The 140,223-nt window shown below is 44.4% G+C and overlaps 7 protein-coding genes and 1 pseudogene across 13 annotated transcripts in view; 4 read left to right on the top strand and 4 right to left on the bottom strand.

The window, feature by feature from the left end:
• LOC139393253 (uncharacterized) overlaps window positions 1-11,910 on the bottom strand; it is a 65,919-nt gene extending 54,009 nt beyond the window's left edge. The window contains exons 1-2 of one of the 3 annotated variants that reach the window (XM_071141728.1): window positions 11,542-11,853; window positions 4,252-4,317 (exon numbers count right to left, since the gene is read on the bottom strand). In XM_071141728.1, the coding sequence (XP_070997829.1) occupies window positions 4,252-4,317; window positions 11,542-11,712 (237 nt within the window). In that variant the 5' untranslated portion in view covers window positions 11,713-11,853. Of the gene's footprint in view, window positions 1-4,251; window positions 4,318-11,541 lie in introns of all 3 variants that reach the window. The other 2 variants (XM_071141729.1, XM_071141730.1) reach the window with 2 other exon arrangements.
• Window positions 11,911-21,333: 9,423 nt separating this feature from the next.
• LOC139393252 (phenylalanine-4-hydroxylase-like) lies at window positions 21,334-35,165 on the top strand. Of its 2 annotated transcripts, none has more exons than XM_071141726.1 (13): window positions 21,334-21,743; window positions 23,061-23,177; window positions 29,537-29,720; window positions 30,960-31,048; window positions 31,474-31,541; window positions 31,938-32,134; window positions 32,233-32,368; window positions 32,645-32,714; window positions 33,011-33,067; window positions 33,177-33,272; window positions 34,132-34,265; window positions 34,412-34,527; window positions 34,960-35,165. In XM_071141726.1, exons 1-13 carry the CDS (start codon window positions 21,684-21,686, stop codon window positions 35,001-35,003), a joined length of 1,368 nt encoding a protein of 455 aa, XP_070997827.1. In that variant the 5' UTR covers window positions 21,334-21,683; the 3' UTR covers window positions 35,004-35,165. The 2 variants fall into 2 exon arrangements, with proteins under 2 accessions (XP_070997827.1, XP_070997828.1); XM_071141727.1 differs by having other exon boundaries at window positions 21,618-21,743; window positions 23,061-23,209.
• Window positions 35,166-36,341: 1,176 nt separating this feature from the next.
• Window positions 36,342-43,502, top strand: LOC139392934 (tyrosine 3-monooxygenase-like; annotated as a pseudogene).
• Window positions 43,503-48,695: 5,193 nt separating this feature from the next.
• Window positions 48,696-76,762, top strand: LOC139393032 (PCNA-interacting partner-like). Of its 2 annotated transcripts, none has more exons than XM_071141354.1 (11): window positions 48,696-49,609; window positions 60,384-60,538; window positions 61,566-61,802; window positions 61,922-62,032; window positions 62,595-62,765; window positions 62,898-63,052; window positions 64,223-64,403; window positions 64,533-64,714; window positions 64,839-64,920; window positions 75,253-75,433; window positions 75,976-76,762. In XM_071141354.1, the coding sequence occupies exons 2-11, from the start codon at window positions 60,389-60,391 to the stop codon at window positions 76,305-76,307; spliced, it is 1,782 nt and encodes a 593-aa protein (XP_070997455.1). In that variant the 5' UTR covers window positions 48,696-49,609; window positions 60,384-60,388; the 3' UTR covers window positions 76,308-76,762. The 2 variants fall into 2 exon arrangements, with proteins under 2 accessions (XP_070997455.1, XP_070997454.1); XM_071141353.1 differs by lacking the exon at window positions 48,696-49,609 and adding an exon at window positions 59,534-60,166.
• A 67-nt stretch (window positions 76,763-76,829) lies between these two features.
• Window positions 76,830-79,710, bottom strand: LOC139393033 (pro-MCH 2-like). Its single transcript, XM_071141355.1, has 3 exons — window positions 78,148-79,710; window positions 77,283-77,424; window positions 76,830-76,969 (listed from the first exon to the last, which is right to left on the bottom strand). Exons 1-3 carry the CDS (start codon window positions 78,397-78,399, stop codon window positions 76,920-76,922), a joined length of 444 nt encoding a protein of 147 aa, XP_070997456.1. The 5' UTR covers window positions 78,400-79,710; the 3' UTR covers window positions 76,830-76,919.
• A 13,143-nt stretch (window positions 79,711-92,853) lies between these two features.
• Window positions 92,854-115,007, bottom strand: LOC139393311 (insulin-like growth factor 1). 3 transcript variants are annotated; one of them, XM_071141845.1, is made up of 5 exons: window positions 114,707-115,007; window positions 113,086-113,245; window positions 100,549-100,811; window positions 98,393-98,428; window positions 92,854-96,293 (listed from the first exon to the last, which is right to left on the bottom strand). In XM_071141845.1, the coding sequence occupies exons 1-5, from the start codon at window positions 114,752-114,754 to the stop codon at window positions 96,234-96,236; spliced, it is 567 nt and encodes a 188-aa protein (XP_070997946.1). In that variant the 5' UTR covers window positions 114,755-115,007; the 3' UTR covers window positions 92,854-96,233. The 3 variants fall into 3 exon arrangements, with proteins under 3 accessions (XP_070997946.1, XP_070997948.1, XP_070997947.1); XM_071141847.1 differs by having other exon boundaries at window positions 100,630-100,811; window positions 114,707-114,979; XM_071141846.1 differs by lacking the exon at window positions 98,393-98,428 and having other exon boundaries at window positions 114,707-114,990.
• Window positions 115,008-122,163: 7,156 nt separating this feature from the next.
• On the top strand, window positions 122,164-127,808 carry LOC139392630 (WASH complex subunit 3-like). Its single transcript, XM_071140741.1, has 6 exons — window positions 122,164-122,369; window positions 122,596-122,760; window positions 122,900-123,046; window positions 124,780-124,878; window positions 124,968-125,032; window positions 125,188-127,808. The coding sequence occupies exons 1-6, from the start codon at window positions 122,319-122,321 to the stop codon at window positions 125,282-125,284; spliced, it is 624 nt and encodes a 207-aa protein (XP_070996842.1). The 5' UTR covers window positions 122,164-122,318; the 3' UTR covers window positions 125,285-127,808.
• Window positions 127,809-127,896: 88 nt separating this feature from the next.
• Window positions 127,897-135,576, bottom strand: LOC139392629 (DNA damage-regulated autophagy modulator protein 1-like). The gene is made up of 7 exons (XM_071140740.1): window positions 135,358-135,576; window positions 133,783-133,850; window positions 130,644-130,786; window positions 130,387-130,564; window positions 130,248-130,285; window positions 128,478-128,570; window positions 127,897-128,389 (listed from the first exon to the last, which is right to left on the bottom strand). The coding sequence occupies exons 1-7, from the start codon at window positions 135,492-135,494 to the stop codon at window positions 128,351-128,353; spliced, it is 696 nt and encodes a 231-aa protein (XP_070996841.1). The 5' UTR covers window positions 135,495-135,576; the 3' UTR covers window positions 127,897-128,350.
• Between the last annotated feature and the right edge of the window lie 4,647 nt (window positions 135,577-140,223).

The following is a 140,223-nucleotide window of genomic DNA, read 5'->3' as shown; positions in this document are numbered from 1 at the left end:
TAACTAGAATGATTTTACTCAACCATGATGAGGTTCACTCAGTGTTGGTATTTCAAGCAGCCTCCCACTCTGACACACCCACTCTGACACACCCACTCTGACACACCCTGACGGCTCACTCCATCCTGATTGATCTTCTTAGAGCAACAGAGTAGAGCCTATGACTACACCTAGGAGTACTCTGGGCTCCTGCAGGGCCCCAGGAAACAGCCTGACCTCCTGGCGTCAGGCAGCCCACACGCCGGCCTCACACAGAACAACCCAAAGCCAGCCCTGGCTAATGTCATTACGGCCTGTTTGTGGTCAACAGCTCCCTGATGGGGATGTACAAGCACTGGAATATGAATGTAGGAAGTCTATTAGTCAGAGTCCCAGATGGCCTGCAGAGGAGAGGCCGGCGTGCGCTCTCGACCCCTCCAAACACACACACGCTAACACACACGCTTACACACAGGCTCACACTCACTTAATTGCACTTTTTCTGAGTGAACTCACTGACAAGGAGACGACTCGAGGTGAAACAGAAGTGTGTTTCTGTGCTGTGTGTTTCTGTCTAGAGGAGGAACAGAGAATTCCTCACAGAGAGCCTGGCGTATAAGAAAGCCAGGCTTAGGCTCTAACAAGGTTAAACCCATGAAAAAGAGTGACTTTTTAAATGATGGAGATTTGTGTTTCTGCGGGGTGTAATTAGCTTTGCTCTGGTAGAGGAGAAGTTTGGGGTGGGGGAGGTTTGTGGGGGGCAGAGGGGGGATGACAGTGGAGCGCATTGTGGAGTCCAGCGGATTCAGCGGAGTAAATCTGATTATCAGCTCGTGTCAGAAGCCAGGCTCAGATGCAGCTTAGCATTCAGAGCAACTGTCTACTTTCACTGAGAGACAATGACCCTGCTTTGCTTCTCAGGCCCCTGCAGTAGTCCCAGTGGCCCCGCCAACTCGTCCTCCTAACCCCACATCCACCATCCACGCCCGGCACAACAGGCCCACTACCCCAACACAACAACACGACACGCCCACTGCCCCAACACAACACCACGACAGGCCCACTACCCCAACACAACAACACGACACGCCCACTGCCCCAACACAACACCACGACAGGCCCACTACCCCAACACAACACCACGACAGGCCCACTACCCCAACACAACAACACGACACGCCCACTGCCCCAACACAACACCACGACAGGCCCACTGCCCCAACACAACAACACGACAGGCCCACTGCCCCAACACAACACCACGACAGGCCCATTCCCCCAACACAACAACACGACAGGCCCACTCCCCCAACACGACAAGACCATAACCCCAACAAAACAGGCCCACTACCCCAACACGACAGGCCCACTACCCCAACACGACAGGCCCACTACCCCAACACCACGACAGGCCCACTACCCCAACACAACAACTCAACAGGCCCATTACCACAACACAACAACACGACAGGCCCTCTATCCCAACACAACAACACAACAGGCCCTCTATCCCAACACAACAACTTAACAGGCCCACTACCCCAACACAACAACACGACAGGCCCACTACCCCAATACAACAACTCAACAGGCCCTCTATCCCAACACAACAACACGACAGGCCCACTACCCCAACACAACAACACAACAGGCCCACTACCCCAACACAACAACACAACAGGCCCACTACCCCAACGCAACAACACGACAGGCCCACTACCCCAACACAACAGTACAAAGCTCTAGCCATTGTTATTGGCTGGGCCCCACTGAGTGGTAGAGATCGTCTTCCTTTGAAAACAGTGTTGTTTGGTACAATAGAACAATAAGAACAATGGCCATGCCAGCTTTGGCATAATGTCTTGGCAAATGATCAGTGTTAGTCCACCGGTGTGGTCACTGGTTACACTGATTCAGCAGCACCAGGCCCTGGTATGCAGAGAGGGCAATACTACTGTAACCACTGGCAGAGCCTGAGACAACAGAACACTATACAAGACAGATCCTGGAACTGTTAAACTGATAGCTAACTCCTTCTGTAAACACCCATGTGTATAAATAACCTATCCTGGAACCAGTGCCCTTGTTTGAGCACCTGTGGTTGGTTTGTGTCCGTGTGCATTCTGCAGCCTACTGTCTCGGTACTCCCCGTGTCCTGGGTGACAGTAGTGGAAGATCGGAAGCATCGTGTCCTGGGTGACAGTAGTGGGAGATCGGAAGCATCTTGTCCTGGGTGACAGTAGTGGGAGATTGGAAGCATTGTGTCCTGGGTGACAGTAGTGGGAGATCGGAAGCATCGTGTCCTCTGTGACAGTAGTGGGAGATCGGACGCATCGTGTCCTCGGTGACAGTAGTGGGAGATCGGAGGCATCGTGTCCTGGGTGACAGTAGTGGGAGATCGGAGGCATCGTGTCCTGGGTGACAGTAGTGGGAGATCGGAGGTATCGTGTCCTCTGTGACAGTAGTGGGAGATCGGACGCATCGTGTCCTCGGTGACAGTAGTGGGAGATCGGAGGCATCGTGTCCTGGGTGACAGTAGTGGGAGATCGGAGGCATCGTGTCCTGGGTGACAGTAGTGGGAGATCGGAGGCATCGTGTCCTGGGTGACAGTAGTGGGAGATCGGAGGCATCGTGTCCTGGGTGACAGTAGTGGGAGATCGGAGGTATCGTGTCCTGGGTGACAGTAGTGGGAGATCGGAGGCATCGTGTCCTGGGTGACAGTAGTGGGAGATCGGAGGCATCGTGTCCTGGGTGACAGTAGTGGGAGATCGGAAGCATCGTGTCCTGGGTGACAGTAGTGGGAGATCGGTGGCATCGTGTCCTGGGTGACAGTAGTGGGAGATCGGAGGCATCGTGTCCTGGGTGACAGTAGTGGGAGATCGGAGGTATCGTGTCCTGGGTGACAGTAGTGGGAGATCGGAGGTATCGTGTCCTGGGTGACAGTAGTGGGAGATCGGAGGCATCGTGTCCTGGGTGACAGTAGTGGGAGATCGGAAGCATCGTGTCCTGGGTGACAGTAGTGGGAGATCGGTGGCATCGTGTCCTGGGTGACAGTAGTGGGAGATCGGAGGCATCGTGTCCTGGGTGAAAGTAGTGGGAGATCGGAGGTATCGTGTCCTGGGTGACAGTAGTGGGAGATCGGAGGTATCGTGTCCTGGGTGACAGTAGTGGGAGATCGGAGGCACCGTGTCCTGGGTGACAGTAGTGGGAGATCGGAGGCATCGTGTCCTGGATGACAGTAGTGGGAGATCGGAAGCATTGTGTCCTGGGTGACAGTAGTGGGAGATCGGAAGCATCGGGGGAGTGGTGACAGTAGTGGGAGATCGGAGGCATTGTGTCCTGGGTGACAGTAGTGGGAGATCGGAGGTATCGTGTCCTGGGTGACAGTAGTGGGAGATCGGAGGTATCGTGTCCTGGGTGACAGTAGTGGGAGATCGGAGGCACCGTGTCCTGGGTGACAGTAGTGGGAGATCGGAGGCATCGTGTCCTGGGTGACAGTAGTGGGAGATCGGAAGCATCGGGGGAGTGGTGGACCACTGGTTCAACAGCCTGTCTGCTTGGCCTGTCCAATGGGCCTGTTTGGACTGGGACGACCCATAAAGTTCAGTGTGGAGTTGAATTGTCACTGTCAGACAGGAGCTGTTGACCGTTACTCGTTACACCCCGATGATTTATCAGGTATTTCCAGTGCATAGAGAGGAGAGATAATGAGAGCAGGGTGATGCCGGGCTGATAAACTTGGTCAATACAGAAGTGCTGAAGGCAGTTGAAGATGTAAATGAGGCTGTAAGGACCAGCGAACGTCTTTGTCCCTGCTTTTCACTTGTTTGTTTAACCAGAGGCCAAGACAGGAAGCCAGCCCACACAACTCTGCTGTCCCCATGGCAACCCCACTGTTAATTGCGGCACAACTACTCACAGAGCTCTTTAGAGAGTAGGGGAGAGGTGGGGACAAGCATGTGTGTGTGTGTGTGTGTGTGTGTGTGTGTGTGTGTGTGTGTGTGTGTGTGTGTGTGTGTGTGTGTGTGTGTGTGTGTGTGTGTGTGTGTGTGTGTGTGTGTGTGTGTGTGTGTGTGTGTGTGTGTGTGTGTGTGTGTGTGTGTGTGTGTGTGTGTGTGTGTGTGTGTGTGTGCGTTTGCGGGTGTGTTTTATTTTGCAGTTTTTGCATTTTTGTGTGTAATGTAACAGTGCACCTTATACAGATTGTGGTTGTATTACTCTACATAGCTGTACATGTGCTGTGAATAGTTAGAGTTGTATTTTGGCACTCACTGTGTAGTTGTAGAGTCCTCGATCCCACAAGATGGCCTTACTGACAAAGGACAGATAACAAGGTGCCTGGGAAACAGACAGGACAACAGACATCAGTGAGCACAACACACAACAAGGCATACAAAATCATCTCAGGCCATTCTTAAACCTGAAAGAAAAAGGAACATTCGACATCAAATCCTTTCAGGTCATTTCTCAATTGTAAAGAGTTCAGAAAAAGTACAGAAACACTATTGTAGACCAAGACAAATGTATCAACTTTAGATGAACTAATGCTGATGGAGAGAGTGTTGAGATGAACTGCTTTCAAAGGAAGACTATCTCTACCACTCTGTGGGGCCAGGCCAATAACAATGGCCGGCTGGCTGGAGAAAGAAAGAATGAAAGACCGAAAGACAGAAAGACAGACAGACAGACAGACAGACAGGCAGCACCATAGACATCCCTGTGAAACTCCTCCTGATGCATCAATTTCCCCTCGGTCTCTATAATGAGCTGGTCTGTACCACTATTCCACTACTCCAGTCTCCAGCAGTCAGGCTATACTGTAGCACAGACTGGACACTTCATCATAGGGATAGCCAATTGTAATGTCTCCATTCAAACACATCTTTGTTCTATCTGTTCAGTTATCAGACTGCTTTTGGTTTGACCATTTTTGGTCCATGTGTGACTTAACAGCCCTTCTTTTACCAGCTCGGCTCCATGGGATGGACAGCACAGTGTCTGGGTGTGTCCATCAGTCTGACCCATGGGGCATGGGGCACTATGTTAAGCTCATCAATCACCAAGAGACGTGCACACATCCCCATCGGAAACCCAGCCGCAGTCACCAGTGGAGCTCATCCATCTCTCTTTGCAGCGGGTGGCAGCTCCCAGAGCCCCTGAGTCAGCTCCAAGCCTGAGCCACTCCAGGGTGTGAGAGGAGAGATCCTCCCAGGGTTCACCCCTCATTCATGGGCCATAACCCCACCCCGGAGTGGGTGACGGGGCACAAGGGCCTCAGAAGGACGAGTACAATGGAACTTGCCTTGTGAGAGGACTGCTCTGACCCCCAGCCCCCCTTTGAGAGCTGTGTGGTGGACCTTCCTGACCTGTGCCAGCTTGTGCCAGTCTGCTCTCAAAATGGAAAATGATCCATGCTTTGATGCTGCAAGTGGCTACAGGGAAGTATCGGGACTGACCATCTCCAAGACCTGGAGTGACAAGGCAGTACTGGGTCTGTCCATCTCCAGGACATGGAGTGACAGGGTAGTATTGGGTCTGTCCATCTCCAGGACATGGAGTGACAGGGTAGTATTGGGTCTGCCCATCTCCAAGACCTGGAGTGACAGGGCAGTATTGGGTCTGCCCATCTCCAAGACCTGGAGTGACAGGGCAGTATTGGGTCTGCCCATCTCCAAGACCTGGAGTGACAGGGCAGTATTGGGTCTGCCCATCTCCGAGACCTGGAGTGACAGGGCAGTATTGGGTCTGCCCATCTCCAAGACCTGGAGTGACAGGACAGTATTGGGTCTGCCCATCTCCGAGACCTGGAGTGACAGGGCAGTATTGGGTCTGCCCATCTCCGAGACCTGGAGTGACAGGGCAGTATTGGGTCTGCCCATCTCCAAGACCTGGAGTGACAGGGCAGTATTGGGTCTGCCCATCTCCGAGACCTGGAGTGTGTTACGCTCGTCGTTGGAAGGAGTAGACCAAGGTGCAGCGTGGTGGGCATACATCTTTCTTTTATTGATGACACCGAAGAAACAAAAATACAAAACTAAACGCACAGTTCTGTAGGGCTGGAAAGCAACAATACAAAAACAAGATCCCACAAACTAAGGTGGAAAAAGGCTGCCTAAGTATGATCCCCAATCAGAGACAACGATAGACAGCTGCCTTTGATTGGGAACCATACCCGGCCAACAAAGAAATAAACAACATAGATTGGCCACCCTAGTCACACCCTGACCTAACCAAATAGAGAATTTAAAGATCTCTAAGGTCAGGGCGTGACAGACCCCCCCCCCCCCCCCCCCAAGGTGCGGACTTCGGCCGCAAACCTGAACCTATAGGGGAGGGTACGGGTGGGCATCTACCCTCGGTGGCGGCTCCGGTGAGGGACGCAGACTCCGCTCTGCTCGTGGCTCAGCCAACTCCGGTGGCACCTCTGGTGCGGGGATCATTGCCGGAAGCTCCGGGCCGTGAATCATCGCCGGTGGAATCTAACCATGGATCGTCGCCGGGGACTCCGGACTAGGAACCGTCGCTGGTGGCTCGGGACCGGGAACCATCGCTGGAGGCTCCGAACCGCAGACCGTTGCTGGAGGCTCTGGACCGTCGCTGGAGGCTCTTGACCGCCGACCGTCGCTGGAGGCTCTGGACCGCCGACCGTCGTTGGAGGCTCTGGACCGCCGACCGTCGCTGGAGGCTCTGGACCGCCGACCGTCGCTGGAGGTTCTGGACTGCCGACCGTTGCTGGAGACACCGGAATTTGGATCGTCTCTGGAGGCTCCGGGCCTTGGATCTTCACTGGAGGCTCCGGGCCATGGATCATCACTGGAGGCTCCGGGACATGGATCATCACTGGAGGCTCCGGGCCATGGATCATCACTGAAGGCTCCGGGCCATGGTTCATCACTGGAGGTCTGGAGCGTAGAGCTGGCACAACGCGTCTTGGACAAAGGACCACCTTCACATGGCAAGTGCGGGGAGCTGGCACAGGATGCACTGGGCTGTGAAGGCTCACTGGAGACACGGTCCGTATGGCTGGCCCAGGATATCCTGGACCGAGGAGGCGCACTGGAGACCAGGCGTGCCGAGCCGACACCACCCGTTCTGGACAGATGCCCACTTTTGCATGGCAAGTGCTGGGAGCTGTGGATGCGTACTGGAGACACAGTGCGTATCACCGCAAAACATGGTGCCTGCCCGGTCACACGCTCCCCGTGACAGGGCAGTATTGGGTCTGCCCATCACCAAGACCTGGAGTGACAGGGCAGCATCGGGTCTACCCATCTCCAAGTCCTGGAGTGACAAGTAGCCTTTGTATGTATGGGCCTCTCCTGCTCTGTGCAACAATGAACATCACCTCTACAGATGATGACAGACATTATATCGGACAATATTTTTTAAATAAGTCCACTTATTAGAAAAACACACCACAATATGCTCAGCCATTAATGGCAGCCCATCTGAATAATTACCAGGAGATGGACAACAACCAATTTCCCCATAAAATGTGAATGCATTGGTTAGGACACAATGACCTTGTCACTAATTCCACATTGAATGTGAAACCCAGTACATTTACACACCAGAGGATGGCATGGCTGTGGATGAGGGAATTGTGAGTTGGGGATAATTGCAAATTGCGAATAGAGAAAAGAGAGGACAAGAGGAGGAAAGGGGGATGTATAGTGCATAGTGTTTTACCCAGACTCCTTTTGCTCAGCTACCAAATATGTCCTATTTCACCAGACTGCCAGAACAGTGCTGTGATGAATAAGGACCAGAGCTCATTCCCAGTCATGAACTGTGCTGCTGGGAGAGGCCCTGAGCCCTGAGCCTGTTACTAAACATGAGAGTTGAGCCAGACGGCAAGAAGGCACACAGACAGTAATTACATGTCATATTAATGGTGTAAAACTACACCCCAGTGAACATGGCAGAGAAGTGGGGTCTTTCCAATCTGATCAATCTATCCTTTTCATAATTTACGTTTATATTATTAATTTATTACTCTTTTCTTTTAGCTTCCGGCACATGGTATTCCCAGGCGGTCTCCCGTCCCAGCACTAACCACTAACAAGCATGTTCAGGGTAGTACGGCCACAAGCATATTTGTTTTACCCTGTTTTCTCCCTGAATTAGGTCCCTTGGCTCATCTCTGCAACTCCTCAATGGGCTCAAGAGAGGCGATTGCGAAGGTGGAGTCCTCTGAAACATGACCCGCCTGGCCGACTACTTCTTATCACACTGCTCGCTTAACCCGGATGTCAGCCGCAACAACGTGTCGGAGGAAACACTGTTCGACTGATGACCGGAGTCAGCTCGCAGACGCCCGATCCTGTCACAAGGAGTCGCCAGAGTACGATGAGCCAAGGAAAGCCCCAACGGTCAAACCCCCCTCTACCCTGGAGGGCCCTGGGCCTATGGGCCTCCCGGTCACAGCCGGTTGTGACACAGCCTGGGATCAAACCCTAATTCAGATGATGAGATTAGATAGATTGCTGGCAGATGGAGTTTCCACTAGCTTGTGTCTCAAGGACGCCCCCCCACCCCTCCTCTCCACCGACCTCAGGCACTTCCTGCCAGAGGGGGGGGGGGCGCTGTTTACCGTTGCACAGCCACAGCGTGGGCTGCCAGGCTCCTGGCCTCAGAGGGCAGGAAATGCTGACTTGCTAGTCCAGTGGCAGTCAAAAGGGGAAATATGTTGGGAGCTTATCAATAACGAGTAGGTGGAAAAGGGGAGATCAAATGACCAATTAAGGGATAATCACCAAAGTGGTGGCTGGTCTCGCTCCCTCTACCCTCTCTGTCTCCTCTCTACCCTCTCTGTCTCCTCTCTACCCTCTTTCTCCTATCCCACTTTCCCTTGTCCTCTCAGATTTGTGGCCATCTGCCTGTGTTTCTCAGGGGATCCCTTTCTCCTCTCCTGAGTACGAGACGGGATGTTTTATTAATTCACTTTCACCTGATTACACCCTCTCTGTGAGCCAGCGTACATTAATAGGCATTTCATCAACGTTTAATCAAGGCTGCAGCACAGCGAACCGGGAACCAGGGATCAGAGCATCCTGATCAGAGCATCCTGTTGAGGTCAGCAATAAAGGGCCAATACAGGGACATATGATTGCATTAGGGAGCACACACACACACACACACACCCGCACACACGTACACACGCACACACACACACAACAAGCCTCATGAGAACTGATACTACAGACAGAACTACAGACAGAACTACAGACAGAACTACAGACAGAACTACAGACAGAAACGCAAAATAATATTGTAAATACACGCCCACTCAATTCAGCAATGTCGCCCACTCAATTCAGCAATGTCGCCCACTCAATTCAGCAATGTCGCACACTCAATTCAGCAATGTCGCCCACTCAATTCAGCAATGTCGCACACTCAATTCAGCAATGTCGCACACTCAATTCAGCAATGTCACCCACTCAATTCAGCAATGTCGCACACTCAATTCAGCAATGTCGCACACTCAATTCAGCAATGTCGCACACTCAATTCAGCAATGTCACCCACTCAATTCAGCAATGTCGCACACTCAATTCAGCAATGTCGCACACTCAATTCAGCAATGTCGCACACTCAATTCAGCAATGTCGCACACTCAATTCAGCAATGTCGCACACTCAATTCAGCAATGTCGCACACTCAATTCAGCAATGTCGCACACTCAATTCAGCAATGTCGCACACTCAATTCAGCAATGTCGCACACTCAATTCAGCAATGTCGCACACTCAATTCAGCAATGTCGCACACTCAATTCAGCAATGTCGCACACTCAATTCAGCAAGGTCGCACACTCAATTCAGCAATGTCGCACACTCAATTCAGCAATGTCGCCCACTCAATTCAGCAAAGTCGCACACTCAATTCAGCAATGTCGCACACTCAATTCAGCAATGTCGCACACTCAATTCAGCAATGTCGCACACTCAATTCAGCAATGTCGCACACTCAATTCAGCAATGTCGCACACTCAATTCAGCAATGTCGCACACTCAATTCAGCAATGTCGCACACTCAATTCAGCAATGTCGCACACTCAATTCAGCAAGGTCGCACACTCAATTCAGCAAGGTCGCACACTCAATTCAGCAATGTCGCACACTCAATTCAGCAATGTCGCACACTCAATTCAGCAAGGTCGCACACTCAATTCAGCAATGTCGCACACTCAATTCAGCAAGGTCGCACACTCAATTCAGCAATGTCGCACACTCAATTCAGCAATGTCGCACACTCAATTCAGCAATGTCGCACACTCAATTCAGCAAGGTTGCACACTCAATTCAGCAATGTCGCACACTCAATTCAGCAAGGTCGCACACTCAATTCAGCAATGTCGCACACTCAATTCAGCAATGTCGCACACTCAATTCAGCAATGTCGCACACTCAATTCAGCAAGGTCGCACACTCAATTCAGCAATGTCGCACACTCAATTCAGCAATGTCGCACACTCAATTCAGCAATGTCGCACACTCAATTCAGCAATGTCGCACACTCAATTCAGCAATGTCGCACACTCAATTCAGCAATGTCGCACACTCAATTCAGCAATGTCGCACACTCAATTCAGCAAGGTCGCACACTCAATTCAGCAATGTCGCACACTCAATTCAGCAATGTCGCACACTCAATTCAGCAATGTCGCACACTCAATTCCGCAATGTCGCACACTCAATTCAGCAATGTCGCACACAAAGGACTACCATAGCAACACAAAGGACTACCATAGCAACACAAAGGACAAGGACAACACACTAAGCGCGCACTGGAGGAACCACAGGTGTCGGAAGACAATGAGACCATTATACGACGCAAGATGGCACAGCGGACGAGGAGATCGGGTTCAGAAGACAATCATGCACAAGGCAAACCTATTACGGCCACACAAAAGAGCAGGGTTAGATCCCCAGCATGGACCGGACTAGGTTCAAATTAGAGACTAAACCAGAGTGCAGCCAGATCCAAAAGAGGAAGCCCAGGGTCAGCTATAATGAGAGCTGAATGTGAGCATCCAACCGGTCCTGTTTAATGGGGTTCATCCCTGCAAGGTCTGTGTCCTGCCTCTGGTGTGTGTACACGTTTGGTTGTGGGTCAGGGGGCTGCAAGGGCTCCATGACCCCGAAGTGACCTCTGGGAGTCAGAGGGGACCCCCACTGGCAGGACAGAGCTCTCTTTATACTTTAATCTGGTAGCACAGAGGATCAATATGGCTACCATCGGCGCTGGTGATTGTGTGAGCAGGAGTTAGCGTTCCAGACATTTTCGGCCCCTCACCAGGTGGCTGGACACAAAGCCAGCATCCCTCTGCCACCCCGGTCACAATGACCTCTGGGACGGTGGCACACCACCGGCTAACCTACTTAACATTCATTAGTGTCAAAGAGGTGAACAGATGCTCAGGTCTTACAGCTCTTCTCTCTCATGTTCTCACCGTGGGACTCATTGAACATAGTTTGACGTGTTTTTCATTTGGGATAGGTCTGGCTTCAGTCCATTCTGCTGTTGATTAAGAGGAGGGCTCGGTGGCCAGACTCACCCTGTCCTGGTGGAGTGCTGAGCAGGAGCCATGTTGCCAGGTGATGGTGTTGACTGGATGTCTGGGCCGGGCCAGGAGCCTGGTGGGATGGTTATTCTGGTCCTGCTGTTCTCTGTCCAGTCTGTTCCCCCAGCAAGGCTCTGGCCCTCGCCCGTTCTCAATGACCCACATGTCCCTTGAACTAATCTCTCTGACCTCTCTATTAAACTGTAGCTTACATCCCCTCTCTGTCGCCCGACTGAGTGAGAGGACAATGTGACATCTACAGGTCAATTCATATTCATACTACAAAATATGCTCTTTCTCCATGATGTTGATATAGCTACCTCACTCTTGCAGCGACTGAATGGACATGGAGAGGAAGAGAATGAAATACCTTCCTGTGGGGGACTGAAACTGTTTTCATGTGTGGATTATTGCTGTTAATAATTACCACCTTGTTAAACCAGTCTAAGTCACTGGTGCATGCTATTCCCAGAGTAAAAATAGATGAATGTAATATAATACTTACGAACGCAGAGTTGACTTTTCACCAAAACTTTGAGGCACATTTACACACATTTCATGTTTTCTTATATGTCCTTCACATATGGGTCAGGCGGGCCCTGTGAGCCTCCAAAGCCATTCATGAAAATCGTCCACCCACACCCACACCCACACCCACACACACACACACACACACACACACACGCACACACCAGAAAATACAAACAGCTGGACAGAGAGCTTTTCAGCCCAAATACAGAGAATAGACATGGATCACATTCTGGGCTGCTATAAGCATACATCTCCTAGCCATAATTACATTACAGGGGATATAGAGACCAAGCTATGTGGAAACAATGGACTCTATCAATTCCCCAAATCAGACCTCATACATGTGAATGTGTAAATGTGTATGTGCCTGTGTTTGTTCTAAACAGAGACCTATCAATCAAAACTTATTATCTAGAGTGTGTCTGTCTTCAGTTTTTTTAACTTAGAATTTGTTATGAGAGGACATTTTGTAAAAAACAGTAGTGACATATTAACAAACCCCAAACCAGAGAGTAACGGTAACCGTTGCCCCTAGTGACAAGAGACATGTAAACACACACTGACACACACAAGCTACCTTTTAGGTTGTTTGATATCTTTGACAGCCTTTCTGAATTGTATGTCTAGTAGAAGCTCTTTTCAAACTGATGAAAAGCTGAGAAATGTGACACAAGTTCTTGTAAAGCTGTTTTCCTTTCATGAGCACAGTCCATTAACTTTGTAAAAGTTTACATTTTAGACAAAAGTATTTTCCCATATGAACTCAATAAGGAAATGAGTTGTTTCGGACAGACTAAAGCTTCATGGGTGTATCTGAGCTCCTGACCCTGCCTATACATGTACCTTCCTAAAGCACACTCTCCCCTTGGCTCCCTCCGTTCTGCCCAACAGGGGTCTCTGCAATGCACCTTGGGTAATCCAGATGTCACAATGCCAGTTGCTAAGACACTGCTTGGAAATGCATTGTAAAGGGAAGCACAGCCTGGGATAAGTCACTGGCAGTCTGTTTTGTGCTGTGATGTCTCAACACTTTTTTACGATAATGAGTCATTTTCTTTGATATAGCTTATGTCATTATTATAGTTATATCACCCTTATATTATGCTTGTCTGAATGCCTTGAATTGAACTGGTGTTTTTTCTTCTAAATGACACACCACAACTGATCTAACGTCAGATCCATAACAAGATTGATACTCAATTGCAATCCACAGGTTAAGTGTTGAACTAATGGGGTAACACTTCATTTTGAGGGTCTGCCTGTTACAGCATTATTACCACTTTGTCATCTACTGTTCTGTTCCTAAACCCTTTATTATAAGAACCTGAAAGCACATAGAAATGCTAAACAACACGTCTTATGAATTGACTTAATGTAATGGTTTTTAAAAAAACAAGGTAATTAAGCAATAAGGCCCAAGGGGTGCGGAATATGGCCAAAAAACCACGGCTAAGGGCAACGTGGAGTGCCTGGATACAGACCTTAGCCGTGGCATATATCACAAACCCCTGAGGTGCCTTATTGCTATTATAAACTGGTTACCAATGTAATTAGAGCAGCAGAAATAACTTTTGTCATACCTGTGGTATACGGTCTGATATACCACGGCTGTCAGCCAATCAACCTTCAGGGCTCGAACCACCCAGTTTATAATAATGTTTATAACCTGTTTAAAATCAAATGTCAATTAAAGAGTTGCTAAGGCAATAGCATCCCCAGCACATTCACTCACAAAACATTACACGCGCAAACACACAAAGCTGACAAAGCCCCATAAAAATACCAATACAAGCACATTCACGCTGTTCTAAGAGAGAGAGGCCTGCCCACTCTGTGCTGCCCATTGTTGGCAGCAGGGCTGTGAATCAAAGGGGGACTATGACCTCTGCCCAGCAGGACTGAGGGGAACCCTGCTCCCCGGGCTCACTCCAGCTCCTGGTCCCCGCTCAGCCTGGGGCACCACACTGGGCCGCCCCCCTCGGTATCAACGTTTTTTCTTCATCTCATCAATCTGTCAGCTTAGCCCTGTGACACACTGCACAATATGGTCCCCGTATTCCTCCATTAGTGCCCTCTCTCTCAATATGGACCCAGCATTTCAATATTAATGACCTCTCTCCCACTGGGCAAGGCCCCTTGTTCTGCCTAGTAACAACCATCAATACTATCCACAGCCATGCACATCCTCCTCATAGACAGGGTCACTATTCACTAGTCTATATTCATCAATACACAAAGCTGCATGCATTAACACCCATATTGGGTCAAAATTACATATTCAAAAACTATTCTGTGAGTGTCCCCACCAAGGAAACAGCTGGTGCATGCACGTGCAAAACTGGCACAAAGTAGGCCTATAAGAAAGAGTGGTATTCAAGAAACCCAAAATGCTGGTCAACAGGCCCTCACCTATTCAGCACAAGTTGGACACATGTGTATGAGGGTAACAATCAGGGAGAAAGGGAGATAAAAAAAAAGAGAGAAAGAAAGAGAAAAGAGAGAGTGTGTCTCTCTTTGGAGAACAATGCCACTCGATTGGACTCACTTTAGAAACAGACTATTCAATTCATTTCCAAGTAAGAAAAGGAGACTCCAAATTATACATGGGATCTCTTCAATGGTGATTCTCTTAAATAGCAAAAATGGGGTAGGCTGGGGACTGTATACATTTGACATATACAAGGTAGCACGGCATAGTGATTGTTGCTTCCCCCAAAAACGTTTTTTTCTTTCAGAAAACCCTTTCCTTGCTGAAAAGGCACCTATTAGTGACTCCATTTTAGGCACAGGGCTCTTCAATGGCTCTTCAATGGCTCCTCACTGTGAGTCTTTATCATAGTCAGGCCCTGAATGCAGGCAGCCCCCCTCCTCCACACCCAGCCCAGCTCCTCAGACTGTATAGATAGGTGCTGGACGTGTGGTGGTGGCTGAGGTGGGGTGAGGTGGAGAGGTGGGGGTGAAGTGGGCTGTGCTGGGGTGGGGTGAGGTGGAGAGGTGGGGGTGAAGTGGGGTGTGCTGGGGTGGGGTGAGGTGGAGAGGTGGGGGTGAGTGGGGTGTGCTGGGGTGGGGAGAGGTGGGGGTGAAGTGGGGTGTGCTGGGGTGGGGTGAGGTGGAGAGGTGGGGGTGAAGTGGGGTGTGCTGGGGTGGGGTGAGGTGGAGAGGTGGGGGTGAAGTGGGGTGTGCTGGGGTGGGGTGAGGTGGAGAGGTGGGGGTGAAGTGGGGTGTGCTGGGGTGGGGTGAGGTGGAGAGGTGGGGGTGAAGTGGGGTGTGCTGGGGTGGGGTGAGGTGGAGAGTTGGGGGTGAGGTGGGGTGTGCTGGGGTGGGGTGGGGTGAGGTGGAGAGGTGGGGGTGAAGTGGGGTGTGCTGGGGTGGGGTGAGGTGGAGAGGTGGGGGTGAAGTGGGGTGTGCTGGGGTGGGGTGAGGTGGAGAGGTGTGGGTGAAGTGGGGTGTGCTGGGGTGGGGAGAGGTGGGGGTGAAGTGGGGTGTGCTGGGGTGGGGTGAGGTGGAGAGGTGGGGGTGAAGTGGGGTGTGCTGGGGTGGGATGAGGTGGAGAGGTGGGGGTGAAGTGGGGTGTGCTGGGGTGGGGTGAGGTGGAGAGGTGGGGGTGAAGTGGGGTGTGCTGGGGTGGGGTGAGGTGGAGAGGTGGGGGTGAAGTGGGGTGTGCTGGGGTGGGGTGAGGTGGAGAGGTGGGGGTGAAGTGGGGTGTGCTGGGGTGGGGAGAGGTGGGGGTGAAGTGGGGTGTGCTGGGGTGGGGAGAGGTGGGGGTGAAGTGGGGTGTGCTGGGGTGGGGTGAGGTGGAGAGGTGGGGGTGAAGTGGGGTGTGCTGGGGTGGGGTGAGGTGGAGAGGTGGGGGTGAAGTGGGGTGTGCTGGGGTGGGGTGAGGTGGAGAGGTGGGGGTGAAGTGGGGTGTGCTGGGGTGGGGAGAGGTGGGCGTGAAGTGGGGTGTGCTGGGGTGGGGAGAGGTGGGGGTGAAGTGGGGTGTGCTGGGGTGGGGTGAGGTGGAGAGGTGGGGGTGAAGTGGGGTGTGCTGGGGTGGGGTGAGGTGGAGAGGTGGGGGTGAAGTGGGGTGTGCTGGGGTGGGGAGAGGTGGGGGTGAAGTGGGGTGTGCTGGGGTGGGGAGAGGTGGGGGTGAAGTGGGGTGTGCTGGGGTGGGGTGAGGTGGAGAGGTGGGGGTGAAGTGGGGTGTGCTGGGGTGGGGTGAGGTGGAGAGGTGGGGGTGAAGTGGGGTGTGCTGGGGTGGGGTGAGGTGGAGAGGTGGGGGTGAAGTGGGGTGTGCTGGGGTGGGGTGAGGTGGAGAGGTGGGGGTGAAGTGGGGTGTGTTGGGGTGGGGTGAGGTGGAGAGGTGGGGGTGAAGTGGGGTGTGTTGGGGTGGGGAGAGCTGGGGGTGAAGTGGGGTGTGTTGGGGTGGGGAGAGGTGGGGGTGAAGTGGGGTGTGTTGGGGTGGGGAGAGGTGGGGGTGAAGTGGGGTGTGTTGGGGTGGGGAGAGGTGGGGGTGAAGTGGGGTGTGCTGGGGTGGGATGAGGTGGAGAGGTGGGGGTGAAGTGGGGTGTGTTGGGGTGGGGTGAGGTGGGGGTGAAGTGGGGTGTGTTGGGGTGGGGAGAGGTGGGGGTGAAGTGGGGTGTGTTGGGGTGGGGAGAGGTGGGGGTGAAGTGGGGTGTGTTGGGGTGGGGAGAGATGGGGGTGAAGAGGGGTGTGCTGGGGTGGGGTGAGGTGGAGAGGTGGGGGTGAAGTGGGGTGTGTTGGGGTGGGGTGAGGTGGAGAGGTGGGGAGGTGGGGGTGAAGTGGGGTGTGTTGGGGTGGGATGAGGTGGAGAGGTGGGGGTGAAGTGGGGTGTGTTGGGGTGGGGAGAGGTGGGGGTGAAGTGGGGTGTGTTGGGGTGGGGAGAGGTGGGGGTGAAGAGGGGTGTGCTGGGGTGGGGTGAGGTGGAGAGGTGGGGGTGAAGTGGGGTGTGTTGGGGTGGGGTGAGGTGGAGAGGTGGGGAGGTGGGGGTGAAGTGGGGTGTGTTGGGGTGGGATGAGGTGGAGAGGTGGGGGTGAAGTGGGGTGTGTTGGGGTGGGGAGAGGTGGGGGTGAAGTGGGGTGTGTTGGGGTGGTGTGAGGTGGAGAGGTAGGGGTGAAGTGGGGTGTGTTGGGGTACTCTCGCACCCTGTTTTGAGCTCCAGGTGTGGTGGGTTAAGCACAGCGCTCTGAAGCCACTAAAGAGGACTCCATTGTACAGGCGCACACTTTCTTTGCCAGTATTCTACATGCAGTAGCTGATCTCCATAATGCTACCCCCCCCCCCCCCCCCCCCCGCCTCAAAACAAGTCAGGCCTCCGGCGAATCGCTGCACACCGCCTTCAAGCCCCTGTATTGTTGCTGGATTATTCTGGAGTTGGACGAAAGAAAGAGAGGAAGGGAGAGGGATGTCTGTACTTTATCTCCAGGGGAGACGGAGAGTAACGAATGAGCTTTGTTAGAAAAGTTTGTTACAGCGTCGAAGGCCCCACAAAAACACCTGCAAGAAGACAGGCACACTCAGAGGCCAGGGCAAGGAGGTCCCGTTGTTTATCTAACTGTGCTACTGGTCCTCTTACAAAATTTCAGTGTATCCCAACCTCATGTCAATCCCTCAATGTATTGTAGCCCCCACCCCAACAACAATACTGTATTATTCTACTGTACATAACATCCTCTAAAAATACAGTCCAGGACTAGTCCATCAGAATGTCCCCTGGGCCAAGAAACCAACATTCTTTGAAAGGTTTAATAATTGTTACTGTGTGTGCCTGTGTGTACATGCATCTGTGTAAAAAACAGCTTTTCAAGAGGAGGGGAGTCACAGAGTTTATGCTGATGTGTGTGTATGTGTGTGTGTGGTTGAGAATGCAGAGAGTGAAGTTGAGAGAGAGGGGCTATATGATGAATATGGGGGCATTGTTCAGCCATGCTTACCTCCACGGGCAACCATCTGCTCCCTGTCAATGCGTCACCTGCTTGTCTGAGCCGTCTCCATGGAAACCGGGGGAGGGGGATTAGGAGAGGTTATGCCTTTGAAGGGAGGGGCCACAGCGACAGGCGAAGAGGAGGAGGTTGCCTGGGGAGACCAGAGGAAGGGTTACTCAGAGAATGGCGTCCTCTGGTGGCGGAAACTGTACGTCAGTGCATCACAATGTCGAATATAGGGCGAAAAGTTTTCCTGGTCATGTGGTCAGGAAAAACTCTTGGCCCTATATACTTTAATGTCTCTGGTGATATCATGGAGCTCAGTTTGCAGGGATATTTCTGTGAATAATACTATGTATATAAAAGGCAGAGATTGGATGGGTGGTGATACTGAGAGGGGTACAGAACAGAATGGCTGGGGGGAGGGGAGTGAGAGAGGGGGGTCTGGCTTCACAGTGCACACTCTCACTGCTGAGGAGGAGCAGCCTGCCACACATGGACGCTCACCTGGAGCCGTTCTCCTCAGACCCACAGAGAGAGAGAGGAACACAGCCCTGGGGGACAGGAGAAAGTCTGAGTGACAGGTGAAAGTGACCAAGTCATGGGGAGGAAACACCTATTGTGTTTGGTCAAGAGGGCAGAGAGCCGGAGCAGAGAGATAGGGCCTGCTCAGCCGCCCGCGTCCCTCCTAAAGACGAGATCGTCAGCCAGCCTACACACCCAGGGGCCTTTATTGGGTCGATATAATTTACTCTCTTTACCTCATCGTTACCCCCCCCCCCACCCACACACACACACACACACACACACACAAACACACACCCCCACCCGCACACACACCCTTGGGTCACCAACTGCCAGGTTAGAGGCATAACCAAACCCCTCTCCCCCAGTACCCTTTTATGTTGTGGAAACAGACCCTAAGGCTAAAACATATCTCATCAGTTAGGTCAGTTCTATTTGAGGTCAGTTCTACTGGTGACAGACAGACTTCCTCTTTCAGTCTAAATAAAATCTACACTATTGAGATTTGTATCTGCCTCTCTTCCTCTCTTCCTACCAACTTTCGATGGTATCATGGTTGTTTCCTAATACAAACACTGCACCACCCCTAAACTGACATTTCAGAATCAGATGTTGTATGAAGTCAGAGACAACTGAATGGTGTCCAGAAAAAAACTGCTTAAGTCCACCAGACACTTCAACCCAGATTCTACAGTAAAGTAGACCACGGTCTCCCATCACATGGAGTAGTTATTACTCTCTATCCACCGGTCTCCCAATGGGCCTACCTACATTGGGCCTGCATCCTCTCTGTGCTGGCCTGGGTGAGATGTGCTGTGATCCTGGGAGAGTTGCTGCCAGGGCCACATTTAGCAGGGAGATGGCTGGAGGTGACTTTCCTGGGTGTAAAATTAAATTACGCAGCGGGTGAGCGTGTCTGAGCGTGTCTGTTGAGAAGCGGTGGGCGCACGGCTGCCCGTTCCCAGTGTGCGGCGAGGGGGTTAAGTGCCACAGAAAGACCTCCATTATCTGAGTGAGAACAGCCCATGTGGCTGGCCACACAGCCCCCATTCCCCCTTCACTCTCTTTACAACAGCTCTGCTGAAAGCCTCAAAGTTAAATTCTCTCTCAGTTCAAGAAGAGTTTTGCACAATGACAGTGGAAACCCAGAGTAGATTCTTCAGCACCCCTGTGGACACATGTGGACCCGATTCACAGGACTGCCATCAATCAGGCCATAAATCAACAACAATTCTCATTCTCTCATGAAGACACAATTAAGCCTCACAACTCTATAATTCCTCCCTGTCATCTGTCTTCTCCCAACCCAGCTTCCTAGTCTAGTCTCTACAATCACACAGACTCTGCAGTCTGCAGTTATTCAGACGAACACCACAACAACATCATTAAATCCTAGGTCTGTGGCAAATAATGACTCAAAAGATCTAAGAAACTCACAACAGCTAGAATACATGTGGGAAACATTCCTGGAATGGGTCCTGAGACAGGCTAAATGTTCATTCCTCACTATTTTTCACATCAAGCACCCAAATGACAAAATGCCCCAGAACACATTTGGCCCAAGGAGTGCTTAGTGAGAACAGATGCTCTGTGTGAGACAGAGAGAAGAGGACTGAGGCTCTTTGGAACAGGCCGTTGTCCGCACACACTCGGCCACTTCACATGAAGAACGAGCAATTGTCTCCATCACCGTTAATGATGCAGTGAGTCTCCGATCTGATGTACAGTGCGAAGAACACATCGAGGAAGTGGACAGGCACATTAATGAGGTTTAATGACACCATTATTACAGCATTGACTATCTGTGCAGCTATGCAATGGAATCCAACAGCCAGTCATTGGCATGTAACGAGACAAGTGTGTAGTCACTGATATACAGTGAGATGACATATGTGCAGTCTGAAGAAATGAATGCTCTTACACAGAGTTCAAGTAGAGGTCAGACCCTCTACTTGCATACATTTATCATCATGCCACTATCCATAATGACCATGAGTGGGTTGGGTGTGTTCTCATTGTTAATACCACATTGTTGAATAGTGCAGAGTAGGCCTATGCTATTAAATGCTTGTTTGTGGTCTATTTTAACAAGGAGAGGTAGATAGGCCTACCTTTGTTGTAGAGAATTCTGGGTATATTATTGATGGGCCTACATGTCTAGGCCTATTGCCTTTACTGTGTTCGTTGAACACCAGCAGAAAGGATGGAGCTGTATGACAATTCATTTAAAGAGCTGCTTAACGTTTTAAATTAGAGTCATGTGAAATGTAAAATACTTACGGCTCATTCACCAGTTGACAGGTATGTTGCACGCGACACACACAAAATGCAGTATTCCTACACGGCTATAAGACACTCAGGATCAAACAGTTTTTATTTTGAAAAGTAATTTACAACTCTCCGTTTGTTTTTATAGAGAGGGACGTCACGTAGGCAGGCCGCTGAAGTGGCGCTGTGTTGAACATCAGCTACAACCTGTTTTGACCTGTTGTTTGGCGCCACCTTGTGGCTTTTAGGAGCACCATCACACCACTGGATGCTGGTAAGAGGGGCCAAGCAAGCAGAACCGACCCCGAAACATTCATAACACAAGATACCTACAAAAAAATAAATGCAATGAACTTTTGATCGATACAAGTTGCGTCGCTTACTGTCATAACATAGCCTTATATGAGTAGCAGCTATTCGACTTTATTGATTTTCGGGTCATTATGGTGGTCTAATGGCTCATTATGAGCATGCATCACAGTATAGGCGTGCATTGACCATCCTCTTCATCATTATAACTAAGTCAGATGTATCTGTTATATCACAGGGAAGTCCTACTGAGTGGGTGGAGGCTTGGCAGGTAGTGGTGGTTATGAAACGTTGATTCGGAACATTTACCCAGCCACATCTACCCCAGCGCTAGACAATAAGAACCAGATGTGCCAATATAGAAAAGAACCAGATGTTACGAAACTGCTTTATTGGCACTTCATGGCTCCATAGGCCTCTGTTCCTCACGTGACAGGGACACAAACCACAACGGGGGGTGGTGTCACGTGGGCCAACATGAACGGCTGAAGTTCAACTTGAGTTGCTCAAACAAATTCGACCAAAGCACACACATTCAGCATCGGTAGTTACATACCTGCGCAACGAGAAGACTGGAGGATGGACAAGGCATACAAAAACATTAACGGGGACTATCCCACACCTGACAATGGCAAAGAGGTAAGCAATATTAAACATCAAATCTAGTGTGAACAATCATATTAAATGTTGAATGAATAATATACATTTATGAAGTTGTTTTTCACTAATAATGTAATGGTGATGACAATTTATGTTACAATGTTGAATGAGTAATATACATTTATATTATATATATTTATTGATGGTTTTATGATTCTATTTATTGAATATAGCCATATCATTATTATTGTGCATTAAAGTCCATGTCACGAGATAGTGAAGGGAACAGGTATACTTGGCATGAGACAGACCCCCTGTAAAACGTGCTGTGAAACGGCGAATAGAGCGTTGTTCATTGTCCAGCTACTGTATGTTGTTCACTGTGGCTGGAATGTTCTAGTCTGCAGAATGGCAACACAGACTAGACTGTTGTCTAGTAATTGTGAATGATGTTAAAGGTCCGTGACTATGAATCCATGCAGGTTGCGGTAATAAATATGTTTGTTTTTTTTAACTTTTGAAATCTGATCTAGAAAAGGGGTGCACAGTTAAACACCGGCTTTTGCTTGAGAAGTAATGATAAAACCTTTAGTGTTTGTTAATTCATCACAATAACGGACTGTGGAGATTCTAAATGGATAGAATCCCAATAAACAGTGAAGTTCGGGGAATTGTGGACGTCAAGGTATTTGTGCTGAGTAGAGATAAATAGTCGATTTGGATGAGATGGTGTCAGGGGTCATTACTACAAAAGGTCAGAGGGGAAAGGTTAAAGGTGTGAAAGCTTTGTGCTTTAAGGCGTAAGTCCTTTGGAATATGCTAAATAACCTGGGTTCTATAACCACAGCCCACACACAAACACATGCACGAAACTGGATTTTTCATTGTGAGTGATACATTGGAGTAAATGCAATGGAATAAATTAACACAATCCTAATGATATAATGCATATCTGTTCAACTGTTTGATCTACCTGGGTTGTTATCAGGTTTGTGGGTCAGATTGTGGAGGCTCAGTCATTAGGGAGTGGGCGACAGGCGTTTGCAGTTTGGTGAGAGGGCATAAAGAGAGAGAGAGTGAAAGAGTGAGAGGGCATAAAGAGAGAGAAATAGCTGTGTAGTTTAGGTAATGCCAAGGGTCACCACGCTACAGAAGGTTCACTTTTGGAGAGCATAGCCATGACAATCACTCCACTCAGCTTCAATCACTCCACCCCCCCAGGCCAGTGATATATCCACAGTACATACCTATGTAGATGAGAATGTAATCCACAGCCCACCACATTCAATGCCCCCTGGAATGTGTGCAGTGGTAAGGTCCATAGGCCAAATTGCTGTGAATCTTGTCTTGTTGCAGAGGAGAGGCTCCATGTACCTGGAGGAAGAGACCAGCGCCAAGGCGGGGGTGCTATCCTGCTTCTTCTCCCTGAAGGAGGAGGTTGGGGCGCTGGCCAAAGCCCTCAGACTGTTTGAAGTAAACCACTCAACATAACCGTGAACATGAATGTACACAGTGCAAACAAACAATCTTACATGTGCAGTAATGTACTGTAGTCACACACATGCAAAGTAGTGTTCAATCTTTATTCTGAAATGCTCTGATGTGTTTGTCCAATGAGTCATTGGTCAAGGACAAATAAGAAGCCTGTTAGGAGTGCCAAAAACCTGAAAAGCTGCAAAAGCTGTAGAAGCTGAAAGCAGTATTAGCTGAAATAGCTGTGAAAGCTGAAAGCAGTATTAGCTGAAATAGCTGTGAAAGCTGAAAGCGTTAATAGCTGAAACAGCTGTGAAAGCTGAAAGCGGTATTAGCTGAAATAGCTGTGAAAGCTGAAAGCAGTATTAGCTGAAATAGCTGTGAAAGCTGAAAGCGTTAATAGCTGAAATAGCTGTGAAAGCTGAAAGCAGTATTAGCTGAAATAGCTGTGAAAGCTGAAAGCAGTATTAGCTGAAATAGCTGTGAAAGCTGTAGGTGAGAAAGAGAGAGGTGGGTATGAGGCTATTGAACAGTACGAGCACAACAACAGGCTATAAGCAAACAAAGTAAACGATCAGGTGTTTTTATCCATTTCATACCATGCGTGCCAAATATGAATAAAACAGATGGAAAAAGACTAAACCAAATGATGTACAGCATCTTCAGAGAGTCAACTCCACAGCTGTGTTCTAGACCAGGAAAACTGCTTAGTTACTCCTTCAGGAGGACAGTTATTTTTACATTATAGTCATTTAGCAGACACTCTTATCCAGAGCATCTTACAGTAGCGAGGGAATACATTTTTTAAAACATTGGTCCCCTGTGGGAATCGAACCCACAACCCTGATGTTGCAAGCGTCATCTCTACCAATGAGCTACACGGGACCATTTATCGCTAGCAACCTTAGGGAGGTAACGATCACGCCCATAAAAAGCAGAGCGACTCTAGAAGATCAGACTGAAGTTTACGAGCTGCCATTTGTCAGTCCGAGGGACCACTTTAAAGAGATGGCCAGGGCTTCACACTGAGTTAGCCAGACCTTCCCTCTCTTCCCTTCTCTCCCTCCATGTAATAACTTACAAGGTACGCAACCAAACCAAATGTCTTTCATAAGACAGCATGTTTCCAGTTAGCTCCAGATGTTTGAGGTTACTGACCATCCTCCTGCATGCGGGTACCTGCCCCAGTAAAGGACCCGTGTCTGGCTGAATACAGGACATAATTCCCCCCAGTAGGAGTATATCCTACCGTAGGGCCTGCTGTGTTTTAATGTGTACAGCTCTGTGGCTCAGGCTCTCTCATACATATAGACCAGCTTGTTCAATCTCCACGCAGGCTCCTGCAACAGAGGCCAAGGTAATGGAAAATAATGCTCCACCATTGGATGCTACCAGTAAATGCACTGTACGGTAACTACTGCACCCCCATGAAGTATGAATACTGGACATTTCCCTGGGGCAGAATTTACATGAACATTTAACTAACCAAATGTTAGTGGAGAGTTTCCAGCAGGGTGTGAAGGGGTTGGAGGACTACCCCAAGGTTTTTTACATAATGTATCATTCAGGTCCCAGGCTTTAGGTTGGTGCAGTAGGTTCCCTCTACCTCTGGGCAAAAAAGTAGTGTCACTCAACATTGTTTCTACGTTATTTCAGAATCAAAATAATACCATTGCATCACTATGAATAGCTGTAATAACACGTACATGTTGAACATTTTTGTGTCATTTTAACCCAAGAGTTCAAGGTTTGGTTTATTTGAAATATTTTGAGTTTGTTGACAACTCAATCAAATATTAACCCAAATGTGGGTGTTGATCTGACGTCTTTGTCCAATGTGTTGGTTGCCCAATGTATCAGTAGCCAACGTTGTTAATGTAGGTTACTGAATTTAGAGTTGAGGGGATGTAAGGAGACTTGATTACACACAGGTGGATTGTATTTATCATCATTAGTCATTTACAGTGCCTTGTGAAAGTATTCGGCCCCCTTGAACTTTGCGACCTTTTGCCACATTTCAGGCTTCAAACATAAAGATATAAAACTGTATTTTTTTTGTGAAGAATCAACAACAAGTGGGACACAATCATGAAGTGGAACAACATTTATTGGATATTTCAAACTTTTTTAACAAATCAAAAACTGAAAAATTGGGCGTGCAAATTTATTCAGCCCCTTTACTTTCAGTGCAGACTCTCTCCAGAAGTTCAGTGAGGATCTCTGAATGATCCAATGTAGACCTAAATGACTAATGATGATAAATACAATCCACCTGTGTGTAATCAAGTCTCCGTATAAATACACCTGCACTGTGATAGTCTCAGAGGTCCGTTAAAAGCGCAGAGAGCATCATGAAGAACAAGGAACACACCAGGCAGGTCCGAGATACTGTTGTGAAGAAGTTTAAAGCCGGATTTGGATACAAAAAGATTTCCCAAGCTTTAAACATCCCAAGGAGCACTGTGCAAGCGATAATATTGAAATGGAAGGAGTATCAGACCACTGCAAATCTACCAAGACCTGGCCGTCCCTCTAAACTTTCAGCTCATACAAGGAGAAGACTGATCAGAGATGCAGCCAAGAGGCCCATGATCACTCTGGATGAACTGCAGAGATCTACAGCTGAGGTGGGAGACTCTGTCCATAGGACAACAATCAGTCGTATATTGCACAAATCTGGCCTTTATGGAAGAGTGGCAAGAAGAAAGCCATTTCTTAAAGATATCCATAAAAAGTGTTGTTTAAAGTTTGCCACAAGCCACCTGGGAGACACACCAAACATGTGGAAGAAGGTGCTCTGGTCAGATGAAACCAAAATTGAACTTTTTGGCAACAATGCAAAACGTTATGTTTGGCGTAAAAGCAGCACAGCTCATCACTCTGAACACACCATCCCCACTGTCAAACATGGTGGTGGCAGCATCATGGTTTGGGCCTGCTTTTCTTCAGCAGGGACAGGGAAGATGGTTAAAATTGATGGGAAGATGGATGGAGCCAAATACAGGACCATTCTGGAAGAATGGAGTCTGCAAAAGACCTGAGACTGGGACGGAGATTTGTCTTCCAACAAGACAATGATCCAAAACATAAAGCAAAATCTACAATGGAATGGTTCAAAAATGAACATATCCAGGTGTCAGAATGGCCAAGTCAAAGTCCAGACCTGAATCCAATCGAGAATCTGTGGAAAGAACTGAAAACTGCTGTTCACAAATGCTCTCCATCCAACCTCACTGAGCTCGAGCTGTTTTGCAAGGAGGAATGGGAAAAAATGTCAGTCTCTCGATGTGCAAAACTGATAGAGACATACCCCAAGCGACTTACAGCTGTAATCGCAGCAAAAGATGGCGCTACAAAGTATTAACTTAAGGGGGCTGAATAATTTTGCACGCCCAATTTTTCAGTTTTTGATTTGTTAAAAAAGTTTGAAATATCCAATAAATGTCGTTCCACTTCATGATTGTGTCCCACTTGTTGTTGATTATTCACAAAAAAATACAGTTTTATATCTTTACGTTTGAAGCCTGAAATGTGGCAAAAGGTCGCAAAGTTCAAGGGGGCCGAATACTTTCGCAAGGCACTGTAGGTCAACATTGGATCATTCAGAGATCCTCACTGAACTTCTGGAGAGAGTTTGCTGCACTGAAAGTAAAGGGGCTGAATAATTTTGCACGCCCAATTTTTCGGTTTTTGATTTGTTAAAAAAGTTTGAAATATCCAATAAATGTCGTTCCACTTCATGATTGTGTCCCACTTGTTGTTGATTCTTCACAAAAAAATACAGTTTTATATCTTTATGTTTGAAGCCTGAAATGTGGCAAAAGGTCGCAAAGTTCAAGGGGGCCGAATACTTTTGCAAGGCACTGTAAATAATGGCTCAACTTACCCCACTCTCCACTACAGATTTTTTTTTTAAATGGAGCAAAACACAAAGTAAAACAAAAAGTCAATGCGTGTTTATGGAGATGTGTGAGATCAATAAGTATCTTCCACGTGCTGTACTCCAAATGCAGTTGTAAACATGAGAAGCTCCTCTGGACCTATGAGCTCTCATTCCCCAGATCCACCCCCTACTCCACCCCCTACTCCACCCCCATCTCCCTGTAAAACCCCAAACCTCCCCACCATCAGACCCAGTTTTAGTCCAATCACATCCCAGCATACACACCCTCCTTTTCTATAAAAACAGGCCACGTTACCCTTAAAACCATCAACACAGCCCTCCCTCTCCCCAGGACTGACCAGACTCCACTGTACTCAGCAACATCAGTTGGCACCCCCCCTGTAGGGCACCTCTCAGTCATCAGTGGGAAGACATGGCTTTATTCATGTATGCGGAGTGAAACATTGAAGGCATCCAAGTAGAAACCATCATAATTTGAATGTGAGAAACTGAAAATGACAGCTCAAGTAGGAAGGACCGAATACAAAGGAATCTTTTACATTGGCTCCATATATCCATATTACCAGCTGTATAACCAGCATCATTCATACCCATGTACATTTACAGTATTCATTTGGAGTCAAGAAGTCCTCCTATGCAGTTCCAGTCCCCAGCTACAGTAACTCCCTGTTTATCCCTCTGAAACTCCAGCCCATGTGATGTGGGTTGGATGTCATGTCAGGAGTCAATTCCTAGCATCAGTGAGCTTGTTATGACCGGACCAAGGCCTTAGCCCAGCCAAGGCACGGGTAGGGTTAATGCCATTCACGCAAGGCCTTGTGGTAGACATTCATTCCACTTCAAAAGTCACCAGGAGCATAGGGACATCCCTAGGAAGTACACAAATCTATCCAAATGGCCCATATAGGCCCTGGGTCCATATAAACTGGGGGGGCATATTCTGCCCTAGATAAGCCTGGTCATGCTCCCTGTAAGATTAATATTAGGGGGTTCTTGGGGGTGGGAAATAGATTTTTGTTATTTATTTATCTCGGATGGTTGAGGGGCAGGTCTTGGGGAACTGTGGGGGGGGGGATCTTGGAGGGCTGGCAGTCGGGAGTTTGGGCCGGTAGCTGTTGGGTCGCTGGTTCAGGTCCCCGTTTTTTGACCTTGTGGGAGATGTCAACGTGCTCTTGAGCAGGGCGTTGACCCTGGTTGCTTCTGTGTGTCGCTCTGGATGGGAGTCTGTTAGATAACTAATGTGATGTAGTTGTTGAGCGGTTTCACTGCAAGTATATTGTATGTTTTAAACATTTATTACAAAAATAAAAATAAAGATGAATATTAGAATAACACTGCAGTACTGATCTCCTGTCAACAACAAAGGAAACACTAAACTACAGTATCTGCCTAACCTAAAACACACACACAGAGACCTAACAAACAGGGCAAACAAACTCACTGACTCCCACAAGGAGTCAATAACGGCACATCAGATGTAAAGTATGCAGGGCGATGCTAGGCCAGCCATGCGGGGGGGGGGGGGGGGGGGGGGTTGTTTTGTAACTAAGTGCTGTTGTATGTTGAAACAACAGCAGATCCATATGGTTTCCATAGAGCCCAAGTCTGGAGAATGGGATCCAGATGGAGATGGAGAGAGGGGGAGGGAGGGACGAGGGACGAGAGTGAGGGGTGAAGAGAGAGGAGAGTGAGGGGGAATGGGACTGTGTGCCACCTGACCCCGCCTCTCTACTGGGCCTATGGCAGTAAGAGATGGTTCTACTCCCTCTCTGCTCCCCACAGTTACAAAACCAAACCAAATGTTTTAAATAATTAACCATTATAGATTTGCATGTTTCTCCGAATGGGCCAAAAACTACAATTGATATTGAGATGTACAGTTGATATTGAAATGCATAGATATGTATATGCACACATCGATTCCCATCCAAAATGAACATAATCTGGAAAATATTCTCTGGTGTTAAGTGGCAATTTTATAGAAATGCAAAAGGTAGACCGAATGAGTTCAAAGATGTGATGGCATTGATAAAAATGCTGCATGTTGTTGTGCAAGCCCTTTCAATGATACTACAGCCCACGTCCTGGCTGTAGTCGGTTCTATAACATCCAGCCCACAGTGCATTAGCTGGATGATTGTTTAGTGCTGTGCTGTCCTGTCCTAAGGGCATGGTCGACTCCACAAAGCCTGTCAAATTACCACCGTTTGGATGTGCACTTGGCGCCCTCTAGCGGTATGCTAAGTCCACATACAGTATTTCCAGTGCTGGATCGTCATGAGTTGAACTTTTATTGCCAATAATATTTCAGTAACCCAATAATGCTTTTAAGGTTAAAGATACAAAAACAAAATAAATAAAGTGATGTACTAGAACTAATAGCAGGATTGAACCACCCAGCTGTCACACAGGATTTACAGAGCTACATGGCTTCTCCTCTGTCTCTGACTCAACAGGAGAAGGGCATCAACCTGATGCACATCGAGTCTCGCCCGTCACGACTGAACAACCAGGAGTTTGAGTTCTTCATCAGCGTGGACACCAGCTCCTCCAAGTCCCTGGACGAGGTCATCGATGGCCTGCGCACCGAGATCAGTGGCCACGTGCATGAGCTCTCACGCAACAAACAGAAGGACACAGGTGTGTGTATCAGGGTTGGGGTTAATTCCAATCCTCGTCAACACGTTTTGATTAGGAAAATTTGGAATTGGAATACAGAATTACTCTTTGAATTGACTAGAGTTGAAATGGAATTCACCCTAATCCTGGTGTGTATGAGTGTGTGTAAATATAAATATATTATCAATTAATAATCAATCTAGATATGCATATAACATATTACAAACCATGACTGAAAGTATTAAAAACCATGACTGATTAAAATCATGACTATTAAATCATTATTTTAAGTGTACTTAACAATAATTATGTGATGATATATTTGTGTCTAGGAGGGAGAAGGGGGAAGTAGACAAAGCCTGTGTGTGTGTGTCAAATGATCTGAACTTTGGGTGGCGCTTTAGCAGGCCACCAGCCAGACTGTCTAATGAGGCCATGAGCGTCGCCGCGGAGACGGATGGCCTGTCCCTCACATCCAGCCTCCTTTATTAGTTGTTTCCACAATGACATTAGTTTAGTTACTGGGTACCAACCGGCCTGGCTGCAAACAGAGGAGCCCAGTGTCACCGACTGTCACAGAACAGACTGTCTCTATCACAGACCCAGAGGAGGGAAACCCTAACAGAGCCATCGCTCATCCCGGACAGACAGGCGGAGATAGACAGGGCCACCACCAAGCCAGCAGCCCTTGTACTCAGCCCCCTCTGTCTAGCCCTATGGTCTACTGGACAGGGCGACAGGTTAATGTGTCATTGGGGGATATTAGAGATATTTATGGTCTGAGATGGAGACAGGCTGTTTTGAGAGGAGTCTGGTGGGATCCCATTGTTCCCCTAGCCTCAGGCTGGACCACACGGCCTCGATTTAGATTAATGGTTGATGTCCAGTACTTCTAACTGTCATAAATGAGCCAATGGGTGACCTCCTCTGCTGCTCTGTTCACTGTCAACATGGTTACTGGATAGTGTTCTATCCCAATGCAAACGCACCCTGCAGGCAAACCCCCCACAAAGCCATCCACATCAATATTCATTTGGGCTTCACTTGTTTCAATCAATTTACATTTTGGAATTGGACATTAACCACAAGGCATATATACTACAGACAATTGTAAATATGACTAAATTGTAGTTGTCTACATCTCAATAAGTTATGTACCACTGTTTCGACTGGTTTTACTCTGGTCTGTTTTGGCCATGTATATATCTATTTGTCACATTCACCTGAACTGGGTAATGAGGAGATGCCCCCGTCCCACAGTTCCATGGTTCCCCAATGACATCCAGGACTTGGATCGCTTTGCCAACCAGATTCTGAGCTACGGATCTGAGTTGGATTCTGATCACCCTGTAAGGATCAACCATTTATTACTGTCTGTTTACATCCTACAAACTGTGTACTGGGTGTCTGCTTTGTATTGTATGTGTGTCTGCATTGTTGGGAAGGGCCCGTAAGTTAACATTTCACTGTTAGTCCACACCTGTTGTTATACGAAGCATGTGACGATTACAATTTAATTTGATTTATGTGGGTGTGTGTAGATGCGTAGGTACGTGTGTGTATACATGTGCACCCACATGTGTGTTTTATGAAAGATTCAAATCGTGATGACAGTCCCCACTCTGTTATCTATTCTAATGGAAACTCTCTAGGGCCCCAAATTGATGTCATTGCTTAGGATGAGGATGAGGCTGAGGATGTGCACACTATATACAGGGCCAGGCAGTGACCATAAATAAGATCTAACATTGATTACTTCGGTCTTTCACTCCAGGGCTTCACAGACCCAGTGTACAGAACCAGGAGGAAGGAGTTTGCCGACATTGCCTACAACTACAGACAGTAACTATCAATCCAGACTAGAACAATTTTTCTCTTGGGTCCCTCTCTTTTACACAACAGCAGAGGTGGAGAGCTTCTAGAACCTACTAGAAGTGATCTATGGCTCTTTCCTCCAGCCTCATTTCATTCCCCGCTTTGCCTTTTACTGAAAATTACCACTAACAAAAGGGGACAAATTACAGAGGGGACAGTGGTGGATTTGAAACCTCTAGCTTTGTTCGCATAATTGAGACTTCATTATTCCCAGGAACTACAGAGAGCGCCAGCCCCAATGAAAACGCCCTCACAGGATGCTCACATTTACATGGCAGTGGGACCTTGGCAGAATAATGAAGTGAATCCACTAACATATTGTACACCGGTGTGTGTTAACAACCGTGTGTCTCTCTGTTTCAGTGGTCAGGTCATTCCCAGGGTGGAGTACACAGCAGAGGAGAAGGCCACATGGAGCACAGTGTTCAATGAGCTGAAGACTCTGTACCCCACGCACGCCTGCCGCGAGCACAACCGTGTGTTCCCCCTGCTGGAGCAGTACTGCGGCTATAGGCAGGACAACATCCCCCAGCTGGAGGACATCTCACGCTACCTGCAGTGTAAAGACAACCGATCGTGCCTAAGTGCCCCACTTCCTCTGCTTCTATCAGCGTCCCACATACACTGACATGGTACCCTCCCCTCCTCTCTGTTTTAGCGTGCACAGGTTTTCGGCTGCGCCCCGTGGCTGGCCTGCTCTCCTCTCGGGATTTCCTGGCTGGTCTGGCCTTCCGAGTCTTCCACTCTACACAGTACATTCGTCACCAATCCAAGCCCATGTACACACCTGAGCCGTGAGTGTCACCCTCATCATTTTAAGGAGAAAAAACATAAATTACTCGCTCGTTCGCCATGGTATGTTTTAGGGACCGTCCGATTTCCGTCATTTCCTACACGTAGAATCGGTTTGTACTCGGTTTGCAAATTACAGCCGGCACCCTGTTAAGTACTTTCGGCCGGCAAATGCCACCGGTGTGTCCATGTCTTTATAGATGTGTCACATCCCACCTTGGGACCAGTTGTACATAGTTGAATATGTTCTACAGTCATTGACTTACATCTCTCCACAGGGATATCTGCCATGAACTCCTGGGCCATGTTCCTCTGTTTGCTGACCCCACCTTTGCCCAATTCTCACAGGTAAAGAACACAAGAGGAGATGAACGTTCTTTATCCACTGCTGGTATCATAACTTCAGAGAACTATCCATTGTTGGCGTGAAAAAGGGCACCACTTTAAAGATCAGCTTCAAACACAGTCATGCTAGTCATAATGTTGAGGAGGATTGAGGAGAATGCCGTGCAACTGTACTGAATGTGCCAGTCTTTCTCTAATATTGGTTTTGCTCCTGTAGAACGCTTTCATCTGTGTTACAGCACAATATCCTGATGCAAATATAGACAATAGCATGATTTATTTGACGCTGTTCTGAACAGGAAATCGGTCTGGCTTCCCTGGGTGCCCCCGACGAGTACATTGAGAGGCTTGCTACTGTAAGTATCTCAGACGTCTCACAACATCAACTACAGCCGACTCCTGATACCAGGCGAATACAAAACAATGTTGAATATGTGACGAGGCCTTGTGTGTGTCTGTCCACAGGTCTATTGGTTCACAGTGGAGTTTGGCCTCTGCAAGCAGGGCTCTGAGATCAAGGCCTATGGAGCCGGGCTTCTCTCATCATTTGGAGAGCTGCAGGTATTTACATTAAATTTACAGCTTCCAAAGCGACTTACAATGATAAATGGATGCTAGAAGCAGCCACAGTGGAACAATTCATTTAGCCATGTGGCTATTTTTACGAGGGTGTCTTTCATGACCTGTTTAATGCCCACGTGCGCAGGCCTCCTTCCTGCAGTTCTAATATAGACATATCCATATGATGTAGCCCAGTGGGCTGCCAGAGAGCAGCATCGCATTAGTGGAAACAAAGACTGTTCTCAGGGCAGACCTGGTTGTAGCTAGGTATGTTCGAGTCACGTCGGGGACAGTTTTAGCATTTTAACTAACTCTAATCTTAACCTAATTTTCCAAACCTGCCAGGTAAATTCTCCTAACCTGCTACGAAAAGTAACTTCTACTAGTCAAAACCGTCAGACCTGCCCTGATACCAATCTTGGTTTCCACTAATGCGACACAGCTGTCAATCAGTTTGTTAGGGGTCCACCCAGGGCTCAGGCTAAATGTGTCACTGGGGGAAACTGGTGAGGAGTGGGTTAGTGGTTCACTGGAGAAGTAGGGGGCAAAGACAGAATTAATATCTTAAGTCACCAGTTACATCAGACGTTGTCATCAGAGGATGAGCAGTTAGCTGAGTGAGACATATCACAGCAGGACTCCATTCACACTGCACTTCCTGTTTACTGCTACCCAGGCTCACGGGGCACAGAATATCATTGAGAAATTGCACACTGCCTGTGGTCCGTGACCTCAAAACACCAAGAGAGGACTTGGATTCTGCTCATTGTAGATTGATTCATGACAGTGGTACATCTCCCATAAGTGGGGATTGTCAAACTCTGGAATAACATTTGACTGTTTTGAATTGGTTTTACAGTACTGTTTGACAGACAAACCCAAGATTCAACCATTTGACCCTGCAAAGACCAGCCTCCAGAAGTACCCAATCACTGAGTTCCAGCCCGTTTACTTTGTTGCAGAGAGCTTTGACGACGCCAAAGAGAGAGTCAGGTAATATTTAACATCTATACAATATTAAACGTTTATTATGTCACATTCATTCACTGTAATTGCTTCGGAACTCTCTGGATCTTTATATCGTAATATATACGTTTACATTTTCAATTGAAAGTCCTATGTTATGACTCTTTATACAGGAAATTTGCCGACACCATCCCCAGGCCTTTCTCAGTGCGCTACAATGCGTACACCCAAAGCATTGAAGTCTTGGATAACACCCAGCAGCTGAGAAACCTGGCTGACAACATCAGTGGTGTGTGACATTTCTATGGAGTCCTCATAAAACTAACTTCTCAATAACCCCTTATGCAAATACCAACATCAAGTACTATTAGAAATGGATTCAAATGAGATTTTCTACCGATTGTAATTTATATATACACTGTAATACTGTAATATATGCTATTTAGCATAGACTTTTATCCAAAGCGGCTTACAGTCATATATTTTACATACGGGTGGTCCTGGGAATTAAACCGAGTACTCTGGCATTGCAAGCACCATGCTCTACCAACTGAGCTACAGAAGACCACACTAGGATTTATTTTTGTCTTGCCTTTTACAAATTGAAAACATAGTTTAATTGAATTAAAGACAATATCTGTATGAATGTCCAACTCCTACTGGAATTGAATGTTTCTTAATCTTCTTCCACCTAATTTGATCATGTTGCTTTTGTTTTTAGGGGAAATTGGGATCTTGTGCAATGCCCTGCGGAAGATGGAGTAAGGAGACCAACTTCAATACTGATGTGCGCAATGATAGAATCTCAATGTATTGCATTAATCTTGTAGATTTCCCATTATACACTTTCTACTTATAATCTGTGTGCTTGTCCATTTTAACATCTACTGCATTCTGCTTCATCTTTAAATAAATTATTCATAAATACCTACTGCAACCCAGACGCTAGTCATAAGTAGAACATTTTAATTGTAGTAGTCATTATTAGAGTAGCACTCGCTCAATGAATCACACAGAGAGGCAGACTTCTAGCCAATGAAAATGGCACATCGGAAAATTAGTCAGTCATTGAAAATACGAAGTTACATAAAACAAGTATTAACTTTAAAATAAGTATTATTTTATCATACCTTTTTCAGTATGTTCTAGAAATCCAACACCGTAATTTTCTGTAATCAGCTGAGACGGATTACATTGGAATAGTGCTGTTCCAGAACTATTAGCTCAGGCTTTGACGATGATCTAATTCGTACATAAGTATTCTATCTATAGTGGTTAAATGGCAAATGGCAAACATAAATCTTTGCATTATGCTATAAATAGCTAGGCCTATATAACACAATAACGAAATACAATGTGTATGTCCAGCATGTTATTAGAGAATGTGTTTGATTATATCCTGAATTCTGATGAATCCAAATGATTGACTGTTTTTCCATTCTTTACTATCACATTTGTTTGTATAATATGCATGAACATGTGTTATTATTAACTTGCCAAATAAATGTGTGCTAAAAAGGTTCTTTCAGATCAATTCTCAAAATAATTATTGTTATTATTATATATGTATTATTATTATTAGGCTGTAATTGGCTGTGAGAACATATGTGTTAGTCTGCCAACCTGCGTTTCAGCACCTTGGAGAGCATCCCAAGTCAGGGGAAAATAAAGTTTTCCACAATGACCTGTTGCATCTGTTACAAATCAATGGAAATACAAATATATAGCCTAGGATAAATGTAGGTAAAACTCAATATTCATAATCTTATTTTGTAGGCTACAAAACGTTTTATTTCGCAATATATTAGGCCTATACGTGCTTTCATCTGCTATTTTTATTCCATTAAAAGGTGATTGGCTGTTATGACGCATAACACCTCAAACTCAGACGTGTGCATTTGCATAACTCATTTCCATAAAGAATTATGTGAGCACTGGGATATAAACCTGTCTCTCTGCTGATGGCACAGATTCAAAAACCGCTGTGCCTCGGCGAGTCTCAGTATCCGGGAATAGGCCTATATAGACTATTCGATCAAACAAATCAGAGCACCTCTGCAATATTATTTTTAAGACAGTCTACGACAAATCGCCAGAAGTTCAATGAAGACGGAGAGTGTGGTGCAAAACATTCCGTTCGTCGGCAGAAAGCCAAGTCTGATCGAAGATGCCCGGATAGCTGTTCATCGTCCCCTGACCCATCGCGGGGCGGTGAAAACGTTGTGTTTGAGGAAAAGGAAGGAACCGTGACACTGAACATTCTTTTCGCACTCAGTCATGAGAAGAATGCAGGGTTCTTTAAAACTGACAAAGTCTTTGAGGTAAGGAAAGCATGTTCATCATTAGATAGGAGTTGCAGATGGAGCTTCAATAAATCAGGTCTACCGCATCGAATCAAGTTGATAAAATATAAATGTGTTTGCTTAAATATGATTTGTATGTCTTTACAATGCATTCAGACGTTTGAAGCCAAGCTTCTGCATATTGAGAGCCGACCAGGGAGGAAGTCTAAGAACAGTGGCTGTGATGATCTGGAGTTCTTTATGAGGTGTGAAGTGCACATCTCGGTCACAGACATCTTCATCAACTCACTCAAGAGAGTGAGTTGCACCACCCCAGAGGAAAAGGGTTATAATAACATTTGAATTAAACAATAATCATACGTTTCTAATAAGTTTGAGTTTGAGTTGAGTTTATTTTTTATTTTTACAGGGACAGTGCACATTAATCAACGTTTCAGTAAAAGTGCGGTTTTAGCCAGCCGGCTAATTTTCAACCGCAGTCCCTGGGCAGGTTATTAAAAACAATTACAATATAGACAATAGCAGCATAGAACAAGCAAGACATAGCAACATAGGACAAGCAAGACGTAGCATACAGACAGAGCAACATAAAACATAAAACAAAAAGCAGCAAGACAAAATTCATAAAAGCAACAAAGTGTTTCCACACCTCACAAGCTACAGACAACAGACAACATGGAAAGCGGCAACACACAGCTAGGGACCATGTTCACAAATCTGATTGACCTTTAGCCATGTCTTCAAGCATTTTGTGAAAGTGTGATATGTGGTGCAGTTATGTGTGTCTGATGGCAGTGTATTCCAGACATGGGAAGCTCTCACAGAGAATGCAGATTTACTAAAGGTGCTTTTCCTTAGGGGAACTATACAGTCACCTCTCATGGCAGACCTTGTGGATCTGCTGCCATATGTCTGGGTTTTCTGTTTAACAAAAATATTGAGTGGAGGGGGAGCCAGGCCATTAAGGATCTTGAATACAAGACATGCGTTGGTGTATTGCACAAGATTTTCCCAACTCAAGAGCTCATGCTTTCTAAGGATGTGACAATGATGATGGCTATTGGGCTTCCTATCAAGCACTTTGAGAGCCTGTTTGTAGACAGACTGAATAGGTGGTCTTAATGTTGTACAGCAAGCTTGAGCCCAACTAGTCAAGCAGTATGTTAAGTGGGGGAGTATCATAGATTTGAAGTACAGTTTTGCTACCTCTGTAGTCAAACAATTTCGTATAAATCGGAAATTAGCTAGGTTGAATTTGGTTATTTGAATTACCTTTTTCACATGCTTTTTAAAAGAGAGGTTGGAATCAAGTATGATGCCAAGGTACTTAAAATCGGATACCACCTGGAGCTTCTCCCCTGACACATAGACATCTGGCTCAGTAGCATCTGTTGCCCTCTTTGTGAAGAACATGCAAACTGTTTTTTTCACATTGAGATGCAAACACGAGTCACTGAGCCACTTTGTAACCTGGACCATTACAGTAGTGAGTTCTTGTGCAGCTTGTTGTTTGCTCTTTGCATGCACATATATCACTGTATCATCTGCATACATTTGAACTTCAGACCCAGTACAGACAGAAGGCAGATCATTAATGTACAGGCTGAACAGGAGCGGCCCCAGTATTGACCCTTGGGGCACGCCCACATCATAGCTACGAGTGGGCGACAGCTCATTGCTCACTCTGACACACTGAGTTCTGCCTTCAAGGTATGATTTCATCCATCTCAAGGCATCAGGGGAAAAGTTGAACTTGGACAATTTTGTGATGAGAATCTCATGGTTAACAGTATCAAAAGCCTTCCTTAGGTCCAGAAACACAGCCCCAACAGCACCCCCTTTGTCCATCTTGGACTTCACATTTTCCAGAAGAAAGCAGTTGGCCGTTTCTGTGGAGTGTTTCGCTCTGAAGCCAAACTGCATGGAGTGTAATGTGAAGGGGCTGTTGTTGAGGTGGGCAATCAGTTGTTCTGATACACACTTTTCAACAACCTTTGACACCACAGGTAGTATACTAATGGGCCTGTAGTTACTCACATCAGCAGGGTCGCCTGATTTAAAGATGGCCGTTATTTTGGCCATAATAGTAACGTTTTTCTTATTTTAATTTGATTTATTAGCGTTTAGAATAAAATAACAACTAATCATTTAAATTGTGTGAAATAATTATGCTCTGACATATTTTCCTGTTTCCTTGTTTTAGTTCCCTGGTTCCCAAGAAAGATCAGAGATCTGGATAAATGCAACCTGTTGATAACGAAATATGACCCAGATATGGACCAGGATCATCCAGTTAGTGTATATGTTTACCTTAGCAATATAGCTAGGCTGCTATTTATATGGCATTGATTCAATACTTGTATAATTCATTGAATTGTTAGCAATAATACTCAACTATCAAAAAGGATAACAAACTAAACATGTCATGGCTAACTAAATGTTATGATTCCTTTTACAGTGATTCAGTGATCCAGAATACAGAAAAAGAAGGTGCTTCATCGCTGAACTTGCAGCGAATTACAAACAGTAAATTGATACCATCATTTTCACATTTCAAAAAAGGATATTCCCATGTAGTCAGTCGCTCTTAGGTGCCAGCACTGCATCATTGGACCAAAGGCATGCCATTGTAGAAATGCATTCGTAAAGGAATGACTGATGTATTGATTCCACAGGGGGGAACCATTACCCAGAGTGGAGTACACACCAGAGGAGGTGGCCACATGGTGAGAACAACAGCTGATGTATAGTATACTGGAGATGGACATCATACCGTAATACTAGACATCTTTCTTAATGATAATAGCCTACAGTCAATATACCTGTGGAGTTGGAATGACAGTGTTCTAATGACTCTGCTGCTGCTGTCATTTAACAGGAAAGAGGTGTACCGGACCCTGAGGACCATCTACCCTGACCTGGCATGCAGACAGTTCCTGGGTGGCTGCAGCAGCTGGAGAGGGAGTGTGGCTACGGAGAGGACAGTATCCCCCAGCTCCGGGAGGTCTCTGCCTTCCTCAGAGGTGAGGCCCAGCAGCCTATCTCTGCCTGAGGGACAGAGCAATAGCAGCACTATGCCCAGCTTCAAGGAATAGAATAAACATGGACAGAGGCAAATCCAGCATGCCCACGACTTTCCATTGAATGACTAATCCTGGTCAATGACGGTGCGCCTTATAGATTGATTGTGCCTCTTTATTTTCATGTAGATTGCTTGCAACAGTAATAACAACATTAGGGATTGTTCTCGTATTGCAGAAACACCATGTATGAACATCAGCATCCATGCTGTGAATATGTCTCTGACAGTGGTACCTTGCACTGTGTTCTTGTCTGTCCAAAGAAGACAGGCTTCCAGCTGCGTCCGGTGGCAGGGCTACTCTCCGCCAGAGACTTCCTAGCTAGCCTGGCCTTCAGAGTGTTCCAGTGTGTACCCAGTCCGCACCCATGTAGCAAATGGTGTCATTGACGCCTCGAAATAATGTGTGTCTATGATGATCATAAATAATAACATAAAATTACAGGCCTGGACATATTCTAGCCTGAATGCTTGCATTTAGACTGGTCACAATTGTTTGAGTACTGCTTTAAGGTTGGGTGTTGGTGACAAATAAACCCCAGTGTAGCTACGAACCTGAGTACAAGCCATTCAGTACATCCATTGCCACGCCTCTATAACTATGATGAAAATTACAGGCCTGACCCACTACAGTGAATTATAAGTGAAAAAATGTGTCTGTAAAAAAATGACTTTGTCATGCACAAAGGATGGGAGAAACTCTAAATACTTTTTTGCCCCACTGTATATCAGTACACTCATAACTTAAGCGTTCAGACTATGGTTTGCAACTGCACATGGGGACCAAGATCGTTTTTTTGGAGAAATTATTTGATCAAATAAACCCCAGTAGCAAATAAGCTACTCTTTTTTTGTTGACCAAATTCGACACTCATTGACTTCCATACAAAAACTCCTTGCTTGGGTGGGTGAAACAATGGCAAAAAATGTCACCTGCTGAAGGGAGACAGATTTGGGCCTCTGTCTTCCTGTAGGTTTAAAATATCCCTCTTTTGGCCAGGGTTGACCTCTTTTAAGAAATGCCATTGGTTGGTGGATATAAAGTTTAAGATCTTTGATACACTGATGAAGAATTTGTGCCAGGTTATAATAAGTGCCATTTGTTGAGGTTAGCATAGGGCTAATGTGTTCCATGTTATCTGATGAGACCAGCTACAATTGTGATGGCATCGTTTTATTTGCTCTTAACCAACCATGCTATTGTTTGTTTTTCCCATTGTTTGTAACTTATTTTGTACATAATGTTGCTGCTACCGTCTCTTATGACTGAAAAGAGCTCTGGACCTCAGAACAGTGATTACGCACCTCAAATTGGACAAAGAATCTTTCTTTAATGAGTCGGACGAGAAGGATATACTCCAAACACTCAAACAGGCCCTCATCCCCATCATTTGCTGGAGAAAGAAACTGAGATTTTGCGTAAAGAGATCGGGGTGCCTTGCGAGGATCAGGCGACGAGAGGCTAATCTGCCTTTGCCATCAGTACTGTTAGCTAACATTCAATTGTTGGAAAATAAATGTGTCGTACTGAAAGCACTAACGGGACATTAAAAACTGCAATATCTTATGTTTTACCTCAGTCGTGGCTGAATGACAACATTAATAACATACAGCTGGCAGGTTATACACTATCGGCAGGACAGAACAGAGGCGTCTGGTAAGACACGGGGCGGGGGCCTATGCATATTTGTAAACAACAGCTGGTGCACGATATCTAAAGAAGTCTCAAGGTTTTGCTCGCCCGAGGTAGAGTATCTCACGATAAGCTGTAGACCACACTATCTACCTAGAGTTTATCTGTATTTTTCGTAGCGGTCTACATACCACCACAGACCAATGCTTGCACTCAATGAGCTGTATACCTCCATAAGCAAACAGGAAAACGCTCATCCAGAAGTGGCGCTCCTAGTGGCCGGGGACTTTGATGCAGGGAAACTTAAGTCAGTTTTACCTGATTTCTATCTGCATGCTCAATGTGCAACTAGAGGGGGAAAAAAAACTCGAAACCCCCTTTACTCCACACACAGAGACACGTACAAAGCTCTCCCTCGCCCTCCATTTGACAAATCTGACCATAATTCTATCCTGATTCCTGCTTACAAGCAAAAATTAAAGCAGGAAGCACCAGTGACTCGGTCTATAAAAAAGCTTATAAGAAATCCCACTATGCCCTCCGACGAACCATCAAACAAGCAAAGCATAAATACAGGACTAAGATCGAATCGTACTACACCGGCTCCGATGTGGCAGGGCTTGCAGACTATTACAGACTACAAAGGGAAGCACAGCCGAGAGCTGTCCAGTGACACAAGCCTACCAGATGAGCTAAATAACTTCTATGCTCGCTTCGAGGCAAGTAACACAAACATGCATGAGAGCATCAGCTGTTCCGCATGACTGTGTGATCACGCTCTGCGCAGTCGATGTGAGGAAGTCCTTTAAATAGGTCAACATTCACAAGGCCGCAGGGCCAGAAGGATTACCAGGACATGTACTCTGAGCATGCGCTGACCAACTGGAAAGTCTCTTCACTGACATTTTCAATCTCTCCCTGACCGATTCTGTCATACCTACTTGTTTCAAGCAGACCACCATAGTCCCTGTGCCCTAGAACACTAAGGTAACCTGCCTAAATGACTACCAACCTGTAGCACTCACATCTGTAGCCATGAAATGCTTTGAAAGGCTAGTCATGGCTCACATCAACACCACTCCAACACCATCATTAAGTTTGCCAATGACACAACAGCGGTAGGCCTGATCATGGACAACGACGAGACGGCCTATAGGGAGGGGGTCAGAGACCTGACCATGTGGTGCAAGGACGACAGCCTATCCCTCAATGCGATCAAGACAAAGGAGATGATTGTGGACTACAGGAAAAGGAGGACAGAGCATGCCTCCATTCTCATCGACGGGGCTGTAGTGGAGCAGGTTGAGAGCTTCAAGTACCTTGGCGTCCACATCACCAACAAACTAACATGATCCAAGCTCACCAAGACAGTCGTGAAGAGGCCACGACAAAACCTATTCCCCCTCAGGAGACTGAAAGGATTTGGCATGGATCCTTAGATCCTCAAAAGGTTCTACAGCTGCACCATCCTGACTGGTTGCATCACTGCCGGGACCTCTACCAGGCGGTGTCAGAGGGAGGCCCTAAAAATGGTCAAAGACTGCAACCACCCTAGTCATAGACTGTTCTCTCTGCTACTGCACGGCAAGCGGTACCGGAGCACCAAGTCTAGGTCCAAGAGGCTTCAAATAGCTTCTACACCCAAGGCATAAGACTCCTGAACATCAAGTCAAATGGCTACCCAGACTATTTGCATTGCCCCCCCCCCCACCGACTTGCCGGTGCCCGGCACATTGACTCTGTACCGGCACCCCCTGTATATATCCCCGCTATTGTTATTTACTGCTGCTCTTTAATTATTTGTTATTCTTAGCTCTTACTTTTTTGGGGGTATTTTCTTAAAACGGCACTGTTGGTTAAGGGTTTGTAAGTAAGCATTTCAATGTAAGGTTTACACCTGTTGTATTCCGTACATGTGACAAATAAAATGTTATTTTATTTTGAATTTAGCTTTCTGTCACATGCAAGTAAATCGCAGATTTGAATTGGCTGATACGCATTTGGTGCCAGAGAAACTGTTTAAAATGAATTGGTTGCTTATTCGCAAATATGGACCCAATGTTTTAAAACCTCATTGTTCTACCTGCAGGCGATACTCGTCGTCCATCAAACGGCCCTTCTCTGTCCGGTACGACCCATTCACCTGCAGCCTGGAAGTTCTGGACCAGCCCAGTAAGATCCAGCATGCCCTAGGCCAGATGAGAGACGACCTGAAGATACTCCACAGTGCCCTAGAGAAACTGGGCTGAGGGCCTCAACACTGAGCCAGAGACTCAGGGAGTGAAACTGATACATGCCTCTGGAGGGGTGGGAAGGGAAAGCCATTTTGGGTCTTTAAAGGTGCAAACTGTAATTTCTCTGTGTGGCCATGGGGCCAAATGCACAAACAATCAATGCTCAAAATACAGTAGTTCCATTTAAGACAATCAGTTGAATATCCAGCTCTTCAATCCTGCTGGGCTAATACTTCCATTATTATTATTATTATTATGGTATTTTTTTTAGAGACTAAACTAGATTTTGCCTTTAAATGGATGGATGTGAAATGCTGTGTATATATTTATTCAACTGAAAAACACAATTTCTATTTCTTTGCAAGATTAATTAATATTTCCTTGTTGGGTGAATGTATTGATACAGTGCCTTGCGAAAGTATTCGGCCCCCTTGAACTTTGCGACCTTTTGCCACATTTCAGGCTTCAAACATAAATATATAAAACTGTATTTTTTTGTGAAGAATCAACAACAAGTGGGACACAGTTTTATATCTTTATGTTTGAAGCCTGAAATGTGGCAAAAGGTCGCAAAGTTCAAGGGGGCCGAATACTTTCGCAAGGCACTGTATGTACAGTCATGTTATACATGTATTGTGAGGAGACAAAGTAATAAATATTTACATTTTTTCAGTCCAATCACAAAGGGCATGAAAAAGAGAGACACACATGGGGGTAGGAAATGTATAGGGTCAATTTTTCAGAGAATGTTTACCTAAGTAGAGAGTTTATAGAGAAAAACTTTAGAATGCATGTGTAATATAGTGACAATGGAGAGAGATCAAGGAAAGAGACAAGAAAGTATCCGAAGTCTGTGTATTTGTGTTTGAGAGAGCTAGCGAGAAAGAGAGAGGGAACATGAACGTCAAAGAGGGTGGGAGTACTACAATATAAGCCTATGTGCCACTGCCTCCCATTCCATACCAACTGTTTCCATTTAGAAAATTCTTGGAACCCATTTGTCTTCACATGTTATTTAGTAAAGGGAAGGAGCTAATTATGAATGATTGAAATATTCTGTTTCCTCAGCTGGCTACTGTCAGAGCCAGTACTGAGGCCCAGTGGATCTAAAGCTGGACACACAGACATCACAGTGTAACACTACACGGTCAGTAGGGCTTCACAATGGGCATGATAAACTCTCTCCATCTCCTCTCTCTGCCTGTGGGTTCAACAGGTGATAGAGGCCTTGTTTCTGTATCAGTGACAATGTGTCTGCAGCAGAGTTCACCCATAACGCAAATCGGTTCATAGATCTACTCAGACTCTAAAACACCATGAAGTACACAGTGGCTGTGAAAGCCTCCGACCACCTAGAGTGGGAGGCCTTCCTGTTCAATTATTCCAGTGTAAATCAAACATGGTTCACCTTACTCACATAGAAACTCAATCTCTCTGGTGGAGAGAAAATGGTACACAGAGCCGAAGATTGATCTACTATACCGCTCGACTTGAGTGCAGCGGTGCACACATCCATATCCTTACCCCAAATTCGGACACTTAATCATTTTGCGTATCTCAGCTTACATCCAGCACAGCTCGAATCCAAAAACCCCCCAGATAAAAAAACGACCGCTGAGATCCAAATCTGCTGAGGCCCCCAAACACAAAAGGGGTTGCCATGACGATAAGATAACCACTATTAAGTTCCAAGCAAAATTATTGTGCCTCACATACTAACCACAAATCCCCCAATGATGTACAGTATCGTCCTGCCTTCAGAACTTAAGTGTTTCCTAATGTCATGGACCATCGTTACCTTGGCACGCTAGCCTCCTCAGACTCAAAATGATGGGTCATTGGATTCACAGAGTCCTCCCTGAAGACATAGATGAAGCACAGATCATGGACTGTCTTTCGCATTCATAAACAAAAAAATGCTGCTAAATCCAATGATTACACTTGAAATTAAACGATGACCAAAATTGTCCAATTTACATTTTGTGTAACCCACTGTACCTAGTGCTCTAATTATTTATCGTAGTCACATTTAGTCTGTATTGTAATGCTTTGCAGCCTTTTCTCTCAACTGCCCTCATCCAGATCAACACATTTCCACTTCAGGCTGGTTTTACATCGTGTAGGCCTAAGAAAATCCCCAGGAGATTAAAGGAAAGTATTTTTTTTACCTCAAAGAAAACCTCTAATCTCTTCCTTTGTTTTCTCTCCTCTAATACTGCTCATTATAAGCATTTGTTCTCTTTTTCTTGAGCCCCTGGCTTCACATGTGTGGGTTGGGGCGGAATTAGCTGAAGGCCTCATCTTGTCTGAAGTGGTGGAGGGGATTACAGAGAGAGAGGTGGAGAGTTCACACCTGTCTGATCTCTCTTTGATTCCTCTCTGCGTTCGTTATTACATTACAACTGAGATTAAGCTGGAAGCCAAGTCGGCCTACTAACCAGGAAAGCCTTCCTGGCCTATGAGAAATAGCTCCGTCATGGTTATTCTACTGTTCAACTTCAAACCAAGGATCTCCTTGTTCAAACAAAAAAATAATAAGAGGTTAGGGGTCATGAGAATGACCTAATATGGGATACTTTAATATTACAAGCTTCAAACTCAGTTTACACTTGATTTAACTTGCCAAAAATGACATGGTATGTCAAAGAAGGTAACAAAGCAGTCACCGAAATCCAAGATCTAGGGCAGCAACAGTACTAGGTCTGGGATTAATGGCAATTCTCTTGGTTGTTCCGGGAGGGTCCTCTTCAGACAGACAACTCTCCCAACAAATCACAAGGCAGACACATCAAAAACAACATTTGCAGGCAACACTTTTGCTGTGGTTTTAGTGAAGGTAGTTGATGCAAACTAGCCACTAGCAAAAATGCCCTCATTAAAAATAAGCTCTGTGATCTCCGTCTTACCAACTACTATGTGTCCAGGGGATGTTAAGATAGGGCAAGAAGCGTATAAGGCAGTGACTTAAAAAAGCTGGATGTACCAACGCCGCCCTTTCCTCTATGCCAAACTTACGTTGTATACATACCGTACCTCTCTGATTTAGAGGGGTTGGGTTAAATGAGGAAGACACATTTCAGTTGAATGCATTCAGTTGTACAACTGACTAGGTATCCCACATTCCCTTTCCTTTCCAGACGTGTTAAGATGGATCATTGGGACATTGTGGGAGGCAAGCCGTCTGTCCAGAACAGGGATGGGTAACGCCAGTCATCGGGGACCTGATTGGTGTCACTTTTGCCCCAGCCCTAGCTAACACACCTGGCTCCAATAATCAACTAATTGTGATTTTCAGTTTAGAACGCAATTAGTTTAATCCCCTGTGTTTTCTAGGGGTGGGGGAAAAGTGGGACCTCTCTCTGGCCTCCGATGACTGGAGTTGCCCATCCCTGGTCTAGAGAGACAAGTAACAGAGGTTGGAGCTCAGACCACCAGGTGGTGGTCTTGAGTCACTTTGATTCTGGGAGACACTATTGATTGAGAGATTCATGACTCACATTTCTCACAAAAGTCTCCTTGCACTTTGCAATTCTAATTCACCCTATGAGGATATAGCCTTTGGAAAATGTTCAGCGGTGTGTGCATAGAGAGGTTGCGGCGTCTTGCTCGCCGACATTGATTTCTCTGTGTTTCACGTAGCCATTCCAGCACCACTTGTGTCCAACACTGCAAACGTACGGCACCGACCACATCGGACTTGTTCAAACAAAGAGTCGACCAGGAGAGTGGTAGCATGTTATGATTGTGGATGGTGGTTAGTGCGTACGCTCCAAGAAACATACAGGCCTGTCTAGCGGGATTGAAAGAGTGGAGGTCTCACCTCCCCTATACCTGCCTTACTCTGTCGTGCAGAAACACCGGTGCACAATAAAACCTACTGTTTCACCCCTTACACATACATTAATGGAGTAAAATAAACTGTTCTGTGTTACTCCCTGTAGACACACACAACTCCATCCAAAGGGCTGGGCCCTCGGACTAAAAAACATCCATCTGTGGAAACAAGTGATTAGCTGTCACTACAAATGATTCATGATCAAATTGAATGCTTGCCCTCTTGAAGTTCTAATGCAGTAAGTAAGTGCTATTCTCGTACATGGGCCATCCAATAAGATACAATGAGCCCTTGTTTCTAATGGAGTACTCTGCGTCTGTTGGCGTATGGTGCGATGTCTCCCATGCTCCATCTCAGCATCACTAATCGTCCCCACCCACTAGGACGATGAGATTTGTGGCTCTCGTGTTCTTTCTCTTTCGCTTCGTTCTCCCTCTTCTCTGGAGACGAATCACTCATCCCCTCTGCCAGCCAGTAGTATCTGACCTGAAAAGACCTATACTTCCAGTTTCCTGCACTTCTCTTACAAAACCTTTTTCCTCTCTCTTTAGTTTCCTGCACTTAATCTGTCTAAATCTCAGGGATAACCCAATAGAAGGAGCAGGCTGCCTGCATTAGGCCTTCCCCTTCCCAGGCCTCACTCTGCAGGTGAAATAGGACCTACAGGGGTGGGGACAGCTGTGTGTGTGTGTGTGTGTGTGTGTGTGTGTGTGTGTGTGAGACAGCGATTATGTGTGTGGGTGAGTGTGTGTCTGTTTTACAGAGAGTGAGCACCTGTAGAGGGATTGTGATGTTGACCAGTAGAGTGCTGGCAGTAGAGTGCTGGCAGCATTGAGCGCACACATTCCTGTGACCTGCAGCTCACCCTGAGGCGCTTGGCAGAACATCATAACAAACCAGCACTGATACAAAACTTCTGAGAAAGACAGAACCAGCCCCGCTTTTCACAGAAGCCAAGTTCCACCTTTCTGTTTGTCTGGGTATGACAGTGTGTCTGTTTGTCTGGGTGGTCAGTTGTCGAACTCTAAAATAAACATCAAAAGTCCAGGATGTGTCTAAACTTTAAATTCAGAACTCAAAGCAAACAAAAACATGGAAAATTAAATACTTTATTGAAAAATGATGAAAATAGAAATATCCGACCACACCTCGGGTCAAACAGTTTCAATGTACATTTGCATGACCTCTAATACGTCCATAGGAAGTGACTGCATTACATTTCTGTCATCCAAAAAGAGAACTTTCGGTCACCGCCAATGACACAGAGTGGGAGGGATCTCTGCCAGTTTAGATCTGCCCCCACCGTGGCTGATCCAATCATCACGGGCTGCAACAACACCACCATATAAACATAAGAAACCAGGAAGCACGTTATGTTATCCTTGCTTCCAACACTCTTACTGAACATTATTCCCACACTTTTATTACTCAGAAACTGACACACTGTGTAAATGCAAACAGCCAAACACACAACTCACTGACTGACTGCTGATCTTGCCTGGACATCCTGTTGTGGATAAGAGATTCTCATTGACCCGAGAACACCTGGAAAACCATGACACCCGTGGTTACAGTAATTGCCATCACCATTATCACCATCACCGCAGCCATTAACATGGACGTCGTCGGCAGCAGCGGTATCAGCCGGACAACCACAACATGCATCACAATACTCTGAAGGTCAGAGTAATTGGAAGCATTCAGGATCCTTGGGACATTCCTACCCTAAACCCTAACCATAACCTTTACCTTAACCATTTAACATTTCAATTTCAATGTGGGAGGGACATCCCAATGATACCAGATAGAAATGACCTTGGAAGCATGGACAAAGCAGTTATCTGAAGTTTCCTGCTCGTTCTACATGGGCAGGCCTCTTCTCTTGTGGGTAACTACAAACAGACAAATAACTATTAACAAAACCCATGCCTTCATACAGTAGTGTTACACAGTATGTAACTGAGGTGATGGGTAACCTTGTCTGAGACATTAAGACTTGTGTTAGCTCTTGGGGCTAACAAAGTATTTTGGCGTGCTAGAGACCCGGTTTCAAACCCAGTCGGTCACAAGCATCTGTCCTGCCACTCACCTGGAGCGGGTAATATCCCAGATGACCCAGTCGCTGCCCGTCACCGCGGCCACCTTGATGGTGTTGGCGAGGCACCAGTCGGCCGACATAAGTGGCGACTGGCCGCAATCCAGAGAAAGAATGGCTTGCTGGGTAACCAGGTCATAGAAGTGGATCGTCCCTTCTTCTCGGCCACCATCAGCTGTACAGAGGATCAAGGTTTAGTATGGCGAGATCTTTTCACTCCCACACTAGATCTTTTCACTCCCACACTAGATCTTTTCACTCTCACACTAGATCTTTTCACTCCCACACTAGATCTTTTCACTCCCACACTAGATCTTTTCACTCCCACACTAGATCTTTTCACTCCCACACTAGATCTTTTCACTCTCACACTAGATCTTTTCACTCCCACACTAGATCTTTTCACTCTCACACTAGATCTTTTCACTCCCACACTAGATCTTTTCACTCCCACACTAGATATTTTCACTCCCACACTAGATCTTTTCACTCCCACACTAGATCTTTTCACTCCCACACTAGATCTTTTCACTCTCACACTAGACCTTTTCACTCTCACACCAGATCTTTTCACTCTCACACTAAATCTTTTCACTCCCACACTAAATCTTTTCACTCCCACACTAGATCTTTTCACTCCCACACTAGAACTTTTCACTCCCACACTAAATCTTTTCACTCCCACACTAGATCTTTTCACTCCCACACTAGATCTTTTCACTCCCACACTAGAACTTTTCACTCCCACACTAGAACTTTTCACTCTCACTAATTATTTAAACTCTCATTATGAAACTGGAATGCACTGTTACTGAGAGGCCATCTGGCATGAAAGGGAGAGGGGGTGTGCTCAGGGGAAATTAACCGTTTAAGGACTGTAAGAAAATTATTCTCCTGTCCTCAACTACCCGTTTAGAAAACAACCTCAGACAGGAAGTCTGCGATTCACACAAACAACCCGGTCCGAAGCTTCAGATAAAACAGGTCTTGTCAAAAATGCGAAATTATCAAGTCCAAAAAACAAAATTAATAAGCACTCAATTAGCTGTGCTGGAGTGGGACGCGCGGCAATGCTAAAAATAGCTTCCGGAGTCCAGCCACCCCCTGTGTGGGGAGAGGAGATGACGCGCAGCACAGCGCAGGCAGACGCCTTGGTGCTGACAGCACACAAAACAAAGGATTACACACGCTAATGGCAGCTAAAAATATGAAAAACAACAAAGACATCATGGCTGGCTGGCTGGCTGTTTTTGTCTCACAGGATCCATGTCAAAAAAGTTACAAGCTTCCATCCAAACCCATCTTTCCCCAGGCGTCTGTGAGACTCTCTTCGGGAATGTACTCTAATGAGTGAGCAGCACACACCAGGCCTGTAGTGATGCCAGTGTTTTTATGAAAGCACGTAATGCCTGTGTGTAATTTATCTAACTTCTGTCAGTTGTCCAAGAGATGCGCACACAGAGCCTCACTAGTACTGCCCTTCTTTCAGGGAAAAAGGGATCTTGGTTGTAATCTCCCCCTTGAGCTGTGAAGACAGGCGGGCGGGGCCCTGCACTGACGAGCGAGAAGGTCGAGGACAAGGCAAACGTGCGCCCGGATGTAATAAATCACTTGGAGAGGACAGGCTGCTCCCGAGACCAGGATCTACTCTTCAACCACATTTGAGAGCCCTCCTCAGCGAACACAAGGCCTCGTATCTAACAGAACATTCCCCTGAACCAGGGAGGAATAAACTTGGAAGTGGTTAAAACATGTTTTTTAAAGGACTGTATGGTTGGGACCGATGTGAATGCGTTGACTGATGAGGTCATGCAGAAGACATCTAATAAAGACCCAAAGCCTGTCTAAATGTCAAACATGTTGGAGAGATGTCTGCAGTGGCGCGGAGGAGAGGATATGATTATGCCCCATCCCAGATGATAACCTCATTAAACAAACACAACTTTTCCTGTGTCTTCCCTGCAGGGGGTAAAACATTTCTCCATGAGAGCTTTTGCTTCTTGACACAACACAGAAGTCAGAATGGCCCTGTGTAGAGTGCGGTGCAGACCCTCCTCCATAGAGCATGAGCGAGGTTGGAAACCTCAGACCACAGCAGACAAACAAGCATAAACCCTCTCTTCTCAGACCACTCGCCAAGCAGAGTTCAATCGCACGCTACGCCGCATCCGGCCAAGTTGTGGTCCACCACTTTGCCCTTCAAATGGGGAAAGATTCTTATTTAAAAAATGTTTCAATGTAATCCTTGCTGAACAAGGTGAAAGGGGGCAAGAAACAAGACTGAGACCACCACTGACAAAGAGATGTGTAATTGCATAACACTACAGCTGACGTGACATCAAGCAATAACACTGGGCTTCATGTACAATAGAGTTGAAAGGCGAGACTGCATTTGAAGTCTGTGTGTAGATGTGAGTGTGACAACAGCAGCCGCACCTTTTCATTTTGGTCAATGGTTTCCAAATGAGGGGAGGAAATAGGAAACGTAGTGTGCACCGTGTGAACTAAATTATGAGAGTGTGCAGGGTAAATAACCTTGGCGACTCTCGGCAGAACGAGGGTTGAGAAATACAAACAGTAATCACACCTCAGAGCCTCACAGGGGAGTCCAGGCAGAGGAGCACAGCACGCCGTCCTCCTCTCCTCAAAACCACACCAACATCCATCTTGATCAGACCTGCTCAAGTGTCTTGAACAATAACATGTTCTTTAGCAGACATTTGGACTGTTGAAATAATTATCTCGGCCATTAGTCATTTTTATAGGATCGGTTTGCTCCTCTCGCTAGAGTTGATGATGGGATCCTGTAGCACGGAGCAAAAAAAGCTTGAGAACATGAGAAGAAAAGGAGAAACGAGGAGATGAAAGACTGGGATGTTGTAGAGTGGACATGGACATACTGACTGACAGATAGCTTGACTGACGGGCTAGAGTGGGGAGAAAGGCTCAAACTGTTGTGATAACGCCTCAGAAATACTTCCCAAAAGGATGACACACAGAGTAGATCACACACACAGAGTAGATCTCGCACATCAAATAGTTGCAGCAGGTGTCTCTGTTCAAGCCCCTTGAGTAAGCTGTATTCTGCTGATCCATGTCAACACGAAACCAGAGCTGGCTGAAGTGAGGAATCCATCTCACACAACAGAAACATACCTACTGCAAATCCAACTGGAAGCTATGAGACACAATGGGAGCCGAGCCCAGAGAGGTTGGGACCTCTGGCAGACACTCTGACCTCAGTGGGAGGCTGTGACCTCCTTCTAGCTGCTACAGGTGGCCTCTCCGGCTGGAGTAGATTTCCCACGCAGGAAAGGACAGGGCTGACAAAGAACAAAGCAGAGTTATGGTAGGACAACTTGCCAAGTGTACGAACACGCACGCAAGTAGAGAAGCCGGTCCACTGTTCTTTTCTCTCATCCTATCAGGGGTCTCAGTTTGTGTGGGCTGCCTGGAAGGCCCCTCTCCTGTTAACTTGATCTTTCCCTAGTTCCACCCCTCTTTCTCCTGCGTCCCATATTTTCTCAACGTGACAGAATTTAAATCTTTCTGCAGATGGAGCCGAGAGAGCGTACCCCTGTTTTCTCTGGCCAGACCATTATAGAGGGAGGCTGAGGGAGAACTGTGAGCTGATGTTTCTCGCAGTAGCAGAGCTTCATCACCAGCCCTAGCGGAGGCCTCTCTCTCCCCACAGCCCTCATCCTAACCAACACTTTAGAGCATTTAAGCAGGGCGGAAGGAGATTGAGGAGATAATTCAACCATGGCCTGTATTTGATGACTGGAAGTGTAACCGCGAGCTTCAGGCTCCTGAAATTATGAGTTTATGAATAGAAGCAGATGTTTCAGGTGTGTTTCTCATCCAGGGAGCTTTGGGTTTAAAGATGGATATGAGGGACGTGCTCTTTCAGGCTCTAGCGGAGAGAAAAGTAGGGGCCAGTCATTCATTTCTAAGCTGCTAACTTGATTAAACGTTCTCCCCATCAATCACTGGTCAAACAATAAGAGCTCACATTGTGTGGGAAGGAGCAAAGAGGGAGTAGGATTTGAGCCAGGCTTTCGCCCTGTCTAGACCCTAGCAACAACCCTAGTTACTAAGGTAACAGGAGGTCCCCTCAGGTTCAGTGGAGGCTGCTGAGGGGAGAACGGCTCATAATAATAGCCGGAACGGAGCAAATGGAATGGCAAACACCTGGAAACCATGGATTTGATACCATTCCACTGATTCTGCTCCAGTCATTACCATGAGCTCGCTCTCCCAAATTAAGGTACCACCAACCTCCTGTGCCCAGGTTACCCCTTTGGCTAACGACACACTCTTTCCTTCCTTGCTCCACTACCTAGCTACTGATTGATAGGCCACATTGGGGGACCTTGTTAAGAGTCAACCCTAAGGAGGGGAACAACCTCCACCAGTACCGCAGCTAATTGGATTTCCATATTTAACCAATTACTTTAAAAAGCTGGAGAAGCGGCTGTGTGCTTACGCACGGCAACACCGGGGTGTGTTGTGCTAAGCATTGGGTTTCATTTTGGAAACACAGTCAGGACGTTCTGCACCATTAACAGAGAACAGAACACAGATCCAAGAGCTGGGGGAAGACACACTCTCACACACTCATATTATTCTTGCTGAATGAGACCGGGAGGAGGTTCGGACTGACCTGCATGTATGGTCATCGCTGACCGAAGCCATTTGTTTCCCCTCCGTGGGTTCAAACACTAAGTGGTTGATGTAGCTGGTGTGACCCTCCATCACCTAGACAACCACACATACATCGCCACAGAAGATACAATTAACAAAACGCTGCATTTGGTGCGAGCCTCCCATAGACTGTATGACAGTTCCCTGGCTCCTTGTGTGCGCTGGGTTCTTGATTAGGCTAATATAAAAGCCATTCACTAAGTGCCTACTGTCAGTGTGCTATATACAAACGGTTTGTTTTAAAGAAACCAGATGCCAACTGAACTGACAGGTGCAGTAGTTGCAGTGGGATCTAGTCGTGAGGGCAGGGGCTCCAGTACTCTATCTTGACTTCATGTTGATTCTGAAGATCAGAAGTCAACAGCCTCACTTTTCTGTCTGCTGCAGCAGTGCAAAATCTGGTGGGAAAGACGGAGAGAAAAACATAAACAAAGAAAGAGAACATCAAAACAGAGCCCATCCTACTATAAGACATGCGTACACGCACTCGGGCACACGTACATGTCTATGCGTGTGTCTGACTGCACTGCAGTCCGGGCTGACACCTTTGGATGTGTGTGTGTGTGTGTGTGTGTGTGTGTGTGGTAAAGACTTGGACATGGATCAATGGAAACACTGCCAGGGTGATTCTAATTGCGAAGATAAACATGGAGAAAAACAAAGATTCCTCACGCCATCTGAGCATTTCTAACACCTGGGAGATGACTTTGCCTCTAATCAGTCATAGTATATACCAGCGCCTGCAATTACTTACACAATTACACTAACTCACTTATGACAAGAAAAACACACATATCGCAAGCAAAACACACATATTTCAAGAAAAACAGACGCATTTTCACACATTTGCAGTCGCAGGAACAGACGGATTTGGCATAATGTCACGATACACAGCCAGAATATTCCCCCAAGCAACTGGTACAGGTGATTATACCAACAACTGATACATAGCCTAGTAGTCAGTGAATTGTGGAGGGCATTTCACCCTTCTTTCAACTTAATTTCTAGGCATTGCCAAAGATTTATCATCAAACCTCTAATTCAATACATACTTCACAGTCTTGCAATATGAACTAGCTATCTAGATTTAGCCTACACTGCAGGACTATTATCAATGAAAGAACAGGTGCCAAGTGGGAGAACATTTCTTCATGAGACAATCTTCAAAGACTTGTCAATGTCACAGGGTTGACTAATGACTGTGTCTGTTTTGGCCTTGAGCTGATGCTGGGGAAGTGTTCCTGACAGTTCCCCAGAATCTACCTAGAGGTTGCTGACTGGACCTCACATGGCTGGCCTGGTAGAATCTGGGAGCCTCCCAGCGTAAGCCCCCTACCCCCCCTCCTCCTAGCACCCTTGCCGGCCCCTGCCTCAGGCACGCCCGTGAGAACACTGCTTTTCCTGGAAGGCATAACTACGTGCAAAACTAGGGGAGGGACGAAACTTGAGAGGGGGAGCCATCAGTGCAATAACACGTGCGCACGTCACACGCCGGCCCCAGGGCCCTGCAGACTTAACCACGAAAGGTCAGGAAGTATCACTGCCTTTCCCTTTCAATTAAAGCAACTTGGAAACATCTCCTGCGGGATTACAGCATTCCCATCCACCATTCCAATTAAGAGGAAAACCTTGCTTTCTATGTAATAATGTTCAACATCCTTTTTTTAAAATCAAACCACACCTGAAATAACTGGGTTGGTATTCCACCACTACAGTGGGCCACAGACAAGAATACAGCTGGGCCAAGACAACTGAGGGTTTCATACCACTGACTGACACAGAGTTGGTGTAGATGGATGATCCAGAGACATATTTAGGTAAATATATTGCTCTGGGATAAGCAGGTGGTCCAGCCATACATACCTACACGTACCCGACGTTCACAAGACACAGGCCTCAATGTTCTTAGAATTTCTAAGCAAACAGCTGGAGGCAGGGCTTTCTCCTATGGAGCTCCATTGTTATGGAATGGTCTGCTGATCCATATGAGAGATGCAGAAACGGTCTCAACCTTTCAGTCTTTACTGAATACTCATCTCTTCAGTAGGTCCTATGATTGAGTGTAGTCTGAAACCAGGGGTGTGAAGGTGAACAGCAATGCATTGGAGTGATGAACCACCCTTGCTCTCTCTACCTGGCAGGCTCCCCTCTCTCCACCGGGATTCTCTCCACTGACCCTATTACGGGGGTGAGTATGGCTTGCTAGTGCTCTCCCATGTCGTTAGTTGGAGGGGTGCATCACGTCTTGCCAGGCTCGTTTCGCTATACTTGACTTGAGTGGGTTGAGTCACTGATGTTATCTTTCTGTCTGGTCTTGTGCCCTCTCGGGCTCGTGTGGTAGGGGAGAACTTTGCGGGCTATACCCCGCCTTGTCTCAGGGTAGTAAGTTGGTGGTCTGTTGATATCCATCTGGTGGTGTGGAGGCTGTGCTTTGGCAAAGTGGGTGGCCCTGTCTGGGGGTATCGTGGGACAGGGCCACAGTGTCTCCCAACCCCTCCGTCTCAGTCCCCAATATCTATGCTGCAACAGTCTGCCAGGGGGCTAGGGTGGGTCTGTCCTATCTGATGTTTTTCTCCTGTTTTATTGGAGTCCTGTGTGGTCTTAAGTATCCCTCTCGCCCTCTCCTGCTTGCTTGCTCGCTCTTTGGGCTTTTAGGCTGGGTTTCTGTATAAGACCTTTGTGACATCTGCTGATATAAAAATGGCTTTATAAATACATTTTACATAGAGAGATTAAGAAAGAAAAACAGTAGCGCAGCTTCAACTCACAGTGGTGGCTGGTCCAAATAACCAACTAATCACGTCATCAGTCTGCACCATGATGAGCTGAATCAGGTGTTACTTACTGCAGGGAACTCCAGGACCAGACACCCTGATGTAAAGACAGAAGACAGCTGTAAGAACTAAAAGGTTTAAGGTAGGCTACCTGATGAGTTGGGGCAGCTTGTCCAGCCGAGACTCAGGGCCTCATGCGAGGCAATCCATACGTAACGCATAATGGAAAAAACGCAGTGTGGTGAATTCAACCCCCTCTACCTCCATGTCCTCCTCCTGCTCAAACAGTGGTTCAAGTCACACATACAGCAGTGGTTTACATCACACATGGAACCAAAACACTGGCTCATTTCCTTGTGTCCCCTATCCATGCTTCCTCAGAGAGGAACCTTGGGAGGATCTTCTCTTCTGATGCCTTTTGAGAAGGGAGGCTAGAAAAGAGGACATGAGGAAGAGGAATCTGGCATGCTACCACTCACCTGGAAGCGGCAGGTGCCTACAACCACATATTGGCTTCCTCAATAGGCCAAGAGGGACGCAACTGAGCCACTGTCAAAGGGGCTAAACTCCACCACATGGACGTAGTCGTCACAGGGCACTATGTAGCTGGTTCCTCGACCTGAGTCCTCCATGCTAAATGTATTTTTGGTGATGTTCATGTCTGGTGTATTTACTCTTTGGTTTGACTTTACCACCTGCATCAGGATTGAAGAGAGGTAAATATTTTAAAAAAGAGGATATTAGATTATTAGAACTTCCTTATACAGAAATGGCATATCTGTACTGAAAGACAAAAATAATACTTCCATATGCACACTCAAGCAAGAGAAAGCTTACATGCTACAGTACTGGGCTATCTCGTTGAGGGGGATTCATATAGCCTAAAGCCTGAACATGAATTAACATGTCTTTCTGTGGTAGTCACTGAGGAAATTACTGTAGGGAGTGACAATAAGATAATCATGAGATCAGAACTTTCCTAAATGCAAAACCAGTCATATAGATCCCTTGCTACAAATCGACTAGGAGAGATATACCAGAAACACAGACTTCTCCAGTTTTTCTAGGAAGGGTGCGGTGAAACACCCATGTGGGTCAGTGGGGGTTGTTTAGATGGAAGCTTTTTAAATGTGTAAAAGGTCATAGGTGACAGCTGTCACAGTGATCACATAATGGGACACCATTCTTGTTGTTGTACTGACATCATGTAGGCTGTAGGTTCCCAAACCTTTTCACTCAGGCCCCGCTTCCAGCATTGGGCAACAACCCACGTCCATTTCTATGGGCACAAGCACTGTTCACGACACAAACTGTTCACACCCCTCTTGTTGGCAGAGAGAAAATGTTGCTGTTTTAAAGCTAATTTTCTTGCAAATCTATACACTGTCATGTCTAATGTGTATTCATGTGATATGAATCACTCAAACATTACAACAAAATCTATGGGCTAAAAAAACATTAGCTGACATGGGCTAGTTGATCTGGACATTTCTGACAAGTTATAAATAGGTATGCAATGATTGACATGACAAGAGGGAAACTGATTAAATCAATCAAATTATGCACTATCCCAGAGTTTGAGAACCACTGAGCTATTGGACTCCAAAGGTTAACAGCAAGGGGGATCCACCAATTGAGGGCAACAGAACACCATTTCACTACAATTGATCATTCAGTCTCAAGTGTTATTGACCACTGATTTGGTAAACTGCTGCGGGATGGGGCTTGAGAAATGAAACCACTCAAATTCATGGACATAGCTATGGATGCAAGTATTGACCATCTATGACAGGGGTAGGCAACCTTTGTCCTAGAATGTCACAGGCACTTCATGTTTTTTGATTAACTGACCTGGAAGACCAGCTGTAGAATTTAGGCAATCACTGAACTGATCAATTAACTAAGTAACTAACTCAGTGTGGTGCCTAGTTGGGACAAAATCCTGCGGTACCTGTGGGTTACCTACCCCTGATCTATATCAAAAGTTTTGCATTAATCATATTGAAACTATAGTGTTTGCAAACAAAAGGAATAAAAAAATGTTCACATGTCGGGTTCTGATGGGTATGACAGTTGAATTAGGCTCATGAGGCATCTACGAGTTACATTCAATGGGTATCCTACATAACAATGTATTTAAAGGTCTAAAAATGATTGTAGCAACCTCAGATTGTCCATTTAAGTAGGCTAGCTAATTACTCTAGTTATCGTACTGGCGACTTAAGTTTGCTCCAAAATGTTTTAGATAAACCCGTATCTCTGGAGGTAAATTAGGGCTGGATAGAAATGAACAAGTGTACGTTACACATTTAGAAGCCAGGCATCTAGTAAGTAGGTTAGGGTCAAGGAGGCATGTGCTGGCTATTGCTAGCTCAACAGTGCACAAACGGTCAGTACTGTAGATAGATAGAATAATTAGTCTAACTAGCTCTCGACCTCTTTCCTATCTTCTTTGTAACCACCAGAAAGTTGGTAGCTTTGGCTTCAGGACAAGCTCTGATAACATTGTGAAATGCTAGGTAACTAGCAGCCCCCCCACCCACTGTTGTACAAGCTAGCTTGCTAATTATTAACGTTTAAAGATGATGACGCTAGCTAGCTGATAATAGACAGTTAATGTTAGCCAGCGAAACTACCCAAACGCTAGCAGCCTACAACACACTACAGCGATTAAAAGTGATGACAGCCTTTGGCAAGATAACACGATATATTTAAAAAATAAAGCGTCTTTAAAAAAAAAAAGCATAGATAGCTAACTCATTCATAACCATACCTATGCGTGCATTTTAGCTACAACTTCTGCCACAATTTTTTTTTTTTTAAATGCATTTGTTCCCCAGTTGATGTCCGTGTTGGAACGTACCATGCAATTTTATTCTTCAATTCTAGGGGGACCACACTGAGATTAAAAACGCAATGGTGTAGCGCTTTGACACGTTACACACTATTGCTATATTAAAAACACGTTATAAAATAATAATGAATAAACGTTCTCACACGAAACATAGTCAGATATGCTAAAACAATGTTGGGTTCCGTGATAAAGAACCACAGATAGCGGTTGAAACAACATAGGCGTGGTTAAAATGATGACACAGAATCTGATTGGTCAGAGTAGTTATTAGCAGGATTTAAAAAATGTCAAAGCATCAGCTGCTTGTGCATTGGCTACGTGGGTGGTGAACGTATTTTAACGAAACGCTTACTACGTCCCTAAAATATTCGAGATATATCGAAAAAGGTGGTGTTTGAGGCTGTAACATTTGTTTAGGTAAGTGTGTTTAATGGTGTTATATTTTTTTTCACTAGCTACCAGCAACCTACATCTGTATTGTTGTAGATGTTTATATCAACTTTAATTAACGTTAATCAGTTTAACTAATACATTGTAATAGGCCGTTTTACGGCACTTTGTTTGTGTTCGTTACATTGCATTTTTGAGGGGTTCAGTACATGTAACTAAACAGTCTTGTTTGTCATCTTCACAGGAACAATGGAGAATTTAGAGGACCGTCTGAAGACAATGGTGAGAACGTTCAGGCGAGAATGCCACCGGGTTCTTGAGTCAGAGAGGACTACCATCCACGGGGCAGATGGAATGTTGATGGTTCTACAGCTGGCCATTGCAGAGGTCAATAAACAGGTAAAACTGGTAACATTTTATAAGCTATGTAGGCCACTTGTCACAGCAAGGGATTCGTCAGTTTCTTAGGGCCCCTGCAAGATTGAGAAAGCCCCCAACCTCCCCCAAATAGTAAAAAAACAAAAACAAATGTGAGGATCTGTTAACTTACTGGAATTCTACAATTTGTGCCATGGGGCAAAGGAAAAAGATGGTTTTACAGGTACTTGTGCCATTCTGCAATGGGGCTGTGAATTTGTCATTTTAAAGCTAATTTCCTGCTGTTTTACACGTTTTGCCATGAGGCTGAGACTTTGTTGTTGCAGTTTTACAGCTGATTTTCTGTCATTCTTAGCATTTTTGACATGGCTTATACTGTATTAATATTCTATTGGGGGAGTGCCATGTATATGCTACAATATCAGTACTTCTTGCATTTACAACTTGTCTAAGTCCTAGCATCTACTGATTTCAGCTAGCTGTGGATTGACTGCATTGTTTGAATGTAATAGTGGCAGTCAATATGAACAAATTATGGAATCATTAATCTAAAGCTGGCTAACAAATACAGTGCAGACATTTTTCACATTCATTATTTTACTCCATCTTATCACAGCACTGGCAAACCATGGTCGACCAACTCCCTGACCAAAATGTCTCTATCCCATCAGAAGCTCAATGTCCATTCTGGTATTTAAATTCCTAATTATTTTGGGTTGAGGCCCCCCCAAGCCTGCGTGGTACGCAGTTGACTGTGGTCCTAACAGACATTGATACTGCGATCAAAGCCTTAATATTTAATGGCATAACTCAAAAACGTGTTGTCACTTGGCAATGAGTTTATCTGCACCCCTATTATAGCCATTTGGGCCTAGTTTCTCCTGATTACATGGTCAGAAGACTCCTATAAAGAAATAATCACATTTGTCCCACCCTTGGTCCCACCAGACTGTATGGGAGGATAATTCTCCATGAACTATGCATTCTGATTCCCATCACAGGCAGCAGTCATGGCTTTAAGCCATCTGCTTTTGCTCTCTTCTGACAGGAGAGTGGAGAGTTCAGTGTTGCCCTGAGTGATGTCCTGGTGGCCTGGAAACACTTACTATTAGACAAACTTCACCTGCCCCTTGACAATGACTCTTCCCGACCAGAGAACTATGACATCATCAGGAAAGAATACGACGCCTTTCTGAAGCGCACCAACACTATGGACCTGATTGATATCCACTCTATGTACAAACAGCTGAGGATTGATCCGGACCCCGAGGAGCCTCTGAGCTCAGTGAGTATTAGGCCTGCTTGAAACTAGGATGATGGACCATTGGAAGTTTTAGTCAACTGTTTGATATAGTCTCAAAGGCCAGTTAGGTTAACTGCTAAATCTGTGTTCATGTTGCAAAGGTCCAGCTGTTTCAGTTTCTGTCCAGTAACATGGAGACCTATGAGGTGAGGGATTCCCTGTCCCAGGTCCCCTTGACTCCATCAAGCAAGTCAAAGCCATGCAGCACACAGGTAAGCATGTATGAACATATCAGCATTATACAGGTCAGCATAGTGTAAGCAAACTGACTCCATTCTCTCCACTCACATAAGCAAAGGTGGTTTGGCCAGAATATTAAATGTTACATTGGCTCATATTATTGTGAAACCAAGGTACTTGGTTTCACTGTTCCCTCTTGTTTTCCCAGTCAGCCTGGTAAGACTTTCATTCTCTCTTAGCTTTTCCAGTCTTTTTCAGGCACTGGAATCTGTCTCACTCTTATTAACAGGAACTTTAAATCATATTACTCAGATTTAAGAGCAAAATGTGAATTAAATTACCAGGCAGCTGTTTATAAAATGCAACAGACATTGTGGGCTAGGACATCCGCTGCTCTCTCCAGGCTGCTGCCCTGTCAACTGTCTGATTTATGAGTGGGTAGAATACGGGTTGCTACTGTAATACTGCCTGGGGATGACGAGGTTTATGAAATGTTGGTTTGGGTTGAAGATGGTGTTCTGACTTTAAATGGGGCCGTGTGTGTAGTTTGTGGCATCAGCTGGTGGTTTTAAAGGCTCGTAAATCTCCCAATAGGTAGGAAAGGTGGTGAGGAGGGTCTTCTGCTCCTATCTGGATCAGCTGGTCAACTCCAAGAACGACATGGCCCTAGCGCACACCCTTGACACCCCTGGCAGATCGCTCGGACGTGTAGCTTTTACTGACCTGAAGCGTGAAGCACGGAGCAAGAACATGTCACTCTTCTTGGTAAGAATGACAAATTGGCCTCTACTCTTTCCATGTTTGTTTCCAATCATTACACTCATCTTTGGGTTTCTGCAATGAATGTTGACGACGTGACAATCCTATGGTCTCATGTTAATCATCTATATATTGCAGGCTGTGACATCATTTGTGAGAGCGGTCCAGCTGGGAGGAAAGGGCTATGCCCCTGCTCAGTCTGACCCCCTGAGGAAACATGTTAAAGGCCTGTCAGACTTTGTCCATTTCACAGACAACCTGGAGGAGATATTGGGAGACAACCCTGACCCAAGGTACTCAAACAGCTGGGTTGTATTCATTAGTGCACATCGTAGCAAAATGTTTTGGAATGGAAGATAAAAACCAACCCTTAATGGATAGGCCCATGTACTGTAGTTCTTCCTGGTTTGTCTGTTTTCTTTTGTTTGGTGCGTAATGAATACCACCCTGGCCTGGCAGACTCCAACTCTGCTTATCCTTGTCATCAAATCCCACCTGCCCATTGCTGTGTACAGATCTGATTTCCCCCTAATGACTTCTGCCCCAGGTTCTCATTATAACATGTGAATTACTAAAACATGTTTATCTCGGCGACATCAAAGTAAAATTGACTAAAAGATAATATGTTCCTTCCTTGGTTTGATAACTATTATCATCAAACTTCACCATTTCCTTGATCACTCATGGCCTTTGTATAATTGCAGATTGATTCAGATTTTCTCCAAGCATTTGGCAGTGCCACAAATGTGGTTAAGAGATTGTTTGGTCATTAGATGAAAACGTGTGGACTGAACTTTGATCTAAAGCAATGGGAGAAGTCCTGTGTCACAACAAGGCCTAATTTCCCCTGAATTTCAGTAGCAACTACAGTGCTAGATTGACATCTTGGCACTCAGCTATATAGCGATAGAGTCCATAATATTGGATGTATTGTCCCAGTTCCCTCATAGCAGGGGCCTTCTGGGTGTTTATGACTGAGGATTTTCTCCCTGTTCTGCTGTGGTGCCTCTGATGGGACACTGGACTGATCTGATGCCAGAATGGCTCTTTCAACAGCCTGCACCCCTACCTCCCCCTTCACACCCTCAGTGGAGTACTGTATTTCCACACACAAACACCTTCTCTGAAGGGTTCAGGGCCTCTTGTTCAGCTAACATCTGGTATCCCAGATGATTCATTTCCCGAGGCTCACTCCCCTCTCATAATAGCTGGGTCAGGGATTCTAGCCTGCTCCTTCTCCACCCCACCTTGCCACAGTGTTGACACTTGCTGCTCTTTTCACGCACCCCAATAATGTTGCAGTCACTTCATGGTCAGTGATGAGTAAACCTTTTGACAAAGGGAGCGTCTTTATCAATCTTTCTCCTCATGGCCTATAAGTAGGAGGCTGCTTGACTTGTCTGCCTAATGGTTTAGATAATTGCAAGCATTTAAAATATTTCATGTACACTTGTTTTTCTTAGTATTGCTGGCGTTTGTCTGGTGACCAGTATCAGGGCAGCTCTGTTGAAGGGGCGGGCCAGTGGAGACATTGTGTACGCTGCAGCTGACGAGACTGCCAAGGACCTCAAAGAGCGGATCGCTCAGATCCATCTGTCCCACAGACTGCAGTCGGCTAGTGGGACAGGGATCAGCCCAGCCAGGGTATGATGCCTTTCTGGGCCAACGGCGCCAACCACTCTCAGCCTACATGTTCACGTCAATGCCCTTTTTGTTTGCTCCACATCAATGCCATCTTAACACTATATAGTGTTTTGTGTATATCCTCTTCAGCCTAGATACCATGCTATTAACCACGCCACTGCTTATGGAGGTCGGGAGACTGTGAAGGTCCTGATAGCATTGCTGGATGAAGATGCTTTGGCTCCGCCTTGCAGGAACAAGGCAGTCTTACTCTCTGAGGATAAGGCTGTCCTCAGTGGGGAGGAGGGGACCTGCATGCTCGCACTGTTCCGGTAAGCCTCATCTCACGCGCTAATCAAAACTTAATAGGCTAATATTGAATAGGTTTTCACAGCCTCTCTAACCTCTAACTCATAAACAGCTGCTTTCAGTCTCTGATTGCTTCTGTGTCCTCAGATCCCCTGAGGTTCCCACTGGCTCCTCTCCAAAACCCCTGCAACACCGTGTCCGGGAGCGACAAGATCAACTCAAACCCAAGGTACACACACAGCTCGCCCACCTCCCACCCTCCAAGTAGGACCAGGAGACCCGAATACAAAACATCGAATCAGATGTCCAAACATTGAAAAATAATGTCTTTATGTCCTGTAATTTCTCCCCGGTATTGTATTATTTATTTGCTCAGTTGACGCCCCTCGTCTTATAACTGGCTTCTACACGTTCACGTTTGTACAGCTGTGTTTTTGCTCCAAGCGTTAGTCCAGTGGGTTGAGTCTGGGGTATAAAACTACTCCTCTACAATCAGGGATTCAAACCGGCAACCTCCCAGTGACATGTTTTGTTATGCTTCTCAACAAGGCTCCACCTTCTTGGTTTGATAAGTAGCTGGTCAGAAGATGCTCCACTCTTCTGTTTTTGTCAATTCCTCTGAGGGTTTGCCTGTTTACGGTGTCATTGTATAGCATCCCTAGATGTTTTCTCTCCATTTTCAGTAGGCCCAGGACAATACCCGTATCACAATTTTTTTCCATGGCAAAAATTCAAACACAAAGCAGAACTCTTTTTGTCTTTATAAATTGTTTACAGGTTGTCTCCTATAGCTTGGGAAATAATAATAAATGTGACTCTGGATGACAATGTTTGTTGACGTGACGTTGTTGACGTTTTTTCTTGCCACGATACTGAGTATCGTGTTACTGGTATCAGCCCTATATATCAGGATGTAAACGGATTGATATAACGAGTAGATGTGGACGGATTCTCAGTCAGTGTGGTGTTTGCACCCTGGAAGGCTGTGGGCTTATCGACTTGCCTCCGTGTACATGTTTGCTGTTTCCACGATGCGCTAGTAGACTTGAGACCTGGCGCTAACATGTTGTGCTTGTCAGTAACAAGTATACCTTTCCTCAAAAGCACCCAGTTAAATAGCAAATGCAACCTGGATGTAGAAACTGCTTGCTCATCTAAAACAATTAGTTTCAGATTTTAAAGGGGTTGGGTCATTCTGTCTCTACATGAAATAGACTGGTTGAACCCCTTTCAAACGTGTGCTAAACACATTTTGTGGAAATGGGCTCCTTTATTTGATTGCGCTAGCAGATGTCACTTTAGCTCTCCACATTCTGGCCGTCTTCCTGGAGTGCGCTGTAATGGTCCCTGGGCTGCTCACCGCTTCCTGAACTCGGCGGGCGGAAGCTTTCTGCATCCACTTCACTTTAAAGATGTCATATCTGTCGCCTAACTCGACGAGTAAGGGAAACTTGAATGGTTGTCTGCTGCATGTCTATCAATCCGGACCCCTGTCCAATAGTGTCATCATACAATGACGTCAGTCAACTGGCCCATGTGCAGATAGTCACATTTTAGATTTTTGTGGTTCTTTTTTTCACATGCTTTTGTCTGTTTCAGACCGAATAAACACGGCAAAACGGTTATAACTCAGCAAATGAAGTGCGCTTAATGATGTATTGAATTGCATAATTTGGATGAATAGTATGACCCATTGATGTCTGTGATAATTTGATCTCTAACAAGATGCCTTTCAATGCTTTGAAGTATTCCTCTTCCCCATGAAATCCAAGCTGGCTCATAAGAGGAGCTGCCATAAGAACACAATGCGTCTGCCAACTTCGCACCTAATATCCTGATCTTGCAGGTGGGCTATTGGGCTTGTGTGCATGCATTCAAAAACAAACCCAAGACCTGAGAACAGAGCAATTGCTTGCACCTGCTGTTCCTTGATGTCTCATCGGGATGGGCTTACCTTGCCTGGCCAGGCCAACCAGTCTATAGAGGAAGGTTGGGACTCTGAAGCGCCCCCCTCATCCTCTCCCTGTAATAGAACAAGATGCTGCTGTTTCCAGCTGCTATAATTGGATTACATGTGGACCGCATGTCAGGATGTCATGGCAGTCTTCTACCTCCCTGCCTGTGTTATGTTATGTTCTCCCCTGTCCGTCATTATTTCTGGCGTTAGTGAGGCGTTTTTTATTAGCACGCAACGAGGGTACGTGTACATTTCATGCCTGGTTCAATGTTGTTTTAGGTGCTCTTTGAGAAGTTCTTTGAATAGCCTTCTCTCAGGACTTTGATTTTATTTACCCCCCCCCCCCCCTTTGCTTTACAGTCCCACCCAGCTTTGCACACCATTATTTTTTCTCCACTGGATTCCTCCTTCCCTACTGCGCCTCTCCTGCTGGCCTGGAGGGAGAAATCTTTGAGTCGTGATAATCCCCAGCAGGCCCAGATCAGAGGATAAAGGAGTGGATCGGCCAGGTTTCCCGATAGCAATGGCATTTAGGCTTACGAATGTCTTTAACAATGCGTATTTCCTACAACGGCTAAATATGTAACATGCGTTTCCCAAAACACCATGCAGCACAGTCGCTAAATGCCTTGTTGGAGCATGTCGAGACTGATGGGATCGACACAGCGCTGCTCTTGGATCCGCTTTCTTCATTCAAATATTTTCTTACCTTAGAATTAATCAATCACAATACTGACAGATATTACCACCGACTGCTGCAAATATTGACGCGGCTAATTGTAATGCCTACCCGATAAAAATGTATTTAAATTATTTTCCACATTGCGCATATGATACAGAAGGCTACACATGAAATGTGTTGAAATTATAGAGTAGCCTATGTAGTAGAAATGTATAAATCAATTGATTGAAAGTGTGCCGAAGACCATGCCTGACATTTTACATTCTCCCAACCAATTGTACTTGTGTACATAATGTTGCTGCTAACGTCTATGACCGAAAATAACTTCTGGACATCAGAAAAGCGATTACTCGCCGCAGACAAACTTTTTCCTTCAAGTCCGAGAAGGATATCCTGCTTTCCCTGGAACAGGCCCAGATCCATGCCTTTTGTGTGAAAAGACGTTGAAATGAGGGCTGCAGATCGGGGATCCTTCTGAGAATCCAGAGGCGAGCGAGTAAACTCCCAATACCTTCCATTCTTGTTAACGTGCAATCTTTAGAAAATCACATTGATGACCTAATATTAAGATTATCCTACCAACGGGACATTAAGATGTTGCAGTTATGTTTCACTGCGACGTGGCTGAATGAAGAAACGGACAATACAGGGCTGGTGGGATTTTCCATGCACCGGCAGAACAGTAAGACGAGGGGTGGGTGTGTCTTTGTCACCGCACCAGCACCGCACCAGCATATGGTCTCACAAGGGGTCTGAGGATCTCATCTCGGTACCTAATGGCAGTCAGGCTACCTCTGGCGAGCACATGGAGGGCTGTGTGCCCCCCCCCAAAGAAATGCCACCCCGCACCATGACTGACCCACCGCCAAACCGGTCATACTGGAGGATGTTGCAGGCAGCAGAACATTCTCCACGGCGTCCCCAGACTGTCATGTCTGTCACATGTGCTCACTGCTTTCATCTGTGAAGAGCACAGGGTGCCAGTGGTGAATTTGCCAATCTTGGTGTTCTCTGGCAAATGCCAAACATCCTGCACAGTGTTGGGCTGTAGGCACAACCCCCACCTGTGGATGTCGGGCCCTCATACCACCCTCATGGAATCTGTTTCTGACCGTTTGAGCAGACACATGCACATTTGTGGCCTGCTGGAGGTCATTTTGCAGGGCTCTGGCAGTGCTCCTCCTGCTCCTTTTTGCACAAGGGTGGAGGTAGCGGTCCTGCTGCTGGGTTGTTGCCCTCCTACGACCTCCATGTCTCCCGATGTACTGGCCTCTCTCCTGGTAGCGCCTCCATGCTCTGGACACTACTGACAGACACAGCAAACCATCTTGCCACATCTTGCATTGATGTGCCATCCTGGATGAGCTGCACTACCTGAGCCACTTGTGTGGGTTGTAGACTCCGTCTCATGCTACCACTAGGGTGAAAGCACCGCCAGCATTCAAAAGTGACAAACATCAGCCAGGAAGCATAGGAACTGAGAAGTGGTCTGTCGTCCCCACCTGCAGAACCACTCCTTTATTGGGGGTGTCTTGCTAATTGCCTATAATTTGCACCTGTTGTCTATTCCATTTGCACAAATGCATGTGACATTTATTGTCAATCAGTGTTGCTTCCTAAGTGGACAGTTTGATTTCACAGAAGTGTGATTGACTTGGAGTTACATTGTTAAGTGTTCCCTTTATTTTTTTTGAGCAGTGTATATTAGTACACACACCTCAATTGGACATTTCTTATGCCATTTGGCCAAGTTCACTGATCATATATCGCAAATGGACAAAACCATAGACCTTATGGACGAACACAATAAAATAAGAGAAATGTATGTTTTATACGGTTATTATATATATATATATATATATGTTTCAACTTTTTTTCTACATTTCACCCTTTGTGTCTTGAGTTTGACTATTTGCCAAATGAAAATCTACAGTGGAGCACGTTCACCATTTTTGGGATATGACACTAGGCACTTGCCATAATGGTTTTGATCAACTGCTGTCCATTTGAGTGGTATTTGCGATTGTGTATGGTTTGCCCAATGCTATTAAGTTGCCATTCATTTTTGTCAATTCCATGGGGGTCTTCCCTTTCTAAGTGCACTGTGAACATTACATTGGTAAGTAATTCAGACCCCTTGGCTTTTTCCACATTTTGTTATGTTACAGCCTTATTCTAAAATGGATGATATTGTTCCCCCCTCAATTTAAACAATATCCCATAATGACAAAGTAAAACGTTTTCAATTTTTGGCATGTGTGTGTGTGCGTGTGTGCATCACATTTTACATAAGTATTCAGACCCTCTAAGTACTTTGGCGCACCTTTTGCAGTGACTACAGCCTCAAGTCTTCTTGGGTATGATGCTACAAGATTGGCACATCTGTATTTGGAGTTTATCCCATTTTTCTCTGCAGATCCTCTCAAACTGTCAGGTCGCTGCACAGCTAATTTCAGGTCTCCAAAGATGTTCGATCGGGTTTAAGTCCGGCCTCTGGCTGGGCCACTCAAGGACATTCAGACTTGTCACGAAGCCACTTCTGTACTTTGCTCTGTTCATCTTTCCCTCAATCCTGACTAGTCTGCCAGTCCCTGCCGCTGAAAACATCCCCACAGCAGGATGCCATCACCATGCTTCACCGTACGGATTGTGACCGGTTTCCTCCAGACGTGATACTTGGAATTCAGTCCAAAGAGTTCAATCTTGGTTTCATCAGACCAGAGAATCTTGTGGTCTGAGTTTTTAGGTGCCTTTTGGCAAACTCTAAGCGTGCTGTCATGTGCCCTTTTTAAAAATGTCATTTGAAAGTAAAAAAAAAACAGTGGCTTCTGTCTGGCCACTCTACCGTAAAGGCCTGATTGGAGTGTTGCATAGATTGTTGTCCTTCTGGAAGGATCTCCACAGAGGCACTCTATCTCCGTCAGCGTGACCATCAGCTTCTTGGTTACCTCCCTGACCAAAACCTTTCTCCCCTGATTGCTCAGTTTTGTGGCTCCAAACTTCTTCAATTTTAAGAATGATGGAGGCCACTGTTCTTGCACCTCCAATGTTTCGATACACTTCCCCACATCTGTGCCTTGACACAATGCTGCCTCTGAGCTCTATGGACAATTCCTTCAACCTCATGGCTTGGTTTTTGCTCTGACGTGCCCTGTCAACTGTGGTACCTTAAATAGGGGTGTGTGTCTCCAAATCATGACCAATCAATTGAATTTACCACAGGTGATATATGGAAACAGGATGCACTTGAGCTCAATGTCAAGTCTCCTAGAGAAGGGTCTGAATAATATTTAAAAAAAACTTATCTAATTTGCAAACATTTCTAAACCTGTATTTGCTTTGTCATAATGGGGTATTGTGTAGATAGTTATTCTAAAATGGTTAACTAATTTAAAATAAGACTTAACAAAATGTGGGAAAGGGGCACTGTATGGCCCTGTATGGCCGATGCGCACCGATACGTTATCTTATGACAAGAATTGAAAAGGATTTGCCAGTAGCTTGTCGACATGATGCCTGCCTGCTAGCTAAGATTTTGAAAGTATGATGATGACATGATCAGTACAATCAAAGCTACGGTTGTTATGTCTCTATCTGTGGCCAATTAACTCGAGCCGCCTTAGATGGGCACTTCTAAAATAAATCTATGGCAGCACCCAAGGTGCTTGAATTCTCTCCTTGTAGATTTTGCGGTGGCATAGTGTCCCCATGAGTGACAGAACACTGAGCCTATCACAGCGCAACTAGAGAAGATTGGCTTTCCTTCACTGCAGCCAATGTGAAAAACATTTAAACATGTTTACCCTTGCAAGGCTGCCGGCCCAGACTGCATCCCTAGCCGCGTCATCAGAGCATGCGAAGACCAGCTGGCTGGTGTGTTTACGGACATGCTTCAAGAGGGCCGCCATTGTTCCTGTTCCCAAGAAAGCTATTGCCCCATAGCACTCACTTCCGTCATAAAGTGCTTTGAGATGAGGCAAGGATCATATCACCTCCACCCTAGACCCACTCCAATTTGCTTACCACCCCAATAGGTCCGCAGACGCAAGCACACTGCACACTGCCCTAACCCATCTGGACAAGAGGAATACCTATGTAAGAATGCTGTTCATCGACTACAGCTCAGCATTTAACACACAGTACCCTTCAAGCTCATCATTAAGCTTGGGGCCCTGGGTCTCGACCCCGCCCTGTGCAACTGGGTCCTGGACTTCCTGATGGGCCTCCCCCAGGTGGTGAGGGTAGGAAACAACATCTCCACCCCGCTGATACTCAACACTGGGGCCCCACAAGGGTGCGTTCTCAGCCCTTTCCTGTACTCCCTGTTCACCCATGACTGCGTGGCCATGCACACCTCCAACTCAATCATCAAGTTTGCAGACGACACTAGAGGTGAGGGCCCTTGGAGTGTGGTGTCAGGAAAATAACCTCTCACTCAATGTCAACAAAACAAAAGAGATTGTGGACTTCAGGAAACAAGAGGGTGTACCCCCCCCTATCCACATCGACGGGACAGTAGTGGAGAAGGTGGAAAGTTCCTCGGCGTACACATCACGGACAAACTGAAATGGCCCACCCACACAGACTGTGGTGAAGAAATTTGGCTTGCCATCAAAAACACAAACTTTTACAGATGCATAATCGAGAGCATCCTGTCGGGCTGTATCACTGCCTGTTATGGCAACTGCTCCACCCAGAACCATAAGGCTCTCCAGAGGGTAGTGAGGTCTGCACAACGTATCACCGGGGGCAAACTACCTGCCCTCCAGGACACCTACACCACCCGATGTCACAGGAATGCCATAAATATCATCAAGGACAACAACCACCAGAGCCACTGCCTGTTCACCCCGCTATCATCCAGAAGACGAGGTCAGTACAGGTGCATTAAAGCTGGGATCGAGAGACCGACGCTGTTTTTCAGTCAAGGCCATCAGACTGTTAAACAGCCATCACTAACATTGAGTGGCTGCTGACAACATACTGACTCAAATCACTAGCCACTTTAAACAATGGCACTTTATATAATATTTACATACCCTAGATTACTCTCCTCATATGTGTGTGTGTACAGTGGGGCAAAAAAGTATTGTCAGCCACCAATTGCAAGTTCTCCCACTTAAAGATGAGAGGCCTGTAATGTTCATCATAGGTACACTTCAACTAAATTCCAGAAAATCACATTGTAGCATTTTTAATGAATTTATTTGCAAATTATGGTGGAAAATAAGTATTTGGTCACCTACAAACAAGCAAGATTTCTGGCTCTCACAGACCTGTAACTTCTTCAAGAGGCTCCTCTGTCCTCTACTCGTTACCTGTATTATTGGCACCTGTTTGAACTTGTTATCAGTATAAAAGACACCTGTCCACAACCTCAAACAGTCACACTCCAGAAGGACACCAGAAACAAAATTGTAGACCTGCACCAGGCTGGGAAGAATGAATCTGCAATAGGTAAGCAGCTTGGTTTGAAGAAATCAACTGTGGGAGCAATTATTAGGAAATGGAAGACATACAAGACCACTGATAATCTCCCTCAAACTGGGGCTCCACGCAAAATCTCACCCCGTGGGGTCAAAATGATCACAAGAACGGTGAGCAAAAATCCCAGAACCACACAGGGGGACCTAGTGAATGACCTGCAGAGAGCTGGGACCAGAAGTAACAAAGCCCACCATCAGTAACGCACTACTCCGCCAGGGACTCAAATCCTGCAGTGCCAGACGTGTCCCCCTGCTTAAGCCAGTACATGTCCAGGCCCGTCTGAAGTTTGCTAGAGAGCATTTGGATGATCCAGAAGAAGATTAGGAGAATGTCAGATGAAACCAAAATTGAACTTTTTGGTAAACTCAACTCGTCGTTTTTGGAGGACAAAGAATGCAGAGTTGCATCCAAAGAACACCATACCTACTGTGAAGCATGGGGGTGGAAACATCATGCTTTGGGGCTGTTTTTCTGCAAAGGGACCAGGACGGCTGATCTATGTAAAGGAAAGAATGAATGGGGCCATGTATCGTGAGATTTTGAGTGAAAACCTCCTTCCATCAGCAAGGGCATTGAAGATGAAACTTGGCTGGGTCTTTCAGCATGACAATGATCCCAAACACACCGCCCGGGCAACGGAGAGTGGCTTCGTAAGAAGCATTTCAAGGTCCTGGAGTGGCCTAGCCAGTCTCCAGATCTCAACCCCATAAATCTTTGGAGGGAGTTGAAAGTCCGTGTTGCCCAGCAACAGCCCCAAAACGTCACTGTTCTAGAGGAGATCTGCATGGAGGAATGGGCCAAAATACCAGCAACAGTGTGTGAAAACCTTGTGAAGACTTACAGAAAACGTTTGACCTCTGTCATGGCCAACAAAGGGTATATAACAAAGTATTGAGAAACTTTTGTTATTGACCAAATACTTATTTTCCACAATTTGCAAATAAATTCATTAAATCCTACAATGTGATTTTCTGGATTTTTTTATATTTTTTTATATTGTCTGTCATAGTTGAAGTGTACCTATGATGAAAATTACAGGCCTCTCATCTTTTTAAGTGGGAGAACTTGCACAATTGGTGGCTGACTAAATACGTTTTTTGCCCCAGTGTATACTGTACTCTATACCATCTACTGCATCTTGCCTATGCCATTCGGCCATTGCGCATCCATATATTTTTATTCATTCCTTTACGTGTGTGTGTGTGTGTGTTCGGCACTAGAAGCACAAGCATTTTGCTACACTCGCATTAACATTGCTTACCATGTGTATGTGACAAATAATTTGATTTGACATTGCCAATCTCTATGCTCTGTTTTCCGTTGGCTGTCCCACCACAGAAAGCACTAGCTAAACTGCTGCGACCCTTTCCTGAATGACAGGTTGCCAGTTCCACAAAAGTACTCTCACCTTTAAGCCAGCTACATTTCTACAGTAACAAATATTTCAGAACTAACCTGATACCAGGCAGTTAAACTCCATTTATCCTTGAATGAAGTGTCCAAGCTGCAAGTTGAGGACCAATTAAATCTGATTCCCTCCCACAAGATTGCATCATGCCCTTATTTAGAGGAAGACTACTGATTTTTTAATATTTGATTTGTTCAAATGTTTGTAATAAAAAAAATAAAAATGCATGCTTCACATTACAGGTATCTTAGTCGCTGGTTTGACTCCCTGACCCAACTTGTGGAAAAAGCTGTTGTGCTTTTTGAGCAAGGCACTTAACCCAAATTAGTCTTAAATTGCACTTTAGTAGTTACGATGCATTTGAAACTTCACTCACACAAGTTTTACTCTGACGTAACGTTATTTTATCAATAGGAGTGTGGGAGGTGTTTGTGCATTGATAAGCACACGACAGCAAAAATATATTAAAATAAACACTGCACTTAAACCCAATTACACACCATCTCCTGCAGGATTTGCGTTGACTTCTTTAATTTTGATTTCATCACAAATTAAAGTGGCACTGACTCGCCCATGGATTAAGGCTTCGGCATTGTCTCGAAGCGTTTGACTAGCCTTCTGCGACATGCATAGTTACAAGCCTGCTAGCATTAGCGGCAGGCGGACAAGCAATATACACTGTCGTAGTATGGATGAAGCCTGAGAATGTGAAGTTAACTAAACCAAGCTAGCTTTAGAAAAACCTGAGTAGCGCTAGATTAATCATAGTATACCCCTGGGGCTGCTGGGATTGTGGGCCCTGGAGATCAGACGCACTACTTTTTTTTGACTGTCCTCCAGATCAGCTAAAAAAATAAATAAATGGGCTACTAGGTTCATTGTCTAATGGCGGCTTGGCTGATAAAACCTCCTTACGTCACAATTTTCTGTTAAACAAGCCCATTCCTGGAGTGCTACCATCTTGTATCTTAACTTCAACTCTAATCTGGTGCACCTGATCCTAATTATTATTTTAATTTTTTTTAAGGCCAGAGAGCGATCCATCCGATCTCAGTTTTCCTGCACGTACCAGGACGACTCGGAGCTGCCCCTCAACCGCATCCTGGACTTCCCCAGCACCATCCAGGTCACCACCTGTGTGCACCTGGCTCCAAAGCAGACAATCACTACTGTGGACTCCACCTCTGCTGTCAAGGAGCTGGGCAGAGGTAAAAAATGTGTGGTTGTGACTTCATTCTCCCTTTCTCAGCAGAGACTTGTAACTGCATGTACTAATCATGCATGCCGGCGAACTGCTCCAGACTTCCTCACATAGTGCAGCGTAGCTACATGCCCCCCCCCCCCCTTAAGGGAATGGCTTCTATTCCCTCTGACGCCACCGATTCGGCTTGATGCCCAGATCCACCTTCTCAGCCCAGACCTCGAACCCTGCCCAGTCCCTTCCTTGGGACTGGTACTTACGATCAACCTTTAAATGATTCCCCATTTTATAAAACCTGGCCGCCCCCACATCTGTAGTAAAAACCTAACCCCCCCCCTACTCTTTCTGTGGGAATCCAGGCTCCGCTCCATCGGGTTACATGACAAATGTTCACTTTCAGCTCGCTAGAATAAACACTCTGGCTGTTAAACTGCAGGCTAACGTCAGCAATTTCATCAGATTCCCCCCCCCCCCCCTCCTTCCTCTCTTGTTATGTCAATTTTTTTTCAACCCCAATTGTTAAGCTCTATTACGGTTTCCTCTCTCCAGTGGAGGTTTACCCAGAGGCTGGGAGGAAAGAGGCCCAGGGAGGAGGCACGACCCGGGGGGTTGCCACAGCGCTGGGGCCCAGGAGTGGAAATGATGCCCCGAGCAGCAGTGTAGGCGTGGGCAGTCGGAAGACCAACATCCAGACAGAAGGAAGCAGCAAGGCCTGTAAACGGAAGCTGGTGGATTGTAGCGACCACTGTGGGTCAGGGAACCATCCCCCTCTGAAGAAACTCCCCACCAGATTGACAGGGAAGAATGGTGGGGCTAAAGCCCCCAGTAAGAAGAAACTGATTGCAGGACAGGGCAAGCTCACCAGCTTTTTCAGATTGTGAGCTACTCATTGTCGTGATGAAGTTGAAGGCAGTACTAGTAATGTCGCTTTATTTAATCAATGGTCTGTTGTCTTTGAAGCTGAATGTTCCGGAATCAATTGCACTTGTTTTCCCGCAGTGGCGCTTGGCCTGATTTCAGAGGCTTTATTGTACTTTTTATTTATTTTTTCCTCTGTACTTTCCAACGATTGACAGAAATCATTTTGAAAAAGATCACCAGCTGTGGTGTGTCTGGGAGAGTGTGATGCAGAAGAGCTGTTGAGGCAATATGGAAAGTCTGAGAGTGGTTGAAACCCAAGCAGATCTGTTTGATAGCCGATCTGTGGAGGATTGGCCTGCAGTTTATCTTAGACAAAAGGCCCACCGCCAGACACTTCTCCTCTCTTACATGCATCTTCACTACTACTATATAATAAATTCTATACTGTTTCGTATTTGATATACCTGTATGATGGTGACCCAGAATTGAAGCGTACGATAGTTTTCAAAACCATTTTAATAGTTATTTGATTGTATACATGTTTTAAAACCATGGAACAGAGAAGGAAAGCATATTTGTTTGTGCAGGAGATTGACAGACGGCAGGGCAGCAGTGTAGGATCCACCACACTCTTATGCTTGCCAACAGGGTCGATACACTCGTCCTATCATGCATCGTAGCACTGCAGGGAATAAAATTGGTAGAATTGCAGTTATGTTAAAGCATTAGCTGTTTTTAATAATGCTGTCATAACCTTCTATAGTCTTAAATTTGTTGCTTTTATATGTCTGAAATGTGAATTCCAGCTGATAAAACTATTGTTCCAAATAAAGAATGGAACATCATGGGGAAAAGTATCAACACACTCAGTTATGCTTTTAATGCCAGTATCGTCACCCATTTGACATGCTGAATGGCGGTGACCTGGATCTTTCTAATGCCCATGATTGAACGGATACAGGAACCGTAGAAGGAAGTCGCTGGTCGATACTTACTCTCAAGGTCGGCCTCCCTGCGCTCTACATTCAGGCTATATTCAGCAGGAGAGTGATCTGTGGCTCGGTCAGGGAGGACAGGAAGAGCTCGGGAGAAAGCTGTGTTCATGCCACGTCTGGTGTGCCCTTTCAGTCCAATGTCCTGTGGGACAGAAGGCTAGATCACTGTCTGGCAGGCTTCCATTAGAGTGGATCAGCCAGCCTCTACATTGGTATACTCTGTCCACTGATGATTCTATTGCACAATCAGGTCTGGTGAGCCAAAGCCGAAGGTTATCTAGCTTGCATGATACAACAATACACATGAAAGGGCAATAGAATCCAATGTCAAAATTAATTGAGATGGTGTTTTTCTTTTCCATTCATTTGGGATTGATGCATGCCATTTGCCAGATGGACATTTTAAGAAGCGGCACAGATCTTCTGGGTCTCAAACCCCGGCATTCTGGAGTCTGGTCCTGAGCCAGGCCATATGAAACCAGTATGAGAGGGGCCCCAGTTATCCAGACATCTAATCTGTGTGGCTTTACAACTCCTGTCCTCATCACTCTCTCCTTCTGTTCCATTACTACAAAGATAACCATGTCCATGACTTGCATGACATACAGATGCTAGACAAACTGAATCACTCCACATGCCTACCAAACCTTTGATGGAGCGGATACATTATCGTGCATGTTGCCACTGTGTGACTCTAATAAAGATAAACATCTATCCCTTTCATCTTTGTTTGATGATGCCTCAAGTTTGAGCAAAATGTAAAATGTTGGCATATGGATAACATTGTATTGATTCTGCTACTGATGAAGATGAGTTAAGAGGGAGATTGGTATGAGGATGGATATGGATGAAGGAAGATACTTACTGAAAGGATGAGGTACTTTGTGTTGTCCTCTTCGTCGCCCAGTCCGTTGTCCAGGACGGGCTCCCGTCTGAACCTCGGGGCAGCCAGAGCGTTGTCGCTCATTGTGTCTTCACCTAGTATCGATCGCAGGCTCTCCTGCTCTGTCCTACCCTCGTCCATCTTGCCTGTCTGTACAGCAAAGACGACCGAGCGGGTGTTAAACTCAGAGAACAGCACCAGTGTGAATATAACAGAGTATAGGAAGATCATCATTCCTACTACACTATCTTGGTCCTAACAGCCTTGCGAAGGTAATTGAGAGTGGACTTCAGTTGCGCTCACCTGTGATGACTGTTGGTCATTGGCCCATCAGCTCTTTTTATATTACGAAAAGCCAAAACAGTGGATTTAAAAAAAATCATCATTACAAAGCCATATGTGTGTAGAGGAGATTTGAAGTCTCCTGCTGAGCTTGGCCCATGTCATCATTGAAAAGGATAACATGGCACAGGTCATAGCAAATTTGTAAAGCAGCTTTGAATGCTCCTTTATGTAGTCTAATCAGAAGGGAGGGTAGGTGAATAATAGCTGGATTACTGTCGGATGTAAGGACGTGCTGTATTTGAAAGAGGGGGGCAACGTCTTTTCAACAGTCATCTCTTTCCTCCTGTAGAGGGGTCTCCTCAGGCCCCTCAAAGATCGTAGGTCTCAAATTAGTCTCACAAAGGCCTCACTTCTCAATGCTGTTCACTTTCAAAGGTGGAAAGTAAATGGTGGAACATATGCCTACTGTGCAATCTGAAAGAAACCAACAGATTGCCTACAGTGACTACTTAAATGGCTACAGGCATTAATGCTCTGTGGGGAGAGAAGGTTGGGTCACTAAGGTCATGTCATCAGACTTCAACAAGACCCATAGAGAATGAAAACAGAGACCCGGGTAGCATCAACCGAACTAACCTATTGGTGATTGGGTATACAGCCTTGGGTTGGGTATTAGGTGGGAGAAAGTCCCTGACTTTTCTGACAACATACTCCAGGCGCTAGTTATAGGCTATGTAACTATAGTTTATTCTGTTCTGATCCCATGGTCACTAGTCAGGAAAAACTCTGGGTTCTAGTCATTAGAACATTGAGTGTTAGCTTCATTGCCCAGGGCTATGGGGCCATAATGCCCCAGGGCCATAATGAGAAGCCCACTGACCGCCATCTGTGGCTTACATGGCAGATCACCTTGTGTTCACAAGGGTAATGGCTGTGAGTTTAGGGAAATGAGCAAGGAGGAGTTTTACAAATCAAAACAAAAGGCCTTGTTGACATAGCTCTCCCAAGCTCCTCTTCAGGTCTTAGGAAAACAGACACGGGCTTACCTTATTAACATCACAGTAGCTACAGCAGAGGGATGGAGAAATGGGACATGAATAATAGTTATTGAACTCAGCTGAAGTGATTTTACTTGGAGTGCACAGCCTTTATTTTGTGAGTATTTTTGTTGGAGGCTGAGGGGCTCTAGTGACGGACTGAACTGGTCCACAGGGGCCCAACTGTTCCAGGAGCAGCACAACTGTTCCAGGAGCAGCACAACTCAACCTGGCAGCTTCAATATCTGTTGTTTTAACCTCTCTCTTTCTATCTCACTCAATCTCTCTTTATATCCCTCCCTCTCTATCCCCCTCCCTCTCTATATCTCTCTCACTCTATCTCTCTTTATATCCCTCCCTCTCTATCCCCCTCCCTCTCTATCTCCTTCCCTCACTCTCTATCTCACTCTCCCCTATCTCCCCCTCTCAATTAAATTTCCAATTGAAGGGGTTTTATTGGCATGGGAAACACATGTTTACATTGCCAAAACAAGTGAAATGGGTAATAAACAACACAAAATTAACAGTAAACATTACACTTACAACAGTTCCAAAAGAATAAAGACATTTCAAATGTCATATGTCTATTTACAGTGTTGTAATAATGTGCAAATAGTGAAAGTACAAAAGGGAAAATAAATAAACATATAGGTTGCATTTACAATGTTTGTTCTTTACTGGTTGCCCTTGTGGCAACAGGTCACAAACCTTGCTGCTGTGATTGCTCACTGGTTTTTCACCCAGTAGATATGGGAGTTTACCTAAATTTGATTTGTTTTTTAAATTCTTTGTGGATCTGTGTAATCTGAGGGAAATATATGTCTCTATGGTCACACATTTGGCAGGAGGTTAGGAAGTGCAGCTCAGTTTCCACCTCATTTTGTGGGCAGTGTCACATAGCCTGTCTTCTCTTCGGCGGCCTTTGTCAATAGCAAGGCTATGCTCATTAAAATTTAAATCAATTTATAACATTTTTGACATGCGTTTTTCTGGATTTTTTTGTTGTTATTCTGTCTCTCACTGTTCAAATAAACCTACCATTAAAATTATAGACTGATCATTTCTTTGTCAGTGGGCAAACGTACAAAATCAGCAGGGGATCAAATATTTTTTTCCCTCACTATTTGTATAGTTTTGTATGTGCTTTAAGGGAACGGTGTCTAGATGGAATTTGTATTTGTGGTCCTGGAAACTGGATATTTTTTGGAACACCATTATTTTTGTCTTACTGAGATTTACTGTCAAGGCCCAGGTCTGACAGAATCTGTGCAGAAGATCTAGGTGCTGTTGTCGACCCTCCTTGGTTGGGGACAGAAGCACCAGATAATCAGCAAAAAGTAGACATTTGACTTCAGATTCTAGTAGGGTGAGGCCGTGTGCTGCAGACTTCTAGTGCCCTCACCATTTCATTGATGTACAGTGGGGCAAAAAAGTATTTAGTCAGCCACCAATTGTGCAAGTTCTCCCACTTAAAAAGATGAGAGAGGCCTGTAATTTTCATCATAGGTACACTTCAACTATAACAGACAAAATGAGGGGGAGAAATCCAGAAAATCACATTGTAGGATTTTTAATGAATTTATTTGCAAATTATGTTGGAAAATAAGTATTTGGTCACCTACAAACAAGCAAGATTTCTGGCTCTCACATATCTGTAACTTCTTCTTTAAGAGGCTCCTCTGTCCTCCACTCGTTACCTGTATTATTGGCACCTGTTTGAACTTGTTATCAGTATGAAAGACACCTGTCCACAACCTCAAAGTCACACTCCAAACTCCACTATGGCCAAGACCAAAGAGCTGTCAAAGGACACCAGAAACAAAATTGTAGACCTGCACCAGGCTGGGAAGACTGAATCTGCAATAGGTAAGCAGCTTGGTTTGAAGAAATCAACTGTGGGAGCAATTACTAGGAAATGGAAGACATACAAGACCACTGATAATCTCCCTCGATCTGGGGCTCCACGCAAGATCTCACCCCGTGGGGTCAAAATGGTCACAAGAACGGTGAGCAAAAATCCCAGAACCACACGGGGGGACGTAGTGAATGACCTGCAGAGAGCTGGGACCAAAGTAACAAAGCCTACCATCAGTAACACACTACGCCGCCAGGGACTCAAATTCTGCAGTGCCAGATGTGTCCCCCTGCTTAAGCCAGCACATTTCCAGGCCCGTCTGAAGTTTGCTAGAGAGCATTTGGATGATCCAGAAGAAGATTGGGAGAATGTCATATGGTCAGATGAAACCAAAATATAACTTTTTGGTAAAAACTCAACTCGTCGTTTTTGGAGGACAAAGAATGCTGAGTTGCATCCAAAGAACACCATACCTACTGTGAAGCATGGGGGTGGAAACATCATGCTTTGGGGCTGTTTTTCTGCAAAGTGACCAGGACGACTGATCCGTGTAAAGGAAAGAATAAATGGGGCCATGTATCGTGAGATTTTGAGTGAAAACCTCCTTCCATCAGCAAGGGCATTGAAGATGAAACTTGGCTGGGTCTTTCAGCATGACAATGATCCCAAACACACCGCCCGAGCAACGAAGGAGTGGCTTCGTAAGAAACATTTCAAGGTCCTGGAGTGGCCTAGCCAGTCTCCAGATCTCAACCCCATAGAAAATCTTTGGAGGGAGTTGAAAGTCCGTGTTGCCCAGCAACAGCCCAAAACCATCACTGCTCTAGAGGAGATCTGCATGGAGGAATGGGCCAAAATACCAGCAACAGTGTGTGAAAACCTTGTGAAGACTTACAGAAAACATTTGACCTCTGTCATTGCCAACAAAGGGTATATAACAAAGTATTGAGATACACTTTTGTAATTGACCAAATACTTATTTTCCTCCATATTTTGCAAATAAATTCATTAAAAATCCTACAATGTGATTTTTTTCTCATTTTGTCTGTCATAGTTGAAGTGTACCTATGATGAAAATTACAGGCCTCTCTCATATTTTTAAGGTGGAGAACTTGCACAATTGGTGGCTGACTAAATACTTTTTTGCCCCACTGTATATATGTTGAAGAGGGTGGGGCTTAAGCTGCATCCCTGTCTCACCCCATGGCCCTGTGGAAAGAAATGTGTTTTTTCCAATTTTAACCACACACTTGTTGTTGTGTGCATGGATTTTGTAATGTCGTATGTTTTTCCACCAACACCACCTTCCACCAATGTGTATAGCAGACCCTCATGCCAAATTGAGTCAAAAGCTTTTTTGAAATCAACAAAGCATAAGAATATTTTGCCTTTGTTTTGGTCTGTTTGTCAATTAAAGTGTGGAGGATGAACATATGGTCTGTCGTATGGTAATTTGGTAAAAAGTGGCAAGTACATTGTTTTCACTGTGGAAATGTACGATAATGCAGAGGATTTTCCCAAGGTTGCTGTTGACACATATCCCACGGTAGTTATTGGGGTCAAATTTGTCTCCACTTTTGTGGATTAGGGTGATCAGTCCTTGTTTCCAAATATTGGGGAAGATGCCAGAGCTAAGGAAGATGTTAAAGAGTTTAAGTATAGCCAATTGGAATTTGTGGTCTGTATATTTTATAATTTAATTGAGGGTACCATCAACACCACAGGCCTTTTTGGGTTGTTGGATTTGTATTTTGTCCTGTAGTTCATTCAATGTAATTGGAGAATCCAGTGGGTTCTTTAATAGTTGATTCTAAGATTTGTATTTGATCATGTAAACTCAGCAAAAATAGAAACGTCCTCTCACTGTCAACTGTGTTTATTTTCATTAAACTTAACATGTGTAAATATTTGTATAAACATAACTGAGACATAAACTGAACAAGATCCACAGACATGTGACTAAAAACAGAAATGGAATAATGTGTCCCTGAACAAAGGGTCTGTCAAAATCAAAAGTAACAGTCAGAATCTGGTGTGGCCACCAGCTGCATTAAGTACTGCAGTGCATCTCCTCCTCATGGACTGCACCAGATTTGCCAGTTCCTGTTGTGAGATGTTACCCCACTCTTCCACCAAGGCACCTGCAAGTTCCCGGACATTTTTGGGGGAATGGCCCTAGCTCTCACCCTCCGATCCAACAGGTCCCAGATGTGCTCAATGGGATTGCGATCTGGACTCTTCGCTGGCCATGGCAGAACACTGACATTCCTATCTTACAGGAAATCATGCACAGAACGAGCAGTATGGCTGGTGTCATTGTCATGCTGGAGGGTCATGTCAGGATGAGCCTGCAGGAAGGGTACCACAGGAGGAAGGAGGATGTCTTCCCTGTAACACACAGCTTTGAGATTGCCTGCAATGACAACAAGCTCAGTCCTATGTTGCTGTGACACATCACCCCAGACCATGACGGACCTTTCACCTCCAAATCGATCCCGCTCCAGAGTACAGACCTCGGTGTAACGCTCATTCCTTTGATGATAAACGCGAATTCGACCATCACCCCTGGTGAGACAAAACCGCAACTCGTTAGTGAAGAGCACTTTTTGGCAGTCCTGCCAGCTCCTGCCTTACAACAGGCTTACAAGCCCTCCGTCCAGCCTCTCTCAGCCTATTGCGGACAGTCTGAGCAATGATGGAGGAATTGTGCATTCCTGGTGTAACTCTGGCAGTTGTTGTTGCTATCCTGTACCTGTTCTGCAGGTGTGATGTTCGGATGTTCCGATCTTGTGCAGGTGTTGTTACACGTGGTCTGCCACTGCGAGGATGATCAGCTGTCTGTCCTGTCTACCTGTAGCGCTGTCTTAGGCATCTCACGCTATGGACATTGCAATGTATCGCCCTGGCCACATCTGCAGTCCTCATGCCTCCTTGCAGCATGCCTAAGGCACGTTCACGCAGATGAGCAGGAACCCTGGGCATCTTTCATTTGTTGTTTTTCAGAGTCAGTAGAAAGGCCTCTTTAGTGTCCTAAGTTTTCATAACTGTGACCTTAATTGCCTACCGTCTGTAAGCTGTTAAGCGTCCCACAGGTGCATGTTCATTCATTGTTCATGGTTCATTGAACAAGCATGAGAAACAGTGTTTAAACCATTTACAATGAAGATCTGTGAAGTTATTTGGATTTTTAGGAATTATCTTTGAAAGGGACGTTTCTTTTTTTGCTGAGTTTATATGTTTTTGCTGTTTGTTCTTTGTTATAGAGGCAAAATTATTGGAGAAGTGGTTTACACATAAATATATATTTGGGATAATAACTCTTCATGTTGTTTGTTTAGTGTTTTCCAATTTTCCCAGAAGTGGTTAGAGTCTATGGGTTTTTCAATTACATTGAGCTGATTTCTGAAGTACTGCTCCTTTTTCCGTAGTGTATTTCTGTATTGTTTTAGTGATTTACCATTGTGAAGGCGTAGTTTCAGGTTTTCTGGGTCTCTATGTTTTTGGTTGGATAGGTTTCTCAATTTCTTTCTTAGGATTTTGCATTCTTCATCAAACCATTTGTTATTGTTATTATTGTTCTTCGGTTTTCTGTTTGACGTTTTTTGATTTGATAGGGAAGCTGGGAAGTCAAATATACTGTTTAGTAGGTTTCCACAGTACTTTCCTTCCATCTATAGCATTTCTTAATATTAATCAGTTCCTTATTGAGTAGAATTTTTGAGTATTGCTCTGTTCAAAATCAACTGTGATTTTGCTGTGGGCTGACTGTGAATGCTCTAAGAGACTCTGAGTTGAGGTCAATGATAAAGTATTCTACAGTACTACTGCCAAGAGATAAGCTGTAGGTATACCTACTGCAGGAGTCCCCTCGACGCCTACCATTTGACTATGTACACACTCAGCATGCCGCAAAGCGTGTCTATTGATCTGTTGCTCCTGTGAGGTGTTGGGGCTGCGTTTGAGGGCGATGTCCTTTAGGGTCCGGGCAAAAGGGGGCACTGCTGCCTTACATAGGTGGACCTGGTCGTAAAGGCTGTTCAAGTCCAGGGTGGAGTGGTGGGCCAGGTAAACATTTGGTTTTGAGTCACAGTCATGGGAAATACTTGTGTTTACCTGCTGTATGGTAGCAAGGTGGAAGTCTTTTCATGGAAGCAGGGTGGAGATAACCACTTGTGCGTTGGGAAAAGTAGAATCATCTTTTTCAATCACTCCCTTGAGTGCTGTGGCCACCCTTTCCTGCTATGCTCTCAGGTCATTTGTGCCTGTGTGTGTTATTATATGGCTGGGTGACCCTAGTTTGTCCTCAGACAGAAGGTCTAGGGCGTGCTGAGTGTTTGGACACCAGATTTTAGACATTGTGTGTTTGGGGAAAAGTGTATTTCTTGTATATATTTCCCGCTTGAGTCCATAAGGAGTACAATCTGTGCCTTGTGTATGTCCTCAGTGGGTGTGTGTGTGTGTGGGGGGGGGGGGGGGGGCTATCAGGGTGGCTGACATGGGGGGTGCTCAGAGGGGGTGGGATCCCCTGGGCTTGGGGTTCTTTATTTGTCTGTCCTGCTGTGATGTCGAAGCTATGGTCAGGGTCTGAGGTGAGCTGTTCTACTTTCTTCTCTGTGGGGGTAGCCAGCTCTCTAATGGGTTGTTTTCTGTCACAAGCCCAGGGGACCTCTGTCACACGCCATCCCCCTCACCCTTTCATCCAGCACTCTGATCCTCTCCTCTAGTGCTCTGTTCTTCTCCTGCTCCTGCTCTTTCTTCTGTTGATGTTGTCTCACCACAGTCCAGAGTGCAGATATGTCTCTATCCAACTACAGCTCTCAGGGTCTAGTTGAGGGGGTGTTGTTGAGCTGGACATTTTTTTGTGCTGACTGGAGTAGTGTTAACCTGCTGTTACAGCTCAACCTGTCTTCCCTCCAGCTGGGTGAATTTATTCGTAATTTCAATGAGGGTAGTGCTGGGAGGTTGACTTTCTGCTTGGGGTTGCTCGTCTGTGTGGTTGTATAATGAAGAGGTCTGGTCTGACATGCTCAGGGTGGGGTGGTGGTATCTTTCTCAAGAGAGAGCTCAGCAGGATAAGCGATCTCTTTGATTATGTGAAAGTCCAGCTGAAACTGTTTGGGGTTGCCCCCTACCATTACTGTTCCAGACTTGTACAGGTTAACGTTGGCTGACTCGGAATCCTCGTTGTCTAATATCCTATGTTTCCACCCATCGCTAACACCCCCCCCCCCCCCCCCCCCTTTAACAGAGGGGTAGTGTGTTAATATAACACTGTGCCATGCCAGGTGATGGTCTGTGTGGAAGATTAATTTGCTTATGTTCCCATCTTTATAATGGTCAGCAAAAAGTGTATCTTGATTTTCCTTAAGGACCTACTTTTCGTGCCATATAATTTTTTACATCCAGAGTTTACTGTATTGTTATGACCTCTGAATAGTGGGAGGGGGCTTCAAAGGCCTCTTCATTTTGGTGGGGTAGGCTGTGAAACTCTCATGCCATTGTTGGGCTCAAGGGCTTTGACACCTCTCACTTCACACCCCAGTGCTAATTGAAGTTGAAGTCAGATATGTTCTGTCCTAGCAAGCGTGGTTGCCTTAACTTAGGATTCAGTCCTTATAAAGTAAAATATATCATTGTAATGTATTTTTCTTCTTGGCTTTAAAAGTAGCTTCAGACTAAACCTGAATCACTCCGTTCCAGTTTGGATGGTGTTTTCAGGTTTCTGTTGTTTGTTTGCCAGAGCATTTGCTATGTAGCTTGGAAATAAGAATCTTTGGTAGTAGGAATCCTTCCAGGTAATTTCGTCCAAAATCAGGTTGTAGGTTTGGAGATTTGATTTGGAGTTTAGGTTATGTTTTGGAGGCTAGTATCCTATATATGTCCTTGCCGAAAACATTAAAACGTTTTGTCACATGCGCTGAATACAACAGGTGTACCTTACAGTGAAATGCTTATTTACATGCCCTTAATGCCCTTAACCAACAATTCAGGTTTGTGTTGGGACACCAGTTAGTCGAGGTAATTGAGGCAATATGTACACTACCGTTCAAAAGTTTGGGGTCACCTAGAAATGGCCTTGTTTTTGAAAGAATCCAAAAAATGTGTCTATTAAAATAACATAGAATTGGTCAGAAAGACATTCTTAATGTTGTAAATAACTATTGTAGCTGGAAACGGCTGATTTTTAGTGTAATATCTACACTAGGCTAATTGATCATTAGAAAACCCTTATGAAATCCCGGAGTCGCCTCTTCACTGTTGACTTTGAGACTGGTGTTTGCGGGTACTATTTAATGAAGCTGCCAGTTGAGAACTTGTTTTTCAAACTAGACACTCTAATATAATTGTCCTCTTGTTCAGTTGTGCACCGGGGTCTTCCACTCCTCTTTCTATTCTGGTTAGAGACAGCTTGCACTGTTCTGTGAAGGGAGTAGTACACAGCGCTGTACGAGATCTTCAGTTTCTTGCCAATTTCTCACATGGAATAGCCTTCATTTCTCAGAACAAGAACAAACTGACGAGTTTCAGAATAAAGCTCTTTGTTTCTGGCCATTTTTAACCTGTAATTGAACCCAACAAATGCTGATGCTCCAGATACTCAACTAGTCTAAAGAAGGCCAGTTTTATTGCTTCTTTAATCAGGACAACAGTTTTCAGCTGTGCTAACATAATTGCAAACGGGTTTTCTAATGATCAATTAGCCTTTTAAAATGCTAAACTTGGATTAGCTAACACAACGTGCCTTTGGATCACAGGAGTGATGGTTGCTGATAATGTGCCTCGGTACACCTATGTAGATATTCCATAAAAAATCTGCTGTTTCCAGCTACAATAGTCATTTACAACATTAACAATGTCTACACTGTATTTCTGATCAATGTGATGTTATTTTAATGGACCAAAAATGTGAAAGAAAAATGTTTTTCTTTCAAAAACAAGGAAATGTCTAAGTGACCCCAAACTTTTGAACAGTAGTGTACATGTAGGTAGAGGTAAAGTGACTATACATGGATAATAAACAGAGAGTAGCAGCAGCGTAAAAATGGGGTGGGGACAATGCAAATAGTCCGGGTAGCCATTTGATTAGCTGTTCAGAAGTCTTATGGCTTGGGGTAGAAGCTGTTAAGAAGCCTTTTGGACTTAGACTTGGCACTCTGGTACCACTTGCCATGCGGTAGCAAAGAGAACAGTCTATGACTAGGGTGGCTGCAGTCTTCGGTATTTTTTTGTGCCTTCTCCTGACACCGCCTGGTATAGAGGTCCTGCATGACAGGAAGCTTGACCCCAGTGATGTACTGGGCTGTACGCAGTTGCCATACCAGGCAGTGATGCAACCAGTCAGGATGCTCTCGATGGTGCAGCTGTAGAACTTTTTGAGAATCTGAAGACCCATGACAAATCATTTCAGTCTCCTGATGGGGAATAGGTTTTGTCGTGCCCTCTTCACGACTGTCTTGGTGTGTTTGGACCATGATAGTTTGTTGGTGATGTGGATACCAAGGAACTTGAAGCTCTCAACCTGCTCCTCTACAGCCCTGTCAATGAGAATGGGGACGTGCTCGGTCCTCCTTTTCCTGTAGTCTACAATCCTTTCCTTGGTCTTGATCACGTTGAGGGTGAGGTTGTTATCCTGGCACCGCAATGCCAGGTCTCTGACCTCCTCCCTATAGGCTGTCTCATTGTTGTTGGTGATCAGGCCACTACCACTGTTGTCGGTAAACTTCATGGTAAACTTTTCCCAGCTGTTGGAGTCGTGCTTGGCAATGCAGTCGTGGGTGAACAGGGAGTATAAGAGGGGACTGAGCACGTACGCCTGAGGGGCCTCCCTGTACTGAGGATCAGCGTGACAGATGTTGTTACCTACCCTTACCACCTGGGGGTGGCCCTTCAGCAAGCCCAGGATCCAGTTGCAGAGGGAGATGTTTAGTCCCAGGATCCTTAGCTTAGTGATGAGCTTTGAGGGCACAATGGTGTTGAACGCTGAGCTGTAGTCAATGAATAGCATTCTCACATAGGTGTTCCGTTTGTCCAGGTGGGAAAGGGCCGTGTGGAGTGCAATAAAGATTGTATCATCTGTGGAACTGTTGTGGCAGTATGCAAATTAGAGTGGGTCTAGGGTTTCTGGGATAATGCTGTTGATGTGAGCCACGACCAGCCTTTCAAAGAGTGCTACTTGTCAGTAGCCATTTAGGCAGGTTACCTTAGTGTTCTTGGGCACAGGGACTTAGTAGTCTGCTTGAAACATGTTGGTATTACAGACTCGGTCAGGGACAGGTCGAAAATGTCAGTGTAGACACTTTCCAGTTGGTCAGCGCATGCTCAGTCTAAACTTCCTGGTAATCCGTCTGGCCCCGCGGCCTTGTGAATGTTGACCTGTTTAAAGATTTTACCGAATGTATCTATCTTTTTGTTAAAACATGCTGAAAAATGTGGGGTCTTATCTGCTCTCTGTCTGTCTGTCGGTTGGTCGGTCGGTCTGTCGGTCTCTCTCACACACACACAATGTGAACAGCTCAGCCCTATGGTATTTTTTTGTATTTCAGCACGCTAAAACACAATTGATATCAAATAGTTTTATATCAGCCCTGCTCTCTTGTCTTGGAAGGTCCTGCAGTTAAAGCATATGTTGATGATCCACCTCCTTTCTTCAATGACGAGATGGTGAGGCTCAGGCTCTTTATCTGGGGTTTTTGCTGGTTTCCCCTGAGTTAAATTTCTAGGAAACATTACCATAATTCTGCAACTAAAGTCCATTAACATAAATAATCTTAAAAGGCCAAGATGTGATTTCCATTGTGTTCTCAGGTCATATTTGTTTGATCTCCTTTGAAGTCAGAGGGAGAGTGGAAACGCTCATGTTCAAATGTTCAGCTGTTGAGTCTGTGAATCTGTGCACCTTGTTCTGCTGTTTTTAATGGCTCAACCAATACATCATGAAACATTTCAATTGGGTAATAAACAACTCAAACATAGGGATCAGGAGGGTTAAATAAGTGTGTATTTTATGCGGAAGAAAAACAGGGCACTGGTGATATCTTTATTTTTGGGAATAATAACTTTTAATAATGACATGTATGTCAAAATATATCAGATCAGATGAAACTGTTGATAGACTTGTCACAGTATGCCGCTACTGTCTTAATGTTTTCTATCTTGGTTCAAAGTTTCCCTCTGGGTTCGACAGCTTAATTGCCCATCAAAACTTAGAGAAATGGCTGGCTGTGGGGACAGTTTTCCCATCATCTCTCGCTGCTGCTTGCGTCACCTGTCAGGGGGCGGTGTTGTAATCCGGTCAAATACATCTTTCAGTCAGAACCGAAAACCCTCTGAAAACCTCGCCAGATGACACCAGCAGCAGCATCATGTTATGGTTCTCTGTGGAGCAACATATTATTTCCTTGTCCTGTTCTAACACGCTGCTTTTCATCGCCGACCCTCAACTCCTATAGCAAAAACAGTACAGAGCTGGGAGAGGAGTACGTAATGCTGGGAGCTCCAGGATGCTCACTATATGCAGATATTTGTTGTTGTGAAGATAAAGGTGGGGGCCTTGAAGTCTGTCTGGTGTGGGGGTGGATGGTTGGAGGTGGGGGCCTTGAGGACTGTATAGCAGCAGGCAGAGTTGTGGGTGTAAGTGGCTACGATTGGGCAGGCCTCTTTGTTGCCCAGAGAACAGACCATGGTTTCCTGGAACAATGCAGCTGATGAGAGGCTCTCCAAGGAAAATATGGGTCTGACATCATGGGTTCTTAAAGCACACAGCTGAGCCAACACTCTCCTGCCATAATCAGTACTCAGTGAATTTCCACTGCTGAAGGAAATGGAGGAAAAATAAGACAGAGAAGCCCCTATGGGCATGGGTCCCTTCCCCTTCTACACCCAGGTATGGCTAGATGTTCAAATTGAGAGTTTCAGTTTGAAATGGAAATGCATAATCCAGTGATATACAAAGTTAATGTCACATTGGCTGGTGTCCTAAGGAGAGAAGGAAGACAGGAAACAGTAGTGATGGGGAAAGATGCTGAGTTGAAGGACTAATATACAGTGAGAACAATAAATGCAATTGCCAGTCCTTCGTACTACTGTAAAAGTAATTGATATCCAGTATTTATTATTAAAAGAGAACTACATTTTGCCAGACTAACACAAATCATCCCTCCCCTAAAACAACCAAGAGGAAAAATAGTGAAATTGGAGTGTATTAAAATAAACCACAAGGTCATTTAAAAGACAATAGCGTACGTAGTTGTAGTAGGGTTTTGGAGCTTCCACTTCAGGGTTGGTCCAAAATGGGTGTCCTTAGGTGCACTCAACCCAGAGCGCATAGAGTCCATCTGATAAATTTGGGAAATTAGATACTTGAGACTGCTCCTTCCAGAATCTTTCTGCTGGTGTAGCAGAGGTGCAATGGAGAAATTCACAATTAGTTATGATATTACAGAATTACAAATCAGGAATTAGACCGCAGATGTTAAATAGATTCTACTTTTTTTAATCTTTTTTTTTTTTTTACAGAATACAGCATTGAAGTTTCTTGGAGATTTATTTGAACTCTAAATCCTGCAAGCTTGCAAACTGCAATTTGTCTATTCGGGCCTAATAATTGATCTTGTATTAGTCATTGAGAGGCTTGGATGAAATACCATCCAGGATTGCCGGGCCAGACGCTTGCCAACTCCCTGCTCCACACTTGAAACTGTTATGTCTGCTGAATGGAAGCCAGAAGGCCAATTTATCTGTGAAAATGACTTAAATGTTTGGTTATATATTCATAAAAAAGTGCTGACAGCGAATGAAAGCTTTGTCCTGTCACTGCAGAGCCGTCCGTCCTCTAAAAAGCTGAACACGCAGGCGCAGCTCTCCCCTCAGTGAACCCACACCGACTCTGTTTGCCTTGGCGGAACATGCCATCTTTTAGGAAGTATCACTTTGTCATCCAGAGTGTATTCAGTTTCAGACTGATGGTGAAATGATCTCCAATCTGAATCATGTGTTGATATACAGCCGAAGGACATAATTGATTTGTATAGTTTTTGCATATGCTCAGAGAGACAAAAGTGAGCTTTGTTACAATGCAACACTAATGTCTATGTCAGTGACACCAAGGTTTATTTTACAGGTCTGACCTTGCTGTGGATAGCTTACTGTGCTATAATTACAAAGTAGGCAGAATTGTGTGTTAATAAGATGCATTGCTGTAGAATGTCTCCTGGACCTCTCTGTTTCATTACATCCATTGGAAATTCATACTTGACGTTCATTGGTTGGTTTTCCCTTGCATCAAGCGAGAGGGACATGGTGATCAATTACACTCCAAATACTGATATAAGAAAGAAAACTGTTCACCTGGCTGTTTGTTTTCCTTCTTATGTTTGGTTGCCAAGCAAAAGTGGTAAAAACATCTTTGTTATTTTATTAATGGATGATATTCAAAGGTTTCTCAAAAGTGCCTGCAGAACATTCTGACATGAGCATGACAAATGGTATGAAATAAGTGCCCAGACGTTGTCATAATGTTGACAAGTGGTTTATTCAGCAGGAATGGTGAACAATCTGTCAGTATTTAAACATTTTCTACAGAAGGCAATCGAGCACCAGAAATAACAGCACTGTAATTAAACAGTTTCTTAGATGATGGTGAGCTTTGGAATCCCATGGCAATCAATTCAAATGTTTTCCTATTCCAGAGCGCTTGATATGGTTTTCCTATATGTAATTCAAAATACAGTTTTCATTCATGTTTGTGACATTGTAACTGCTGAGATAAATGGTGACAAAGAATCAGTCAAAATAGTGTTTTGGGAGTCAGATAACTGGATTAAATATCTAGATTCTATCATGCTCATAGCTTTACTCTGTTGCTGCCCCTCAAGAGGCCACCATTATTATCCTTTATGCCTGCATATTGACAGTCCCACAAAGTCCCACATGGTAAACTTCCATCTTCAGGTTTGTTTCAGGGAGAACTACACTCTTAGAAAAAAAGGTGCTATCTAGAACCTAAAAGAGTTCTTCGGCTGTCTCCATAGGAGAACCCGATGAAGAACCCTTTTTGGTTCCAGGTAGAACCCTTTTGGTTCTACGAAAAACCCTTTCCACTGAGGGTTCTACCTGGAACCCAAAAGGGTTCAACCTGTAACCCAAAAGGGTTCTCCTATGGACAGCCGAAGCCTAAGAGTGTAGAACTGAACTGGGGTCAGTCTGACCAGCGTATGCCTCAGGGGATGAATGAAACCTACACTTGTATTACTCAAGCGGCATTAGCATAGCTGAACAGCTGATCAGATGGATGGAGACATCGATCAAATGTGATAGCTTATGATTGACAGTTGTCAGTTTACCTATGCTGTCTTTCATTAAATAAAAATCTGACAATGCAAGTTGAATTAGATTGTGTCTTAATTTAGCTGAGATCTTTGGTATCAGTCTGGTGATATGGTACTGAAGGACAATCGTGCTGATAATAGGAACTCAACAAGCTTGTTTTAAAACCACATACATGCATCTCACAGAGGGTCAAATGGTATGCAGCCATAGAGGTCAACCTGGCTTTCAATTCACCTGACAATATCGTCCGTTGCCATATGTGAACGGACAAGATGGAGTCCTAATCTTAACCACTTCATCGCATTGTATGTGTTGATGATTACAGCTGTGGGTTGCTGATAGATGTAAGGATATAAGTACCACATTAATACTTTAGGTCAGACCGTCATTTTAATACTTCTTTTGATCATTTCTATCCCATTTTTATTGATGTCCGAATGCATCAACAGCCCAAAATTGTAAAAGGTTGTAATAAATAAAACATGTCTTACTTTGTGGGGAGCTGAGAACCAGATCTGATTCGCTGTGTCACTTAAGCTCTTTAACACATGGGCATGGTTTTACAAAACAAATCGTTCAACCTCAATCATACATATCCGTAAGCGTCAATGCCTTGGCTTTCTGATCATGGTGCGTTCACATAACATTTCGTTCAGGACAAACAAAAGTACACTATGACTTTTAACACCTTAATATTATTGAAGGATCACAGTTCACAGTGCTTTTTGTCAAGTTATTTGGCATAGGGATCTATATTGAGTAACAATAATTTAAAAACAGTAGAAAAAATAGCGTTTTGCCTTCTTGGGATCCACAACATGATACTTTTTTTCCATGCATTCACAGATTTCACACAAAGACATTTGCTCGCTTATACTACTACCTTATTAAAATTGCTTACAAATAAAAACACTATTAATAAAATGGTGGCCACAAGGCTGTGCAAAAGGGACGACCTCCAACGATAAGCTTTGCCATCTCTCTTTCTCTTCCTGTTTTAGCCCACCGTTGCAAGTAACAAACTACAAAATAGCACCATTATACAGTGGATAGGATTTTCTTAATACGGTTTTGCTATATGATACCATCATGTACAATGATAGTAGAAGAATGCATAGGATAACATAAATGGGAGTATTGGTTGATTATACACTGACAGAGGAGGAAGAGATGTGATGGGTTGTCAGGTTGTTGAAATGGTACATTGACTGTCAGGCATCCAGATTGTGCAAATAGCCATTACTCTCTGTAATCCTGACGCAAACACAGGAATTCTCAGAACATGGTCTGATGGAACCAGTGTGTGAACCTTGCTCACAGTAGCAGAGCTCTGAGTGACTGAGCTACAAAACGGACTGTGTGTGTGTGTGTGCACAACATTTTTAAACTGTAGTCCTGTTTGTAGGTGTTAGTTTCTGTGTTTCTAACAGTATTTGAGTTGCATATCATTCACTTGAGTGAACTATATGTGTTGCAGTTCATTTTATAGCCTTTTGTGATGAAACATCCATGCAGTCCATGTTCATACAGAAGAAGCAAAGGTCCCTCCCTAAGCTAACAAAATAAAAGAATGCAGGCCAAGTGAAATCAATCATTAATCGTCTTCCTGTAGCTGGCTATTTTTAGCGTCCCTCTGTCCTGTCCTCTGCATTAGAATCCATTTTTAATCAGACCAGATATTAGACCCAGAGAATCTACTGTGAGTCTTTACAAATTAAATATAAATTGAATCTCCTCAGTACTTACTGTTTACAGTACAGGATATAATATTACTGTCAGTTTCACTAGAATGGCTTAGCAGTACAAGAAGATTGTATCATCAGAATAGGTCTCTGGTCATATTGTTTCCTCAAAGCCTGGTTCTTATGTTATGGTTGCATGTAATACGCTTATTGTCTGTTGAAGCAGTGAATAGTAAATAAATAGCCTTAATGAAACACGTGACAACTGGGAAATTATATTTTGGCCAGAACTGACTGAAACTGAAATAAAATTCTCTTGAACTTCTAATATATTTTCCAAGCAGTGGATGTTAGATGAGAATGGGTGGGTGACTTATCCATTAGCCCGACTGCTTTGCATGGCCCAACCTCTCAGTGTAAAGCTTAAACTCTTTCAGAGTTCAGGTAAAGAGGATGAACCATTGGCTCCCATAGACAGACAGGTAAAACATGTCTGCTGGCTGCCCTCCTATTGGCTGTATGTAACACTGAGCCTATCAGAGGCCACCAGGGACACTATAGCTCAGCTCACACGTGGAGGTATAAGAAGAAGATGCTCTTTGATGTGTAAGCAGCTAAACTAGTCTGTTACATTGGTTTGACATGGAATATAATTCCTTCCAATATGAAATGGTGCAGTGTATAAAATAATAAAAATACCTCTCATATAACCCCAGCACTTCAACTCTCAGCTAGAGACATTACACACAAAGCTTATTACCATTAGCTTAGTACCATAATCCACCTTTTGTTGTTTTACAGTGAACCATTCCACAGAGGCACCAGGTATGGGCCCACCCTTCTCTCGTCCCTGTCTGCCTGTCCGTTAGCTTCTATCTTCTTCTACATTCGGTAGTTCCTTCCCCCTGTGTTTCCTCGACTTGAGTTCTTCTGATGTACCTCCTGAAAAGGATGGAGGGGGAACAGATTTTTAGGAGGAGAAACATTAGATAAGTGGATTAGGAGAGTGGGGAAAAAAACAGCTTTGGGTCAAAACCCAGTGCCTGTGTCTAGAACAACACAGCTGTACAATTAATGGATGATGGTTTCATAACCTTTTGCTATAGTGAAAGAGCCACAAACAGTACAGTATCGAGTATCCTCCCTACCAGAGCTGATAGGTCATATTTAAACCACAAGCCACCAGAGTGGCACTGACATTCAACACACTGTCCCTCTGCACATGAATAAATCAATGTGATTACACGCATGCCGTTACCCTCTGTAACTAGCATGCCACAAATCTGTTGCAATCTGAGGACCAGGGTTTCAGCACAAAATGTACAGTATGAAAGTAGAATCTGTCTGGGAGAGAGAGTGCCCATGGGTCTACCACAAAAACCACTTAGTCTTCTGCCCCTTCGCTAATGGCTTTCTTTTTTAAGAGAAGAGTTGTAAAATGCACCAAGTCCAAGCTTAAAAGGACGACATGGACACACAGGTGGAATTGGGAAACTAAGGGAGAGGAAAGAAACATTTCTTCTGGTTGGGTTGACTACTTTGGTTGGACTGGGCTTGACTACTAATTAAATTCTGTGCTTGTATTTCCTTCCCTCTCACTGACTGACTGTATTCAGCTGTAACCTGGCCAAGGAGTCATTGATTTTGTATCTACTAAACGAAGGTATGAACAGCTACGTATAACAATGACAAGTATGCATCACATATGATGGTAGTCATGGCACTAATCATGGCATGCTATATTCTACACTGAACAAAAATATAAACGTAACATGTAAAGTGTTGGTCATGAGCTGAAATAAAAGATCCCAGACATTTTCCATATGCACAAAAAGCTTATTTCTCTCACATTTGGTCTTCCCTGTCAGTGATAATTTCTCCTTTGCCAAGATAATCCATCCACCTGACAGGTGTGGCATATCAAGACGCTGATTAAACAGCATGATCATTACACAGGTACACCTTGTGCTGGGGACAATAAAAGGCAACTCTAAAATGTGCAGTTTTGTCACACAACACAATGCTACAGATGTCTCAAGTTTTGAGGCAGCGTGCAATTGGCATGCTGACTGCAGGAATATTCACCAGAGCTGTTGCCAGAGAGTTGAATGTTAATTTCTCAAATTCTTTTGCTTTAGAGAATTTGGCAGTATGTCCAACCTGCCTCACAACCGCAGACCACGTATAACCACGCCAGCCCAGGACACCCATATCTGGCTTCTTCACCTGTGGCCACCCGGTCAGCTGATGAAACTGTTGGTTTGCACAACCAAAGAATTTCTGCACAACTGTCAGAAATCATCTCAGGGAAGCTCATCTGCGTGCTCTTCGTCCTCACCAGGGTCTTGACCTGGCTGCAGTTTGGCATCGTAACCGACCTCAGTGGTCAAATGATCACCTTCGATGGCCATTGGCTGGAGAAGTGCGCTCTTCACAGATAAATCCCGGTTTCAACTGTACTGGGCAGATGGCAGACAGTGTGTATGGTGATGTGTGGGTGGGCGGTTTGCGCTGATGTCAAAGTTGTGAACAGAGTGCCCCATGGTGGCGGTAAAGTTATGGTATGGGCAGGCATAAGCTACGGACACAATTCCCTTTTATTGATGGCAATTTGCATAGAGATACCATGACAAGATCCTGAGGCCCATTGTTGTGCCATTCGTCTGCCGCCATGACCTCATGTTTCAGCATGAAAATCTATGGCCCCATGACACAAGGATCTACACAATTCCTGGAAGCTGAAAATGTCCCAGTTCTTCCATGGCCTGCATACTCACAAGACATGTCACCCATTGAGCATGTTTGGGATGCTCTGGATTGACGTGTACCACAGCATTTTCCAGTTCACGCCAATATCCAGCAACATCGCACAGCCATTGAAGAGGAGTGGGACAACATTCCACAGGCCACTATCAACAGCTTGAACAACTCTATGAGAAGGAGATGTGAGAAGGAAATTGTTGCATGTTGGGTTTATATTTTTGTTCTGTGTAGTTATAGTAGGAAAGTACCACTGCAGTAGTGAAGGACAAACAGCCTACCTTGCAAGATGTGTGACTATTCCCAGATAAAGGTTTCTGTCAGGAAAAATAATAAAACCGTTCAGATATGACACATTTGCTTTCCACTGTGGTAGTTTATTGTCCACAATGGAATAGTTAGCCACTCTCTAAGGTGTAAAAGTCAGTTATTGGTGTTTTCTGTCCTCATCATCAAGCCTTAGCCTTAACGTCTTAACTTGGAGTGCATGCTCTGGAAAAAGCCTGACACACAGTGTCTTCGGAAATTATTCAGACACCTTGACTTTTTCCAAATTTTGTTACGTTACAATCTTATTTTAAAATGTATTAAATTAAAAAATGTCCTCGGCAATCTACACACAATACCCCTTAATGACAAAGCAAAGACAGCCTTTTAGAAATGTTTGCAAATTTATCCAAAATTAAAAACAGAAATACCTATTCAGACCCTTTGCTATGAGACTCGAAATTGAGCTCAGATGCATCCTGTTTCCATTGACTATCCTTGAGATGTTTCTACAACTTGATTGGAGTCCACCTGTGGTAAATTGAATTGATTTGGACATGATTTCGAAAGGCAAACACCTGCCTATACAAGGTCCCAAAGTTTACAGTGCATGTCAGAGCAAAAACTAAGCCATGAGGTCAAAGGTATTGTCCATAGAGCTCCGAGACAGGGTTGTGTTGAGGCACAGATCTGGGGAAGGGTACCAAAAAATGTCTGCAGCATTGAAGCTCCTCAAGAACCTTCAATGCTCCTGAGTGGCACAGCGGTCTAAGGCACTGCATCTCAGTGCTAGAGGCGTCACTACAGACCCTGGTTCGGTCCCACGCTGCTTCACAATTGACCGTGATCGAGAGTCCCATCGGGCAACGCACAATTGACCCAGCGTCATCTGGGTTAGGGGAGGGTTTGGCCAGGGTAGGCCGTCAGTGTAAAATAAGTATTTGTTCTTAACTGACTTGCCTAGTTAAATAAAATAATTTAAATAAGAACACAGTGGCCTCCATCATTCTTAAATGGAAGAAGTTTGGAACCAGCAAAACTCTTGTTAGAGCTGACCGCCCGGCCAAACTAAGCAATAGGGGGAGAAGGGCCTTGGTCAGGGAGGTGATCAAGAACATGATGGTCACTCTGACAGAGCTCTAGAGTTCCTCTGTGGAGATGGGAGAACCTTCCAGAAGGACAACTATTTCTGCAGCACTCCAACAATCAGGCCTTTATGGTATAGTGGCCAGATGGAGGCCACTCCTCAGTAAAAGGCACATGACAGCCATCTTGGAGTTTGCCAAAAGGTACCTAAATACTCTCAGATCATGAGATACATGATTGGTTTGATGAAACTAAGATTGAACTCTTTGGCCTGAATGCCAAGCGTCACATCTGGAGGAAATCTGGCACCAACCCTATGGTGGAGCATGGTGGTGGCAGCATCATGCTGTGGGGATTTTTTTCAGCGGCATGGACTGGGAGACTAGACAGGATTGAGGCAAAGATGAACGGAACAAAGTACAGAGAGATCCTTGATGAAAACTTACTACAGAGCGCTCAGGACTTCAGACTGGGGTGAAGGTTCATCTTCCAACAGGACAACGACCCTAAGCACACAGCCAATACAACACAGGAGTGGCTTCGGGACAAGTCTCTGAATGTCTTTGAGTGGCCCAGCCAGAGCCCAGACTTGAACCCAATCGAACATTTCTGAAGAGACCTGAAAATAACTGTGCAGCAACGCTCCCCATCCAACCTGACAGAGATTGAGAGGATCTGCAGAGAAGAATGGGAGAAACTCCCCAAATACAGGTGTGCCAACCTTGTAGCTTCATACTCAAGAAGACTCGTGGCTGTATTCGCCGCCAAAGGTGCTTCGACAAAGTACTGAGTAAAGGGTCTGAATACTTAAATGTGATATTCTTCGTTTCATATTTAATTTTGGAGTATTGCGTGTAGATTAATGAGGGAAAAAAACAATTTAATGAATTTTATAATAAGGCTGTAACGTAACAAAATGTGGAAAAAGTAAAGTTGTCTGAATACTTTCTGAATGCACCGTATGATCTAACAATCAAATATACTGAAGGACCCACTACAATGTTCCATATCTATGTCCGTTCTGTTTCACTGATGTCAACTGTGTATGCTCTTATAATGTATATCTGTTTGGTGCTGTGCTCACCTTCTTGGGTTTTGTCTTGTCTGGGTGCTGTGCTGTCCTACGCTCTGTGCCTCTGTCCACGCTTTGCACTGCAGTACTAACCTTAGGTGTTCTTGGCATGTCTGTGTGGCGCTGTGCGCGCACAGAGCGAGCTGCCTTGCCAGACTTGACAGGGGCACAGTACATTTCGAGCCGCCGTAGCTCGCAACTCTGGAAGCAGCACTCGTCCACAATACCACGGTTATGTGACCGCCGTGAACTGGGGCCATACCCCGTTGGTTTACCTGGAGAGACAGAAAGAAGAATTTGTGTTACTACATGTGAAGACATAAAGAGCATGTAAAGAGCATGCAGAGAGCATGTAAAGAGCATGTAAAGAGCATGCAGAGAGCATGTAGAGAGCATGTAAAGAGCATGTAGAGAGCATGCAGAGAGCATGTAAAGAGCATGTAGAGAGCATGTAAAGAGCATGTAGAGAGCATGTAGAGAGCATGCAGAGAGCATGTAGAGAGCATGCAGAGAGCATGTAAAGAGCATGTAGAGAGCATGTAAAGAGCATGTAGAGAGCATGCAGAGAGCATGTAAAGAGCATGCAGAGAGCATGTAGAGAGCATGCAAAAATTATGCAAAGAGCATGCAGAGAGCATGTAAAGAGCATGCAGAGAGCATGTAAAGAGCAAGGATAGCTGTCGTTCCAGTTTGTTCTGTAAGTAAATAAAAAAGAGAACTGAAGAGAGCTTGACGTTTATGACATTTTGGACTTCCATGTATGTTTGTCTTCATGTTATAGGTCGAAGTTAAACGTTGAGGTAAAAGTAGAGGTCATAGGCATGTTAAGTGTTGTGTCACGGGTGTGTTACGTCAACCACAGGTGCTTTAAAAGAGCCAATGGAATCATATACAACATAACCCATTACAGTCTTGGATATGGACCAACTTCTTTAGTGCAGATGTCCTGGAAGGTCTTATATCTGTGAGCTGAATGAATCCAAAAAGCTGTAATCATTTGTGGCTGTGCGCCAGGACCTGGGCCCTGTAATAGCTGAGTGCTAACGGCCAGGTTGTGGACTTGATTATTCTGATATATGGACAGCGTTAATGACATTGATTTCTTCACTGCAAAATGTACAGGGTATCGCATTGCACTGTGCGGACTCTTTTTGGCAGCCGTGAGGCAGTAAAAAAGGTCACGGTCACCGTAACATTGAGAATATCACGTTCTGACGTTTTAGACCCATTAGGCCAAACCTCAACCCCTCGGGGCCCATCAGCCTGCAGAGAAAGCAGGCCCAGGCCTAAGTCACACCCTCTGGCAGCCTGGTTGGTCGTTTCATTCACATTTTCACATTTTCACCTGGCAACCCAGCAGCCCTTTATTGCTGACAATATCAGAGCCAGTTGAACTCTGGATACTGTGGATGCTGGTACAATGCAGCCATGCTGTTGTTCCCAAACAACTATATGGCTTTCCTGAGACACGACTAGACTCATAGTTCCCATACGTGCAAAAGATAGGCAGTTGGTGGCACCTAAATTGTGTGTGGGGGGGGGGGGGGGGGTCAATGGCAGGAAGAGAATAAATGAAATGGTTTCAAACACATCACACACATGGTTTCCATGTGTTCGATATCAGTCCATTCACTCCATTCCAGCCATTATTATTAGTCGTTTAACCCTCACCAGCCTCCTGTGGTGCAAAGCCAGAGAGGCTCACTTGGAGGTCTGGTGCTCTTCAGTATGAATCGGAATCTGAGCACTTCTCTGAGAACCCAAGTCACCTTCTACAGTGATGTGAGTGGAAGGGAGGAGGAAGTTAGGAGTTGCTTTGACACCTGAATGCCAACAGCTTTCGACTCCCTCTCTCCAAACCCACTTTCTTTCAGTGGCCGTTAAAAAAATATCCCACTCTCCATTTACAATTCCCCGCTCACCTCAGGCAATATAGCCTTGATAGGCTTTTCCCTGTTACCAAATGAAATAATAATAATGTAATATGGCATTTACAAGGAGGAAATGCCTTTCCCTTTCAGAGTTAATAGCTCTTGGCCTGGGAGCCTGCCAGTGCTGACAAAGTGCATTAACTTCTGCTCTATGCCTTCCTTATCTTGACAATGTTGTTTTGGACAGAGAGGAGCTCCAATTCAGAAACAGATGCATCTCTCCACAGTTCTCAGTCAGGACCCTGGGTACAGTGTGAAGAAAGATTATGGAGGTAGTTGTACTGTGTGTGAGAGAACACTGATCTCAAGTCAGATGATGAAATACAGTGTGTGTTCATGGATAGTTGAAGGTGAGAGGGTTCTATACTGGCTAAAAGGTTGAAGGTGAGAGGATTCTATACTGGCTAAAAGGTTGAAGGGGAGAGGGTTCTATACTGACTAAAAGGTTGAAGGTGAGAGGATTCTATACTGGCTAAAAGGTTGAAGGTGAGAGGGTTCTATACTGGCTAAAAGGTTGAAGGTGAGAGGGTTCTATACTGGCTAACATATTGAAGGTGAGAGGGTTCTATACTGGCTAAAAGGTTGAGGGTGAGAGGGTTCTATACTGACTAAAAGGTTGAAGGTGAGAGGGTTCTATACTGGCTTAAAGGTTGAAGATGAGTGGGTTCTATACTGGCTAAAAGGTTGAAGGGGACAGGATTCTATACTGGCTAAAAGGTTGAAGGTGAGATGGTTCTATACTGGCTTAAAGGTTGAAGGTGAGAGGGTTCTATACTGGCTTAAAGGTTGAAGGTGAGAGGGTTCTATACTGGCTAAAAGGTTGAAGGGGAGAGGGTTCTATACTGACTAAAAGGTTGAAGGTGCTGCAGTGGACAGCAAGAATAGCTGATTCCGCAGGCAAGGAGAAAGAGATAGTTCTCACCCAAGGTCTATGTCCAGGTGGCCATGGCCATGTTATAGCCTCCTTACAATGAGAACTGTACGTGCAATACACCAGTTTTCACCTAGAGAATGAAAGGTAGCAGGTCTCATTGTTTGAAGACTATTTGGGGATTTTCATAACTTCATCCCTCTTTGTGTCCTCAGCTGGGCCCACTTAAAGATGTACTCTCTGACTTTTGTATAATTTCAGCCAGTAGTTTTGAAAGTGGCGCTCACGAGCCAAAAATGGGTCCCTGTTTTTTGTGCACTACGTCATTCAATTGTGTAGGGCGGCAGGTAGCCTATCGGCTACAGTATTTTGACCAGTAACCGAAAGGTCGCTGGTTTGAATACCTGAGTTGACAAGGTAAAAAATCTATCTGTGCCCTTGAGCAAGGCACTTAAACCTAATTTGCTCCAGGTGCGCCATGCCATGGCTAACCCTGTAAAACAACACATTTCACTGAACCTATCCAGTGTATGTGACAATACATTTCACCGAACCTATCCAGTGTATGTGACAGTACATTTCACCGAACCTATCCAGTGTATGTGACAATACATTTGACTGAACCTATCCAGTGTATGTGACAATACATTTGACTGAACCTATCCAGTGTATGTGACAATACATTTCACTGAACCTATCCAGTGTATGTGACAATACATTTGACTGAACCTATCCAGTGTATGTGACAATACATTTCACTGAACCTATCCAGTGTATGTGACAATACATTTCACTGAACCTATCCAGTGTATGTGACAATACATTTGACTGAACCTATCCAGTGTATGTGACAATACATTTGACTGAACCTATCCAGTGTATGTGACAATACATTTCAAAAAATGTTTTACTATGTCATCCATTTTGTTTGATATGTTACAAATCCAATTCATGCAATTTGTTGTGCTTAAGATCGCGGAGTGCATCTTTAATGTAATGTTTACTGAATGGCATGTTGTAATTAAGCCAGAATAAACCATGATAAATTGTCACTTAACCATTGTTGCCGAATTTTCATGACGAGGGAAACCTTCTTGCGAGGCCGAGTTTGTGATTATTCAAGCAGACAGGTTGTATTGTGAGCCAGGAGTTGATTGTGCTGGTCCTGTTTTCCAATCCCTCCCAATAAAGGCCTCCAAAATGAACATCCACTATTATTCTCAATATAACCTGTAACCTTCTGAACCATCAGCTGGAGAGGAGAGAAATCATCCGGATGCAGATTTTAACATGAAGAAGAATCAGCTGGTTTTAAAAAGCAGAAATCATCAGTAATCAGGTGGAATAGGTTTTGGAAGGTTTTAAGTGCCACGTTTCAAGGGATCACTGACTGTAATTCGCCGGGAACAAAGAGTTGGTGTGCTGTTGTTGTAAACAAACTCAGACAAACCACCTTCTCCTGCCTGCCGTATGGTGTGGACATCCAGCCCGGTGGATGGTGTGAGAAACAGGCTGTTTGAGAAGGGGGATCCGTGGTGATTGGTAAAGGCTTTTGTTTTGGAGTTTGGTTGCAGCCATTCAAGGCATGGCAGATTAGTGGTAGGCTACACATCTTCTGTTTGTGTCACTGTCGTAGACAGACACCCACTACAGATTAGGGTGAAGTTTTGTTTTGGTGTTGTGTGTTGTTGCACACATCTATTGGATAGAAGGGGGGCCCATTTTCCCCCTTTTTGTAGGGTGAATGAGGGTGAATAGATTCAACTGAGATCTAAGTGCTGCATAACAACTGTTTGGCTGCATAGAGAGAGGCTCCATCATGACTTGAAAGAAGGAATGTCTACAACTCTGTAATGCTCCCCAGTGGTTTATTAAGATGCACACAAGACAATGTTTTGATCCCACTGCGATCTTTGTCAGGTCAGTCGACAATGTCTTAGCTGAAGAGCAAGGCAGCCTGTTTAGGTCAACCTGACTGAGCAGCACACAAGCTAGAGTGACCTTTTGGTCAAGCAGCATTGACCTTTTGGCAGTAGTGCCATAACAGCAGAGAAGCATGGGTACAAATATAAGCCATACTTTTAACTACCACTATTGTGCTCATGATCATGCTCAAGTTACTATTATATTTTATTTGTCATGTGCAGTGCATTCGTGAAGTATTCAGACCCCTTCCCCTTATCCACATTTTGTTACGTTACAGCCTTATTCTAAAATGGATTAAATTAATAAAAATCCTCATCAATTTACACACAATACCCCATAATGACAAAGCGACCTTAATTAAATCCTCCTGATTCCTGCTTACAAGCTAAAATGAAAGCAGGAAGCAACAATGGCTCGGCCTATAAAAAAAGTGGTCAGATGAAGCAGATGCTAAACTATAGGACCGACATGAGTAAGACCTTTAAACAGGTCAACATTCACATGGCCGCTGGGCCTGACGGATTAACAGGACGTGTGCTCCGGGCATGTGCTGACCAACTGGCAGGTGTCTTCACTGACATTTTAAACATGTCCCTAATTGAGTCTGTAATACCAAGATGCTTCAAGCAGACCACCATAGTCCCTGTGCCCAATAGCACTAAGGTAACCTGCCTAAATGACTACAGACCCATAGCACTCATGTCCATAGCCATGAAGTGCTTTGAAAGGCTGGTATTGGCCCACATTAACACCATTATCCCAGAAACCCTAGACCCACTCCAATTTGCATACCTCTCAAACAGATCCACAGATGATGCCATCTCTATTGCACTCCACACTGTCCTTTCACACCTGGACAAAAGGAACACCTATGTGAGAATGCAATTCATTGACTACAGCTCAGCGTTCAACACTATAGTGCCCTCAAAGCTCATCACTAAGCTAAGGATCCTGGGACTAAACACCTCCCTCTGCAACTGGATCCTGGACTTCCTGACGGGCCGCCCCCAGGTGGTGAGGGTAGGTAGCAACACATCTGCCACTCTGATCCTCAACACTGGAGCCACTCAGGGGTGCCTGCTCAGCCCCCTCCTGTACTCCCTGTTCACCCATAACTGCATGGCCAGCCATGACTCCAACACCATCATTAAGTTTGTGGACGACACAACAGTGGTAGGCCTGATCACCGACAACGACAAGACAGCCAATAGGGTAGAGGTCAGAGCCCTGGCCAGGTGGTGCCAGAATAACAACCTATCCCTCAACGTAATCAAGACCAAGGAGATGATTGTGGACTACAGGAAAAGGAGGACCGAGCACGTCCCCATTCTCATCGACAAGGCTGTAGTGTAACAGGTTGAGAGCTTCAAGTTCCTTGGTATCCACATCACCAACAAACTAGATTGGTCCAAACACACCAAGACAGTTGTGAAGAGGGCACGACAAAACCTATTCCCCCTCAGGAGACTGAAAAGATTTGTCATGGGTCCTCAGATCCTCAAAAGTTTCTACAGCTGCAACATCGAGAGCATCCTGTCTGACTGGTTGCATCACTGCCTGGTATGGCATCTGCTCGGCCTCCGACCGCAAGGCACTACAGAGGGTAGTGCGTACGGCCCAGTACATCACTGAGGCTAAGCTGCCTGCCATCCAGGATCTCTACACCAGACGGTGTCAGAGGAAGGCCCTAAAAATTGTCAAAGACCCAGCCACCCTAGTCATAGTCTGTTCTCTCTGCTACCGCATGGCAAGCGGTACCGGAGTGCCAAGTCTAGGACCAAAAGGCTTCTCAACAGCTTCTACGCCCAAGCCATAAGACTCCTGAACAGGTAATGAAATGGACTATTTGCATTGTGTCCTGCCACTCCCCCCCCACAACTTTTTATGCTGCTGCTACTCTCTGTTTATCATCTATGCATAGTCCCTTTAACTATACATTCATGTACATATTACCTCAATTAGACCGACTAACCTGTGCCCCCACACATTGGCTACCCGGATTATTTGCAGTGTCTCGCCACCCCCCACCCACCAACCCCCTCCTTTACGCTGCTGCTACTCTCTGTTTATCATCTATGCGTAGTCACTTTCACTATACCTACATGTACATATTATCTCAATTAGCCTGACTAACCTGTGCCCCCGCACATTGACTCTGTACCTGTATATAGTCTTGCTACTGTTGTTTTCACTGTCATTTTAATGTTTTTTTTACATTTGATTTCTTTACTTATCTATTGTTTACATAATACCTATTTTTGTAATTAAAAATTGCACTGTTGGTTCGGGCTTCTAAGGAAGCATTTCACTGTAAGGTTGTTGTATTCGGCGCATGTGACAAACACATTTTGATTTGAAAATAGTTTTTTTGAAACGTATTACATAAGAATACAGATCCTTTGCTATGAAACTCAAAATTGAGCTCAGGTACATCCTGTTTCCATTTATCATCCTTGAGATGTTTCTACAACTTGATTGGAGTCCATCTGTGGTAAATTCAATTGATTGGACATGATTTGGAAAGGCACACACCTGTCTATATAAGGTCTCACAGTTGACAGTGCATATCAGAGCAAAAAAACAAGTCATGGGGTCGAAGGTATTGTTCGTAGAGCTCTGAGACAGGATTGTGTTGAGGCACAGATTTAGGGAATGGTACCAAAATATTTCTGCAGCATTGAAGGTCCCCAAGAACACATTGATCACCATCATTCTTAAATGGAAGAAGTTTGTAACCACCTCAAGAGTTTCGCTGAGAGATGGGAGAACCTTCCAGAAGGACAACCATCTCTGCAGCACTCCACCAATCAGGCCTTCATGGTTGAGTGGCCAGATGCAAGCAACTCCTCAGTAAAAGGCACATAACAAACAGCCCGCTTGGAGTTTGCCAAAAGACACCTAAAGGACTCTCAGACGATGAGAAATAAGATTCTCTGGTCTGATAAAACCAAGATTGAACTCTTTGGCCTGAATGCCAAGAGTCACATCTGGAGGAAACCTGGCACCATGCCTAAGGTGAAGCATGGTGGTGGCAGCATCATGCTGTGGGGATGTTTTTCAGCAGCAGGGACTGGGAGACTAATCAGGATCGAGGGAAAGATAAACAGAGATCCTTGATTAAAACCTGCTCCAGAGCGCTCAGGACCTCAGACTGGGTTGAAGGTTCACCTTCCTACAGGACAACGACCATAAGCACACAGCCAAGACAACGCAGGAGTGGCTTCAGGACAAGTCTCTGAATGTCCTTGAGTGGCCCAGCCAGAGCCCAGATTGAGCCCGATCAAACATCTCTGGAAACCTGAAAATAGCTGTGCAACATCGCTCCCCATCCAACCTGACAGAGCTTGAGAGGATCTGCAGAGAAGAATGGGAGAAACTCCTCAAATACAGGCGTGCCAACCTTGTAGCGTCATACCCAAGAAGACTCAAGGCTGTAATCGCTGCCAAAGATGCTTCACCAAAGCACCGAGTAAAGGGTCTGAATACTTATGTAAATAGGATATTTCAGTTTTTTATTTGTAATAAATTTGCAAACAATTCTAAAAAACAGTTTTTGCTTTGTCATTATGGGGTATTGTGAGTAGATTGATGTTGATTTAAAAAAAATAATAAGTAGAACAAGTCAAGAGGTCTTAACACTTTCCGAAGTAAAAATATAAACGCAACATGCAACAATTTCAACGATTTTACTGAATTACAGTTTATATAAGGAAATCAGTTTTAAATCAATTTTAATACAGTTCATGAAACCTTCGGACCAGCACTTTACACGATTATTTTTTATCAGTATATTTGAACGACTTCTAAGACAAAAGTCAAAGAGGCAGGCCACTCACTGCTCCATCCTGCTGCTTGGATAGAGCTATGCTGGAGACACTGCAGCACATAGCTCACATTCCTCAAACGAGTAAGGCTGTAAAGACAGGGCTCTCCTCCAGAGTGGGCACAGAAAGGATCTGAGTTTTACAGCCTCTCCGTGGTTAAAAAAAACAGTGAATTCTTGGAACCGGTGCAGCGCACTGCCTGTGGAGTGTCAGGGAGTTTATGGTTTGTCGGGGTCTACGAAAGCTGCTATAGACCTGGAAACTACCTCTTTATCACTGGTACCACAAAGAGTTTATAGCCTAGCTAAATTTCCCTCACATTTTCAACTGAGGTTATGTCTGCTTTTAGGCAATTAAAAGCCAGTTTGTAAGAGCATTTAGGATCCTAACTCAGTGAGTTAGGGTCTCGTGGGATGGGATAGACTGGATGGGTCAGTCAGTTCAAAATTATGTGACATAGCAAGCTTGGCTAGCTCTGGCTAGTTACAGTCTAGGAACAATTTACCAGGGTTTAAGTTTCGGTTTTAGCCCTAAGTAGAGGCCTCAGATGAAACTGTAGGCTATAATAATGTGGGCACAATGTGTGCAATATCTGTACGAGTTCTTTATGGTCAAGCCTGGCCAACATCACCAGTAGAACAGGTTTATTTCAACTCAAGCCTTTGTGTCTTGACTCCAAACTGACAGAACTCAAATCTAACATCCCCATCCTGTCGCTTTCATGATAAGTATGTTTGTTATGCAGAGTAGTTATTCAGTGAGGAGGGTCAACATTCTCATTTCAGCACTCCATGGAAAAACAACACCTTTTCACAGTGACAAAGTGCACACAAAGTGCAAACAGGAGACCTTTCTTTCTTTAGTGCTGAGTACCTTCTGCTGAGTGTGTGTGTGTTCAGGTCCAGTGTATAAAACTAGAGAGGTGGGGAGGTGGAGGGGAGGGGTGCATCCTGATCATCCTGTAATCCCCCATAATCCCCTGCTGCTCTGGGACAAGGCCTAGCTGTGTGGGTAGTGAGGCTGATGTGCTGTTTACACGTTCTCCACTCTCCTACTCCAGCTGCTTCAAATAGAATAGACACAGAGAGACAAACAAGGCTGAGAAAGGATAGGATGGCTCATCAATGGCTGCTTAAAAGCAATTTACTCCCCTCTGTTCCTCGTTCTGTTTAAACTACATGCTGTTGGGAGGGCGATGTCACAGTGCCAATCTGAATTTGTTTTCATCCCGACTATAAATGTATCTCATGTACAACTCTCTCTGAGGTAGTGGCTTATGACATGGCATTATGAGACAAAAAGGACAAGACTGGTTTGTCTATTGCCCTGTGTGGCTGAATCTCTGTGCCTTTTGCTGAATAGGTTTATCTCTGACCCTGACATGGTTCCTTCTGATTAAAATGTATATCACTAATACATTTACGAATACTCCCAGCATCATCCACATTAGAGACTTGGTATATGCCATGACATTGTATTTATGGAGTTACTAAGAGAAAGGTGGTGTGCCATGGAAGTCCTTTTTCATTTTTAGTCAGTTGTATTTTTTCCACATCCTAGAGCTCTGGAGTGTAGGTGCATCGTAGGGGTTCACTTTTAGACTGTGAGAGGAAATTCTTCAGAATAGAATAACCAGCTCCATCCAGACTACATTACAGGAAGTGGGTGTTATCTACAATAAAAGCTCAGGAAGAGTTGATTCATGTCTTTCAGAGAATCTACAGTACCCCACTGATCAGAGAATGTTCCTACCGATTTTCCTCACAATTTTCCTGTCGTCCAGTGTTCCTATTTGCAAACTGGGGTTACCCAGATTCTGTTCAAAAGGCCCCCACGAAGACCAGATTCACAGTATGTCTGTATATCCACTCTACTCCACTCAACCCGGGAGGAGTTTGCCTGCTAAAGCATTACTAAGACAACTGAGGATTTCTAGGTCAGGCTAATAATTGGAAAAACTGACTACGGTTGTGGATTTAGTTTTTATTCTTTAGACCACATTTTGTTTCAATAAAATATTTTTCCACCGAGTAGTATTTCACATTTCTGTCAAGGTAATGAAATATGAAGTCTTGAAATGCAAGTGCAGCTACTTTAGCAGTGACATGGTGGGTAAGGTGGATTGGCCCAGCGTCTCAGCCCGCAGAAAGCCCAGTGTCACTGCAACACGTTGGGGACACATCATTACTACGGTGGCTGCCAAGTTCAATATGGTGCAGCAGACTGGAGGAGAGGAGTTCAGCTCAGGAGCAGACCAGACCTGACAACCGCAAGGAGCTGTCACTCTTCCCAGTGCAAAAGACGACAGAGCCGAAAATGGATTATCCAGATATCTCACCTAAAGACTCATTGTTATACATGTGGTTCCATCTGACAGCCGGAGAGAGAGACATACTGTCCACACAGTGAGCCACCTGCTGTACATACCTCACCGTTCCTTTCCAGAAAGGATGGAGTGTGCCTGAAATGTCCTCGACTCAATGAACATTTTTTAACACGAGAACAAGGCATTGATGGATGGGCACTTTGCAGCTCAATGATCGCACAGTACAGTCTATAGTCACATGGATGCAGTTTAGTTCCAAACCTTGACCGATTGAATTCCCAGAGCCAGATAAGGTCTATCTGACGTCTGTGAGTTCATGATTGGAATGATTTGCTGTTTATGTCCATTGTTTGGTTCATCAATTAATTATCATAGAATAATCTTGTTGAAGATACAGTTCTATTCCAAATACAAGATATGGCAGTGTGGTAAATTCTGGCAACTCAAGATTATATTCCATTGGCCATGTGAAATCCATTTAAACCCTTTCACAGTCTCACATCATCAAATCTCCCAGACAGTCTCACACCTCATCAAAAGTCTTTACACATATTACATATTTCATCAAGTTCACAGAAGAATTGTTATCACGCAATCAAACATTCTCAACTCTGTCACAACTAGTCAACAACAACAAAAAACAGCACCTCAAGAGAACTTTCAGTGGCATTCCACAGTACATGGTTGTGAGTTAACTGAGAAACTACCATGATGTAATACAAGTCTGAATTAAGTTGGAGCATAGAGCCTCTTTCAAGATGATTGACATCTCTGAGCTGTATTGATATGTCAATGTCAGTGATACGAAAGGATGGTGCACAATAATGGTTTAGCCTTGGAGAGGTGGTAAAGAGAGACTTGACACTTGTATGTGCAGTGATTTCACTCAACGCCAGCTAGGGACCCTCAAGGCACCACATTCAGTGTATGGCACTAATGAGCCAAACCACAACCTTTCTGAGTCCATGGTTCTAATGGGAAGAAGTAGTCCCCTGAGGGAAGGATCAGGGTCCATGTCATAAGAACACTGGCTACTGCTGAGTGGGAGAACGCAACACCTTGACACAGCTCAGCACTGCCATATATTGCATCTTGTTCTGGCCTTTGTGCCTCCAATGGAAAATAGGAGATTTAAGTCCTGGATTCTTAGCGGATGGTTTTCTTTGGGTAGCTTTCCCCATTTCTGGTGGAAAAAGAGTTCACTGCAACATTTATGTCTCTCCCTCCTCCTTCTTACAGATAGTCAGCCTCAATTCCACTTAAAACCCCATCCCCATAGACCCAGCAGCCATCTGAATGAGCAGAATATACATATAGCTGTTTAACATCATTCTACACTTCATTTACCTCTCAGCAACCCCCAGAACCTCACTCCTGCTTCAAGGGCATTGCATCATGTGATTCTATATATTCCATTAGTCTAAGTCAGGAGTCCATCACAATCATGGACAGAGACAAAATATACATATAAGCATCAACTCTTTCAAATCTGATAAGTCTACAGCTGAAATGTTTAATAGGAGTGCGGAAAAGGACAGCGGGAATGGTTATTAGAAAGTGAAGGCCAGATGAGAGAGATCTGATACTGTTTAATTTATGAGGTTGCGCATTAGCGCTTTGGGAGAATGGAGCAGCAGCAATCCTTTATGAATAAATAAAAGGTGCACTTACTGAAATAAAAGCCTCTCTCTCCACACACAAACTGCAGCGTGTCCACCAGCTCCGCCCCACACAGGGTCTCGGGCCCCGCCCCTGTTGCCGCCGAAGTCAGGGTTAGGACGCACAGCAGCAGTGAGAGGGTGTGGGTACAGGAGACACAGCACATCGCACTCTGCGTTCAATGGGGAGAAGGGCACAGTTAGTAGGGCATGGCAGGCAGAGAATATCGTCAGTCTCACCGCCCATATCGTATTTCACCAGTGTCAGTATGACTTGGTTGCAGTGATTTCAGCATCTTCGTCATTATCAGTTTTTACTATAGATTTGCGAAATATATAGCTAGGTTTTCCAATAGGTTCCCAATAAGTGAAGGAACAGGTGTCTATGGAACCGTGACGTCCAAAACAATCACACCATTATAATAAAAGAGCCTACAATAATACCAGTCTATGAGTTTTGGTTACGATTTACGCACGTATGGTCCTTGACGTTTATTAATTCTTACAAGCATATTAGGATGTATGGAGCGGTGACTGCCCGAGCCGCTTCCTGAGGAGAGGGCGCTTTCCCGGTTCGAAGCTCATACACATCATTGTCTTGTCTGTAGGCTATTTCACTGATAATATTCCCGCAGCCATCAGACAGTTACGTTTCACAACCCGATAATCAAACTTTTGGGGTGTTATAATAAAGAACAATTGCATAGGAATTAGTCACAGAGAGGGAGAGGTATGCATAAAACGAATGCATAAATCAATCAATGCGATAAGATATCTTTAAAATCGTTTGTTTCCAAACAGTCTTCTTTAAGTAGGCTTAGTTTTAAGATAATGTAATGATGCCCTTGCTTTCTCTCATCCTCAGCTCCAAAAACGATCGTTCAGGACAGGAACCACAGAGCCAAGGATCTTGCCTATCCAAACATGAGATGGAAAACGGTTCACGCGCCAAACCCAGCAGATGAAGCATATCGGGACAAATTTACATAATAAAGAGAATATATACAGGATTCATATACATCACAACCCCTACCACATAGTTATCTTGCCCAAAGGGCGCCTTCTTAGACGCCTTAAACCCTTCCTTATTGTTTGTTTTCCTACAATCCAATGTGGTACCCAAATGCGGAGTCAGCAGAAATTACTTTGAAAGTTCAGTAACTAATGCAGCAGCATTAGTGGTTTATATTCATGGAAACGGAATCGGTCGGCGCGCAATGCGCAAACGTGTCGAAACTCATGCTGGAAACGCATTGAAACATCCACGCGAGTGTGTTAACTCATGCACGCAGACATGCCTAATAACCTTATTTGCGTAAAGTCAATGAAAGTAAATGTTATAGCTAGGCTACATATAATGTCTATGTGGAAACAGTCAAACGTGCTTTCACAGAAAATGCACGCAAATCTACCTGCTGACATGTTCTGATAGACATTTTGAAATAGTCTATAATAAAACCGATGTGTACATTAGATCCCTGAACTAAAATAATCTGCTCTAATCAAACATGGGTCTTTATTCATTTTTGCTTTGATACTGCAAATAAATCAGGTTGGTGCTTGCAACAACAACAACACAAATTGTAAGTAAGGTAACAAACAATCTGGTGTCAAAGGAAATTATTTAAAGTTACCTTGAAGACATCACATAAATGCCACTGGAAGAAATGACCGCTAGACATCCCCACGGGTCTCCGCACGACAAAGCCCAGCAAAAATGAACTTGTTTGAAGTCATTAAAAACAGTGAGAAAGTGGATAAGATGCAGGCAATGTCACATCTCAATATTCCGACTTTGTTCCATTGCGCAGGCTCGTTTTGGAGAAGTGAGATTTAGCGAACTGGAGACGGATTTAGAGAGAAAATCCCTCACATGTATCTATCTACATTACACAGACATTTTCAACAGGAAACAGCTGGGGCAGCATTTGCCTTCTCCCCATCCTAAATTATTCATTAAGGATTTTGGGCACATATTCAAATAACGTCATCATTTATACTTTTCTTAGAATGGGATTGAATTTTGATCTCTTTAAGGCTTGGACCCATACCACCCGCTCTTCTCAAAGCTTGTTACGTGTAGAAATCTCAATGATGAGTTGTTATAGGCATTGGAAAATATAATTATTGTCCACGAAGCTCGTGCGTAATTTATGTGCCACATGTAGGCTATGTGTCTTCATATTCATCACCTATTGCATACATATCTATCTCCAACGTTTGATTTAGTGGGCTTATTCATCATCATGATTTAAATATTTTCATAAACTAGAATATTTGAGTGTTTATGTACAGTGCACACACAGTCAGCAGGATAGCCTGCACATTGGTCTCTTTTTTAATACAATTCATATATGTTTATATTCATGTATGTGAATATCACCCCTTACCTCAAGTCATCAGGATTAAAATCCCACATCTAACCACCTGATTATTCATGTAGTTTTATACATGTAGTTTTAAATATCCTCTTGTTAGGTCTCTCTGCGAACACCATGGCAATACATCTCATTTTACAATGCAAATATTATGACCACTCAGTGTTTGTCACTGAACACTGCATTGCCACTTGACAGCCCAAATGTGGGCCTTTTCCCAATCTGTGAATCTGCACCTTGCTCTCCCCTTGAGTTGACATGTGTCTCAGTATCTGTTGACAACAGCACTCTTTCCATGGCAAATATGTATGCCCTTGAAAAGGACAATCCTATTTGTTCCAATAAAGGGCAAAGTTTTGAAAGACCACTGCCTAATTGTCCCAGGGCTTAAAGAGGGTTGATTTCACCAGCAGAGATAAGAAATCAACACTGATCCAATCACTAAACAGGAGATCAGTGCTGACCCAATCATAAAGCAGGAGATCAGCAGCACAGCTCCAGTTAGCTCAGACAGTGTCAGCGCATCACATAAACAAGAACGTATCCAGAGAGGGCAGTGAGTGGACACAAACAGGCAAAGATGACACCTTATAATGCCACCAAAGTGGGTCATAACATGCAAGCACATTCAAAGACGTCACAGGGTGTATGAGGACATTCAATTTACCTATTTAAACCTAACATGGGCAGATAGTGACTACATTCATATACAGTTTTCACCCAATGCAATATGTTATGCATAACACTATTACCAGTGTTAAGTGGATGAGCCCAGCAGGGAATATAAAAGGTTTCAAGATGCCTCGATAACTTTGATCAAGACCAACATCCTATCCACCCCAAAGCCTACTGCCTCCAAATGTAGTCCCTGCCCCTGGCTTAGCTACAGCTCCAGCAGATTGGGTGCATTGTCATAACCTTTAATTCAGTGTCTCTCTCTTTAGTTCAGAACATTGGGGCGTTATCATCCAACACGCTGGATGGCACAAAACAGAAGCACAATGTACCATACACATTTTCACTCCCTGCTGTGTATTGTGTCATGGTAACGAGTAACCATATAATAATAAACAATGATGCACTCCTGATTAAAGACAAAGCTGCTTGAGCTGACCTTGTCAAATCAGGGCATGCAAAATAAAACTCCTCTGGTTCCAAGAAACTTACACAAACCTCGCTATTAATCAGTTTTTTCTGATGAAAAACTGCTCTAATTTGGCAACCATCTTCTCAGGTGATTGATTATAAGTCCCACTGCCATGAATAGTGACAAATATGACTATTATCATTACTGCTGGGGTATGGCTATAATGATGGCCTGTTCTTGTTTGATTATCCCCCAATGCAGTAGTAGACTGCCCTTTCTTTCCTTCTCCTGCCCACTTCAATATGCAGCACTCAGGATTGTACCTCTGCCAGCTCTCTCTCTCTCTCTCTCTTTCTAACTCTCTCTCTCTCTCTCTCTCTGCCTCTCTTATTCTCCCTTTCTTTCTGTCTGTCTGCCCTCTCTCTCTCTCTCTCTCGCTCTCGCTCTCCCTCTGTCTCTCTCTCTCTCTGTCTCTCTCTCTCTCCTCTCTCTCTCTCTCTCTCTCTCTCTCTCTCTTTATCTTTCTCTCTCTCTATCTCTCTCTCTCTCTTCCGCCCCCTGAACTCATTGACCAGGAAAAGGCTTGTTTTCCTCTGTCTGGACTGACCTGCCAAACAACCAGGCTAGAGGTAAAGACAATGGTCCAGCATACAGATGAGTATATGAGAAAGATAAGCATTTCAAGTTCACACGAGGACACACAGGGGGCGGAGAGAGCAGTTAGAATCTGTGCTCTCAACCCTGTTTCATTCTTCTCCTTCATAGCATTGATCTTAATTGGGGTGAACCATTCCCTCTTGATTAGTTTGAGATGGCTCTTGTGAGTTAGGCTGTACTTTTCTGATAAGTGATTTAAACCCAAACATCTTCATATGAACTAAGCAAACTAAGCTATTCATTGTGTGAGAGAGGGGGTAATTACGTTTTTTTTTAACTCAGTATTTAATCTACTCAGTGATGTGAAGTGGGTTTAAATGAAAAAGAGGGGTGTGGTGCTGATGCTTGTGCATGGGGTATCAAAATCATATTTCGGTGCCATACCATGTCTGTTCATATGGAAGAAATGAAGGTGCGTCATGGAGCAGCAGAGCGAGAGGGGTGCTTGTTTTGATACTTGCCGTTGCCGCAGCAACATGTAGGGGTCACAAATGTTTCGGTGAAGTGGGCAGGAAATTCCATGGCGCCTGTTGATGATCAAATCCCAATTTAAATACTGTTCTATGATAGTTTAACTATCCGTGTCAGATTGATGAACATGCTGGATTCTACTAAGATAATGTTTTCAGAAATAGCCTCGTGTTCTCAGAAGGAGGGTTGCAAAATTCCACGAACTTTCAATAAATTCCCTGGTTTTCCGAAAATTTTGGTTGGAGGATTCCCGGAGTCAGGAGGGAATAAGCAGGAAGTCCGCAATCCTGCAACCAGGATTTCTGGAAACACCAAGGAATTTATTGAAAGTTCCTGGAATTATGAAACCCTACTCAGAAGACATTCAGAAATCATGTTAACAAAGCAAATAATACCCAGCTACCAGGGTATCAGGTCAATATCTCTGGAAATTGTGATACAGGAGAAAGCTATTCCTCAACTTGCAGGATGGCAGTTCTATTATTAAGAGCCATGTATTTATTATCAATGTTTAATAATGCTGTCATTATTAAGTCACTGTCAAAATGCCAAAACTCTCTCTTTTACGACACATAGGAAAGTCCCTCTGAGACTATTCATCCTATCAGTGTCAACGTGCTTACAGACACAGGATTCTGTCAAAACAGTGAACACTGCAAATCCTGGGTGATGCAATCATACCAATACAATTCAAGTATGCACAAGTTGCCAGTTAGTTCAACGAGTGCACTTGATGTAGGAAAAAGCCTGAGAAACATAGCTTTTTAATTACTGTAAGCTGTCTATGCCCCACCACACTACACTCTCAGAGGACCCCCTTTAAGTAAGAAACCTGTTCATTCTGTAAGTATCCCTATAGAGAAGTATTCCCTCCTGCAGAAAGCCCTGTCAGCAGAGTTAACGTGTTTGTGTGAAACATGTATGGGAAGCTCACAATCAAATGTATTTCCAACGCCCTTTTTACATCAGCCGATGTCACAAAGTGCTATACAGAAACCCAGCATAAAACCCCAAACAGCAAGCAATGCAGATGTAGAAGCACGGTGGCTAGGAAAAACTCCCTAGAAAGGCAGGAACCTAGGAAGAAACCTAGAGAGGAACCAGGCTCTGAGGGGTGGCCAGTCCTCTTCTGGCTGTGCTGGGTTGAGAATATAACAGTACATGGCCAAGATGTTCAAACGTTCATAGATGACCAGCAGGGTCAAATAACAATAACAATCACAGTGGTTGTAGAGGATGCAACAGGTCAGCACCTCAGGAGTAAATGTCAGTTGGCGTTTCATAGCCGAGCATTCAGAGTTATAGACAGCAGGTGCGGTAGAGAGAGAGAGTCGAAAACAGCAGGTCCGGGACAAGGTAGCACGTCCGGTGAACAGTTCAGGGTTCCATACCCGCAGGCAGAACAGTTGAAGCTGGAGCAGCAGCACAACCAGGTGGACTGGGGACAGCAAGGAGTCATCAGGCCAGGTAGTCCTGAGGCATGGTCCCATGGCTCAGGTCCTCTGGGAGGGGAGGGAGAGGGAGAGAGAATTAGAGGAAACACACTTAAATTCCCACAGGACACCGGATAAGACAGGAGAAATACTCCAGAAATAACAGACTGACCCTAGCCCCCATCCCACAGGATACCGGATAGCATAAATACTGGAGGCTGAGACAGGAGGGGTCGGGAGACACTGTGGCCTCGTCCGACAATACCCCCAGACAAGGCCAACCAGGCATGATATAACCCCACCCACTTTGCCAAAGCACAGCCCCCACACCACAAGAGGGATATCTTCAAACCACCAACTTACTACCCTGAGACAAGGCTGAGTATAGCCCACGAAGATCTCCCCCATGGCACGAACCCGAGGGGGGCGCCAAACCCTGACAGGAAGATCACGTCAGTGACTCAACCCACTCAAGTGATGCACCCCTCCTAGGGACGGGATGGAACAGTACCAGTAAGCCAGTGACTCAGTCCCCATAATAGGGTTAGAGGCAGAGAATCCTGGTGGAGAGAGGGGAACCAGCTAGGCAGCGACAGCAAGGGCGGTTCGTTGCTCCAATGCTTTTCCGTTCACCTTCACACCCCTGGGCCGGACTACACTCAATCACAGGACCTACTGAAGAGATGAGTCTTAAATAAAGACTTAAAGGTTGAGACCGAGTCTGCGTCGCTCATATGGATAGGCAGACCATTCCATAAAAATGGAGCTCTATAGGAGAAAGCCCTGCCTCCAGCTGTTTGCTTAGAAATTCTAGGGACAGTAAGGAGGCCTGCGTCTTGTGACCGTAGCGTACGTCTGAGAGATAGGTAGGATTAAGCCTGTGTAAGGCTTTGTAGGTTAGTAGTTAAACCTTGAAATCAGAGTAGAGAGGCTAGCACTGGAATAATATGATCACATTTTTTGGTTCTAGTCAAGATTCTAGCAGTCGTGTTTAGCACTAACTGAAGTTTATTTAGTGCTTTATCCAGGTAGCCGGAAAGTAGAGCATTGCAGTAGTCTAATCTAGAAGCAACAAAAGCATGGATGAACTTTTCTGCACCATTTTTGGACAGAACGTTTTCTGATTTTTGCAATGTTACGAAGATGGAAAAAACCTGTCCTTGAAATTGCCTTGATGTGTTCATCAAAAGAGAGATCAGGGTCCAGAGTAACGCCGAGGTCCTTCACAGTTTTATTTGAGACGACTGTACAACCATCAAAATAAATTGTCAGATCCAACAGAAGACCTCTTTGTTTCTTGGGACCTAGAACTAGCATCTTTGTTTTGTCTGAGTTTAAAAGTAAAACATTTGCCTCCATCCACTTCCTTATGTCTGAAACACAGGCTTCCAGAGATGGCAATTTTGGGGCTTCACCATGTTTCATCAAAATGTACAGCTGTGTATCGTCCGCATAGCAGTGAAAGTTAACATTATGTTTCCGAATAACATCACCAAGAGGTAAAATATATAGTGTAAACTATAGTGGTCCTAAAACAGAACCTTTAGGAACACCGAAACTTACAGTTACTTTGTCAGAGGACAAGCCATCCACAGAGACAAACTGATATCTTTCCAACAGATAAGATCTAAACCAGGCCAGAACTTGTCTGTGTAGACCAATTTGGGTTTCCAATCTCTACAAAAGAATGTCATGATCGATGGTGTCAAAAGCAGCACTAAGGTCTAGGAGCACAAGGACAGATGCAGAGCCTTGGTCTGACGCCATTAAAAGGTTATTTACCACCTTCACGAGTGCAGTCTCAGTACTATGATGGGGTCTAAAACCAGACTGAAGCGTTTTGTATACATTGTCTTCAGGAAGGCAGTGAGTTGCTGCGCTACAGATTTTTCTACCATTTTTGAGTGGAATGGGAGATTCAATATAGGCCGATAGTTTTTTATATTTTCTGGTTTGTCTTTTTCACCAGAGGCTTTATTACTGCCACTTTTAGTGAGTTTGGTACACATCTGGTGGATAGGGAGCTGTTTATTATGTTCAACATAGGAGGGCCAAGCACAGGAAACTCTAACAGAGCAGCTCACTCCTCACGGTATGATAGAGTGGCTTGGGGGTAAGGGGGTAACCATCCACTGCTCACTGCTTGGCAGAGGGTGTGTGGGGGGTTGCGGTACTCCTCTGCCCGCTGCCTGGCTCAGAGTATGTCCAGGGAAGAGTCTCTGCCAGGCCTCAATTATGGGGGAGTCATCCAGGACACACTGAAGCAATTACAGTTCCGTATAAATCAATATGCTGCTGGTTTAAAAAGTGATCTGCTCCCAACACTCTCTGGATAGGTTCTGACTCAGGAGGTCAGCTTAGATTTTTTTGTTGAGTTCTTCATAACAATTTTTAAAAAACTGGGCAGAGACTCTTCCTGCCTGTTGAACTAGGTTGAATTGGCATGGACTGGGCTTTCAGATTTGTTTTATGATCAGGTGGGCAATGCTGGGCATGGACTATGGCTTCAGTTTGCTCTTGGGTCAGGTTAGAGGGTTCCATTTCAAATCAAACGGTTGGAATCGTTGTAGAGTTCAGATTGAGGTCAAATTGGACAGCATTTTTGGTTTCCTGTGTTTTGTTTTCCATTGGTTCTGCTGAGCTCCTATGTAGTAATAGCTCACAACTAATCAGGCATGATCCAATGCAACACACGTGCGTGCACTCACCTTGTGGGTTGTCTCCAAAAGACGATAGCATCTGAGGCATCATCAAAATTAAGTTGTCAAATAATTTGTGTTGATGGCTTTATCCATTAATTCATCATCTCTGCAAACCATATTACACAGTAACTAAGTCCTCCTTGCTTGGATCAACAGAATTGTGGCTTGTTTTGAGACACTGCACATGTATTAACCATTATACTGTACTCCCTCCTTGTGGTGCATTGAACACACTACATTTGTGGCAATGAACTGTTAACCCTCCAGTTCAGGAGATGGAGGTATGCACCTTCAGACTTGGGTTCATTTTGATTTCCAATAAAGAAGTAGAAAACTAAGCACCTCATTGGCTGATATACCCGGAAGAGCAGAAGAATAGTGACGTCAGACTTGGGTCACAGTGAAGTCACATGAGGCGTAATAAAATGTCGATCTCGCTTTTGCAGATTTTCAGTAAGATATTACTATTAAACAAAGTAATAGCGAGTTAATCGATAGTTTGCCAAAACGATAAAAACATGGACGAGGACGGTTTACCGATTGTGGGATCAGGAATAGATCTGACCAAGGTGAGTGTTTTCCGTAGCCAAAGTTATCTTGGTGGCTACTGTAGCTAAATTAGCCATGATAGCGTCAGCTTGTTTTGTAAACAAGCTGAATGACTCTCAGCCAAATAATGTAATCAAGTAAATGTTGTATCTAACGAGTATGTGTAGTAAATGTTTTTGAACTCCCCAACTCTGTAAGTAAATAAACATTGTATTTTTCCCATGATACTGAATGATATGGTCACAGGTCCCAGCCATACAACAGAGGAGAGTCGTTGCCTATCTCAACCAGTTCATAGTGCACACTGTCCGCTTTCTCAATCGTTTTTCGACAGTTTGCGAAGAGAAACTTGCATGCATATCTCTTCGGATACAGCAGATTGAAACTACCCTCAGCATTTTGGAAGCAAAGGTAGGTAACCCAGCTTCTGTATGTGTTTTGTATACAATACTATGACTTTAGTATTGATGTTGTTCTACTGTTATGTGCTTTGCTGCTCTGGGCATACCAATACGATAATGTCAGTGCGTCCTGATTTTGTTCTATATAGCTCTCCTCTATTCCTGGTTTGGAGGATGTCAGGGTGGAGGGTGTTGGTCAGCGGCCAGCTACAGAGGTTAATGGTCCAGTCGTAGTTGTGGTCCCAAGTCAACCACAGACCCCTATAGCTGTGGCTGTGCCATTGCCACCTCCTGAGGTAACGCCCCCCCCCCCACACACACACACACACACACACACACCACACTGCCTTCAGAAAGTACTCATACCCTTGATTTTGAAATGGATTAAATATTTGTTCTCCTGCATCTATACACAATACCCCATAATGACAAAGTGAAAACATGTTTTTAGAAATGTTTGCTAATTTATTGGAAATGAAATATAGAAATGTCTCATTTACATAAGTATTCTCACCCTTTTGCTATGACACTCCAAATTGAGCTCAGGTGCATCCAATCCTTGAGATGTCACTACAACTGTGGCCAATTCAATTGTTTGGACATGATTTATAAAAAAACACCTGTCTATATAAGGTCCAACATTTGACAGTGCATGTCAGAGCAGGAACTATACCATGAAGTCCATATATCTCCAAGATATAATTGTGATGAGGCATATATCTGGGGAAGGGTATAAACTAGTGTTGAAAGTTTTCAAGAGTACAGTGGTCTCCAAAATTTGGAAATTGAAAAAAATATGGAAGTACCCAGACTCTGCCAGGGAGGTCACAAGACCCAAATGCCCACTCTGACAGAACTACATAGTTCCTTGGCTGAGATGGGAGAACTTGTCAGAAGGACAACAGTCTCTAAAGCACTTCACCAATCTGGGCTTTATGGGAGAGGGACCAGACGGAAGCCACTCCTGAGAAAAAGGCACATGACTGCACGCCTGGAGTTTGCAAAAAGGCACATGAAAGACTGAGCTCATAAGACAAAAGATTCTGTGATCTGAGACAAAAATATAACTATTTGGCCTGAATACAAAGCGCTATGCCGGGAGAGAACCTGGCACAGCTCATCACCCGTCTAACACCATCCCTACTGTGAAGCATGGTGGTGGCAGCATCATGCTATGGGGATGCTTTTCAGTGGCAGGGAGACTGGTTAGGATAGAGGGAATAATGAATGGAGCCAAATACAGGCAAATCCTTGATGAGAACCTGCAAACTACCTTAGACTGGGGCAACGATTTATGTTCCAATAGGGCAATGACCCAAAGCATACAGTCAAAAGTGCTTGAGTGGCCCAGCCATAGACCAGACTTGAATACCATTAAATCTGTGGAAAGACTTGAAGATTGCTGTTCCCTATCTAACTTAACAGAGCTTGAGAAAATCTGCAAGGGAGAAAATCCTCAAATCCATAAGTGCAAAGCTGACAGACATTGAAGACAACTCACACCTGTAATTGCTGCCAAAGGTGCTTTCACAAAGTATTAACTCGGGTGAATACATATGTAAATGGGATATTTCTGTATTTAATTTTCCATATATTTGCAAAAATGTCTAAACATGTTTTCACTTTGTCATTGTGGAGTAGTGTGTGTAGACGGGTGAGAAAAAAATTGTATAAGTCATGGGGGATGAATACTTTCTGATGGCACCACACACAGTAATTGTGTAGTTGGCTTATGCACACAACTACATATATTTAAATCAGTGGAGGCTGCTGAGGGGAGGACGGCTCATAACAATGGCCGGAACGGAGCGAATTTAACGGCATCAAACACTTAGAAACCATGTTTGATGTATTTGATACCATTCCACTGATTCCGCTCCAGCTATTACCACGAGCCAGTCCTCCCCAATTAAGGTGCCACCAACCTCCTGGGATTTCAACATATCCATTTTGATGCAACAATAACGTAAAGACTTGGTGTATTTGTGCATGATGGAAATACTGAATTGCAGTATTGACTCTATTGTAGGCGTCTCCAAACATAACAGAACCAAGAGCAGCAGGAGACAGTTGGATGACTGTGGCCAAGGACCCACGCTATGCCAGATATCTCAAGATGGTGCAAGTGGTAGGTCTCTCTCTATACATTGTCATATTCTGTAGAAATGTGAAATCTGTTCAATGAAATCTGTCATTTAGAAAACTATTCAAAAACAGGGTGTTCCAGTTATGGCGATAAAGAATAAAATGGTCCAGGAAGGTTTGGATCCCAAACTGCTTGAGTGAGTGTGCTTACATTACGTCTTAGTAATATCTGTATTCTCATACCTCGTAATCCAATACGTTTTGTTTCACACCCACATCTGAATGTCATAAAATGGTGGTTCTACATTTATTTTAAGTAACAATGGTGATTGCTACATGTTTCTGTATGCAGCACACCAGATGCACCTGTGCCTGATGCCGTCAAAAAGAAAACACTGGATCACGATGATGACAGCGACGACGGCAGTGAGTCATCTTTCAGCGATTGATCTGCTGCCTTAGCCATGAAGCTGCCTATAGGGAACTTCCTTCCCTGTCATCTGTGCTCCAGGCCTTTTCCACTGTGCTGCTGCAGGGGCACAGAAGGACTAGATGCCAGTGTGTGCTTGACAGGCAGAACTACAGTGCTACCAGACAGAAAGTCCCACTTCTGTGGAAGGGATCTGCAGGGATGCATGGGACTTACAAAAACAGGCAGATTGTTAAGTAGCTGAAATGGCATTGTAGATTGAGTGAATGTCAACGAGAAAGAGCTGATAATGTCTATGTCCAGGTCAGCCACTGATCTTGTGAATGTTATATTTTTGTTTCCATTTCTTCTCCTGAAACATTTGATTGGTCATGGACATGGTGTGTCTTTATTTACATAGTTTAGCAGTAAAACCGATTGAATGACAACCATGGACAGTACTAACCAGATAATCGATTAATAATTGACCATTATTTTCTTAAGATTGCACTGGGCAAACATGCCTCTGCCCCGTGTCAGTATCATGTGAACATTCCAATGCCTTTGAAAGAGATTGTGGGGCGGCAGGTAGTCTAGCGGTTAAGGGCATTGGGCCAGTAACCGGAATGTTGCTGGTTGGAATCCCAGAGCCAAATAGATGAAACATCTGTCTGTGCCCTTGAGCAAAGCACTTATTGCTCCTGTAAGTCGCTCTGGATAAGAGTGTCTGCTAAAATACAAAAATGTAATTGTGCTTTAGTCACATTTGTTTTATTATTTTGACAGTGATGTCTTCATGTTACACTTGTGAGAGGGTGATAAGTTGTATCTCATGTCCATAATAATGTTTGTGAAAACATTTGATGGGTACTATTTTATACTACAACTGCTGTATGAAGGATGTCAAGCAGAAATGTTGAGGACTGTTCTCTGGCCGATTTATTAGTTTTTAATTGAGACATTAAGCTGTTGAAATGTAAATGTTCCTGGAGTGAACAGTGAAGGACAAATTAAGAAAATTGCACTTTTGGGTAAATATATAATGGAAAGAACACCACTACTTGTGAGCAATGTGTCAATTGCAATGGTACTGTGTAAGGCCAAATTAACAGTAGTACTTAATGTGAATTCACCTCAATCTTCTAAAATGATGCATCTTAATCCCAGATTTAACCAAGTGTGACTAACCATGTTAGCAAGCCTTTCAGGTCCTTGATTCACACTGCATTATACCTTTAAGTCAAGAGAGTTTTATACAACATCTCTTATCCAAACAAATGCTCAGAGATCCAATTCATCTTCACATTGTTTGTAGTTGTCTCTGGGTAGAACACTGCAATGATGGATATTTTTCTCAATTGATTAAGAAAGTGGGTAGATGGAGAGGCGTTAGAAGATTGGAAAGCACGTTGTTCATAAGCGCAAGGCAAGCAGCATTGAGGTCTAAGTGTTTATGCAGTTTAGCTGTAAAAATAAAGACCACATTTTACCTAAAGATATGTGGACATAATTTTATTCAAACACTGTTTTTTTGTTGTTGGGAACATAGAAATACTTCACACACACAGTAGCCCTGTATGTATTCTGAGTTACTTTATTACAATGGTATACCATAGATATGCCTCAATACTCTGAGAAACATGAGTTCTTCTTGAGAAAAATACCTAACTAGAAAAATATTTACATTCTAATATAAAACAATGAACCTTGGAGTAGATAAATGTACACACAGCCTCTATCCATAAACTAGTGATGTGTGAAATTCATTTTCTTAACTTGATCTTGTGATTTTCTTGTTCAATACTGACCTTTGTACCACCTGGATGAGTCTTTCATTAACCCAACAAATTCTAGAATTGCTGTTCACAGGATGTGTTTTGTTTTGTGGTTAACTGTTAAGACTTAGGTTATGTTGCAATGGATACAGTATTAATCAAGTAATCATTCAGATAATCTCATACAGTTCATTTGGAAAGTATTCACTCTTCCCTTTTTTCAACATTTTGTTACGTTACAGCCTTATTCTAAAATTGATGTTTTCCTCATCAATCTACACATAATACCCCATAATGACAAAGCAAAAACACATTTTTTTTTAAATACCTTACTTAAATAAGTATTCAGATCCTTTGTTATGAGACTTGAAGTTGAGCTCAGGTGGATCCTGTTTCCATTGATCGTCTTTGAGATGTTTTTAGAACTCGATTGGATTCCACCTGTGGTAAATTCAATTGATTGGATATGATTTGGAAAGGCACACACCTGTCTATATAAGGTCCTACAGTTGACAGTGAATGTCAGAGCAAAAACCAAGTCATGAGGTCAAAGCAATTGTCTGTAGAGCTCTGAGACAGGTTTGTGTTGAAGCACAGACCTGGGGAAGGGTACCAAAACATTTCTGCAGCATTGAAGGTCCCCAAGAAAACAGTGGCCACCATCATTCTTAAATGGAAGAAGTTTGGAACCACCAAGACTCTTCCTAGAGCTGGCCACCCGGCCAAACTGAGCAATCGGGGGAGAAGGGCCTTGGCCAGGAAGGTAACCAAAAACTTGATGGTTACTCTGTCAGAGCTCCAGAGTTCCTCTTTGGAGATGGGAAAACCTTCCAGAATGACAACCATTTCTGCAGCACTCCACAAATCAAGCCTTTATGGTAGAGTGGCCAGATAGAAGCCACTCCTCAGAAAAAGGCAGACTGCTTGGAGTTTGCCCAAAGGCAGCTAAAGGACTCTCAGATAATGAGAAACAAGATTCTCTGGTCAGAAGAAACAAACATTGAACTATTTGGGCTGAATGCCAAGAATCTCGTTTGGAGGAATACAATGAAGCATGGTGGTAGCAGCATCATGCTGTGGGGATGTTTTTCAGTGGCAGGGACTGAGAGACTAGTCAGGATCTAGGGAAAGATACATAGAAATCCTTGATAAAAACCTGCTCCAGAGCACTCAGAATCGCAGACTGGGGTGAAGGTTCACCTTCGAACAGGACAACGACCCTAAGCACACAGACAAGACAATGCAGGAGTGGCTTCGGGACAAGCCTCTGAATGTCCTTGAGTGGCCCAGCCAGAGCCCGGACGTAAACCCGATGGAACATCTCTGCTTCGTCAGGAAACAAACTCTGTTCTCAGCTTCAGAGTAAACTTCTGTAAAAAAAAAAACAAGACAAAGAGGAATAACTCATAAAGGAGAAGAAAAGGACAATCATTCCCACCACAATGACAGAAAACTCACTTTAAAGTCATGGATGTAGGTGAAGAAGAAGAAGATGAAGCTGAAGACCACGATCCACTCACTCACAGCACTCACCAGATGGAACACATTGTCCTGTAATGACAGGAAGGGTCGGATAGAGACTGATATTGTCACGTATAGCTTCTCTGGCCTATGAAGCCTACAGTTGAAGTCGGAAGTTTACATACACCTTAGGGGTGTATGCCAAATACATTTAAACTCAGTTTTTCACAATTCCTGACATTTAATCCTAGTTAGGATCACCACTTTATTTTAAGAATGTGAAATGTCAGAATAATAGTAGAGAGAATTATTTATTTCAGCTTTTATTTCTTTCAGCACATTCCCAGTGGGTCAGACGTTTACATACGCTCAATTAGTATTTGGTAGCATTTCCATTTAAATTGTTTAACTTGGGTCAACGTTTCGGGTAGCCTTCCACAAGCTTCCCACAATAAGTTGGGTGAATTTTGTCCCATTCCTCCTGACAGAGCTGGTGTAACTTGAGTCAGGTTTGTAGGCCTCCTTGCTCACACGTGCTTTTTCATTTCTGCCCACAAATGTTCTATGGGATTGAGGTCAGGGCTTTGTGATGGCCACTCCAATACCTTGACTTTGTTGTCCTTAAGCCATTTTGCCACAACTTTGGAAGTGTGCTTGGGGCCATTGTCCATTTGGAAGACCCATCTGCGACCAAGCTTTAACTTCCTTACTGATGTCTTGAGATGTTGCTTCAATATATCCACATAATTGTCCTCATGATGCCATCTCTTTTGTGAAGTGCACCAGTCCCTCCTGCAGCAAAGCACCCCCACAACATGATGCTGCCACCCCCGTGCTTCTCCCCCTTTTTCCTCCAAACATAATGATGGTCAATATGGCCAAACAGTTCTATTTTTGTTTCATCAGACCAGAGGATATTTCTCCAAAAAGTACAATCTTTGTCCTCAAAAAGTATGATCTTTGTCCCCATGTGCAGTTGCAAACCGTAGTCTGGCTATTTATGGCGGTTTTGGAGCAGTGCCTTCTTCCTTGCTGACCGGCCTTTCAGGTTATGTCGTATAGGACTCGTTTTACTGTGGATATAGATACTTTTGTACCCAATTCCTCCAGCATCTTGACAAGGTCATTTGCTGTTGTTCTGGGATTGATTTGCAGTTTTTGCACCAAAGCACGTTCATCTCTAGGAGATAGAACACATCTCCTTCCTGAGCGGTATGACGGCTGCGTGGTCCCATGGTGTTTATACTTGCGTACTATTGTTTGTACAGATGAACGTGGTACCTTCAGGCATTTGGAAATTGCTCCCAAGGATGAACCAGACTTGTGGAGGTCTACAATTTTTCTTCTGAGGTCTTTTGATTTTCCCATCAAGGAAAGAGGCACTGAGTTTGAAGGTCGGCCTTGAAATAAATCCACAGGTACACCTCCAATTTACTCAAATGATGTCAATTAGCCTATCAGAAGCTTCTAAAGCCATGACATCATTTTCTGGAATTTTCCAAGCTGTTTAAATGCAGTCTACTTAGTCTATGTAAACGTCTGACAAACTGGAATTGTGATACAGTGAATTTTAAGTGAAATAATCTGTCTGGAAACAATTGTTGGACAAATTACTTGTGTGGTTGGAGTGGTTGAAAAACGAGTTTAAATGACTCCAACCTAATTGTATGTAAACTTCCGACTTTAACTGTATATGGATCCAGAATGTTGTCCATCTTTGTTGTTTGTGTGAGTTGTGTTCTTGGTAAAGATGTGCTCATACCGTACCTTGTCTTCAGTTCTATGCAGTAAGGCACAGATAATAGCTGGTTGAAAAATGAAGGAGACCTTTTATTTGATAAAACAATGATCATTCATTCATTAAAATAATTTAGACACAATGGATTACTATTGTTTTCAAGGATACTGGGGGGGACTGCCAGGAAGGCCATGGCTGCCATTCCTGTGCGCACACGACACAAGGCCAACGAACATCCATAGGGGAAGGCCTTATAGGATATAATGGACTGGAGGATGGTGTACAACACACCAGAAACGAAGAAGAGTATTGCACCTGCATCATGAACTTGAATAATTGTTGTTTCCTGGGGTAAAATAACACACCAGAGAGATCATGTATTGAATATGACACTCCATCTTCTCACTTAAGAGGCGACAACCTACCTGGAAAGTAGCGACAAAACACATCCCCAAACAAGAAAGCATTCCAATCCAGAAAGCAGCCTGGTTCAGTGCTGGGGGCACACCACCTGCTGTCTCATTGAGCTTCTCCACAAACTTGTATCTGGCATACATGGTGGCCATACCTGTAGAGCAGGGGTGTCAAAGTCAAATGGACGGAGGGCCAAATAAAAAAATCAGCTACAAGACGAGGGCCGGACTGTTCGAATGTTCATTGAAAAATTTTTAAATGACGCATATAGTCTAGTGAACCTAATTGAACCTACTGAAAACCTAACAAATATATTACAATATGATCAGATAAATAAAGCAATATTTTCTTATGGCTCTGTCAGTAATCTTTAATTTTCAACAGACACAAAAGACAAATTTCCTTTATATAAATATCCCCATAACATGAACATTAAATGAAAGAAACCGGTATTCAAGGTACCATCAGTAGACTATATTTTCTATTTTAGCAAAAGTGGGCTAAATTTACTTCAAAGAAAAAACAATAATAGCAATTTTCTATCATCCACTCAACTGAAATATTTTTAAAATATAATTGGATTGAAATACAAAAAAATAAAGTGCAAAAATCTATTAATCAAAAACAACACTTTGTTTAAGGAGAAGTAACATGCAGTGAAAACAAATATTAAATTTTAACTTTTAAACTTGAACTGAGTAAAAACTCTAAATATGTGATTGCACAGTAATGTTCACTTGTTTGAGGTTGAGGGTGATACTTGGTGGTGTCCCATCTTTTCCACAAGTTCATCAATGTTCGGGGTAAGGCTCTGAGCTGAAGAAATCCTCAGAATTGAGTGGAGGTGTTCAGCAGTAAGTCGACTTCTGTGTGATGTTTTGTTCAGGTTCATCAAAGAAAACAGTTGTTCACACAGGTATGTGCTGCCAAACATAGACAACGTTTGAGCAGCCTGGATGCGCAGCTGGGGCATTGTGCCGGGGAGGAAACGGGCGAACTCCGCAGCACCCACTGCCGCATATTTTGCCCTCAGTGCATCATTGCATTGGAGGTCAATCAACTCCATTTGGAGGTTTGGTGGTGAGCTTTCCACGTCAACAGCAAATGGGTTACCGAGCAGTTCCAACCTGCTTTTTTGTGCTTCAAAGTCAGCAAATCGGCGTCGAAAGTCAGCGGCAAGCATACCTATTTTATCAGCCAACTGTGTGCTCGGGAACGCACTGGTAGAGAGCTTCTCTTTCATGGTCTGGCAGCTGGGAAAGTGGCTCAAATTTTCTTTCCGCATCTGCGTCTCCCACAGAGTCAGTTTGGTTTTAAATGCCTTCACTGTACTGTACATATCAGAGATGACACGATCCCGACCCTGCAGCTGCAAGTTTATTGCATTCAGATGACTCGTAATGTCACACAGAAAAGCCATTTCACACAGAAACATTTCGTCTCGGAGTTGTGTTGTGTCTTTCCCTTTGCTGTCCAAGAACAGACAAATCTCCTCACGAAGCTCGAAACATCTTTGAAGCACCTTTCCCTGGCTTAGCCATCGCACCTCTGTGTGATAAGGCAAATCACCATGCTCCGTTTCTAACTCCGTCAGAAATGCCTTGAACTGGCGGTGATTCAAACCTTTGGCTCTGATAAAGTTAACTGTGCGCGTGATGATGCTCATTACATGCTCCATTTTCAAGGCTTTACCGCACAACGCTTCCTGGTGTATGATACAATGATAAGCTGTCAGCTCACCTGTCGCGTTTTCCTCTTGCATCTTTTCCCGTATCTTCGCCACCAGTCCGCTCCTGTGTCCACACATCGCAGGTGCTCCGTCGGTTGTCAAACCCACGAGTTTTTCCAGCTCCATCTCATTTACACATCTTGACACCTCTTCATACAAATCATGCCCCGTAGTTGTGCCATGCATAGGACGTAAAGCCAAAAACTCCTCTGTCACGCTTAGGTTGGAGTCCACTCCGCGGATGAAAATTGACAACTGGGCAATGTCAGAAATGTCGGTGCTCTCATCCACAGCCAAGGAATATGCAATAAAATCTTTTCCCTTTTTCACAAGCTGCTCTTTTAGATTGATGGACAACTGGTCTACTCTCTCGGCAATGGTGTTTCTGCTCAGACTCACATTTAAAAAGAGTTGCCTTTTTTCTGGGCAAACTTCGTCACAAACTTTAATCATGCAGTTTTTGATGAAATCCCCCTCCGTAAATGGCCGGGCTGATTTAGCGATCTCTTCTGCCAAAATAAAACTGGCCTTGACAGCAGCCTGGCCTTGTGATTTGGCTTTTTTGAACAGAGCCTGTCGAGATTTGAGGCCTCGTTTTAATTCCTCTGCCTTTTGTAGCCTTTGTTCCATGTCCATATTCTTGTTTTTGTCCGCGTGTTTCGTTTCATAATGTCGTCTCAGATTATACTCTTTCAGTACCGCCACACTTTCTCCACACAGAAGACACACAGGTTTTCCAGCTACCTTCGTGAACATATACTCCGACTCCCACCTTGTTTGAAACCCCCGGTTCTCAGTATCCACCTTCCATTTTGCCATTTTTGATGGGTATCTGAAAGTTAATTTTACTGTGATGCTGACGACTGCTGTGCCAATAAATATTGAAATGAAGCAGCCTACTGCTCGGTGCGTCACCTTTGCATTGTGGGAAATGTAGTATTGGTGCGTGTAAAAGATCTGCGGGCTGCTGGCTTGCTGCGGGCCGGTTCTAATAATAAATCAAGATCATCCCAGGGGCCGTAAAAAACCTTCTTGCGGGCCGGATGTGGCCCGCGGGCCTTGACTCTGACATATGTGCTGTAGAGGATTTGGTATGGCACATGGAGTGAATGTTTTTATTTTAAAATGTCACATTTAGACAGTATTCGCTCACAGGTTACTGTAGGGCAATGTAAACATACAATATTTATGTATTTATTTAATTTGCACTTTAAAACAGGGAACTTATATGTAATACTCAGTAAAATGATATTATTCCATTGATCCCAGCCTTTTGTTAACATGCATTTCTACTTTCATTTTCAAAAAAATGTGAAGTGTTACTAAAGCGTTCGGCATAGTTGCTGAACTGGAAAAACCCATGAGGTTGCTCAGACAAAAACAAAAGGCCTTTCATGGGTTTAGTGTCTTTCTGTGCTCACCTGCACATGCAGTGATGACCGTCATCAAGCCAAAGATACAACTCTCTGGGGGTTCAGCCCCAATTTCACTAAAGAAAAGAAGAGTTCAGGTTTAATGGGTGTAATTCTGCAGTGTCTAGAGGGCATTTTAAAACTGTTGATATGTTTAAGGCCCAGTGCAGTCCAAAACTTGATTTTTTTTCTGTGCTTTATATTTCCATACTATGAGGTTGGAATAATACTGTGAAATTGTGAACATGTTGACAATGCCTTTTTAGTGTAAGAGCTTGTCCCCTTTAAAAGTCAAGTAAGGAAACACACTGGCTAGTAAGTAGTTCACAGGCCTCTACGCAGTTGGCTACACAGCTGGGACCTGGGTAGCCCAACAGGCACAAGATTGTGTTGTCATACGACATCAGGAAGAACTACGCCCTCTAGGGTTCTAGGCGCTAGGACCTGGGTAGCAGCCAATGACTGTGGGTGGCAGCCAAGTATTGGTCTGAACTGGGGAAAACCAAACTGATTTATTTTTGTCGCTACAGTCGGTGGTGTAGTGGAGGCTATACACCATATACCAATTTCTCTAGGCATCACTACACCACTGGCTACAATGTGATACATGTTTCACTTATACAGTTAATCTACATCTCTTGTTTACGAAGCATGTGACACATAACATTTGATTTGACTTCTTTATTATTTAAATCAGTGTGTGTAATGGAAATATGTTTTTATTAGCACTCATCAAAAGCTGTAATTATGAAGGGAAATTGTATCACATTGTATGTAACCAGTGGTGTTATGGTGCCTGGAAAAGTGGGTATACTGTAATGTTGCCCCAAATTTCCCAAACGGCCCTCCCAGCGAAGGAAAGGAACAATTCTGTTTTCTATATATTTTCCTACAGATTTTCAGGTTTTCACTCTCAAAAGCACACTATTTAACAGAAAAACAGAACAAATGGGATGTTCTAAGTCCACAACAATGTTAATCCACATCAGGAGACTTTTTGAGGTCTGAGTTCCCCCAATTCATTGCGCACCTAGCAAGAAACTTTATAAACTAGCAGTAGGCTACTGTACAATGACCGATATGTGATGGCAGAGTTTGCTTAACAAATGCCCAGCCGATTGAGACAAATCATTGTGATGCAATCCTTGCGGTCAATGTTTAACTGGGAAGGTGTTTTGGGAAGCCTTTAGATATGTGTATTCAAACAAAGCATGATGATTGAATTGCGCATCGTCAATATTCAACCAAGACAACGAAGTCGACCAGCCTACTTGGGTTGCATACCCATTGTTGCATTGATTAGCATATACTGGTACCCAGTTGAGAGCTGAGCGCTCTTGATGCCTGACAAATGAGATTCTGTTGAAACTAGGCTGTGAATATATTTCACTTGCTTTGCGTTTGTATAGGCTACTTTGTGCACGATTTTTATATTGTACTACGTAATTGATAAGGCCTATCCCTCCACTACATGTGTAATCTTATTAACGGTTTGATAAAGAAAGGCAGTTCGTGGAAAATAAAAACTAATAGGCAACTGATAAATAATAGCCTATAATCTTCTTGTTCTAAATTCTTACTTACCTTATATAGGGTAAGATGAAACCCAAATCATGCTCGAACAATGCAATTATGTAGGAGACAATAAACGTGCTAGATGACCAGATGACCAAGAAAACTGGTAAAAAGCACATTCCCTTCATGTCCATGAACCAAAACATATTGTCAACAATAAGGAAAAGTTACAACACAGACAGACCGACCTTGAGTGCAATTGATAAAGACATAGAAAGTCTTCCGATCATTTCCGCATGTGACAGAAAACAATACTAAGCCGTGCATACCAGAGTGGGTATCATAAATGTTCACCCGCTTCTATTTTTCCCGCAGTTTGTTGCGTTACACAGTGGGATTGAAATGAATTGAATTGTTAGTTTTTTCTCTCTCTCATTGATCTACACAAAATACTATGTAATGTTAAATTGGAAGACATTTAAAAAAAAATAAACGTAATTAATGAAAATTAAAACACTCATATTATATTTCTATTATATCTATTCTATTAAATATATTCGATAACTATTCACCCCCTGAGTCAATACATGTTAGAAATACATTTGGCAGCGATTACAGCTGTGTCTTATTGAGTAAGTCTCTAAAGAGCTTTGCAAACCTGCATTGTGACATTTTTGCCCCTTGTTTTCAAAATTCTTCAAGCTCTGTCAAGGTGTTGGGAATCATGACTAGACAGCAGTTTAAATCTTGCCAAAGATTTTCAAGCAGATTAAAGTCAAAACTGTCATTTGGCCACTCGGGAACATTCACTGTCTTCCTGGTAAGCAACTCCAGTATAGATTTGTCTTGCTGAAAGGTGAATTCCTTGCCCAGTGTAAAGCAGACTGAAGCAGGTTTTTTTTGTCTAGGATTTCTGCCTGTGTTTATGCCATGTTCACCTCCTAGTCGGAACTAGCAACTGTGCAATTTCGACGTGTGTAACTACAACCAGTTAGCATGTTGGACATTTCTGATAAGGCTTTGCATTAACTTCTTATGGCTGGGGGCAGTATTGAGTAGCTTGGATGAATACGGTGCCCAGAGGAGCCCAGAGTAAACTGCCTGCTACTCAGTCCCAGTTGCTAATATATGTCCCATTTGCTAAACACTCTGAAGTTACTAAAACGGTTTGAATGATGTCTGTGAGTATAACAGAACTCATATGGCAGGTTAAAACCTGAGAAAAAATCCAACCAAGAAGTGGGAAATCTGAGGTTGGTCGTTTTTCAACTCCTTCCCTATTGAAGATACAGTGGGATATTGGTCATGTTGCATTTCCTAAGACTTCCACTAGATGTCAGCAGTCTTTAGAACCTTGTTTGATGCTTCTACTGTGAAGGGATGCCGAATGAGTCAGAGGTCTGCCAGAATGCAATGAGCTCGTGACACTCGTTCACGTGAGAGCGAGCTCTGTTTCATTGAAATTCTACAGACAAAGGAATTCTCTGGTTGGAACATTATTGAAGATTTATGTTAAAAACATCCTAAAGATTGATTCTATACATTGTTTGACAAGTTTCTACGGACTGTAACGGAACTTCTTGACTTTTCGTCTGCTCCTAGTGAACGAGCGTCATGAATTTTGATTTGTGAACTGAACGCGCTAAAAAAAGGAGCTATTTGGACATAAATGATGGACATTATCGAACAAAACAAACATTTATTGTAGAACTGGGATTCCTGGGAGTACATTCTGATGAAGATCATCAAAGGTAAGTTAATATTTATAATGTTATTTCTGACTTCTGTTGACTGCACAATATGGCGGATATCTGTTTGGCTGTTTTGGTCTCTGAGCACCGTACTCAGATTATTGCATGGTTTGCTTTTTCCATAAAGCTTTTTTGAAATCTGACACAGCGGTTACATTAAGGAGAAGTGTATCTGAAGTTCCATGTATAACACTTGTATTTTCATCAACATTTATGATGAGTATTTCTGTAAATTGATGTGGCTCTCTGCAAAATCACCGGATGTTTTGGAACTACTGAACATAACGCTCCAATGTATACTGAGATTTTTTTATATAAATAGGAACTTTATCGAACAAAACATACATGTATTGTGTAACATGAAGTCCTATGAGTGTCATCATTCTCTCTATTTCTGATTTTTGTGACTCCTCCCTTTGGCTGGAAAAATTACTGTGTTTTTCTGTGAATAGGTGCTGACCTAACCTAATCGTTTGTGGTGCTTTCGCCGTAAAGCCTATTTGAAATCGGACACTGTGGTGGGATTAACGAGAAGTGTATATTTAAAATGGTGTGAAATACTTGTATGTTTGAGGAATTTTAATTATGGGATTTCTATTGTTTTGAATTTGTCGCCCTGCACTTTCACTGGCTGTTGTCATATCTGTCATGTACTGTCATGTTGTCTTGTCTCTGTCCTTTCCCTTCACCCTGTCTCCCTCTGCTGGTCGTGTTAGGTTACCTTTTCTCCCCCGCTTTCCCCCAGCTGTCCCTTGTCTCCTCTAACTACCCATTCACCCCGTTCCCCACCTGTTCCCTTTTTCCCTCTGATTAGGTCCCTATATCTCTCTCTGTTTCTGCTCCTGTCCTTGTCGGATTCTTGTTTGTTTGTGTCATTCATGCCTGAACCAGACTGTCGTCATGTTTGCTGTAACCTTGTCCTGTCCTGTCGGAATCTGCCGGTCCATCTGAGCCTACCTATGTTTGGTAATTAAAGAAGCTCTGTTTAAGTTGATTCGCTTTTGGGTCCTCATTCACGCACCGTAACAATATCGATCCCGTTAGCGGGATCTCAGCCATAAGAAGATTTATTAAGGCCTAAAAGTGTATATATATTTTTTGCAGTATTACTTTAGTGCCTTGTTGCATACAGGATGCATATTCTGTATATTTATATTCTTCTTTTCCCTCTGTAGTTTAGGTATTTATTGTGGAGTCACTACAATGTTGTTGATCCATCCCGTTTTCTCCCTTCAGAGCCAATTAACTCTGTAGCTGTTTTAAAATCACCATTGTCCTGCAGCTCGGTTCAGAAAAGATAACTATATCTTTGTTGTGTCTGGGTGGTTTAGTATGCTACATAATCCACAGCATTATTATTATTATTAACATGACTATGCTTAAAGAGATATTCAATGTCTGATTTGTTATTGTTACCCAATTCACCAATCTTTGTTTCCCTATAAGGCTTATGAAAAGCTCCCTGGTCTTTGTAGTTAAATCTGTGCTTAAAATGCAATACTTGATTGAGGGACATTACAGATGTATGTACAGTGCCTTGCGAAAGTATTCGGCCCCCTTGAACTTTGCGACCTTTTGCCACATTTCAGGCTTCAAACATAAAGATATAAAATTGTATTTTTTTGTGAAGAATCAACAACAAGTGGGACACAATCATGAAGTGAAACAACATTTATTGGATATTTCAAACTTTTTTAACAAATCAAAAACTGAAAAATTGGGCATGCAAAATTATTCAGCCCCCTTAAGTTAATACTTTGTAGCGCCACCTTTTGCTGCGTTTACAGCTGTAAGTCGCTTGGGGTATGTCTCTATCAGTTTTGCACATCGAGAGATGATTTTTTCCCATTCCTACTTGCAAAACAGCTCGAGCTCAATGAGGTTGGATGGAGAGCATTTGTGAACAGCAGTTTTCAGTTCTTTCCACAGATTCTCGATTGGATTCAGGTCTGGACTTTGACTTGGCCATTCTAACACCTGGATATGTTTATTTTTGAACCATTCCATTGTAGATTTTGCTTTATGTTTTGGATCATTGTCTTGTTGGAAGACAAATCTCCGTCCCAGTCTCAGCTCTTTTGCAGACTCCATCAGGTTTTCTTCCAGAATGGTCCTGTATTTGGCTCCATCCATCTTCCCATCAATTTTAACCATCTTCCGTGTCCCTGCTGAAGAAAAGCAGGCCCAAACCATGATGCTGCCACCACCATGTTTGACAGTGGGGATGGTGTGTTCAGCTGTGTTGCTTTTACGCCAAACATAACGTTTTGCATTGTTGCCAAAAAGTTCAATTTTGGTTTCATCTGACCAGAGCACCTTCTTCCACATGTTTGGTGTGTCTCCCAGGTGGCTTGTGGCAAACTTTAAACAACACTTTTTATGGATATCTTTAAGAAATGGCTTTCTTCTTGCCACTCTTCCATAAAGGCCAGATTTGTGCAATATACGACTGATTGTTGTCCTATGGACAGAGTCTCCCACCTCAGTGATCATGGGCCTCTTGGCTGCATCTCTGATCAGTCTTCTCCTTGTATGAGCTGAAAGTTTAGAGGGACGGCCAGGTCTTGGTAGATTTGCAGTGGTCTGATACTCCTTCCATTTCAATATTATCGCTTGCACAGTGCTCCTTGGGATGTTTAAAGCTTGGGAAATCTTTTTGTATCCAAATCCGGCTTTAAATTTCTTCACAACAGTATCTCGGACCTGCCTGGTGTGTTCCTTGTTCTTCATGATGCTCTCTGCGCTTTTAACGGACCTCTGAGACTATCACAGTGCAGGTGCATTTATACGGAGACTTGATTACACACAGGTGGATTGTATTTATCATCATTAGTCATTTAGGTCAACATTGGATCATTCAGAGATCCTCACTGAACTTCTGGAGAGAGTTTGCTGCACTGAAAGTAAAGGGGCTGAATAATTTTGCACGCCCAATTTTTCAGTTTTTGATTTGTTAAAAAAGTTAGAAATATCCAATAAATGTCGTTCCACTTCATGATTGTGTCCCACTTGTTGTTGATTCTTCACAAAAAAATACAGTTTTATATCTTTATGTTTGAAGCCTGAAATGTGGCAAAAGGTCGCAAAGTTCAAGGGGGCCGAATACTTTCGCAAGGCACTGTATGTGGGACAGAGGAAGGAGTAGTCATTCAAAAATCATGTCAACCCATATTATTTCACATAG

The sequence above is a fragment of the Oncorhynchus clarkii genome, chromosome 33 (genome assembly GCF_045791955.1).
Source record: "Oncorhynchus clarkii lewisi isolate Uvic-CL-2024 chromosome 33, UVic_Ocla_1.0, whole genome shotgun sequence".
Classification (NCBI taxonomy): domain Eukaryota; kingdom Metazoa; phylum Chordata; class Actinopteri; order Salmoniformes; family Salmonidae; genus Oncorhynchus; species Oncorhynchus clarkii.
This window is presented reverse-complemented; position numbering and strand designations above follow the sequence as displayed.

Excerpts from the sequence above, each read along its gene's own strand:
- LOC139393252 (XM_071141726.1), top strand. The coding sequence starts at position 21,684 with ATGGACAAGGCATACAAAAACATTAACGGGGACTATCCCACACCTGAC. Across the intron at positions 29,721-30,959 it reads CAACAAACAGAAGGACACAG|TTCCATGGTTCCCCAATGAC; the intron begins GTGTGTGTATCA and ends CCCGTCCCACAG. Across the intron at positions 31,542-31,937 it reads ATTGCCTACAACTACAGACA|TGGTCAGGTCATTCCCAGGG; the intron begins GTAACTATCAAT and ends TCTCTGTTTCAG.
- LOC139393032 (XM_071141354.1), top strand. The coding sequence starts at position 60,389 with ATGGAGAATTTAGAGGACCGTCTGAAGACAATGGTGAGAACGTTCAGG. Across the intron at positions 62,766-62,897 it reads AGAACATGTCACTCTTCTTG|GCTGTGACATCATTTGTGAG; the intron begins GTAAGAATGACA and ends TATATATTGCAG. Across the intron at positions 64,715-64,838 it reads TGCATGCTCGCACTGTTCCG|ATCCCCTGAGGTTCCCACTG; the intron begins GTAAGCCTCATC and ends CTGTGTCCTCAG.
- LOC139393033 (XM_071141355.1), bottom strand. The coding sequence starts at position 78,399 with ATGATGATCTTCCTATACTCTGTTATATTCACACTGGTGCTGTTCTCT. Across the intron at positions 77,425-78,147 it reads CAAAGTACCTCATCCTTTCA|GACATTGGACTGAAAGGGCA; the intron begins GTAAGTATCTTC and ends TCTGTCCCACAG. Across the intron at positions 76,970-77,282 it reads CAGGGAGGCCGACCTTGAGA|TGCTACGATGCATGATAGGA; the intron begins GTAAGTATCGAC and ends TATTCCCTGCAG.
- LOC139393311 (XM_071141845.1), bottom strand. The coding sequence starts at position 114,754 with ATGTCTAGCGGTCATTTCTTCCAGTGGCATTTATGTGATGTCTTCAAG. Across the intron at positions 98,429-100,548 it reads ACAAGACAAAACCCAAGAAG|AAACCTTTATCTGGGAATAG; the intron begins GTGAGCACAGCA and ends TTTTCCTGACAG. Across the intron at positions 96,294-98,392 it reads ATAGTCACACATCTTGCAAG|GAGGTACATCAGAAGAACTC; the intron begins GTAGGCTGTTTG and ends CATCCTTTTCAG.
- LOC139392630 (XM_071140741.1), top strand. The coding sequence starts at position 122,319 with ATGGACGAGGACGGTTTACCGATTGTGGGATCAGGAATAGATCTGACC. Across the intron at positions 123,047-124,779 it reads TGCCATTGCCACCTCCTGAG|GCGTCTCCAAACATAACAGA; the intron begins GTAACGCCCCCC and ends ACTCTATTGTAG. Across the intron at positions 125,033-125,187 it reads TTGGATCCCAAACTGCTTGA|CACACCAGATGCACCTGTGC; the intron begins GTGAGTGTGCTT and ends TTCTGTATGCAG.
- LOC139392629 (XM_071140740.1), bottom strand. The coding sequence starts at position 135,494 with ATGTTTTGGTTCATGGACATGAAGGGAATGTGCTTTTTACCAGTTTTC. Across the intron at positions 133,851-135,357 it reads TTCATCTTACCCTATATAAG|TGAAATTGGGGCTGAACCCC; the intron begins GTAAGTAAGAAT and ends TCTTTTCTTTAG. Across the intron at positions 130,286-130,386 it reads CTTCCTGGCAGTCCCCCCCA|CTATTATCTGTGCCTTACTG; the intron begins GTATCCTTGAAA and ends TTTTTCAACCAG.